Source organism: Psammomys obesus, unplaced genomic scaffold (assembly GCF_907164565.1).
Source record: "Psammomys obesus unplaced genomic scaffold, mPsaObe1.curated_primary_1811, whole genome shotgun sequence".
NCBI lineage: Eukaryota > Metazoa > Chordata > Mammalia > Rodentia > Muridae > Psammomys > Psammomys obesus.
In genome coordinates, this window is record NW_026593931.1 from 1029767 (window position 1) to 1156225 (window position 126459).

A 126459-nucleotide genomic window follows, 5' to 3' on the forward strand; every position below is an offset into this window, starting at 1 on the left:
TCTGTCTCAAAAATAAATAGATAAGTACAAAATAGAGGCTTCTGGTCCAGAAATTGGATAGGTTTTTCTGGCACACATGGCACTGTATTCTGCTATTGCTATTGTTGGCTTCAGAGAGTGCATCCGTGTCCGGATGCTTTAGGTTGGCCTCAGCATTTACTTCCTTCTGATATTCATCTTCTTGTCTCTTATATACTGCACCTAGACTTGGGGGGGGGGGTTGTCAAGATGCATAGATGGAAAAAGCCAGGTGTGGTGGCACATGCTTTTAATCCCAGCACTTGGGAGGCAGAGGCAGTTGGATCTCTGTGAGTTCGAGGCCAGCCTGATATACAAAGCAAGTTCCAGGAGAACCAGAGCTACACACAGAGAAACCCTGTCTCAAAAACCAAAAACCAAAAACAAAGACGAAAGAAAGAAAGAAAGAGAGAGAGAGAGAGAGAGAAAGAAAGAAAGAAAGAGAAAAATCAGGGGACTGGAGAGATGACTCAGTGGTTAAGAACACTTGCTGTTCTTCCAAAGGCCCTGAGTTCAATTTCCAGCAACTACATAGTGGCTCATAACCATCTTTAGTGAGATCTGGTGCCCTCTCCTGGCATGCAGGCTGAATACTGTATAAACAGAAATAAACAGACCTTGAAAAAAAAAAAAGATGCATGGATGGCTTGGGCCCTCACCCTTCTCTCTTCCAAAGATACAATTAGGCAGTAGTACTCTAAAAGCAGAGCAGAGGCTGTGCTGTGTGACACTAGTGGGTCAGAGGTGACACTGTGTGACACGGAAGGGGCAGGGTAGGGTAGTATACTCAACGGCAGTAAGCTCAACGGGTACCACTTTAGGAGAAAGCCAAGGCTCAGCATGTGTGGTGGGTGAATCTTAAAGAGTAGTTTCCAGTTCGGTGTGAGAAAAGGCTCATTCTTCTGGGGCTGCCCAGGGGAGAAATCTGCAGGAGGAAACAAGGCAAGGAAGGGAGTCGTTGAATGGAAGGCATAAAACAAGGCGCTTCACTTGACTCTCAGTGGCTGGCAATGCCGGTCATCCCAACACCCATCTCCTACCACTTCCATGCTGAGCTCTTTCCATGTTGGCCTCACTTGGCTCCTTATATTTGTTCAGCCTCAGGACCTTTGTACATGTCCCTTTTCCCTGGGGTGCTTTTGTACTAGTCTTTCACAGTCTTGTATTAATTAGGCTTCCATTAGTATAAAAAAGACCTGAAGCAATCAATTAAAAAGAGAAAGGCTTCTTTTGGATGTAAATTTTAGAGTTTCCAGTTTCTGGCCAGTTGGTCCAGTTGCTTTGGGTCTAACAGTGTGGTGACAGTGTATGATGGGGAAAGACTACTTTTCTAATAGCTAGGATGTGGAACAAGGAAAGGACAACACCAGGGTCCCCCAACTCCCCCCAAAGACACATCCTGTGACCTCATCTTCTCCTACTAGGCTCCATGTCTCACAGGTCTTACCTCCTTCCAATGGTGCCAAGCTGGGGACGAAACCTTCAACCCAAGGGCCTCCAGATGCAAACCACAGCAGATCCTGCCCCAACTGCTGCCTGCTGGGATGTCTTTCCCACTACCTCATCTACAGTGGGGCAGGGGTGTCACCCTGGCTCTGCATCACATTTACCTCTGGGTGTTGTTGTTTGACTCTCTGTGACAGGAAACTGCCAATGTAGGAACAGTGTGTTCTTCCTATCACATGGGACCTGAGAGGCAGGTTCCATGATGCCAGGCACAGCGCAGATGAAGCCATGAGTGAATGAATGTAAAGCCTCCACCTTCACATAGTGCCTTAATGGAAGCTTGAGGACCAGGTTGTGACAGATAGACACAATGTGTAGAGATACTCAGATCCATCTAAGTCCCTAGTCTGCTTTTTTTTTTTTTTTAAATGAGTCAGGAGTGAGCAAAGTTGACTGAATTCCCTGCTGTTTGGATAAATACAGATCTACTATAGAATATAATTGAATATCCTGTATAGCCCAACAGGTCCTTTCAGGGAAGAACAGCACAGGGGCAGGCTGAAAGTGCTGGAGGGGCAGGTAGCCGCTACTTAAAATAACGGTGTGTCTCCTGAGGCAATTATGGACAAATATAGTTAGAACATAGCATGCTGTGTACCACATTCATTCATCTTAACAATATAGAAATTAACAGCATGCTTCGTTTTTTAGAGATTTATTTTATTTCATAATTTTAAAGGTTTTTTTTAGATGTATATGAGTGTTTTGCCTGCATGTATGTCAGTACACTCTGTGTATGCCCACTGTCTGCAGGGGTCAGGAGAAGGTGTCAGAGCCCCTGGAGTTGGAGTTACAGACAAATGAGGGCCACCATTTAGGTGCTGAGAACCGAAGCTGGGTCCCTCATAAGAGCAGCAAGTTCTCTTAACTGCTGAGCCATCTCTCTAGTTCTTATTCTCTCTCTCTCTCTCTCTCTCTCTCTCTCTCTCTCTCTCACACACACACACACACACACACACACGTGCAATCGGATGCCCTCAGAGCCCAGAAGTAACTTCTTCCTGGAGTTACAGGAAGCTGTGAATTACCCAGTGAGAAACTGAGCTCAGGTCCTCTGGAAGAGCAGCAAGCCTCTTACCTGCTGAGCACCCTCTCCAGCTCCCCTCCTACATTTTTATTACACAGTCCTTCCCTCACATCTGTGAAGTGTTGGCTTCAGGATCCTCCATGGATTCCAAACCTCACTGCTGCTCAAGACGCTCATTTAATGTAAAGTATTTGCACAGAAACTCCACACGTCATCCACACACTTGTAATCAATGCTAGAGGGCCCGGAACACTCAATGTGTGGTAAAAGACTTGCAGACTGCAGCTCTGCTTTATTGTTCAGGAAGTGCTGACAAGAAGGCCACACACACTCAGTGCAGATACTAGTTTTCAAAACAGCATTTCATCTGCAGTAGAGAGAGTTGTAGATGCAGAAACAGGGCTGCACAGCATTATATAGCTTAGCATGCACATAGCCTACATGATGTGTCATTGGGTGACAACCTCTAAGCATAGGCTGGGATTACAGGCAGTGTGAAGGGGTATGGCAGCTGCAGCTACCTGCGGCAAGCCGTGGCCCATGCTCAGCCTTCGTTACTCCTATGAACTTCTAACCTCCTGTAGGCAGGTGAGCTCCAGCTTCCTGTGGGACAGGGATAGGTCTTTGACCTGTGAGAGTAAGATGACGCTTATCTCTGGTTCCAGTCCTGAGACCATCACTGTGTCTCTGAAACTCAGCTCTTCATCTACACCAAGGAGAGACAAGTTGCGGGGTGACTGCATGCAGAGGGCCGAGGAAGGGACAGTTAACGAATACCTTTTGGGCACCACCGGATTTTCACCCACCACATCACGAGGCCCAGTTACCGCCTTAACACTTCTGTGAAATGGTGTGGCTTTCGCTTGTGACTCGCACACCCCTTTGTTGTACAAGTGCAGGCTGCATTTCTTACAGTGCCGCTACAGTATACATGCTAGGGTAAACGCTGCTCTCTGTATTGTGTAGCGGATAATGACATGGGGAATTGCGGCTAAATAGCTGTTACGCTGGCTGCATTGTGCAGATAATGACAAGGAGAAAGGTCCGCACATGCTCAGTGCAGGTGCAGTCTCCCGCAGGCTTGTTTCCCGTCACGGAAGCTCAGGGAATGCTGGGGTATGTGGGGGTAGCCTATGCTCAAAGTTCCATATCCATGGTTGGTGCAGCACTCCAGCCCGGAACGCCCCACACCTCTCTCCTAGCAGTAACAGCCTGTTAATCATGCTTTTGGATGTGTGTGGAGCAGGGGGAGTGAGGAAGTCTGGGATCTTGCCGGGATAATTCTGGACTTCATAGATGAGAACAGAAATGGACCGGAAATGCCAGTGGTGTCTGCAGGGAGGGGCGCTGCTTCCGGCCCTTGCTCCGTGCTATGTTCTGGTGTGCCTGTGCAGCAGGGGCGGTTCTCGCTGAGGTCACCTGCTGTCCGGACCCAGGTGTGGAGCCAACATTCACTCTTTCTCTAACACACCCTCCACCAGTCTTGTTTTCCTGCTATGGCTTTTCTTGAACAAACAGGATCATTTGTCCTCAAGGAATGAACAAGTGAGTGCGTGACGGCTTGTTTGTGGTCATTCTGAGAGTGTGAGTAGGGCGAGTCAGAGATGACTGGAGATCACTGTAGGCCTAGCCCATGTGGTGTGAATATACTTGGGGCTTGTTTTCGGAAATCGTTACTTCCTGCAGCTCATCTCAGGCTGACCTCTGTCAGGAAATGTAGAGATGCCGCCTTGAGCGTGCTGTGTGAGGATCTGCACCACCCTGGCCCAGCGGGACCTCTCAGGGAGGCTGCTGTTATTTATGGAGCAGTCCCGGTGACAGGGGAGCCTCTGCCCAGGAAGCGCTGGTCGTGTCGCATCCCTAACCTGACTGACATCGCAATGCCTCAGGGAGCATTTCGCCAGGAGACTATGGGGTCAGGAGCCCCCGTGGAGATGTTTCAAAGCCATAATAAAGATATCAGGAGGGCGATCTGTCAGGTGGACGTGGCTAGGCCATTGAGGGGGCGGGCAGATGGTGCAGAGAAGGCCTGGCCGGGAACCAGATGTTGTGTTTCCTGAGAATAGACATGTCAGGTCTTCAGGGCTGTCAGGTGCCCCCTTATTAGCCCATCAGCCTCACGGAGGCTCAGCACACTGATATCTCACTCATTGTGACACCTGGCAGGGACCCAGGCCCGCAGCCATCCACTGTGGCCAGCGCTTCCCTCTTTGCGGAGGAAGGGACCTACAAGGGACCTACAAGGGACACAGCAAGTGTCTCTCCGTGACAGAGACTGGAGCAGGCGACAGCACAGGGAATATCATCAGACTTTGAGCTGTGGAGATCACCTGGGTCTCACCACCCATGGGTCCCTGGCCTGCACTGCCCCTTCCTTGCTTTGGAATTCACCTTCTTCTACACACATCTGCGTCTTAGCCTATGGAAACTTGAGGGACTGTCTTACAACACACACAGGCATTCATGCAAATGCCCATCGACCCTGCTGCTTGTGAGAGGTGGCACTAACAGAGCTCAGAGGACCTACGCTGTGCTGTTTGCTAATCAGCTCCTGCATCTCTGGGCCTCACCTCTGTCTTCTTGGTTAGCAGATGGCAGGACCAGTCTGGAGAGCACCAGAGACAGACAAGTAGGAAAGGGGAATTTTCTTCATAATGATCAGGACAGAAGAGAGGATTATTTGTTGTGTCGAAGTTATTTAATGTCCAAGCCTTGTTTCATGAGTGCCTGGGCCCAAAGACACCACCTGCCCAACACTCACACAGTTGACCTTACGAGCAGTCCACTAGGTTTTAGTAACACGAGAGCACACACACACACACACACACACACACACACACACACACACACACACAAAAGTGGTGACACTTGGGCAAGCACTTCCTTCTTTTTTCCACATGAGTTATAAGATTCACGAACCTATCATGAATTAAACGCTCAGTAGGCAGGCAACACATGGGCCCTCCTTCACGTCTAAAGAGGGCCCCTGTGCTGTAAAAAGAGCCATGTGTTAGTGTTTTCTCGGCGCCAATACACAGTGAGTGGGTGGGTGAAGCCTTCATTTTGCCTGCCTGCTTTTACCCAGGGAAATTGAAGCTGAACACATCATCCACTCAAAGCACCAAGATATGCTTGGGACAGCCAATAAGCTGGTGGCTTTTCACTGGCACAGGGTCTCACTGGGACCAGACTTGGGACCTGGGAACAGAAGTCCAGCAAGGACAACCACATTGAGTCACTCAACCTTCCTATGGTGCCTGTTTGGCCATTTCAGATGCAGGGAGCTGAATCTAGCCCTGGAGGAAGCACAGCCTGCCCAGGAGCCCCTGGGAGAGGCTTAGAATGGAACCCAGGCCCATTGGCTACCTCAGCGGAAGAGCAGGAGGGAGGTGGACATGAGCGCTCACTGCACAGGCCAAGGTTGTTCCTCTTCAGGGTGCTCCCCAGCCTAGACGCTGTAATTATGCTGGGTAATAACAGGTCCTGTATCTCCTGCTCCTGTCAGGGGGAAGAATCCATCTTATCACTAATTGCAGGGTTGGTGGGCTCTGAATGTCTCTTTCCGCTAGCTAGCCTGGGCCTTTCATGGTCGGGGGGAGCTGACAGGGCTTTCCGAGTTAACACTGCCTGGGCCTGGGCGCAGAGAAGGCTGGGAAAGACTGAGGCAAGCCCACAGGAGCCTCTGAAGAGGTGAGGCAAGAGCCTCCCTCATCCTGGTCGGTGCCTGCAGCTCTGCCTCAGCCTTTGGCATACCTTCCTTGTCAATCTTCCCTGCCCTATCCCTTCTCACAGTCGGAAAGCATGCGGCTGAACAGGAAGCTGGTCCCCTCCTTTGCTTTGTGCTCCCACTGTTCTGAGAGACAAGACAAAGTGCTCATGGTGGCCTACGGGCTGGTACCATCAGCCTGGAGCTGCAAGATTCCACCAGCCTGCTGTCTCCCCTGACGTTTCCAGAATACCCAAGGCCTTTGCATGAGTGCTGTTTCCCCAGGCTGTCTCTGTAGATGGCTCTCCTCCATTTCCTGGCACCCTGAGTCCTGGAGTGGACGCCTTCTTAGGAATGTAGTCCAAAGCCCCCAGCACTCACTACCCACCTGCCCTGCTTTATCTTGTTTTTTTCGTTAGCTCATCTTCGTTTATATATTTTACTAATTACTGTCTCCCCCACCACACAAAGCTGTCAGCTTCAGGAGTCCAGATGTTGCTTGTTGTCTGGATGGTTCACTGGTGTATGCCTAATGCCTCAGACAGTGCCCATCACACAGTGGGTGCACGCTGGTGACCCAGCTGGCCTGACTGGCTGCTTGCTGGTTCCCTGTTTTGGCTGAAGTTGTTGCTGTCAGGGAGGGTCTTGCAGAGGCCCTCACTTCCAGAAACACTGCCTGGACTCCATTGCAACTGCCAGGCTCTGTTGGAGACAGTTTCTTTCTCTGGTCACTGCCTGTGTCTGAATGTCACCATGGACTCCTCTGGAGATGGGTGGTCCTCTTCTGGGTCTCTAAGGACTGCCTGGGGCTTGAGGTCCTAGTAAGAATAAGGGGAAATGAATAGCTAGGTGTTTTGAGGAGCAATGCAGTAAGACAATAAATAATAGGCCTTGAATTTAATCCAGGGCTTTGTGACCAGGCCACGTGCTGAGCTCCCACCCGTACTCATCTGCTTCATTTGCAATCCCACAGGGTATCCCAGAATGCAACGTTCTCCCCTTCCCCATTGTAACTCACACAGCAGTTTCTTTAACTATCAAGGTCCAAAGTCTGGTAGCATTCTATGGTTTGAATATAATCTGTCTCTTCGGATTCATGTAAGCAGGTTGGGAGGTGGTGGGTCCTTGAGAGATAGCGGCTTAGGGGAGATTTCTGATGTTCTCACGGGACTGGGTTAGCAACTGCAGTAGCGGATTGTGTTAGAAGGAGGCTACCCATTGGGCTTTGTCCCTTTCCATGTGTTTGCTTGTTTTTCTGCTTTCTGCTCTGTTACACAGCAAAGGGTCACATCAGGTGTAGTCATGTGCTCTTAGACTTTCAGCCTTCAGAGTGTGGGGCTCCTTTATAAATCCAGCTTCCAGTGTTCTGTCATAACAACAGAAAATGGGCTAAGACGTAATATTTTCTTAGCCAAAAAAAGGTTCCTATAATCCCTTCATTGATAAAACATCTACTAGTTTTAGCTCATATTTGTAAAATTTGCTTGTATTTAATTTTTAAGTAGTAAATACTGAACACCCGTCTTTTAGGGTATGTGAAATATATAAAGAGGGAGAAAGACAGAGACGTTCATACGTGTTGTTCCTTCTGTGATGGTTCCTGCACAGCCTGTGGGACTGACACCCCATCCTGAGGCCAGTGTTCAGTGAGATGATGTTCTAGGAGCTGAGAGAGTAGCCTGAGCTGTGGCTCTCGGCACCCAGGCTGCTTGGGTGTCACTATGTCACTAACTGCGTGTCCTGGGGGAAGTTGCCACATCGCTCTGCGCTATAGCTTTCTCATCTGTGAAGTGTGGGGGAAGATGTACGTCAGCCCACCACAGGAAAGAAAACGTATTCACGAGGCTGGAGACAGGAGAGCAGGACTCAGAACCCACGAGGGTGCCAGGCTTGGGGATATTTATGTCTCAGGCGTGGGGAAAGCAGACTGGCAGTTAAGAAGGCATCAGTGGTCTGCCTGCAAACAAATGTCTCAGCTGCAACAGTGACAGTCTACATTACCGAGGTGTTATAGCCACCTCTAAAATGGGTGAGGGGGCTTTTCTTTTTCTCTTTCCCCTTTCTCTCCTTTTTTTGTGGTGATGGGGACCGACCGAACAGAGGCCCTCATGCATGCTAGGCACACGTTTCACCCCCAGGCTGTCCCCTAGCCCCTGAACTGGTGGAGTTATTTGAAGCCAGTAGACCAGAATGATGTGGTGAGTTGCCCCTGGGGCAGGAGTCACTCTGAGTGCTCAAGGCACTGCAGAAAGGCCAGTGAGAGCATAGCTTGGGGCCTCCACTGTTGCCTCTTCCCCAACCTAAGGCTGAAGTGGCCAGTGAGAGAGTCTGCTCAGCAAGCTTGTCACCAGGCGGGCCCCTGGGCCACCTTCCAGTGCTAATGTATGCCAGGAGCTGAGGCCTCACTGGCTGGACAGTATGAGGAACGGGATCAGACTGATTCCTGGGCCCTAACTCATCCCCATGGTGTGCAGGGAGGTTGAGGGGGCGGTGACATGTCAGAGCCTGGGAGCTGAGCTCTAGCCCCAGCCAGGTCTGGCTGGCAGCATGGTTGATTTCCGTCGTCCTTCTGAGTGCTGGTGGTTTGAGTATATGTGAAGTATTTCTTCCAGGACCTTAAATATGGGTTAAAATGGAAAGACTTGCTTCACTAGATCAGAGCAAAGTGACAGTTGTGGCCTCTGCCTGCACATGATTCTGGTGTCAGAGCCTCCTGGCTTTCTGGACAGTGAAAAAAATGACTCCACAAACAGTCAAAGGCCACAAAGCCATACAGCAGAGCCCCACAGCTGCAAGAATCTTCACACGTTCAACTTGCTGGGAGCAGAGTAGGCCTTGACCACCTGACATTGGTCCCCGGCCAGAGTGACTCTGGGTTTTAATCGTCTGGGAGGTCCATTGGGCTGTCAGAGTGAATATGATTGGGGCAAAGGTACAAAACTCGTGTTCTCACTGATGTCTTCATAACAGCGATCACTGTGCAAAGAGCCTTAAAAATTAGCCACTGATCCTGCATCCCAGCACCTCCAGATGACAGACAGAACCCATGATTCAAGAACCTTCGGTGAAGCCATCAGAGCCCATCAAAATTTGGCCAGGTGGCTCTGAGAAGTAGTCATGAATTCAAACACTACTCACCTCAGTTCCTCAGGATGGCAAAGGTGGCATCCCTTAGGGGCAAGTCCCCAACTCCAGGAGAACCCCCAGTGGCTCTTTTATCTGGGTGCCTATTCCATGGCTGTCAGTGCCTAGTGGATCTTCTCTTATAATTTTGAAGGTCGAACAAACCCTCATGGCTTTAGCATGTTAGAGAAATGCAGATCCCAGCTTTGCATCTGAAAGCTATCTAGTTACAGCCCTCTTGTTGGTTGCTCCCCCAGGAAAGTCATCTGCAGTGTTTGAGGTGATCCTGCCCGTCGAGTTGTCTGTGAGAACCTTTGCGGTAATGCTTCTCAGCACTTTACTGACATTTATATGGGGAATGCGAGACACGGGGACTCAGAGGGAGCCAGGGTCCCACTGTATTCCCTACCTCTCCCTGAGAGCCTTCTGCAGAGAGCCCAAGGACCACACTCTGAGAGACAGCTCTGGGACTAGCTGGCTCTGACCTATTTCCTTGCATGTTGGGTATCCTTAGACTGTTAAATGTCTGGGGGCAGGGCTTTAATATCACTGAGCCCCTGACAGAATGATTTATCACCCTGTAGGTCAGGGGATGGAGATACCTGCAAACATCTATGGAATGTCACCAGTGGTGTTTTCAAGGGGGCCCTACACTAATTGAGTAGATATATTCAGTAGCACGGTAGCAGCACCAAGCTGGTAAGGAGCCAGGTGCCCAACGTGGAGCTAGAGTGAGAGAGGGCATGTTGGCAGCTGGCAAGGCAAGCCTGGCTTCTCTTCTGGCATGTCTTGGTTCTTGGATTTCATTTATTCATAGATAGTTTGTATCCTTTTCTCTGTTTTTTTTTTTAAATTGTGATTCACTCCATATTCATCCAACTTACTTTAAATTGTACAGTTTCATTTCTGTTGTAATCACTGCCATAGACAGAACTCTCTGAAACTAACCCTGCTATTAGCAGCATTCCTCATTGCCCCTAGCAACCACTGATGTGTTTTGTATGTTGATAAATTTGTCTCTTGCCAACATTTCACACATATGAAACCTTCTACATACATGCATGCATACATACATACATACATGTGGCCTTAGTGCCAGGCTTTGACGTAGTAGCTTAGTGTTGTCAAGGTTCATTGTTTTGGCATGTGCCATCTTTAATGCCTTTTTGTGTCTGCATAATATTTCACTGTGTGACCCAATCATTAATCAATGGATGGACATTTGACTTGTCTGTACATTTTGGGTAGTGAGGATAGTGGTGCGCTGGACACGTATGTACAAGCTTTTGTATGAACCTGCGCCTTCAGTTCTCTTGAGTGAACAGCAAGGAGTATAAATGCTGGGTCATGTGGCAACTTCTTTTAAGTTTTAAAGAACTGCCTGATCTTTCCATGGGGGCTGCGCCATTTCATGCTGCTACAAGGAGTGTGTGAGGTTCTAATTCCCGCATCCTTACCAACAGGTGCTGCTGTCTGTCTGGTGATGACGGTCATCACAGTAAGTGTGCCATGTCCCATTGTGGGTTCTTTTATGGCTGATGATGTACATTTTTGCATGTGTTTATTGTTTATGGATTTATCTTTTCCGGAGAAGTTTCTATTCAAGTTGTTTTTACACTTTACTTTTGGTTGTTTTTATTTTTTGCTGTGGAATCATGAGAGCTCCCTGTTTTTCTGTTTGTTTGTTTTGTTTTGTTTTTGTTTTTTGTTTTTTGGTACCAGCCCTCCATCAGGAAAATTTTTGTGGCTCAGATCTCCTTTGGGGCACAAGTTTGTAATCTTGATCAAGTCTAATTCACTGGCATTTCCCTTGGGTAACCTGCGCTAAAGGAGCCAGCTGCTGCCTAACCCAAGATTACGGCCCTCCTTAGTGTCCTCGTTTAACTCGCACACTTATGGCTTTGTCCCATTCTGGGTTCATTTTCACATGTGATGCGAAGTTGGTTCCACATACAGTCGTTTGCAGTGTCGATGGCAGTTGATCTTACAGCAGCTGTTGGCGAGCATGCTCCTTTGTCATCAGGCTGTCTTAGTGTCCTAGTTAGAAGCCTGCTGGTGAGGGATACAGGGCCTTCTCGTTCTGCCCAGCATTGCTGTGCTAGCCCCACATGCACCTATCGCTGGGAATATGTCTTCAAACTTTCCAGACTGGTTCCTTTTCAGAATCGTACTAGGTATTTTTGGTCCCTTGCATTACCGTATGAATTTTAGAATCAGCTTGTCAGTTTGTGCAAAGGATACAACCAGATATTTTTATCTGGATTGCATTGAAGGTGTAGAGCAGCTGGCGTAGTTGCCATGGTGACAGCACCATTTTGCATTTTGGCCACAGGCTGTCTTTTCCTAGTCCTGTTTGACAGTAGTTTTCAGTTCCCAAGGTGAAAGCTTTGACACCTTCTGTTTTCTGGTATCCCTGTGTGGCTTATTCTTTTCATGGATTATTCTTTTTCACTCTTTTATAAGTGGAACTGTCTTCCTTGTATTTTGGAAGGGGAGAGGAACGTTGGGGCTGTGTGTGTGTCCCAGGGAAACTCAGTGTCCTATGCTGCTGTGTAAGAGCTGAGTTTTGTGTGCTGATCTTGGTTTTGTTTGTTTGTTTTTCAAACAAGTTTTCTTAGTTATATCAGCTCTAATTTTCTTCTTCTTCTTCTTTTTTTAACAAAATAGAAATTAAAATTAATCTGTCAGAATCACCAGGTAAATTTGTTGTGATCTTGTTTTGAATTGTATTTAGGACTGAGCGAATATCTTTGCAACATTAAATATCCCTACCCATGATTATTATCCATTTCCACATTGGGCCACTGTTAACTTTCCTGATATCTTACAGTACACTTAGCTCTCTGACATCTTCTGTGAATTCCTAGGGAGTCTGAATTTGTATAATTTCTTGACATTATGATGATCTTAGAAGATAATCTTTCAGGATGTGTTTGTTTTTATTCACATATAACATGTAATGCTATTGTCTATATTGAGCACAGTGTCAGAACTTTTCTCGTCTCCTGTGTTGAGTTTAGTAATGTATCTGTTAGTTATTTTATTGGGGAAGGAAAAGGGCAAAAGGAAATAAAAGTTAGGTAAGGTGCATGCCTGCTTGTGGGATCACCCTGCACCCTGACCGCTGGGTGCTCTGCTGTGGCCTGGAGCATCCTCTTTGCCTGCTGTTCTCCATCAACAGGATGGAGTTTAGTGGCTACTAAACCTTGTTTTCACTAGGGCAGAGGTGGGGCTGTAGAGTGCTGGGCAGGAAGCATGCTACAAGACCCTAATTTCTCCCAGTAATAGTTGTGGGGGACAGTTACTGGGGTGAGCTGATGCCATGTACTGTGAGGTGTGTGTAGGGGGCCTTTGTGTTTGCATGTGAGCTAGAGATTCCTCCTTGAGGACTTTGAAGCATGCTGCCTTGATGAGGAGATTTTATGGGTTGCAGACCTACAGGCTTGGCAGACTGAGTGAGGAGACAAGCTTCTAGCCTTCTAGGCAAGAGCTTCTAGCCTTCTGGGCAAGAGGCTGAACTCCCATTCAGGAGTTAGGGCCTGACAAGAGGAAGGCGGGGCTTTGCCTTGCAGAATTCCTGGTCCTCCACTCAACCCTATCATTCTTATATCACCCCAGGGCTCATTCCATTCTCCTGTTGTCTTCCTTCATATTCACCGTGGTCCCTCTGGGTGCTTAGGACTCTGAAGCAACGGGAGATGGATGAGCCATTCAGTCACCCAGCAGCCAGTGGCAGATCCTAGAACCCGAACTTTAAGAGGCAGAAACCCCAAAGGAGAGGAAAACAGAGGGGAAGTTTCTGCTTGGGTTCCCTCTAAATGTCCAGGTCCTCGTCTCTTCTAACTTCTTAGCATTTCTCAGTTCTTCCAAAAAAATCACTTCCAATTATATTTGTTTGACCCAGGCTCATGCCAAGGAGTTGCTAATACCTGGACAAAGTTATTTCTCTCTGTCCTCACAGCCCTGGTCCAGGACTCAGTGCATGGATGAGACTGAGAACATTCACTAGCGATGAAGACCATTTGATGCCTATAACCCTGCATGAGAGATCCTGAGAGAGCACTTGTATTTAAAATGCTGCAAACACACAAGACTCACCATGATAATTGTGCTGGGTGATTCTATGGATCTTATGCCGGGGACCAGGTGTTGAGGGGTAAAGTCTGTCTCCTTGTTTCAGGTCATGGCACAGGCAGTGGGCAGCTGAACCAGAACTGAACTGGATTGTGTATGCCAAGGTCTGGCTTCTAACCTGTGTGGGGGCACATGGAAGTTACCTTCCAAAGCAACTTTTTCTTGTTTGCCAAGAGAGAACAGCCCCCAGCTCTCCTTTAACCTTGCTGGTTCAGTCTGCATGGGACTTACAAAGTCTTCTGCCTCCTGGTAGGACTTTGGCCCTTGGTCACTTGGAATTACTAACTATAGGTTTAGGGTGCCAGTCCCCACCCATTGTTCCCTGGGGTCACCTGCCAGGTGCCCAGCTGTGCAGGCGGCGCCCATAGAATTTTGTTTGAGCAGAGTGGCTTGGTTCCATGGAGCTAGTTTTCTTGAAAACAAGCTGACTACTGAAGTTCAGAGCTGATAAGAAAAATGCCTCAAGGTCAGTGGCACAATGTGAGGAAGGAGGTTTTTTTTTTTTTTTTTTTTTTTTTTCATGCATTTAGAATGTTAACAGTAGATAGATTCTATTTTGTCTTTCCTATTTAAAGAATCCAGACTCATCAGTGTGACAGTGTGGTGTTTAATTCAGGGGATAGGTTCAGATTGGCCTTGCCTAATTTGAGTAGCCTTACTCCCCTTGGCCAAGCCTGGCCAAGGGAAGAATATATGACTTCATTTGGCCAACAGGATTTAAGAGAAAGACTGCTGGAGGCTCCTGGACAAGGTTCTCCCTCGAAAGGGATATGCATGGAGCAAGACCTTTTTTTTCTCCTTGCTTGACTATTACCATGACCAGGTGTGGTACTGGAGTGAGGGCAGCTGTCTGTGACCATGATAAAATTGGTTATGGCATACAAAGAGTGACATCTTCGAGCCCTTGAGGCAGCTCAAAGTACCACCCCTTGGAACTTTTCGCTCTGTTACTAGTTAGCTTTGATTGTCAATGTGACAGAGCCTAGAGTCACCAGAGAAGGGAGTCTCAACTAAGGGATTGCCTAAATCAGATTGGCCTATTGGCATGTCTGTGGAGAATTCTCTTGGTTGGTAATGGATGGATGAGAGCCCAGACCACTGTGGGTGGCACCACTCCCTAGGCAGGTATGAGAAAACTAGCTAAGCATGAGCCTGGAGTGAGCCAACAGCAACATTCCTCCATGGTTTCTGCTCCAAGCTCCCCTCTCCTCTCCCAGTTGATGTTAGTCAGAGTGTTTTATCATGGCAATGGAGGTGAAACTAGAGAAGCCACACTAATGTTTTAGGTAAAACCTCCTCTCTGCCAATGAAACCCAGGTTCCAGGCCCTAAGCATGGCTCCCCTCAGCCCTTGGGACAGGTGGCTGCTTCCCTGCTTCACAGCCCCTGCTTCACTCAGTACCTCTGTTTCCCACAGGAGCCAACTCCATTGTCATCTCTGAACACCATGGAGGGTTGAATAAAGGCCAGGGCATTGCCTGAGACCCTGTAAGACCATGTCTTCCTGTGGACAGTCTTCTGTCTTCAGTGGTCTACCTTCTCTGGTTTTCAGGAACTCATTTCCCCAGACTCTTCTGTCTGCTTGTTCTATGTTTGTCATCCTCACTAAGTGTCCTGTCTGCTAACTCATTCCTCTCTGGCAAACACCTTTTCACCGTCAAACCACAGTGTGAGACCAAATGTCTCCGCAGTGAAGTTGCTTCTGCCCATGACTCATCTCGTTGTCTGGTAGTCTGTCTTGTCATCCACCAGGTCCTTTAATCCAGGGCCCATGCCTCATTTCTGTGTGTGACCCCTGTTCCTAATTTGGGGACAGAAGGGCTGAAAGCCAGGTTAACATGAGCCTTGGATAGTTAAATGAGACAGGGGAGTGGACGAGTGAGTGGATGAATAAATGTGGTGCTGGTATGGTGGCTGCTGCAGGGACAGAGCTGACTGCAGAGCTGGGCTGCAGCTTGCTCGTGGAAGGGCAGGTGGAGGCCTGCCCACTGGCCTCCTGCCTCCTCTAATCTCCTCTCCCTGCATCTGGGCTGCTGCAGGCCGGCCCGCCCTCCCTTCTCCTCTGCCTCTGCCAGCTGAGTTATCCCCTCTGCCATCTCTTTCCCCAGATGCTTGGGGGCTGGGGCGGGACTCAAGAGGGAGACAGGTGATGGCCCCACCACTTTGGGAAATTAATTAGCTCGGTTCTGCAAATCACTTTGAAGATTAAAAAAAAAAGCAGTGGTTGTGAGAGGGGAAGTAGAGAAGAAAAAAATGTTCACTCACCCTTTATTGGGAGGGTCACTACTTGAGGCTCACTTCTCTCATTGCTAGGGACTGATCTATACCCATTCTGCCTCATATCTGTTCTCTAAAAAAAATGGAACTTCTAGAAGCCAGGAACTCCTGTGAACTATTCTGGAAAAGGGAATTTGTGTCCTCTGTGTTGGCCTCGTGTTAAAAAAGGACTCCTCTTGTGCTGGGCTTGGGCCTCAGGTCTACCTGAGGATCTGACTAGAAACCCTTAGCTAGAGCCTGGTCACGCAGCCTATCTCTCAGCAGAATGTATGAGTTGGCATGGAAGAGGGTCTCTGCAGGCAAAGCTTACAGCCTTTCCTTTCTCCATGGACAGGGTAGACAGAGTCCCTCACAGCTCAGGTGGAGGCAGGCCTGCAGTCTGGGCCTAGAAACCCAGCTGCCTCTCTAGGGACCACCCAATCAGGCTGCCTGCTGCTTCAGGGCAAACTCCTGCTCAGAGCTGAAAAAACAGCTGAGAGCCCTGGGTGGGGTGCATGCCAACTTCCCGAACCCTAGGAAAATTCTTATGCTTGCCACCAGGCCCCAGGGATGCCCCACGGTGGCCCACAGGCTTTGCCTCAGATCCCTAGGCTTGTTCCCCTGCCCTCGCCTAAGGTAGAAACTGAAACTGCAGAGGCTAGCTTTGGCTTACCGAGACTTAGCTGGGCTTTCTGCTTCATCCCCAGCTGGGCTGGAGGAGGGTAGCTGACTGGCATGCAGGTGAGGTTTGGCAGAGCAATGGTCTGGAAGCTTTCATAGGGCTTCAAAAGTTTGGCATAGGCACATCGGGAGGGATGATGCTTCCTTTTTGGGGACCCCACCCCCGCAGGTCTTGGCATACATGCCAGGCAACAGGTGGGGCTCAGAACCATCTTGTTTATGGCTCCAGGTGAGTACTCATGGGCCCCCCACTGAGGGGGCAGGGGGAGGAGGCTGGACTTCAGCCAGAGTGCCCATCTCTACTGTTCTCCAGCTGCAGCATCCTGGGAAACCAGAGCTCTCTTTCATTACATCCCGGGCCCTGTAATCTCCATTTGGGTCTCGTTTGCTTAGGAAGATGGATTCCAAGAGTCTAGCAGGTGCCAGGCCTTGAGGGACACTGTGGGGTCCTTTGACAGAATGTCCATGCTAAGACTTGGTTCCAGCGAGGCTCTTGCCTCTGTGAAATGGAAGCAGTGGCTTCTGCCGGGGTTGCCGAACAGGTGAAAGGACAGGCAGAAGCAGCCATGGTGTAGTCCTGTCAGGGGTCTCTCATGACCCTGTGTAAGACCCTGGAGCAAGCTGGCGAGGGGCTATGTATCCATCCCCTACAGGGAGCCTGAATGGTTGAGTGCTTAGTCCTTTGGTCCATAGGCTGGCAGCATCTGTTTGGCAGGCCCAGCCCAGGCTGTCTATGCTCTTGAGGAGGCGTGAAGTTCATACAGGACACTAACACATGCTGGCAGGATTGGGGGCAAAGCTACACGTGCTGAGCACTTGCTGTATTTCAGACACTCAACAGTTAACCAGACGATGCTCAACCACCTGAGGCAATCTTTTATGACCAAGTTCAGTTTTAGGATGGGCCTGAGCATACATGTACAGCTGGCATGGTTCAGAGCTGGGTCTATAGTACCTGGACTGGTGGGCTCTGGAGCCCTTGTTCGCAACTACTGGGCCATGATACCTTTCAGGGAAGGCTGAGGATTTCCGGCAGCCCAGACATGTCCTCCTGTCATAAAGGAGAGTGAGAGAGGACTGCAGATACCTCAGTGTCTTTCTCAGACCACACCTTACTGCTCTCACCAGCAGTGGTGCCTCAGTACCTGAGCATGGCCGCCTGAGGTCCTGGGCTCCTGGCCTTGCCCCCTTTGCAGACTGTTCCTACTTCATATGGCTCTCTCTGCCTGCAAAACCAACTCCCTCCTCTGGTCACCATCCCAGCTTTAGGGAAGTCTCTTCCCTAAAGGAAGCTCCCTCAGGAAGTTCTGAGGGGTGCCAGGTTTAAAAATGGGGCACGTGGAATCCCTTTTGACTTTTCCTTTTTAAAGACTTATGTGTGTGGTACATACATACATGCATACATACATACACATACATACATATGAGCTGGACAGCAAAAGGACATTACATGGTTCCACCCCTCCCCAAGATGTAGCGCTGTTCATAAATGGAGCTGCTCGTTTCATCAACCCCCCCCCCACTTTCCTCCCTTCTTTTTCTTAGTAACACAGAGTTTTCAAAGTATTTTTTTTTAATATTACTTCAGGCAATGAGGACTCTATATTTTCCTTTCCAGTTTCTGTGTTTATACCTTACAAGAGATTTGTAAGTTCTCCATGCATCTAGCCTAAATCCCTCTTTTGTAATGTCGTTCACCATAGGCTATACCCGCCAAAGAAGCAGATCTCCTGAGCAACTGCCATTCTGGGGTAAAGAACAAGTTCTTTCCTGGCATCTTCTCAGAAGATGGGCTCTGGATACCTCACAAAGTAAGGGCTAGGAGATACTAAGATCCCCCTGTCAGCAAATTGGAAATGCCTGCTGACAGGGCAAAGTGGCTTTGTCTGGTCCATTGGTTCCTATCCACAGCCCCAGGAGTGCTGGTGCAAATAGGAGCTCTGTACTTGTTTGCTGAATGGCTGAGAGAGAACTATGGGCAGAGAGGGGAATGCCTAGCCCATGGTCCCAAATGAGAGCGCAGGCTGGGTGTTGGGTGAAGGTAGGAAGTATGGGACTCAGTTTAGGGCAGGGTGCTTGGGAGAGGGCTTCCTAGAGGGGTCAGAAGGCCCCTCCCAGCAGCCTTTCTTGCATGGTAACGGGAAGTGGAAGCTGCCAAGTAAGATGCCTGAGGGCAGCCTTTCTATAGAGCTATCCATCACCTCCAGCTATCTGAGGAATGTGGAGAGAGAGGCCCAAGCCAGAGGGTGGTAAAGGAACAGAAGGCAGCAAGCCCTTCTCCACAGTAGAGAATCCAGGACTTGGCACTGGGCTGTGACCTGTGTGTCCCCTCCTTCCTTTCCTCTCTCCCTCTCTTGCTTCCCTTCCTTCTCTGGCTGGCCTGGAGCTCCCTAGGCAGCCTAAAGTGACTTGAACTACTATGATCCTTCTGTCTTGGCTTCTTAGGTTCTGGGATTCCAGGCATGTGCCACCATGTCCAGTTTCATTGGCTAACTCTCACTTTGAGAGACCACTAAGTGCCCTGTGGTAGATGTCAGGACATGGCTGTGTGGACCACTGTTGTCCCTAAAGTCATAACCAAGGTGAATAGCAAAAATGAGGCTACACACCCAACAGTCTAGAATAAAGGTCTACACAGTGATAATGTGCACTTTCCTTAAAACCCAAGCCAGGCTGGGCCCCTGCTGCCTATCAGCACCCTCTCAGAAGAAGAGGCAGAGTTTGTCCAATGTCTGCAGAGCCGATTGGCCATGTGTGTCTCTGGCTTCTTCTCTTGGTCGTGGTACCTTAGCTGATGACTCAGGCTGTTCCCTGTCTGGGTTACTCTTCCTCCAATTGCTTTTTTGACTCTTTCCCTTGTCTTTAGGATCCTACTCAGAAGTCACCTACTCTGGGGACCTTCCTTGACCCCTCTCACATGAGCAACACCCACTCCTAACCTGCACTGTTCTAAGGTAGCCACTAGTCATGTGTGCCTCCTGAATACTTGGCGGTGGCTGACCAGGATCCAGACCTGCTGTAAATGGGAAATAGGCATGGCTTCGAAGATCAGAGCATATCAGCTCAGGGGAAGTCTGTGGAGTGAAGCCAGCACAGCGTCATTTGTCCTGACGAGATGCTTCATGGCTGAGCTGCTATCATCTGTCCCGTTCTGCTTCTGTCTCTCCGACTCATCACTCCTCTTGTACTGACTTCCAGTCACTGCCATATCCAGATGTTGTGTTTATCTGTTTTTTGTCTATCTTCCCAGAGATGCCGGCTCCCCAGAATGGGCTTGTGACTCATCAGCTCTCTGCCTTAGCCCCAGAAAACCTACCCCAGAGGGGCTTTAAGATGGCACAAAAGTTCTACATGGTCTGCAGAAATGGTATTTGGAATTCTGAATTTGGGTTATCTCCAAGTTGTCAATAGATAGCTCCGACGCTGGGCAGGCAGTGGGTGCAGCTTGCAGCTGGAGGCTGGGAACCTGGCTTTCTGGCATGCTCAGCTGCTCAGCCAAGCTGGTGATGCTCTGCTCTCCCCCTCTAAGATCAGGGAGAGCCACAGCTGTAACTCTGACTCTATAAGAACCAACTTCATAATCAGCAATACTCAGCAGTTTTGGGGCTTGGAACTAGACTCTAGATTCTAGAATATTTGAATACAGAGTGGGGTAGAGTGAGGGGCTACTGAGGTTTCATCAGAGTGGTATGGAAGGCTCAGGTTTGGGTATCTAGGTACTAACGTTGCCTCTGCCACAGGAGCCTCAGTTGCTCTGTCTGTCCTATGAGGGGCTTACTTTCTGCGAGATGTTCAGATAACTGTCCTTGTTCAGATGTCCTAGGAGCTTCAGATAGGAGAGTCTGGAGACCCCTGTCAGACCCTCCCCAGAGCTGGAAAACAAAGCAGACTCTGTCCTGAAGCAAGCAGTGTCTTACGCAGACCAGGAAAGGCTATGGGCACTTAGGTCCAAGCTGGCTTGGACAGAAGTCCCTGTTCCTTCTGTCCTAGGGGCTTTGGAGCTGAGTGGTGGTTGGTGGTACACGCCTTTAATTCCAGTGCTCAGGAGGCAGGTAGATCACTGAGTTTGAGGCCAGCCTGGTCTACAGAGACAGAGTTCTGGAACAGTCAGGGATACACAGAGAATCCATGTCTGAAAAAACTGAGACAGAGAGAGAGAGAGAGAGAGAGAGAGAGAGAGAGAGAGCTTTGGACTTCAGAGAAATGAGGGGAATGGCAAGGGAAAGGATTGAGGAACAGTTGCTGTGGGATCCTGAGGAAGGCTGGCTATGCAGGTTGTCAAAGACCAATTTCCAGAGAAAGGACCTCAAAATGGCCAGTTCCCTTTAAGGAAAGGCAAGTTTGTGGGAGAGAGTTGGCTCAGGCGCAGAAGAGTCCAAAGAGTCTGAGAAGGCTCTAGGCATGTCACACTGGTGCCTGGGCAGTGGTGGCAGCTGGCACAAGCCTTTTTGGGGATTTGCTGTGTCCAGAAGGACTTGGCATGCTCTGTCTAGGGTAGAGAAGGGGGAGAGTCATTGCTGGAGATCTGTTCATAAAGGACCAACTACCTGGCATATTTTGAGGCCTAGAGAATACAAGTGTCTCTACTGACAGGGAACAGCTAGCCACAACTTACCTGGGTGCCCAGGGTGACTGGCCTGCTGCCGCTGACAGGAGACTCAACATGAAGATAGCCATTCCTCCCGGCCTTGCTCTAGGGAGTCTGGGCTTGTGTGGATGCCGAAGGTGGCTTCTTGTGACCTCCTTGACCACTCTGGGCCTCAGCTCTGCCTTCAGGGACTCAGTTAAGAATCCCCATTGCCTTAGAAGAGACACCATGAACTAAGCCACCGACTGTTCTTCACAGCCTCACCTTGGCCTGGTAGCCTCCTCTGTTGATCCCTGACTATGTCTGTCCTTCACATCAGGAAACGCAGAGGGGAACCAAGCCCTGCCCTGAACCGAAGGGAGCAGTGTCCTTGGGCCGTCTCTGGGCATTCAGCCTCAGTGATCTGCTCCAGAAGAAGTTTGAATCACTTAGAGTTTCCTTCTAAGGGCCACAAAGACTGCCCTGAAGATGAGGCCTGAGTGCCCAGCTGACCTTGGCTTGTTGGTTGTGTGTCCTTCTGTCTTAGGAGCAGGGTCTGAATGTAGGCCAATCAGGGAGGAAGATGAGTGGGTAGGCCTGGCCTATTATGCATCTAATCTGGAATGATTTCCCCCTTCCGTCTCTCTCTGTTTGTCTCTTTCTCTGTCTGTCTGTCTGTCTGTCTCTCTCTCCCCATCTCTCAGGACTGGGGCAGCCAGTGAGCCAGGAGCCATTAGCACCTGCATGTAATTAGTGATCACTTCCTGGGAGTTATTTTTATCTTAGTCTTTTATTGGGTTCCAAATAAATTGAGCCAGACCAGGAAGGCCTGGAAAGCGGGTAGCGGGGGCTCTGGCTCTCCCCGCTACCCCGTCAGGGCACCTGGCACCAGAGTTTTCCCAATCCAGCTGCTCAGCAGGTCTCACTGCTCCCCTGGAAGGTTGGTAACCGTGTCTAAGGCAATGGCAACCTGGCTGTTCCCAGAAGGGGAGGGTGAGAGAGAGTTGTAAAGTGCTTAAGGCCTTAGCCAGGCAGCCAGGTGTTCCATGAGTGAAGGAGTTTAGCAGGGCAGAGTCGGCATTGAGTGGGTCTTGGAGGAGGTTTGCTCAGCCTCTGGGAGGGGCTGGTCTGCTGGTACAGTGTGTGAGGTGCCGGATTGTGAAGTCTGTCTGCACTAGGCAGGTATTAGGGGAGGTAGAAGAGGTTGCTGCTGGGGCAAAGAGGTTGACTAAAGGACTTTGTGTCCCATGGGGGCTGAAGAGTGCAGTAAGGTGCTGAATCAGCAGGGATAGGAGTGGGCAGCTGTGTGCCTGCAGGGCCACAGGGTGTGGGCTGTCCATGCATGACTGAGTGTGAGAACATGTCTATCTGGTGTGAGCTGGGAGTAGATGAGCATGTGTAACACATGGGTGATATATTGATGGCTGTGTGATTCTGTGGATTTTACAAGAGGCTGGGCAGGTTAGCTTAGTGAGTTAAGGGCAAAACTAAGTGCCTAACAAGGGCAGGTTGGGAGCCTAACTTGAGTCAGTCCATGAGCCAGAACCCCTTGAGTGGAGAGGACAACACCCACTAAGAAAAAAAAAAATCTTGTTACACATCACACAGGCACCCATTCTCCCTGACTTCTGATGTCCTGTTCAGGACGGTGTGAAAAGCACTCAAATTCAGTAGAGGCCATTCTTTAATGTGACTTTGTTCTGTGTGGCCTCTCTGTTGCTTTCAGGATGTATTTCATGCATTGTCTGAGACACTCAACACCTGACCATACCTATGCTTTCTGTTAGACACATCTGAGCTGGCCTGGGCTATAAACCTCAAGGCTCATGCCTTCTAGGGACCCAGTTTTCCAGGGTGTCCCCATCTCCCACTGGTCATACACTCTCCCAAGCAGCTTCACCAACCAGACCCTGTGAAGCATCTTCCACCCAAACCATAATATTCTGCCCTGGGCCCCATAGGCTTGTGTTCATCCCAGTGCAAAATTCATTCCATCTCACTTCAAAAGTCCCTGTAACTTTATATTATTCCAGCACTACTGAAAAACCCAAAGTATCTTGAGACTCAAGGTACTCCAATCTCTTACCTGTGAGCCCTCCTAGACTTTGTTTCTAAGTTAGTTACATACTTCTGATACACAATGCACTGAGTACACATTTCAATTTCAATAGGGAGGAGTGAGGGCACAAAGAGGAAAGATCAGACCATGGCAGGGCTGAAACCCAGCAGGGACAATGCCAAACCCTGCAGTTCTCTGTCTAGCCTCTGTGCTCCGGTGGGCTTGGAGAGCTTTCTCTTATAGTCATTTTACCTGTGGCCCTCGTGACTCCTCTGTCTTGGTGAATGTTCCTGGCATATCCAACGTCCTGAGGTCTGGACTATAGCTTAGGCCCTACCTTCACAACCTCACTCATAGTGCATGCTGGGACTCCATATAAGGAACTGGGGCGCATCACCTGGCCTCAGCAGTTTTCTGAAACCCTAGTGTCAACCTCAATGGCCCCATTAACACTTGTGTCCTGAAAAACCAGCATCTACTGGATGACTCTTCCACCACCAGCTCAAATTGCAGTCTGTCCCTCTTGGACCATAGCACATGGGCTTTGAGTGCCTTCATAGATAAGCCTAGGAAAATAATTTCCCAGGAGTCCATGCTTGAACAGGATGCCTTGGAGACTCTTCACACTCAGGTGACCGCCTTTCAGGTGAATTTGCATAGTTATAGTCTGGAGCCCCTGGTGGCTGCAGGTCTTTCTCTCCAGGCACATTTCCCATTCCAGTGTTTCTGCAGAATGGGGCTCATGTCTGTCAGGAGTACTTCCTGTGTTTGCTTGTGTGCCACTCTAAATTCGCTCATGTTTCTCCTGTGTGCCTCCTGGAGAAGGCTGGTCACTGGGGAGCAGAACTGGCAGCCTTGACTCTGGCTCAGTCTCTGTAAAAGTGTCCCGCCCACCGTGGGGCCACACTGTCACGCCTTTCCGCACTGTGGTGGGCCATGAGCCCATATAAAAGCCAACTTTATTGGGAACCAGGCAAAAGGCCATCTGTGTTACATCCCTCCCAAGCATCTGCCTGTGCTCTACCAAGCCTAAAACTTAGAGTGAGGCTGGAGTAAAAAAGTGAAGGAAATGTCGAGACGCCACAGCATCAGGCTGTGACTCGGTTAGTGCCCATCTCTCCTAGCCAGCCTTACAGTGAGAAAGTACACCATCAGGTGGACCACAGAGTCTTGAAAAACCTGTAACCCCCAGCTGGACATGCAAGCATACAGACTTACGGGTCATTGCATATCCAAATAGCATCACATGGCTGACTACAGAAGGAGCTGCAGGATTGAGGCTGCATTTTCTCACAGTGGATCCTTGTATGCAGACAGTTCCCTGCCTACTGATGGTTCAACTTATCATTTTCTCCACCTTACAACTGTGCAGAAATCAGTAGACATTCCATAGGCATTGTACATCTACTTTTGACTTTTTCCCCCAGCCTGGCAATGTTCAGTATGCCATTCTTCTGAGCACTGGGCAGAGAAGCAGGTGTCAGTCAAGTGGTTATTCTGAGTACTGCTGCTGAGCCGTGAGGTAGGGTGGGTTGCATGTATTTAATTTGCCTCCACCTTAGGGTATTTTCAGGTTGCAGGGTGTAGGGGAGAGTGTTGGCTCAGTGCTCATTTTAAGGAGAGAAGCAGCTGTACATTAGTCCATTATCTTTTATCCCCCCCTTTCGTTTCCAGCCTACTAAATCTGGCAGTAGAAGTGAAAACCTTGCTATTCTTACTGTAGACACTCAGGGGGTAAGTGACACAGAGGAAATGAGCTGACATGGAACACGTCTCATTCCCAGAGGGAAATGTGCTTGGTGTGCCCTCATTGGGGAGGAGAAATCACACTAGATTGGGTGCAGTGTTGTGTCCTGTCTATTCAAAAGTATGGCTCAAGCAGGCGTTAGGATGGGCTGGGCAAAGTATAGCTGTGTCAGGTTGTCTCCTCAGCTAGGCATGGTACCAAGGTGGCAGCTAGGTTTCTCAGGATCTTCTTTCTTCTATTGACCTCCTGGTGGGTTTTTCCAGAGAGCACTGCTCATGTGATAAAGGGAGACAAGACATGAGCTCTTGTGTGGTACAGGACAGGTACAATGGCCTGAGCAGGCAGAGAGACATCTGCTGAGTTCTGCAGGAGTCTCTTCATGGCCTTCCTTTCCAGTGTTGGACTGTCTTGGGCACCTTTCTGTTTCACTTTGCCAGCTGCTTGCCTAGTGACCCTAGCTGGATCATGTTCCAAGATTTGCTTGGGTTATGATTTCCTTAGTAGCACACCTTCCAGTTGATAGACATTTTGGGATGGTTCTGAGGCTTGCTATTGGGAGTCACAGCCCACTATAGCAGTGATCACCATCCACAATGTGACAGATCCTAAAGCTAGAGCCAGCCAATGTGCTCATAAGCAGCCCTCAGGACTCTGTCTAACTAAGGATGGCTGAGAAAGGGCATCAGAGTCAGGGGAGGAGCAGATCTTATAGCTTTGCCATTAATACCTTGGAACCCAATTCATAAAAGCATCTAATTACAGGGAGCCAGCATTTCATTGTCGTTTTGGTAATGACCTGCAACTGCATACAAATTACAGGGTACTCCCCTCAGTGGTGCTCTGTTTCCTGCAATGTGGAACTTTCCAGCTAGCGTCTGAGGCCCAGGTGATGCTGGGGCAGAGTACGCTCTTCTCCAGGGCACTCATAAGACTACAGCAAGATAAATGGCATGAAGCTGGGTCACCTGTACTGCCCATCCCCCATGACGTACAGTGTCCTTAAGTCTCCAGGCTAGAGTGCAGCAAGAAGAACCTGGGTTACACAGGCTGAGCCTGATCAGCTGGGGTCAGGAGATTGCAGAGGCAGGGGCATGGATAAATCTGACAGCTTCTTCTGTCCCCGTGGGAGCTTCTTCCCAGTGCCTGACCCTTTACTAAGCTCTCAAAGAACACAATGGAAGCCCTAGGACAAGCTGTGTATGTTCATTTCCCTCTGCTTCTTCGTCTTGGGCCAGCAACTTTCATTTCACCTTTTCACTGCCTGGTTGTGGTCTGATTTGTCAGCATGATCCAGAGGCTGAGTCTCTGGTCAGAGGGACAAGGGCTTGGAGGAGGATAGCCCTGTGGATGTCCACCTTCCGTCTTTGCCCTGACGTGGGCAAGGAAGGGATCTCTGAGCACATCTCCTGTGTGTGTGAGAGAGAAGATGCCCAGGTGTGGCACCTAGGCAAGAGGCCTGTGCCAGCACTCTGGCCAGCTGAGGGTCAGACTGCAGGTCTCAGCCAGTGGCCTCCTGGGGCATCCTGTCTTTGTATCTGCCAGGATGTCTTGTTACATAATAATAGAGTGTTCCCCTCAGAGGGCCTGGGCAAGAAGCCAGTGGAGGCAGGTCAAAGGAGTGCCTGCAGGAGATAGTCCCGTGTCAGCGGGAGCAATGGGCACTATGAGTTTCAGAATGGAAGCCAGGATAAAATCATTTGGGGCTGACTGTGGCTCCTGTGTCCTAGAGTGCCAGAAGCTCAGGCCCCATCCTTATCATGCATGCACGCACACTCTGAGCACAGTTTTCCACTGAATGCATAAAACTTCGAATGATTTTTAAAGATAAAAATCAAAGTGAGCCACCACAAGTTGGGGACATACAGTGCTAAAGAAGCGCACAAAGCCAAGCTTTCCTCCTCGGGCGCTTGAGTTTTCCAGAGGCAGCTGCCTTAGTTCCTTGTCCTTCGCTGTGGGCTTCTCTGTGGGTTCACATGCAGAGCACCATTCTCTGTGAATGACCCCTTGATACGCCTATCCACAGCTGTCCTGTTCATTTTCTGGTAGTCTCGGACATCCTGCCACTTCTAATGTCACAGCAGGCTTTCATTTGGAGTTGCCTGGGCACTGAGGTGTGGATGATGTAGTTAACTCCCCACCCCCATCTGAGGACATGTGGGGGTGGTTCCGAATTCTTGGATGTCAGCTGCCTGTGTGTGTGTGTGTGTGTGTGTGTGTGTGTGTGTGTGTGTGTGCTCTCTAGGGCGGCATGTTTGGGTGCTGAGCCCCTGATACAGCATGCATTTGTGTTAGCACACCAGTCACTGGAGATCCTTGTTCTCATCTGCCCTTGGGCTGTGGTTCCTCCCCGTGAACCAGGAGCTCCAGGCACGGCTCAGATGCTGCTAAAGTGTGGGTGCTGGGTGCTGACTGTCCTCCAACGTTCATGACTTGGTTCCCAGGTGACACTATAGCGAGATGTTTCGAGGTCACTGGGGCATGCCTTTGAAGGGCATTTGGCACTTCAGTCCCTTCTCGCTGTTTTCTCCCGCTCTCCACTCTGAGTGGAGCAGTTGTTCTTTGACATCTGTAACGTTCATGGTGCGCTGCCCAATCAGGGGCCTGAAAGCAGTGGCTACCCATCACAGACCCTGATCCCTGAACTGCTGACCCCAGTGAAAACTTCTCATTATAGGCGGCCCCTCTCAGGTGTTTTGTTATTGTGTCTGCAAGCTAACCGAGGTGCCCCCAGGAAGGAATTCATCTCCATCCATCCACCATGAAGCAAGAGTGTTCTGTCCTGCTCTGCAGGATTTTTCCTATAAATGTGGCATTTCCTCTCTTCAGAATGAAATCCGAAGCGCTCATGTCCCTAACCCCTCTGTGAAGACACTAAGGTGCAGGGTGGGGCTGTACACCCTCACTTGAGGGCTATGGGGAACTGATGCATGGTTCAGGCCAGAGGGCAGTGGCTGACACTGGCCTTCTGGGGCCACCCCCACCAGGGGCCTTCAGCCGTCCTTGGCCTAATCCCGTTTTCTGCCCAGCTGAGCAGTGGGAAGGCTTAGTTCTCACCCATTTTAATGCAAAGGAGGCTGCCTAGCCAGCTTGTTCTGAGCATGGTGACAGTGGCCATGAATGGGGACCCCAGTAACGGTGACAAAAATGTGACAGGGCCCTCCATCATGGTATTGTGTGACAATTGGGACATTATAGTTGGTCCTGGAACCCACTCAGGAAGGGGCGGGGGCCTCCGGCTCATATGCTAAGCAGGGCCAAGCCCGCCTCAGCCACCTTCTTTGGCCTGGCCAGTGACCCCATTGTGCAAGGCTCTTGCATAGGGTTTAACTGCTTTTCTCCTTCCCTCACCCCCATCCACAGATGTTTGGACTCAGCCTGGGCAAAGGTGCTGGTCCTGATGCCCTGCTCTGTGTCCTGAGTGGGTGCTTCTCTCTCGGGGACTTAGCTGACAGTAATAAGGGTGAAACCGTGACAACATGGGAGGGAGGTTCCTGGATGTTTGCCTTGAACTGTATATACTCTACCAGCTCTTTTTGAAGCCCCTGGGGGAAGGGAATTGCTTACTCTAGCTTGCAGATAAGGCCACAAGCTCTAAAAGCTGAGAAGCCACATACGTGGTGTGTGTTGGTTCATATATACATGTATGAACCAAGCAACTTCAGCCAAGTCTCTTGCCTCTGTTTTCTAGTGTGTACACAGAATGGTCATGGTCCTCGAAGTAAGGCAGGAGTCCATTGCTCACAAGCTATGGAGGGGAGTTCTGGACAGGGGTAAAGAGGGTAAGCAGGGAATGGCCAAGGCTCCTTCCTCTCTTCTATGCTGTCCTGCCCAGACCAGATCAGACTCCATTGATCAAAGCAGTCTCCTTGTCCCCTAAACCACAGCGCTGCCAACCTCCAGCTCCTTTCCATTTGCAGCTGGACAGCTTCCAGGGCCGGAGTTGGGACAGGCAGTAATGGACCACAGACTGAGTTATGGAGTCATGGAAGCAACCACAGAGGCAGTGGAAACTGGACTCCAGAGCAGCTGAGCTGGGGTACACTGTCTTCCTGCACCCTGGACCTCATGCTCCTCTTTCTTCTTAGCTGAGCAGTTCTAAACTTTCCAGAGTTGGTGATTAAAGCTCAAAGGACAAAGATGGTATTTAAGGTCACATGATAAGTGAACTCCATAGCTCAGGCCCCTTTTTCTAAAATTGATCTTGGGAACCATCTCAGCAGCCCGAAGCCTAGATTCATCCATGGGTTCCTTACTGTGCCATTTCTCTGACCCAGGATCAAATCTGCTGTATTAGGAGGCTAAGACACTTATGCACATGTGTGGCTTTGAACACGTGGCTTTTTATATCAGAAGTTCCTTCTCCACTTCTTACTACTGGAAAAGCCAGTGGTCAGTAAGTTCAGTGGACAGGACAGTAGAGAGAGTGTTGGGAAGCTATGATTGTGTCAACTAAGACTTAAGTCTCATTAATTAAGTTCTGTGCCTAGAAGGAGGGTGGTAGTTTTATGGTTTGTACCTCCCAGATAATTCCTGGAGCTGGTGGAGAGGAGCCCACTAGAGCTGGGAGGAGTTTGCAGCTGCCACCTGGTAAATGGGGGCAATGTCCTCCCCATCTGGAGAGAAACTGCTCATGGCAGTTTCTGATGGCTTCCCTGGGGCAGGAAGAGGTGGGCGTGTGGCCCAGAAGGCAGAACTGGGCCCCAGTGTCCAGTGCATGGAGGAAACTGGCTACAGATTGGTGAGGGGGTGCCTCCCCAGCAGGCATCTCAGAACTGAGTGGGCAGAGTGGTGAGGCAGAGCTCAGGCATCTATAGAAGCTGGAGGTGGGACCCTAGAGGAGGGGGTGCAAAGGGTCTAAGGCTCCAGCGGGAGCTCAGTTCTGGGGCCCCCATGGCCCTTCCTTCCCTGAGTGCTCTAGCAGAAGTCCCCCACCTCCTGCTGATTACAAATTGCTCTGTGATTTTCTCCCATTTCCATGGCGACGGCAGGCCTAGCATCTTAAGCAGCAGTAGGATGCAGCTGCATCATTTAAGTCCAGGGCTCTTCAGGCTCCCTCTTCTCCTTTGTCTTCCCTGTCTTCTTTCCTCTGTTTGTTCTTCACTCATTCATTACCTCCTCTATCCCTTTCATTCATTCATTTCTTCCTCACACATCCTCTCTTCATTCATTAGTTCATTCGTTTGTTCTCCCCGCCCCAATCATCCCCTCACTTCACAGCACCTGGCAGCCCTCAGATTGGTAATGATGGCCAGTGACTAACCAAATATTCAGAATGTCAGATGTATCCCTTGGTGTGACACCCAAGCCTTTCCCGCTCAGCCACATGACCTCAAAACTCCAACTTTGCTTCATCCCTTGCTGGCTCTAAGAAGCAGGTCCCCCTTGCTATTTTTCTGTGATTGCATAGTGGCAACCAGGTCCCCCAGGGTACCCAGTTCCCTGTGTGCTACACCCTTGCCTTTTAGCACCATTGGCCCAACATTTCAGAAGTCAAATGTACCTGGGCGGGAGCAGCAAGGCCACAGCCCGCTCCATTGAGGAGCCGCACTGACGCAGACCTGGCGTAAACGGCTTCCCAGAGCTGTGCCCTGGAACAGCTGATTTTCACAGCCCCTCATTCCTACCTTGCCCTCTCTACCTTGCTTGGCATCCAGGAGGCTGCCCCTCACACACACTGGGTAGAGCCAGCAGGGAAGGGAGCCTGACTCCCTCTCCACATCCCTCTTCCATCTGGAGTCCCTTCTCCTGGCTCCAGAGCTAAGCTCTGTGACCACCTTTTTCCTCCATCCCTGTTGCCCAGGGTGGCAATGGCTGTGTGCCACTGTTTCTCAGTCCTGTGGGCTCACTGCTGTCACACCTCTGTGTGCTTCTTACTTCAGCCTTCATTAGCTCGTCTCCTGCCCGCCCAGCGCCTGAGCCTGGCCTCGTTCTGCTGAGGCTGACTTTGGGTTCTGCCAGTGTTTCAGTGGTTCCCAGAGGTAGGAATTCTGAAGCTAGATGACTGGGTTCCAGTCTCAGCTCAAACAGATCCTGATCTGCCCTATCTAAGCTCTACAACCTTGGGAAATGGTTTTGCCTCTTTGTGGCCCAATTGTATATAAATATAATACCCATCACAGGGGTTGCTGTGGGGACTAAGTCCCTTAGCACTGCTGAACACATGAACAACAAGTACTAGTAGGTAGTAAATGTCAAGCAAGTACGCAGCGCTTCACAGACACCCACCCTGCTGCCCTTACCAAGACCTTGTGAGGCTGTGTGGCCCCGTGGACGGTACAGGCAACTCCAGAGCACTGGTTGCCAACACAAGGCGGGAAGTCCCTCCATCCCCTGCTTTCTCACAGCCTCATCCTCCCCACAGTCTTCTCATCACCTTCTTTTCAGCAGCCAGGCACAGGCAACCCTTGGCAGTGTGTGCCTTCACGCACAGGACCCTGTGATTTGCCACCACCCCTGTGGCCTCACACCGCTCACCTCTCCACTGCCTTTTGACTGCTGTGGGTATGCTAGAGGGCTGCCGGCCCCCTTGCCCATCCGGCCTGTAACTGGAGCTGTGGCGGTGTGGTCGAGTCCTGGTGGCCAGATCGCACAGGTATCAGTGACTGCCAGTGCCCCGTTTTCCTTCGCATAGGGACACAGTTAACAATGGCTGACAGTCCTCACAAGGGCTGGGCTCCCCCAGGGAGAGGCCCTCTGGCATGCTATCAGGCCTCACGATCTCACCCCTTAAAAGGCCTACCCTCCCTGCTGACATATCACACAAATGGGGCCTTCAGCCATTGCCAGGGACCGTCTGCTGCTCTGGGAATGTGGGCCGGAACCTGGGCCCCTGTGCCAGCCAGTCCTGCGCAGCTCGCCTTTTCCCTCCATGTGAACCTGCCTCTTTGAGCACCTGACCATTTTTCTTCTCTCAGCCTGGATTACATGCCGTGAAAGCCCTTTGTTCGCTGGCTGACCAGCTTCTGCCAAAGTAGCCATTTGCCCATGTGTAGTTGCTCAGACCCCGGGCCACTCTCGGGCACTAGTGTCTGTCCAGGAGTTAGGTGACATAGTGATTGCGGGCATGGGAATGCCACTGTTATGCCAAGTGATCTTGAGTGTTGCCTTTTGTCTCTGAATGCTGGGCTGTCTTAGTCTAGAAATATCTCTGTAGCCACACTGAAGAGGCTTTATTAGCTCATGCCTGGAGAAGTTTTCCCTTGCTAATGCTCTTCCTCGTCTGCAGGATGATGGCAACACAGCACCTCCCGCCCCAACACACACACACATGGTGGCCCCATAAATGCTGATAGTGGTAGTGGCAGGCCTGGCAGAGCTGGTTAATGAGACAGAATGAGACAGAGCTTTGAGACTTGGAGTTGAGACCAATATAGATACAGCTAACAGAAGAGACAGATGGGAGAGACCAACAATTTCCTATTTCAGGTGAGGATCTAAGAAGCTTGAGAGATAATTCTGGGCTGATTGCTTGTCTTAGTTAGAATTTCTGTTGCTGTGGTGAAAAACCATGACCAAAGCAAGTTGGAAAGGAAAGGGTTTATTTGGCTTATGCTTTCATATTTCTGTTCACCATTGAAGGAAGTCAGGACAGGAACTCAAGCAGGGTAGGAGCCCTGAGGCAGAAATTGAATCAGAGGCATGGAGGAATGCTGCTTACTGGCTTGCACATGGGTTCAGAGGTTTAGTCCGTCATCATCACTCATCATGTCAGGAAGCATGGTGGCATGCAGGCAAACGTGATGCTGGAGAAGAGGCTGAGAGTTCTACATCTGAACTGGCAGCAGCAGGAAGAGAAACTGACGGTAGGCCTGGCTTGAGCAGAAATCTCAGGGCTCACCTCCAGTGACACTTCTTATAACAACACCTACTCCCACAAGGCCATCTATCCAGTCCTTCCAAAGAATGCCTCTCCCTATGAGCCTATGTGTGTCATTTCATTCAAACCCACCACCTTGCTGAGACAGGGTCTACATCTACACCTGTGAGATCCTGGAGACTGATTGTGTTTTATTTAATTTTATTTTTTGAAAAAGAAGTTAAAGACACTCTCTCAGTTGTACAAGCCACTTCTCCATTTTTTATTTCTTCATTTTTTTTCTTTTATGGAAAATAGATTATTTTTTTTCATATAATGTATCCTAATTACAGTTTTCCCTCCATCTACTCTTCCAAGTTCCTTCCTATTTCTCCACACCTCTGGATACATTCCCTTTCTGTCTCTCATTAGAAAAGAACAAGCTTCTAAGAGATAACAACCAAGCATGACAAAAGGAAATATAGTAAGATAAAGCAAAAGCCATCACACAGAGGCTGGACAGGGCAACCCGACAGAAGAAGTCCAAGAATCAGAGGCCCACTAGTTGACAACTCGTCTCATTAAAATACCACTCTGAAAGCTGCAGCATGTGCAGAGGACCTGGCACAGCGCTACGCAGGCACTTTGCTTGCTGCTTAGTTTTCTGTGAGTTCACAGGTGCCTTCCTTAGTTGATTCAGAGGTTCTTGTTCTGATGTCTCCCATCTCCTTGGTCTCTTACATTCTGCCTCCTCTTCCATGGAGTTCCCTGAACTCTGAGGGGAGGGATTTGATGGAGACATCCCATTTAGAGGTGTGTGTTTCAACGATTCTCTCTCCATATAATTCTGTCTGCGGCAGGAGGAAGTTTCTCTGGTGATGACACTGATCTGTGAGTATAGCAGAATATCATTAGGAGTCTCTCTTTCTTTCCCTCTACATATATAGATATATGTAATCATATATTATATATGTTATGTAATCTATATCTATCTATCTATCTATCTATCTATCTATCTCTCTCTCTCTCTCTCTCTCTCTCTCTATCTATCTCTCTCTCTATCTATCTATCTCTCTATCTATGGGTCTTAGGTGAAATCATCTATAGATCAGCTACTCCCACAAATTCTGTGTCACTGTTGCTCTAGCGTATCTTGTAGGGAGGACAGATTGTAGGAGGACGGACTGTGGCTGGGTTGCTGTTTATGTTTCTCTTTTAGTAGCCTGCAGAGTATCTTCTTGCACCAAAGACATTGGAATGTAGAAGTGAAGGCTCCATGTAGGTACCAGTTCAACGTCTCCGTGTTCAGTGGGTTGTATGGGAGTTGTCCTTAGCAACAGGTCCCCACTGTCAGTTTGCAGAGAGCAACCCACAGTCTTAGAAACGCCCTGGGTTGTTTTGGGATTTCCGTGGGACCCCTTCGGCCAACAACTCAACTGAATGCAACCCAGTCCTGCTACTAGAAGCCTTGTTTAGTGACAAGAGATGCAGCCGGGATTCTGTATTCTCCATCATTAGGAGACCTCATTAGAATCACCTTCGTATATTTTATGAAGTTACCACTGCACTGGTTTCTATATCATCCCTCAGATGCTTCTCGATTTCAACTGTCTCTTCCCACATTCCCTCCCTCAATCCCATCTTCCCTCCCCCTCCTCACCTGATCCTCTCATTGCTGTCCTCATCTGCCCCTCAAACCATCCATAAAATCTATTCTATTTCCCTCTCCCAGGGAGATTCATGTGTCCCACCTAGTCCCTTTCTCTATTTTAACCTCTCTGAGAATACAGATTATAGGCTTGGTTCTCATTTATTTAGTGACTAATATCCACATATAAGTGAATGCATACCCATATTTATCTTGCTGGGTCTGGGTTAACTCACTCAGGATGATTTTTTTCTAATTCCATTCATTTGCCTGCAAATTTGATAACGTCACTTTTTTTTTAAAACAGCTAAGTAATACTACATTGTGTAAACATACCACATTTTAAAAATTCTTCTGTTGAGGAGCATCTATGTTGTTTCTAGTTTCTGGAATAAAGTTATGAAGAGAGCAGCAATGAACATGCTTGAACAAGTGTCCTTGTGGTAGGATGAAGCCTTCTTTGTGTATATACCCAAGTGGAATACCTGGATCTTGAGGTAGATCTATTCCAAGCTTTCTGCAGAAGTGCCATATTGATTTTCATAGTGGCTATACAAGTTTGCACTCCTACCAGAAGTGGAAGAGTGTTTCCCTTGCTCCACATCCTCACAAGCATAAGCTGTCACTTGTGTTATTGCTCTTAGCCATTCTGACAGGTGTAAGATGGAATCTCAAAGTAGTTTTGATTTGCATTTGCCTGATAAATAAGGATGTTGAACATTTCTTTATGTATTTCTCAGCCATTTGCATTTCCTCTTTTGAGAATTCTCTGTTTACATCTGTACCCCTTTTTAAAATTGAATTTTTTTGGTGTCTAGTTTCTGAGTCCTTTATGTATTTTGGATATTAGTCCTTTATTAAATATTGACTTGGTAAAAATCTTTCCCATTCTGTCATCTGCCACTTTGTTCAAGTGATAGTGTCCTTTGTCTTACAGAAGCTTTTCAGTTTCATGAGGTCTCATCTATTAATTGTCAGTCTTAGAGCCTACAGTACTGGTGTTCTGTTCAGGAAGTTGTCTCTTTTGCCAATGGGTACAAAGCTATTCCTTATTTTTTTTCTTCTGTCAGGTTCAGCACAATTGGTTTTATGTTGATATCTTTGATTCACCTGAACTTGAGTTTTGGCAGGGTGATAACTATGGCTTTATTTGCATTTCTCTAGATGCAGACACCCAGTTTGACTAGCACCATTTGTTGAAGTTGTCTTTTCTTCCACTATGTATTCCTGGCTTCTTTATCAAAAATCAAGTGTCCATATTTGTGTGGATTTATGTCTGGGTCTTCTATTTGATTTCATTGATCAACATGTTTGTTTTTATGCCAGTACCACACAATTTTTAATGCTATAGATCTGTAGTAAAACTTTTAATTGGAAATGGTAAGACTTCAAGCAGTTCTTTTATTGTTCATGACTGTTTTAGCTATCCTGGGCTTTTGGAGTAATTATATGAACTTGAGAATTGTCTTTTCAATGTCTGTGAAGAATTGTTTTGGAATTTTGATGGGGATTGCACTGAATCTGTAGATTGCTGTTGGTAGGATGGCCATTTTTACTATGTTAATCCTCTTGATCCCATCTTCCCATCTTTTGGTATCTTCTTTAATTTCTTTCCTCAAAGACCTGAAGTCTTTATCATTCAAGTCTTTCACATGACAAGCCACCTTTCAAGTGTTCAGCAACCACATGCACCTCTGGCTATCACACCAGACAGTTGTGTTGGCCTGTTTTGTGTTGCTGTAACAAAATATGTAAGGCTGGAAATTACAAAAGAGGCTGAAACCAAGTGGTGCATGAACGAATTTCAAGGATCCAGGAGGTGGAGGTGGAGGCAGGAAGATCAGAAGTTCAGAGTCATCCTTAGCTACAGAGCAAGTCTGAGCCAGCTTGGACTACATGAAAAAAAAAAACATAAACAAAAAAAACAGACATATATGTTCTGGCCAATTTTATGTCAACTTGACACAAACTAGAGTTATCTGAAAGGAAGGAACCTCAGTTGAGAAAATGCCTACCTAAGATCTGGCTGTATGGCACGTTCTTAGTTAGTGATGAATGGAGGAAGGTCAAGCCTATTGTTGGTGGTGCCATCTCTGGGCTGGTGGTCCTAAGTTCTGTAAGACAGTAGGTGGAACAAGTCATGGGAAGCAAGCCAGTAAGAAGAACCCCTCCATGGCCTCTAGGTTGCTGCCCTGTTTGAATTCCTGTCTTAACGTACATCAATGATGAACAGTGATTAGGAAGTGTCAATCAAATAAACCCTTTCCTCCCCAAGGTCCTGGTGCTTCTGCACAGCAATAATATCCTTAACTGGGGGGGGGGGGGAAGGAGAAAGAAAATAGTCTAATTGTCTTATAATTTTATATTTATGGTTGTGAGCCTAGCCTTTAACGGCTGAGCCATCTTTCCAGCCCTTGTCTTATAATTTTAGAGGCTAGACAGTCAAGACCAGAGGTCTCTGTCAGCTGAGCCTCTGCTCCAAGCCTCAGGCAGATAACATCATAATGGTGGAAGATCATATAGAGAAGGCCAAAGAGATTTGAGGCCAGATGCACCTTTTGGTAATAACTAACTAAAGTTCCAGGAAAACTACCTTAAGCCCTTCCAAGGGCAATGCCCCAGTGACCTCCTTACTTCCCTTCAGTGGCCTCTTCCCTCCCCTACCAGTGACTTTCCCACCTCTCCCTAGAGATCTAACTACCCCCTCCCCCACAGACCTAATCTTCCTCCAGTGATCTAACCACTTCCCTCAACATTGCATTCCTCTACTCACCACAGGGAGGACCAAGCACATGAACCTTGAGAAAGTCTCATTCGACCTTCCTTCAAACCGTAACAGCAGCTCTGAGAGGTGTCACCTCAGCTAGCTCCCGAGAGCCTGGTGGGAACTAGCTGTGGAACACCTGCACTGTGCCCTGGCTGCATGGTTCACGGATGTGACAGCCACACTCTGCCTCTTTGCAAGCACCTGTGTGAGGTGTGGCGGAGGGTCAATGCTGGAGGGATATGCGGCTTTTCCCTTAGCTCAAGACAGCCAGGAGGCATAGCACAGCACAGCAATCCTGGGTCTCCGAGGGCTTAGTGAGGAGAACAAACCCATCTCTTCACCTGGAAATCTGCAGGGTGGGCCAAGAGTGGTGAACCAGGATAGGATGTTCAGTGGGTGGGCGTGTGCTCTCATGCTGGGTTAACGCCTGGCCAGCGTGTCCATGTCCTGACTGCTGGCCATGTACTCACACTCTGGGTTAGCAGCCTGCCTAGGATGGCCATGTCCTGACCACTGCCACATGTGATCATGCTGTTTTAAGTGGCAAAAGGGTCTTCAGCTATGTGAATAGGGAACATACAACAGTGGCAGTTATGAAGAAAACAACAAATGCTAATAAAGATAAGGCAAAAGGTAGGCCTATTTACTGCTCAACCAGCCCAGCAGTATATGTCAGTATGGTTATACCCTATGTCACAGGTGTGTCATGCGTATTCACCCAAAGGACTTTGAGTCAGGACCTCAGAGGCACTGTGCAGTCATGTTCATTGCAGCCTTGGTCACAGTAGGCAGGGTATGCAGACTGGTATCATATGGACAGAGAGAGAAAAATGGGAGCCTATGCTTTGTGTATGCTCGCATTTTAGCCTAGAGAAGAGTGGAATCATGTCATTTGCAAGAACACAGATGCCAATGGGGCTAGCCACAGTGTGTGAACTAAGCCAGTCTCGGGAAAACAAACAGCATGCTTTCTCTCATTTGCAGTTCCTAGAACGCATAGACACATAAAATCACAGAAGAAAACAAGCCAGCTGTCTTGCATTGTTCCTGTGAATCAGCTCATCACGAGGGTTCTTGCTGAGGGACCTAAGAGGCCAGAGTCAGAGGTTGGAGTAATGTGATCTGCAGCAGGAGGGAAGGACTACCAGCTTAGGGGTGCAAGTGGCCTCTGGGAGTCGAACAGGGCAGGAAAGGGGTTCTCCTCTCAGAGGTTCTGGAAAAAGCCAGCCTTGCCCTCACCCACACTTCAGCATGAGGGAGTCTGATTAGAGACTTCTGACTGCAAGGCAAGCAGGTATGCGCTGTGCCAGGCCACTGAGTTGGTGATTTTGTTTCAGCATCAAGAGGAAACTCATACATTAACAAAGATGCTAAAATCACTGGTTTGGGCACTGGATAGAAACTTCTTTTTCTAGCTTTGGGCAAGTGGCCTCATTTCTCTTTTACTTATCTGAAAATTGGGGCTAATCTAGCTGGAGTGTTGTTTAGGGGCCTAACCTGTTTGTGGTCCTAGGCTTCATCTCCAGCACTAAAAGAAAACACTCAACCTTCCAGGGTCAGCAAGGTACCCATGCGGGAACTGCTAGTCTTGGGCAATATGCAGATGGCATGGAGAATTGTGCTGGACCTCCTGGGAGCACTTTGCCAACACTGGCTATGACTGATTTTTATCTCCATGGCCCTTTCCTGACGCCACACACAGACAGCAAGGCCTGTGGCCCAGTGCGGGGCACCGGCCACAGATGGGGGTAGTGGAGTGATTCCCAGCAGTGCCCCGAGGAGCAGCTGGGAGGCTAGGACACACGATGAGGTCTCAGCAGGCCTGGGCCTGGATCTACCTCTCTCCTTTCTCCGCCCACACTCTCCAACAAGCTGTCTAAACACAGGCCAGGCGCCTGAGGAGGCCTTCCAAGGATGAGCCCTGGGAAAGGTTGGCGACAGCAGCATGCCGCAGGAGGAAGCAGCGTGTTTGCTTTCCTGCGGCCCGGGAGCTTCCTGCCCTTGGTGTGTTTGCTTTGCTTTCTGGCTGCTGCCTGCTGTGGAGGGTTAGCCACCTGGTGGCCTGGAGCCCTGGAGCCCTGGGTGGCTCTGGATCCTGACCTGAAGAAGTGTCTGGGACATCTCAGTCCCAAGATCTGCTCTTAGACTCACCAATGCTGAAGTCAAGGGCAGAGCCACCAATTCCACCAGCATGCCAGGCCCCTTCTGAGAATCTTTGCAGCGATGTTTCTTGAATCACACACACTCAAGACCTCTGTGCCAGCCCCATGTACCACTGTAAAAATGGAGGCACAGAACATGCTTGCCCTGCTCCATTTTCCTCAAGGGAACAGCCTGATCCTAAAGCAGAGTAAACTGGCAGCTTCCCTGATGAACATCTCCGAGCACAGATGTGAGGACTAGAACCAGGTAATTGGTAACAAAACCTTCCTCTCATGCTCTTATTCCCATCACAGGTCTCAGAAGGAACCAGTGGTACCCAGTGCCCTCCACCTGTGCTCTCATTCCTCTGCGGCCTTCAGCTCTAGACTTGTCACCTTGACGCCTCAGTGTGGTGGTGCTGCGGTGTCCTGGCTGGAACAGTCCCCTACAGCTGGTTCCAGTTGCCCTTCATCTTTTGACCTCTCCATGCTCCTCTGCCTTCCTGCTAGCTTGCACAAGTTAGCACCTCAGCCTCGGATTTCTGTTAACGAACAGTGGCCCTGATTCTCAAAAGTTGTGTTTCTTGTAAGCATCTTATTGGAATCCCTGGGCAGGATGGGCCCATTCATCTGCTTCCTGATTATTTGGAGACTTCAGTTATTAGCTGTGAGGGCAACTCATGCAGCTGGGCTCAGCTGCAGGAAGGCCTGTATGAAAGCAAGATCTGCTAGTGGGGACGGGCGAAAAGGCCACAGGGGCAGTCCAGAACTGGAAAAAAGAACCTCTCTGTGGTACCCTGATGGATGGCATCTGCAACCTCTAGAACAGACTAGCCTACTCTTGAAGGACCCTGCAGCGTTATGCCCCCCCCCCCATTAGGCAGAGTGTTAATGGGGGGATTAACAAAAAGGTCTAGCATCACTTGACCCCGAATCCCCACTTCTGAGACCCAATCATAGCACTGTGCCAAACTGCATGCTTGCACAGAAAAACAATGCTGTTGCTTTGACGGTAGACAGACAGGTGACTCTTGCCAGCAGACACTTAGAAGCCACTAAAACCAAAGGTTATCTTCACAGCATAGGCCACTGTGTGACAGGACAACAGCGAGGTGCAATGACTTGTGCTAGCCAAGGAGAGCAGAACAGAGACTGGGCACATTCATGTCATCTGCCACATGGATAGGGTTCTATTCCCATAGTCAAGTTTGGCAACAGTGGCCATCTCTGGGCATAAGAGTCTCAGAGGAACTGTCTGTATTTTCATCTCTTATTTTAGACACTTCTGTGCATTTTTAAACTAGGAAGAACTTGCCATTAACAAGTATAAAAGATGCCTGCTACCCCCCTCCCCCCAGCATAGGGAAGGGAAGCTGGTGTAACCTGCCCTCAGTTCCTTCCTTCCCTGAGTTTCTGGTTCAGCATTAGCTGCCTCTGCTCCCTCCTTCCTTCTAGTTAATGAGATGTCTGTGTCTCTGTTTTCGTTGGTCATCTCAGTTGCTTGGGTAGCTAAAGCTTGGTCCATGGTGGCTTGGTACCATTGGCTCCTTGCCTTTCAGCACTCATTGTGGGGCAGAGTGAAGGACCCCCAGAGCCCTGCAGATCCAGGCTTCTGCCACCTGACAGCTCTCTCCCAAGATGGCTGTTAGAAAGAGGTTGGCACTTGCTTCTTCTCATCTGGGCTCCTACCCAGCATTCCTTGTGGGAGAAACTCCTGCTGAACCATCTCCCAGCTGCACAGTTAAAGGGTGTGCAGTCCTATAGGAAATGGCTCTGTTCGGAAGCCCAACCACACTGTTATGTACAACCTATGTCTTTTCTCCTGCTTGTGAGCAGCCAGCAGGGCTCTGGGAAGAAGTGAGGTGTATCTCAGAAGTGCCAGGACGGAGCAGAGTTAACCACTTTGGAATTTCTTCTAGGAAGGGTTGGGAAGGTGACACATGGTCTCTGCTCTCTCTTCTGGGATCCCGTCTGGGTGTTTGGCTTTGATCAGCTTCCCCACCTCTAAAGGCTAGTCAACAAGCACATACAATCTGCCAATCAGCTTGGTAAGGGGCCAGGAAGACAGATGGAACTGGGCAGGAATTGGGGTATTAAGTAGTGGTGGTCAGTGAGCTGGCATTTCAAGTAGTGATGCTGGAGGGTGTCTGCCTGGAAGGGTGGAGGGTAGGATGAGCATTGAGTCAACTTGAATCAAGAAGCTCAGGTAACCTAAGCAAGGTCCCAGAGGTGCTAAGCCGGGCCACATCCCCTGAGAGCCTCTGGTCATTGGGGAGAGTCTGAAAACCATGAAATCTCTTCATGTAAATAGATGTCAGTGCAGTGGGCAGTTTTGGTCCACCTTGTGCTCTAGCTCATGTTCCCATGGTGATGCATTACCTCACCATAGGCCCAAAGCAGAGAGGCCAAACCCAGTGGCAACTTCTTCCTTTCAAGTCGTTATCTTGGCTGTTCTGTCACAGTAGTGGAGAGCTGACTCACACACCAACCTTTCCAGACCAAGAAAGGGAAGACCTGTGATTGGAGGCCAGAGTCGGGCAGTGAACAGGCGCTCTGGGGCACACAGACACCAAGCTTAGGAAGCACTGTTGGCCCTTCAGACCCAGGTGGTTTCCTGCCTGGGTGTGGCCTCCTGAGGCAGGTAGCACTGGCTCTCTCCAACCTCACATGAGGACCCTCACTTAACCATGTATACACAAATAAACATTGAAGACCTGCCCTTAAGCGGGTACCAGAGACCACAGTGGGAGAGAAAAGTCCAAGGCATGGCTCCCAAGGAAAGGTTGCAGCGTTCTCCATGTCCTGTCTGTGGCCTGTCCCTGGGTGTGTGCATCTGGTACCTTTATGAATATGGCACTGTCCCCTCTGCTTTCAGAGAGAGGAGCTTATCATCTTCTTATCGCCGGCTTCTCGAATACTGAGATTCTGAGCCTCTGCTACCTTGGCAGGCACCCAAGTGTGGCTGAGATGGTCAGTGTGTGTGTCTTATAGCTGCTTGTGAAGGTCTGCCTGGAGCCACATAGCTCTGGAGTGTCCGTCCTCTCCCTTGGCTGTGGGGGCCTGCTGGATCTCCGGCTCAGTCAGCATCTTTGTGTGACCGTATGTGCGCATGCGCTGGTTGCATTCTTTTTTTGCTGTCCGGGCGCTGAGCTGGGGTGGCTACTGAGCTCTCCTGTTGTCTTCAGTTAATTCTTCCGGGTCCAGGAGCGTTGCTGTGGTAACCAGTGCTGCCTGTCGGTGTCTGTATCCATAGGCACCAGCGAGCTCCAGTGTGCTGCAGCCCTCAAGCCATCCTCTTGTCTTCCAGGTCCTCACCTCTGGTGCCCTCCTGAGCCCTCTGGGTTCCACCAGGCATTCGTCCTTAGTCACCAGATGCTTAGTATCCTAACCATGTGCTGGGCACTGAAGACCAAGCAGCATCCTCCCAGATCCCTGCCCCATAAGCCTCCCCTTCTCGCCTCACTGGGGCCTGAATGGGTTAGTTCCTTGGGTCACTGTCATCCTGTTGCAGCTTCTCCCTGAGAAAGATGGGCATATAGAGAGGTTAAGTGGGCTGCTCCAAAATATACAGCCAGCTTTGAAGCCAGGAAATTCAACTCCATGGCCTATGCTCTCACTTTATTTATTTATTCATTTATTTATTTACATATTTATTTATTTACTCATTTATTTGTTTGTTTATTTATTTATTTATAGACAAGGGCTCATGTCTCTCAGGCTGGTTTTGAAGTCACAGTGTAGTCAAGGATAACCTTAAATTCCTAATCCTCCTGCCTCTAACTCCCAAATGCTGTGTGTGCCACCACCTCTGGGCTCTATGTTTTTGGTGATTATTCTTTACAGCACATAAGATATAGGAGCTATTATTTCAGCTAGTGGTAACTGCCACAAAGGAACAGAAGACAGTGGATGAGGGCATGGGAAGCCAGGACAAAGACATTGTTGGTTTTTAAGTCAGGTTAGGATGGAGTAGCCTGAAGGTTGGAGGAACAGTGGAGGCCTGGGGCAGGGTGGAGGTGAGCTTACCAAAGGCTAGAAAAAGACAGGCCATTGTGGTGGAGCCTAGTGGACCGTACCAATTCCATGGTAGTCGTAAGTTTCTTCCTGTGTGCTTCTCTAGGTGGCCATTCGGGGACTCTGCAAACTGTGGGTTCCTTGGCCTGAGATAGAAAGCTGTTGGGCTAGCCTGCTGGAGGGTTAGTCTTAGTGGAAGAGAGGATGGCCTCTTTGGGGAAGCCATTCTAATCCCTGTCATGGTGAGCTGACCCCAAGCAATGCAAGAATTTCTGTCAAGATCAGTACTATGCCTGTGAGACCCACAGCTGACATGGATGCAGGAGGGAACCTACCCAGCCACTCCAAGCCCCAAATTTTCTGTCACACTCAGAACTCATGAACTGCTGTCATGAGCCACACCATGATATTTTGGTCATTGTCTGGCTATACACCGTGGGGGTTCCATAAACTTATAATGGAACTCAAAAATGACTTTTGCCTAGTATTTTTACTCTGCTTTTTCTTCCTTTTGTATTTTTTTCCCTTTGCGACAGGCTCACACTATGTAGTGAAAGGCTGGCCTCAAAGTCACTGTGTAGTCTAGGTTGATCTTGGACCTTTCATTCTTCTGTTCTCAGCCTCTTGAGTGCCAGGATTAGAGGTGTATGCTGTTACCGCCATATCTAGCTTGTTGATGAACGTTTTCTGTTTATAGATGTGAATCATGTCACAGGTGCCTACATTCCCTGTAGTTATCCTGCAGTGACATACTGTACAGATCCATACCCTAGAATAGGAACTGACCCATTGAGTCCCTGCACAATGTACTGTCCCATGTGGCTGGCATCAGTCCACTCTATGATGACCACATACTGATGGGCTCACTTACAGATGTTGTGTCCAGGATATGTCCCTATTGTTGAGGGGCATGTGATTGTCCTTGCTGTGTCAAGGCAGTGAGCCATGGAGATGATGTGTTACTTAGCAATTTCTAACAGACTTCTCCAAACAAGAGGAAAACCCTGATCTTGGAGTCCAGGAGACAAGTTCCACGTCTGTGTCCATCAGTGACTTGTTGTGTGGTTTGCTCTCTTCTCTGCTTTTAGCTGGCTTCGGAGCCTTGTCAGAGAGCATGCTCTGTAGCAGCAGCCTGGGAAGAGGCAAGGGCCAGGGCTCTAGGTCTCATCCGCCCTAAAGCATCTTGGATAGACTCTTCTGAGGAGCAGAAGGGCCAGGTGGAGAAAGGAAGGCATGTGCTCTGGGTAGAGGGAACAGCAGGTGTAGGGTAGGCAAAGGTGTGGGAAGACACAGTAGCCCCATACTGCAAACAGGGGTGGTGGTGAGGAAGCATGCAGATTGCCAGAACCTTGTCCAGCACAGAGCACTTTGTAAATGGCATCATTGCAACCGCTAGGGCACAAAACCATGTGCCAGGTGGGTTGTCTAGAGTGTGAGGAGGTCCCATCTTTATCTGCTTTGGTAGGTGGCGAGCTAGGTGTGTGCTGGTTTGGCTAGAGCTTGGCTGCTTGAGGTGATGCGTGGAAGCAAGGAGGCTTGGGAGTTGACAGTGAGGTGGTCTGTCCGACTAGTGTAACTCATCAACTTGACAGGGTGTAGAATCATCTGGGAGACAGGTATATGGTCATGCCTGTAGGCAGTTGTCTTTATTAGGTAACTGATGTGGGGAAAGCCATCCTAATGGTGTCAGGACCTTGGCCGAGTAAGTGGAAAAAGCCTTGTGTACTGGCAAGCGTGTGACCATTGTTCTCTTCCGACTAAAAACTTAACATGACCAGTTGCTTCAAGCTCCTGCTGCCTTGACTTCCCTGCCCCTATGGACTATACATTGAACCGTGAGCTAAAAAGAAATCCTTTCTCCCTTGAGGTGCTCTTTCCAGGGTACTCTATCCAAGTAGCAGAAGAAACGAAGCCAGGGACCCAGTTCTTTTCCTGTGGGATGTGCTCAAATGGAGGAGATGAGCCTGCATTAACAGCTTGTGTGGATCTTTCTCTTCATCTTCAAGCCTCCATTGGAAGTGGCAGAAGGTTCAGGCCTGGTGCTCACTCCAGGTCACATAGGCTGTTCTCCCTTCCTGGCAGGAGACTTCTAAGATGTTCTCACCAGTGGGGGAAAGGGGCTTCCTGGAAGCTCAAGTTACAGCTCAGACCTGCTTATAAGTGTGCAGGGATGGCTCCACCTCCTGGGGAAAGGTTTTGCTCAGGACCTTTTGTTGAGGGGTTCCCTGCTCCCCTCTCGGCTTCAGTTTCTTCATGCCAGTGGCACAAAAATCAAGTTTATCTACAGTCATATCTTGCTTCACACTGACCATGGGTGTGTGCCAAGGTGCCATGAATGGGAGGTTGTATTTAGAAACCCAGATGCCCAGCTTGCTTGGTGAATCAGAGTTGGGGGCAGGCTGTGAATTTAGCCTCACAAGCCTACTATGTCATGTGCCAGAAATGGCCTGTGTGGAGTTGCTTACCTGGCGTGTTCCTGCTGTCCTCTGCCATCTGGCTGGTGTTTTGATGGAGTGATGACTTAAGACTCCAGTCTTTTAAGTGTTAGTTTTGCTGAAAACCCACTTTGGGATGCAACAGATGGGACAGGGAGTAGCTTTGTCAGCACAGAGCTGAAAGAAAGCGAATCACCTTAAGCTGGGCTAGAAGACTCCATAATCAGAGCACAGCCTGATTATGAGTGACAGGAGCATCCTCTGGCCTTTCTGTGTTGTTTTGCTACTCTGAATGGCACTTGGTCCCTCATAGAAAGATCCTCACAGAAAGGAAGGTGTTAGTCCCTGATTTTACAGATGGAGAAACTGAGGCCCAGAGTACAGTCACGCTGTGCATTTAAAGAAAGGACAGGCCCCAAGGTTGAATGCCTACAGTGCATTATGACATCAGCTGGCAGGCTAGCAGGCAACCTCAGTATTGTTCTGACAGGACCTACTGCCTTCATGCCGGCCCTCTGCTCATTTAGATGATGAAGCAGGGCATCATCTGAGTCATGCTTATGTTGCTAATGTTAAATAGTCACCTGGGGAGGCTAGTTGGAAGCTCCCCCATTTCCAAGTACAAGTGAGGCCAGGAATAGAGGGACTGATGATAGCTGGGAAAGCCCATGTTCAATGGAGATCCTATAAATGTGCAGAGAGAGAGAGAAGGAGAGAGAGGGGGGTACCGTAGGAATTTGAGAAACAATGGTAAGTTTTCTCTTTGCCAAATACATATTTACCTTTTCAGACATTTATCTAGGCACTCATCCATCCATCTATCCTCCTACTCACCATCCACTCACCCGCCTGTCAAAGCTCACGTATTATCTATCTGTCTTTTGTCTGTCCATCCATCCACCTGCCTATCCATACCCCATCCATCTATCCATCCATTCATGCATTCATCCACTCCATCTTTCCAGTTACATGCCCATACATCCAAACATCTAAGTAAAAGAAAAAAAAATTAAAAACACATCCAAGGGAAGAAGTCAGCCATCCAGCCATGTTTATTTGTCACGCTGTAACCCAGGTGGGGGAACTGGACATGACCCTAGGCACTGAGGGGCCCCCAAGCACACAGGCCAGGGGGCTCGGGGCTGTGGTCTCACAGGCATCTGAGTTTCAGCAGCAGCTGTGGAGACACAGTTCAGAGTTGCAGTCTCTTTGTGGCTCAACACAATCAAAATAGTTCTCTGCTGTCTACCCTGCACCCTGCCCACAAATACAGATACCTGATCACACTCCCCGGGACCACAGATGCTCAGGCATACGTCTCCATACACATAATCTGATCTCCCAGGCACATAGGGGTACATGCAAGCTGGTGCACACGTGAGCACTCTGAAGGTACTTCTAAACCCTGACACAGGAGTGTGTGCACGTGCCTACATGTGCCTACATGCACACAGGTGGAAATGCATGTGGGACACATGTAAAAAATATCCCCAGCCTTCTGGAGGGGTTTCCTGGTTCAGAGACACAGGTGCAGCCAGGTCCGCTGCGGAGGGGCCACGCCTACCACTTTCACTGTGGTTGGCCAACAATTCTTGGCTTCCTCATTTCCCCTTCTTTCTGACCCCTTCTCTTAGGACTATGCCTCACCTGCAGGCACACAGGCAGTGGCTGGGCTGTCCAGGTGGCTTAGCGGCATCCCTGAGAATGCCGGGTCCCACTGATGATCACAAAATGTGCTCAACACTAACTCATCAGCTACGGTAGTCCATCCTGAGGTCACCTCCCAAGATTACCGTGCAGTGACCCCATTCTAAGACCTGAGCTTAGCAGGCTAAAGCTGGAGGTTGGTTCCCTCTCTTTTAACACAGCTATCCCAGTCCAGGCATCTGGGAACTGCTGTGGCCCCCTTGGCAAATGGAACTCCAGAACCCAGCTGTGTGAGGGTGCTCAGGGGACCTGCCCACACACCTGGCCTTGTCCTCCTGCCCCTGAGTGAGTACCAATGTTAAGAAGCATGGGGTATGGGGCAACACAGGCAGACTCCATATAAATAAAATATCCATAGAAAAATAGTCTTTTAGAAACCCTCTTATCCAGTGGTTCACTTTCCAGGAGCTGGAAACTGCTGGGAACTTATGAGCCATGTGCCCTCACACGCACTATTCCCAATGGAGCTTCCCTAACGCCGAGGTTTGAGCTGTGGAGGGCAAAAGGATGGGGGCATGTCCTGGAGACAAACAGCTCCAGATCTGGACCAGCTTAGATTCTGGATAGGTAGCAGCAAACAGCAAAAAACAAAACAAAAAAAAATACAAATGTGTGTGCATATAGATCTATATGTGTATAAAGACCATCTTCTCTTTGTACTTAAGACCTACCGCTGCAGAAGGGTACTTGCAAAATCAACTAGTAGAAACATCTGCTTAAAGAATAGTTATGTACAGTTGTTCTCCGCTCCCGGTCCTAACAACAGTCATCCGGCCAGGACCTCAAGCAGGCCCACTTCGATTGCAGAAAACGGATCCCGACGAAGTGGAAGAATTCTCTTTAATTAAATAAATTAATATTATTTCTTATCAGAATAAATTGTTAAATATTGCTATGGCGTGGCCCGAGGCTCCAGCGCGCCTGCCGCAGAAAACTTTGTTCCAGCCAAGGAGGCGGTCAGGCAGTGTGTGGGGGAGGGTGGCCTAGCAGCATCCCCGTGGAAAAGAATGGGCGAGGCCTCTGAGAGGTGCTTCCCGCAGGAGTCTGCAGGATAGCTGGGCCGCTCCTCCCCCTCAGCAGAAAAGACAAGAACAGTGCTTCTGTGGTTCCCTGTGAGGATCCAGGCAGTGGCCTACAGGGAGATTTGAGTCCTGCCTGCGATCTGACCTGTGACCTCCACTCACTTGCAGGTGTACATCTCGGTGCGCTCACTGCACGTGTTGCACTTGACGTAGCAGCACCAGTGGAATTTGCAGTTGCACTGCCACACCCGGGCGTACTGGTGTGTGTTGTAGCCGCGGCCGCAGCACATGAGGTCACAGCCACTAGCCTGGGGGGCTGTCTTATTGCAGGCACGGCCCTGCGTACCCACGCTGCCTGTCACTGGGTCCTCTTCACAGTAATTGGGTGACTTCTCGATGTACACCAGGTCAGTGTCCATGGGCTTCCGGTAGGACAGGGGCTTCTTGATCTTCAGGAAGGTGGGTCTCTTGTTCCGGCTGGCGCGCACGGGTTCCACATGGACGGCCTCGTTGTATTTGTCCTTGAGCACGTAGCCTAGCTCTCGGAATTGTGGCAGGGTGGTCCAGCATGTCTTAGTGGTACAGGAGCCTGACACACCGTGGCACTTACACTCCAGCTTCATGTTCTCCTCCAGGATCTGCAGGGAAGACAGGAGAAGCACAGATCCCATCACTGTGGCTCATAGCCAAGTGCAGGCCCAGACCAACCCTCCAGGCCCTCTCAGGCAGCAAAGCCTTTCGTTTTCTTCTTCCGTGCCTGGGCCTGGACTCCAGACCCTCTGCCCCCCACAGCCTGGATGCAGTGCCCTCCCTGGATGTGTGTGCGCCCTGTTTACTCTCAACTCCTTTATTCTCTGTTCTCCCAGCCTTTTAAGACCAGACCAGCTCGGTACATGTTGCTTCTCTTTGGTGTAAGTGGGTATAAGATCAGTTCTAAACCACATCTACAACACAGGAGGGTTCGATTTAGAAGATGGGCTTTTCGGATTCCTTGCCAAACCTGTGACTTTTGTCAGCACTGGGTGAGGACCAAAGTCCTTCTGGGCTGGTTTAAAAGCTGGCCCAACGTTGGCAAAGCTGTCCATGGCATCCTGGGGCAACTGTTGCTTACACACTGCCCAGAGGCCTGTGGCAGTAGGTCCCTGAGCTGAAGGCTGGGCTCCAAAGCTCTAAGGGGATAGTGGCTCCCCCTGCCTCATGCAACCTGCCTCTCCCACTAGGCCTCTCCTCTTCCTGCAGTCACTGTTGACCTGGGCATGTGGTGACCTTTGATGGGCCCTTAATGAGGTGACATCCAGCCTAGCTCTGCTAACTCTGCACTCTGAAAGTCTCAGAGATCTCACTGTATTCAGCATAGTCACAACTGCCCAGGCCAGGACTGGTCACCCATCAGGCAGCCAGCGGCCTCCCCGGGGCACTGACAATAGCAGAGGAAACACATTCTTTTATCCTAGCTTCCACACCTTGAGGCCAGGCTAGATCCTGGCTTCTGACCTGCCCTCTTCCATGCTTGAGGTCAGATAGTTGAGGCTTCCAAGCCCCTACGATGACAGTCTCTAGCACCTTCTAGGCCTCAGCAGGTACTCAAACAATGCCCAAAGGGAGTTAACCAAAGGAATCTGGACTACTCCCTAACAGGTCACACCCCTGGGTCCCAGGTTAAAAGAAAGTTTATATGGGCATGCTAGGGTTTGACTCTCACATCAACACTTCACAAGGCCAAAGTAAAACTCAGAAGGGGATAAATACATACCCGGGTCTAGCCTCAGTGGGCAGGCCCCTGGAAAATGTTGAGGAGTTTCTGGACAGATTCCCACTGGACCCCAATGGGAAGTTGTGTTCCCACCATTAAAAGTCCCAGTTCCTGCTGGACATCCTGTCTGGATTCCAGCAGGCCTCCAGTTCCAGGTGGTGGGCTACCTTTTAGACCTATTGATTTCATCTTATGTATTAAGAAACCTTTTTTTAAGCATTCCATTCTGATACAGCTCATATACCGATTAACAAGATAGGGTCCTTCCACCTGTTACTCCCTGAGTATCTATCTCCTGGGCAATGTTGAACCATCTGTATATCAGTGTTCTCCATGAGGGCAGAATTTCTTGGGACCCAGGGGAGCTCTGCCCTAGTGGCTTGCCTCAGGGCACTTAGAGCCAGACAGAGAAGTGCCTGCCTATTCTAACTGAGGCAGTGACACAGGTGGGTAGCATGTGCTCCAAAAAAGCTCCTCAGGGCTTAGTGTCCACCTGTTTCCTACAGAGCTTGGATCTGGACCTTGCTCAGCCTCCTTTCCCAGAGAACTCCAACCGGGGCAGCCATTGATGCATGGTGACTGGCCTGGTGGGGCAAAGATGCCCCTTCTGTGTGCAAGGAGAATGGAGGGCTGTTTGGCCCCAGGTGCATTCCATCATTCACTTGTTCATTTTTCAAAGAATACATGCTCTGTGTTCCTAGTATCATCTGTGCTACAGACAGGGGAAGGAGCAGGGGGCTTCCTCCAGGAGGCCTGACGACAACAGACACCAGCCCCACCTGCTCTGAGGTGCATCCTTTTCCGTGTCTGAGCTTATGGTTCCAGACCCAAGGTAGCCATGGAAGTCACAGAAACTGGTGGGTACTGTGGACTGAAAAAATAGCAAGAAACACTTGGAGCAAGGTTGGGGGTGGGCTCCAGGAAGGTAGGAGCTGCACAGGACCCAGGGAATAAGGAGGAATGATTAGAACAGCATTGCCTGTGCCTGTGTGGGCTGAATGCAGCCCCTGAGAGGAAAGGGAAAGAGGCCCTCTGGATGGGGAGTAGAGACTCAGGGTGTCGGGGCCGAGGAGCAGACAGGGAAGTGTCTGAGTCACATTGCAGGCAGCCACAAGCTCATTCTTGATGAAGTATTGTTTAGGACAGAGGTGAGAGTGGCAAAAGAGTAACCTGAGGGACGCTGTCCTCAGTGCCCAGGCCGGAGATGATATAGCTCTAATGCAGGCAGCAACCATGGGAGGAGAGAAGAGGTGAAATGCGGTGATTGTGAGTGGGCCAGCCATGGGTGGGGACATCTGCACTGAGTCAGAAGGCCGGAGCTTGGGCTTGAGGAAGAGTATGTGTACAGGGAGCACATTCAGGCTGAGCCAGTGGCCAGGATGAGGGACCTCTGCAGATCAGGGGGATGTCTTTTGGTGCAACTGGACCTTGGCTCCCATCACCTGGCATGCCTTGTGGGGGTCATGTGGAATCCCAGGAAGAATTCTGTCCTTTCTGCAGACTAACACATGAGTAAGTGCAGCCGGAAGAAAGGTAAACACTCAAGAATTTTTATGTTAAAATTGGTTGCAAAAGCACAGAATGGGAGAGACTGAGATAGACTGAAAGCTCTGATGACCACAAACCCAGTATTTGCTATAAAATTGCTAAAAAGCCAGAAGTCTGAGGTCATGTTGATGGATGCCTAATGTACACACATACAGAGAATGGTTGTCCTTTGTGATTTCTAGAAGGGAAGAAGAGCAGCCAAGCCTGGTACTGCACATCCGTAACAGCAGCACTTGGGAATCTGGGTTAGAAGAATTGTTACCCAGTGAAGTCCTGTCTGTCAAAAGAAAGGAGAATCTGGTATAACAGGACTAGGAGAGGGGGCCAGAACAGCTCAGCCTAGAGAAAGCAATATCCAGGGTCCTTGAGCCCTGTCCCACTGACTCTGAATTCTTATCTGGGACAGGGTAAGCAGGAAGGACAGAGTGACTAAAAGACAGGACTTGGACCATGGTAGGAGGGGTCTTTTCTGGGCAGCTGAGCCCTGCTCCTTGAAAGGTTAGCCTTCTCTACCAAGCTCACCCCTCCTGGGAGGTGACTCTTGTGAAAGGGTAAGCTCCCTGTCTTGGAGTATATACAGCTAGTAACTGGTTCTTCAGAGGGGCTTTCTGCACCCAGAGGGTGGAGCTGCAGCTGAGATCCTTCTGTGACTCCCAGCACTGCCCCAAACCTGTCTAAGGCAGCAGGAAGGATTTTCCCCGCACCGCCGGAGGGAGAGACATCAATCTCTTTCTGACAAGTCCTCCAGGAAGTGCCGACAATGTACCAGGTGCTGCCCAGAGCCCAGAACTCCTCAGGGTGGGGTGCTCAGGTCTGGGAAGGCCTGGGGAGAAACTTGGCTTCAGAAAATTCCTTGACTCATACATTGTGCCAAGTAGATACTATCAGAGTCTGCCTTCTGGGCCTGCCCCAGACCCTCACAGTGGCAGTGGCACAGGGGATCTGGAGGACAGGAGGAGTTTTGAGAGGAGAGGAATTATGCATGACCCCTGTCTCCTGCTCAGTCGGTGCCACAGGGCACCCGTCACCAAAGTGTGGGTCACACGGCACAGCATCCAGAGGATCATCTCACTCTCCATACTGTTTCCCAGTGTTGAACATCACTGTCTGTCCACGACCCCCAGCCTGGAGCCACACTGAAGCTATCTGAGCTTCTCAACATGGTCAGGACTTCCTGATTCCTGGGTTGGATCACCTCTGCTGAGCCCTCCTCAGGAATGTGCTTCAGTCTAGGAATGTACCCTCCTCCAGGATCTATTCATCTTCTGCACAGGTCTGGCCTTCCCCAGCAGGACACTCTTTTATTGGCACTTTATTTTCTATCAAGGCTGATATGGCTGACACTGGGTCCTCAGTGAGACTTGCCCCAGTCACTAAAATGGAAGTCATCCCACTGGTCACTGGTTCCAGTTCCCCACCAGCCACCTCCCTTTGCCAGATCCTACCTGTCATTGCTCCTAGTTCCCACAGCCACCTCTCCAGTTCTCACTAGTTATGGCCCCAGTTCCCACCAGTCTGGGTGCTCCTTAGCAAGGTAGGAGGTGGAGAAGGGAGACTCCCCAGAAACTAAAGCCAGCTAGCCTAGTCTATGTCACAAGGAAGAGCAAAGAGACCCTGTCTCAAAGATGGTGGAAGGCGAGGAGTGACATCTGTGGTTGTCCTCTGACCTCCACACAAATGCCTGCCGCATGGCGCATGTGCACCTGTACACACACACACACACACACACACACACACACACACACACACACACACATGCCACCGCCACCACCACCACCACACCACCACCATCACCACCCATAACTATAAGTTCAAAGGGCATGGGGAGGCCAGGACCTGGGAGCGGAAGGCTGAGAATCTGAGGTAGCTGTCATTGCTGCTTCCTTCCCTGGTCTCCTCTGAGGCATAGATCCTGGGGCATTTCTACCTCTGGTGATGGACAGGGATCCAGGTGATCAGATTCTCCGTGGTGATAGCATGCTGTAACAAGACAAGCAGGGAGCACTTGCTCCTCCCCACTGTTTCTTCTCTTGCTGCTAGTCCTCCCCCTTTGCTCTTTCTCCCACTGCTCCTGCTGCTCCTCCCCAGTTCCTCCTCTTGCTGCTCCTCCCCCATTGTTCCTCCTCCTGCTGCTCCTTCATGTCTGCTCTTCCTACTGCTCCTCCTCTCACTGCTCCTCCTCCTCTCTATCCCCATCCTTCACTAATCCTTTTCATCGCACTCCTCCCCTCCTGCTCCCCTCTTCCTTGGACCCATCCATCATAAGCCAAAAGCTTCCTTGCACTTAACTGCAGCTGTATTCCTCTGGGCAACGCAGATGAAAGAGAGAAACAGCTTTTTCTGTAAATACTTGGGGTATTTTCTCTTTGGTCACATTCTTTAAGCCATACTGAGTGCACTCACTTCAAGCCAGTGTCCCTATCTCGCTCAGGCGGGTACAGGCACAGCTGCATTCCACACACTGGGGCCACCCGAAGCCCTTGTGCTGAAGACCTGAGCATCGAAGACATGCCCAGGAAAAGGAGCTTTGGCCTAGCCAGAGAGACTTTCTGGTATAAACTAGGCCTTTGGAAATCATTGTCTATTGGGTGACAGAGGCTCAGATGCTGTTTGTGACTCCCTGTAGTTCATGAGTTATGGACTTGTCCAGAACATGTCCTCTAACTCTTCTAGGAACCTGCCCTTCATAAATGGCTCCAGTCTTGCCTCCTCTTAGGTTCACACTCCTCAGGCACACCTGTATGCCTGACACAGGTCTGCTGAGCTCAAACAGCCGGAAGTAACGAATTCCCTCCTATGGGTGAACCCACACTGCTCCACAAGTACACGCCCTTGTGCTCATTACCATACAAGCAGTGCAAGGTCTCATCTGCACAATGATTCAAATCCTCCCTCAAAGTCACACATGGGCCACATGCTCACACACCTCCACACACAAGGCACGATTGTGTATCTGTCTCCTCTCTCCCCCCCCCCCCCCCCCCCCCCCCCCTCCTAGTTTTTTTCTCTCCCCCCCCCTGCCCTGTTTCTTTGTCTCTTGCTTTTTGAGACAGGGTTTCTCTCTGTAGCCTTGGGTGTCCTGAAACTTGCTCTGTAACCAGGCTGGCCTAGAACTCACAGGGAGCCAGAGATCCACCTACCTCTACCTCCAAAGTGCTGGAATTAAAGGCATGCACCACCACCACCCAGCCACACTTGGGTATTTTTACACTCATATAATGACACACCCACAGCACATCCCCCACCACCACTAATCCAGAAGAATGAGGTGGTAGCAGCCTTTGGCCATAGCTCACCTCACTCAGGCTGGGGATGGGCTCTCAAAAGTTCTTACTAACACAAAGGGATTGTGGGTGGAACAATGGATTTCTCCTCAACCCTTTATTTGGGGGTGGGAACAAATGAAAAGAAAAAAAAAAAGATGCCTAGCATTAACAGCACCCACCAACCTGATGTTCTGACCAGCCCTTGGAGATCTAGGATGTAGCTGGCCTATACAGCCCATTCTAAAACCTGACATCTGTCAGCCCCTCCTCTCTTTTCATCCTAGACTCATGCACTTTTGGAGACAGCTTCAAGGCGGCAGTCCCTAGTACATGGACAGCACAGAGGTCAGACCAGAAGGACAAGTTGACATGTATTCTTTGCAACAACAACCATGGCAGTTCAAATGTCACCAGACAAATAGGTTTTGATAACTTCTTGCAAATGGAGGCATTTTGTCATATTTCACCAACATACAGTTAAGGTGCCATGAGAAATGTGGGTGGGGTACTCCCACCAGAACCCATCGGTCCTCAGGGCTATTTTCCCTTAGCGTCTAACCACAGAATAGCCACTGTAACCTGAAGACTAGCTTTACATAGGTAATGCCACCATGTGACAGTCAGAGCTCCTGCTGGTACCCAGGGTGCCATCAGACCTTACCTCAAAACAAGCTGTGTAGATTTCTCTCTCCTAAAGTTCCCAACTTCCCTTTTCCCCCAAACCAGAGGCCTGTAAAGTATGGGTGTATGTGTTTCACATTGCATTCCTATTCTTGGTTTATTTCCCCTAATGCAATCTGAACTGGAGGTTTAGCTCTGTATTGTTTGGCTTTGACACTAAAAACTCTCCATATAATGGAATAGTCTTTTACCGTGAAAAGGAAAGAAGTGCTGTCACTCAGATTTCTGTCGCAGCAGCAGAATTCCTAAGGTCATTGATGCACAGGGGGAATTTGCACAAGGTTTATTTTAACCTGTGGTTTCCAGAGAAAAACTCTCTTTCCATATATTTGCTTGGTCCTGCTGCTTTGGATGTCACAGTGCATCATGGCAGAAGCACAGTGGAAAGCTGCTGACCTCATGGTGACCAGGAAGCAGAGAGAGAGAGAGAGAGAGAGAGAGAGAGAGAGAGAGGACTAGGTAGGTAGAGGTCCTACTCTCTCCTTCAAACACATGCTCTAAGCCACCTAATGTCCCCTCACTTAGCTGGCAACTAAGCCTTTGGCAGGTGGGCTTTGGAGGCTATGCTACAACATGGATGTGCCCCCCACATACATGAACAAAGCCTGTCACAGTACCACATGCAGTATGATCCCATTTACATGGAAACATCTAGACTAGGCAAATCCACAGAAACAGAAAACACATCCGTAGTTACCAGGAAACTGGGGGAATAGGGGAGTGAGGAGTAGGATGAGGGCTGATTGTTTTTGTTGACTTTTTGTTTTCCTTAAACAGGGTCTCATGTAGGCCAGGCTTGCCTTGAATCTTTGACTCTCCTGCTTACACCTCCCTGCTATGGGGACATTGGAGGGATTTGTTTGCTTGCTTTTTGAACTGTGACTGTCAGTGGTTACCAAAAGGTTTCTCTTCCAGGTGCTGAAGGTTTTAAGTTTGTTTTGGTGGTGGCTGTGTATCTACGAACCTGTTAGGAACTATCCAACTATATACTTTACATTGGGTGATTGTGTGACACATGGGTGGCTCAATAAAGCTGCTGCTGCAAAAAAAACCTGTGGGGCCAGCAGCCTTGAAGCCCTGAGCATAGCTACTCATGCAGTGCATGTGGAAAGTATGGCCCTGGCCTGGTGTATGGCTGGCACCTGCTTCTCCTCCCAGGCTGGGCTTTTCTGCCCTGCAGAGTCAGTGGGAGCTGGATTTCCAGAAGCCTGGCCCAGGCTCTCATAGTTCTGATTTGGTCTCAGTTGTGGACAGGCATGGGCAAGCATTCAAAGCTCTTCTGGTGCTTTTAATACATGTGCAAAAGAGAGAATCCTGGTCTATCTTTCTGGCCGTTTGAGAGCCCTGCCCTCAGCTAGGGCCTATGTCGGGTGCTGGTGAAGTGAGGCTGGTCAGGCAAGGTCTCTCTCCTCAGGAGACTCTGCATGGCTAGGGGGCAAATAGGCCAGTGAATCTCTTCCTTAGATCTGGTCCACACAGAAGCCTTTGCATTCTGTATGCACCAAGCAAGTGATGTGCCTGTGAGGCTTTCTGGAAGAAGGGACCTGTGAGTTTTGAGGCGTAGACAGAAGCAAGGCCAGGGCAGCACCAGCAGCAGAAGTACCTGGGCCAAAGCCCAGAGGCTGCAAAGACCAAAGGCTTATAAGGAGACAAAGGAGAGAAGTTGGGTGCATCTCAGCAATGGGCAAGGTAGGAAAGGGAGGATGTGGAGGCCCCACAGAGCTCTGGATGGACTTCCCGGGAGATTACATACTGGGCCATACCTACTCCTGGAAGCCAGAACACATCTGGGCATAGCTGGGCTTCACTGCAATGGGGATAGGGGCAATTATCAGAGACCAAGTGGCCACTTCTTAAGAAGACAGCTTCACCCTACCCTCTGGTGCCCAGGACACCTGCTGACTCTCAGCCATGTGAACACCCTCAGTGAACAGTTGGTACCAGGCATTCAGGGGAAGCCATGTTTAGTCCCATTCAAGACCCCTGTGTGTGTCTGTCTTGCTTGTGGCACCCTTCCCCTGGGTGCTCAGGTTTGGCACCCTTCTCTATCTGGCTCTCTTGTACCACTCTAGTTAGCATCCTCCCAGCCATGAGTTGTTTGAGGACTTGCTGGTTTTCCTGTGTGGAGCTCTATGATCCATGAGACATCTGGAAGAAGCTTTCTCCTTGGAGATGCTCAACAGGCACCCATTAGTTAGGAATGGCTGGCCTCAGGTAGCTGGAGCCTACACGCTGGGGGGTCTCCTCTGAGATACCCTTTCCTGGCTGGGAATTATATTCGATTTCTGTTGGATGGAACTGAGGTTCTTCTGATTGAGTGTCTGGTCTTGATCCCCTGGACCTCTCCCCACGTCCCCATGTCCAGGCACAGAGGGTGGGCATGGCTGAAAGGAGAATGGCTTCCTAGTGTTGCTCTAAGCTTCGGGGTCTGCTTCAGGAGCTGGGATCCAGGGCTTCCAAGAACTTGGCCTACTCCAGCCTTGCCAACAAAAGGTGTTGTGCCTTCTTTGCTACTCCAGAAGCTCCCTGGCTTCAGGCTCCAGGCCACCCTAGTAGATCTGCAGAAGTGAATGGGCCTGGAAGTTCCCCTGAAGCCCTGCCATGCTGAAAGACTTAGAGTCTCTTACTGCAGAGGAGAAAGAACTTTCAACATTTTTGATTCAAGTCCCAGGTCTAGCACCTCCTGGCTGGGCCACTCGAAGGACATTGCTTAGTTTCTCTGAACCTGGTTCTTTGGCTACAAAATTGGGGACTGGTAAGAGAAGCCACCTCTGGGTTATGTGAGTTAAATGTGGAGAATAGACCTGCTGGTCCACCAGGGAGGGGAAGGGGCTGCAGGAACCTAGCACAGCCTCCTCATTTTTCCAAGACTGTCCTCAGCAGAATCTATAGCTGCCTTGGGGACCCAGGCAGTGAAGCTGCATCTCCCCTGCCAGACTTTGCTAAGTCAAATTTGGAGCTTATAGTGGGAGATCCTAGAAGCAATGTGATGTTCTACACTGAAGTGTGCAATGAGTATCAACACTAGATCACAGACAATTATTATGGAAAAGCAGCACACAAGGCCTCAATATTCTTATACTGGTTACATATTGGATTATAGTAATGTATTAGACTAAATAAAATACATTATTCCATTTAACAGCATCTTTTTCCTCCTTCAGTTCTGGGGATCAAACCCAGGGCCTTGTGCATGCTAGACAAGTGCTCTCAACCCCTGAGTCACATCCCAGGCCTCTTCTTGCCTTTTTGACGTGGTCACTAGAACAGGTTACCCATGTGGCTCATAATAGATTTCTATCAGATAAGTACAGGTCAAGATCCCTGCTGCCCAATTGCTGTCCCTAAGCCAATATCCCAGCCTGTTTTCTGTGGCTATAGCAGAAAAGTGGAGAGTAGGTAATTTAAAAAGAATACAGAATTATTAAGCTTAGTTCTGGAGGCTGAAATCATAAGTGCATGGATGACACTCACATCTGTGCCGTGTCACAACATGGCAGAGGGTGTCACACGAGAGAGAGAACAGTGTGGGAGCTCAGGTCTCTCCTCTTCTTTTTATAAAGCCACTGATGCCACCCTGAGGGCTGGCCTCAAGACTTTATCCCTAGTCACCTCCCAAAGGCCTTACCTCCAAATCTCCATTTGGTTTCCAACACCCAAACTTTTGGGACACACATCCCAGCCATGTCACTCAGCAGCAGGGGAACCTAGGGAGGCTATGAGAGATGTAGGGCTAAAGACGTAGAGCCTGAGGCCCTGCCCAGACCTACCATGGGGTCAGAGGGCGGTTCCACTCTCTAGGTGGTTTACGGACATGTGAGGTCTGAGGACCCTTCAGGGTTCTGGGTTTTGGCTTGGTGGGGGGAGAGCCTCAGACAGAGAGCGGGAGCCCAACGCCTGTAGATACACTTGCTCTGTGGTGGCCTCTGAAGCCACCACTTGGCAGAAAGCACACATGCTATCAGAGAAGGGAAGCAGGGAGCTGGGCAGTTGTGCCTCATGTCAGTGGACACCAGTAACTTCAGGAAGGCTGGGGAATCTTGTCTCAGAGGACGGATGAAAAAAAAAATGGATCAATGCACACTTAAAATCCCATGCTTAACCCCGCCCCCACATTCCGCTTTTCTGTTTCTTTCTGAAAACTTGGCCAACAGCACCCAGGGGCACTAAATATAGAAATGGTGAGGGAGTAAATCACCGAAGTGCCACATGTTGCCCAGGGCCTGTTTCACGGTTGGGCTGCAAACCATTGAGAACTGGGAGCTGTAATTAAAATGCTGATGGCCTCCCAACTGGGAACCTTTCCAGGGGAGCAGGGAGGGGAGTCCTCTCCAGCAAACCAGCCCAGATTCAGTGGTCTCCCCTGGCTTCCAGGACGGCCAGACACAACTGCCCTTGAAAGCCTTCACAGCCAAGAGGCAAGTCTCCTGGGTGTGCCTACTCCGGCAGACCCCTCCCACAGCCCCAGTGTACCACTGCTCTCAGCCCTCCTACCTGTGACTTTGTCAGCCTTTACTCAGGGGCCACACTGGCGTCTGGGCCATCGAATCATCTGACTCACCTTCTGTTCACAGCTCACCCTCTCAGAAAGGTCTCTTGCACCTGCCCCCCCCAAAAAAAAAAACATCTCATTCCTGTCATACCCTCTCCCCCACTTTATTTTTCTGTCATAGCATTCATTACTCTTTGACAATGGGTTTCTCTCCATCTGACTATTTGTTGTCTGACTTCCCCCTGGAATGCCAGCTCTATAAAGGCAAGTGCCACACCTAATCCCAGAGCCTAACACAGTACCGGACATACAAATAGGTGCTTACTGGTATTTGTTGAATGAATGAATGTGTGGATTTGCAACCCTTTCTTTCAGCTGGTCTGGTGATCTCACTGGGAAAGTGTCCAACTTCCCAGGAATGAGCTCAGCTTTTTACTCATTCATTCAGTCAACTAACTATCCTTCCAAATAACTCTATCCATCCACCCATCCATGCATCTAGCCATCCTTTCAAATCCTACATGTCCGTATTTCAAATATTTATATATACATGCATCCACATACTTATACATCTATTTATCCATTCACTCTCATACCCATTCATCCATCCACCAACTTTCCTACCCATTCATTTACACATTCATCCGCCCACTCAAACATTCATCCACCCACCCACCCACCCATCTACCCACCCAAACATCCATCCATTCACCCACTCACCCACCCACCTATCCATCCATCCTTTCCAAATCCTTCTTCTCTCTATATGTAGTAAAATATCACTACATCTATCTTTTCACCCATCCTTCTATCTACAGACTCACTTAACTATCCAACTATTCTATCCACTCATCCCCCACCACCCACATATCTATCCATTTTTCTGTTCTTCCATTCACCTATGCAACCGTCTACCCACACACATAGGCAGCCACACTACCACTTAGCCTTCTGCTCATTTCAACCAATCCCCAAGCAGAGACGTCCTCTTCTGGGTTCCCACAATGCCCTATGTTCCTCTGTGTCAGATTCAGTTCCTGCTGATAGGTCTCCATGCAATACTTTACTTTTCCCCTTATTGCCGCAGTGCGCAGCCCTCCAAACCAGCAGCCATGCTTCATCTCTGATGTCCAGAGCTTGCACATTGTAGGTGTCAGCACGTGTTTACTGAAGAGGAACATATTCCTGTCTGTATCTTCACCAATTCAGTATTTCCTACTGGACTGTGGACTCCTTGATGAAGGGCACCATTTTTTTTTTCAGTCATCTATTTTTGTGCTCATCTCCAAAATTTGTTGTTAACATGAAGCAGACACATATTTAACAAATGGAGGAGTGAGCAGGGACATGCAGAGTGGGTACAGAGAACGTAGATTCTGGTCCTGTGCTTCCTCGATGCATGCCCTGGGGCCCTTTATTTCTTAGCTGTGTGATCTTGGGCAAGCCACTGAACCTTCACCTCACTTTCCATATTTATAAGGAAGATCATGAGAGTGGTCACCTCCTGGGTTCTTATGAGACGATACGCACAAAGAACTTAGGATAATGTCTGCCATATGATGAGAGCTGTATTGGAATAAACCCTTTTCACTGGTTCAGTGGGACAAGGTATGGAGGGCACAGACTCTTAAACGTGGTGGGAGGAAGCTTTGGGCTCGAACCCTCCCATAGGAGGCCTTCCACAGCAAGCACTCTGACTTTTCCCAGTCACGTTGGGATTTCTGGCAAACTCCCAATATTATGTCAGGTGGTCAAACCGTGCTATGTGGGAAAACAAAACATGGGTGGGAACAGGAAGTGGGGAGACAGATGGGAGCAGTTTCCAGCGGGTGGCCAGGAAAACCCTCCTTAGGTGATATTTGAGCAAAGACTTGAGGCTGTGTGGTGGGATGAGTGTTGGGGGTGCAGCAGTCTAGAGAAATTGACAAGTGCAAAGGGCCTGAGGCAGGGGAATACCCAGCATGCTTGAGACCAGTGAGGAGAGCAGCTGAGGAGGAAGAGAATAGGCAAAGGGGAAGTAGGAGTTAGGGTCAGAACAGAGGAGGGCCAAGATCATGGTAAGTCTTGCTGGCTATTTCGATGACTTCACAAGTCACATTTGGAAAGACTGCAGCCCCAAGTCAAGGGCTGCTAGACTGCTGCTAGGAGGAGATATTGATGAAATGGGACACCGGGCAGGGGCAGATTCTGCTTGCAGGAATGTTGAACTCAGGGTCTGGGGCCCACGTGAATCCTGGAAAGCTGTCGTAGGGCAGAGGTAAGGCAGTAGGTGAAGTCCCACCTGTGGGGCATAAAAGGCAGCACATAGCCAAAGGCCAGGCCAAGGCTCTGTCCTTGGGTGGTACTGCATCCTGAAGCAGGGCAGGGAGGTGAAGTAGGAGTGCATGTTCCGGGCCATCAGACAGCCTGCATCCAGGAAGGCAGCTGCTGGAGGCAGACGGGGGCATGGACAGAAGGTCTGGGTGTACAGAGGACTTTGTGGACAAGTTTGCAGGTCCTGGGATATGGGGTGTATGTGAAGGGGGCCAGTGGGAGAGGACAAGGGCATCTCTCTACTGAGATGCTGCTTAAGTATGATTGCTTGACCTAGAGACCCATCCAGGAAATTCACAATGTCACACGATGGCTTGGTCTCCTGTGGCTCTCTCTCTGTTCAGAGGTGACAGATCTCAATGGCTTCCAGACAGCTCCTTCTCCTCAGATCTTTCCAACATGCTATATGGACAGGGCTTCAAAGAAGGTGGGTATCAGAGCTAGCAAGAGGCTTAGGAACAGAGAACATAGAGTCTAGCCAGGTGTAATAGTGCAGGAGGCCTTTCATCCCAGCACTCAGAAGACACAGGCAGGTGGACCTGTGTGAATTCCAGGTCAGTCCGGGCTACATAGTGAGACCTTTGCTTCACCCTTATTCCCGCCTAAAAAAACTTAGCGCTTGGAACACAACCTTGGCTTTCATGTTACTTCTATAACCCCTGCTGCTAAGACACATGAACCCTCAGAGCAGCTGCTCACAGCTTCCGGTGTTCCACAGTGGAAGGCTGGCCATCCAGGACTTTGCAAGGCATTCAACTTTCACTGTGGATTCAAGAAGTTCATTATTGGTGCTTTTTCCCCTTGGTGGGGTTGGGGAACATTAGGCCTCAGAGACAGACTGTCAAGATCTGTACATCAAGATCTGTATTTGCTGTATGTCAAGATCATACAGCAAATAAGCAGCATAATCAGGGCTGTGAGGAAGCTCTCCCCACACCCAGGTTATTTCTACTGCCAGCGCAGAACAAAGGCCCAACCGGAATTCTTGAGAGTTAGAGAAGGGTGTGGCCAGAAACCCTACCTGCCCAGAGGAGAACAGCTTCCTGCAGCGCAACCCTTCTTGTGCACAGAGACCTACCAGATCGGCAGTAGCCATGCTTGCTTACAACAGGGGCCCAGTGACACTGTTCACCCACGTGAAGCTTCAAGCCTTGGCCAGGAAATGGCACTGAAAACAGTGAAGGTCTTGTATGAATAAGGTGGGCAACTTGTCAGCCATTGTGACTTCAACATATTAGCCCCTAAACACCTACATGTAAACACCATACATGTACACACACAGTTGAGGGCTAAGAAACAGGTATACAGGGGACAGGCAGGGTGCGGCTTGCCAAGAAGGGTGATGGGCTACCTCAAGTTTGCTACTCAGTCATTCAGTGTCTCAGTTTCCTCCTGTGTCAGGAATAACAACAGGCCCTCTCTTGTGGGACAAGAGTAGCTGTGAGACACATGTGAATTGGGACAAGCACACATGTGGCATTTCTAGTCGTGAGAGGGGCATATGGTACCATGCAGCAAGCAGCTGAGGTTGGCATTGCCCACAGCTAGTACCCCGGTCTCACTGCCCTGGAGGCTCTGGTGGGAGACCCCCCCATCTCCAGGGGCCTGCTCTGCTCCTCCAGCTGCTGCCTGGACCTGCCCTACCATCTACGCAGTGGGCAGATGACATAGCCTCTACTGTACGGTAGATACCCCTACCCTGAGCTATCTCCTTTGGTTCCGTTGCAAACTGCAGGCAGAAGGTCCTCTACAGTGACATTACCATACCTGAATTTTTCTGCAAAGGACACATAATCAGGAGAGGTGACAGTGGGGCTCCTAGGAACCTTCCCTCCTGGACCATGTCATGCCACTCAGCCCTTTCGAATATCCTTCTGCTGCCTCCCCTTCACTTACTTGATAACACCCTGAGTTCTAGCCCCCCTCCCGAGGACAAGGAAGGCAATTGCGTACCCAGTGAGCACATTTTGACTTGGCTCACTGTGGTGTAGCTGAGCCCTGCCTCTGCCTCGCCACGCTGCCCCTCCCCTCCTCTGGTTACTTTCCAGTAAGCTCCTGCCAGGACCAGCCACATGGGGGATTCTTTCTGGGGGAAATCACATGGCTGGTTGTGGAGGCCAGGAAGGTGGCCGGCTACCGAGGCCCTCCCAAGTTTCTCTAACAATGCTGAGTTCTGAATGCTCCGTGCCCACCAGCTGTCTAGGGGACTTCCTGTACCAGGGGGTCATATGCTAACCATGAGCCACATGCAGCCACCAAGCACTAGAAACCTGAGCTAAAGAACTGAATTTTCATCATACTTGTTTGCAGTTTGTTCAAATAGTCACATGTGACTTATAAACACTTTAACAGTGTGACCATAAACACTTTCAGTTTATTTGATCATTTTGTCAATGGACCCCCAGCTTCACAGATGGAAAGAGTCGGCTGAGAGAAACAAAGTGAGAGCCTTAAAAGATACCCAGGCTGGAAACAGCAAGGCCAGGTCCAGACAAATGTACTGCAGCAGCACACACTGTGAATGGGAATGAGACCAGCACTCCCAACCCCACAGCTCACACTCGCCCTTGGATTGTGCCACCTCATGACATCAAAAGTATGCCAGGCGGGGCTCTAGGATATGCTGAGTTGAAGCTCATGCTTGCTTAGAAGAATAAGAAGGGCCCTGTTGGTGAGGGCTCAGGGCTCCCAGCCTGCCCTCTGCCCAGCACAAGCCCTGAGCTGTGAAGCAGCAGAAATCTGCTCCCCAAGTGTCCTCTTCTAGGTGGAAGACAATGTTCAGGGCCCCAAGAACAGATCAAGACAGGAAACCATGCCTGAATAACCCCCAAGTCCCCAGGTAATTAGAGAGTGCGGTCTTGGGGGCTGAGGACCAAAGCTTCTAAGATGTCTCAGAATGTTCCAGAACTTTTGGATAATATTGTGGAATCACTCATGGGATGTTTAGGGCTGAGCGAGGACAGCCCCAGACACTGTTGAGTCTGGAGCCAGCTTGAGTTCAGATTCTAGGGTAGCCTGAGAGCTGTGTAGCCTTGGGCCGCTTCACTTCCATCTCCCCATGTGTAAAGTGGGGAGGGCACACTCGTGACTAGGCAGGAGGTTAGCAGTTGTGGGGATTAAAGTGGGATTGTACAGTTGATGCTGGTATTAGAGTTGCCTGTGCCTCCAGAGAGAACAGTGTCTGCCTTTATCAACTCTGACAAGGGCCTTTTGACTTCTTCACCTGAATTTGAGCCCAAAGGCCTGGGGGATGGTGACAGGTCCCTAAAGTCACCTTCTTCCTGTATGAGTGGCCCAAGTCTCTTCTGAACCATATGTCCAGCCATTCTCTGGGCTAATCCAAGGCTGTCATGTATGCATGGGGTTAAGTGGGAAGTGGTCTTGGCAACCCAGAGCAAAGTGATAGCTGGAGACCCACAGGCATTGTCAGTCTCTCCAGGAAGAGCTGCCTTGTCCTGTCACTGCTTTCCACACCTCTCTTATCTTATTCCTCTTTCCCTGGACACTGTTATCACTATGGCATCAATGACAGGAGCTGGCTGAGCTCCTGTCACTGTATAAAGGGGAAAAACCATAGCCCTCATGTGTACTCTCCACCCTAACCATAGCCAGGCCCCTTCTGAGCTGTCCTTAGTTGCTTCTCTAGACCATTTCTAGCTCCCTTAATATCAGCAGCCTGGTTCTGTTTCCATCATGGTTCCAGCCTCTTGCCACAGTTTCCCATACAGCCTTTTTTACCACAGGGTAGGGGTAGGGGTCTAAGCTGGGCTTGTGTGCCAATCATGCCCTGCTTCTCCACCTATGGGTCTTTGAAGAAGAGTCTCTAGATCTAGAATAGCCCAACAGAGAGGCTGTACTCATTGTCTGTGCACTAGGGCTGGGCAGAGGAACCAGACTGAGACACCAAGAGAACCACTTTGAAATAGGGATGTTAACATGCAAGTCATACCTACTACATGAAAACTCACAATGTCCCTAATTCAGCCCCTTCAGACAGAGGCTTACAGGCACAAGCCACCACACCAGAGACTTAAACACAAAGCTTTTAGAAATAAAGCACTCAGGGGTCCAGGGTTCTCAGCTAACCCCAAGGCACTTTCCTCCCACAAGTACAAGGCCAGCTGAGCTACATTGAGATTATAACAGTAGCAACAACAGGCCCATCTTTGCTCTGTGACAGACCCTGATGAGGATAAAAGATAAGCTATAGACTGAAGAAAGACCTGCAAACCATACACCTGACAAAAACATCTGAGTAGATGAATAAAAAAGTACCCAAACCCAACAGCTGAAAATTAAGCAGCTTAAAAGTGGACAGACACATTCCCACCGTATCCACTGGGGCATATGGATGGCAGAGACACACAGGGAGAGGCGCTCACCTTATCAGCCACTAGTGGTGTAGCTAGAACCCCAGTGAGATATGGCACCCTCCCATCACAATGGCAGAAATAAGAGTCCGTGTTATCAGCAACTGCGGGCATGGATGTGGAGAAGCTGCACTCACAGATCGCATATGGGGGTAGAAAAGGGTGATGCCAATGCTGTAGTTCAACCTGGGATGTCTCCAAAAGGTACAAGTAGTAAAGGGCTGGTTCCCAAGAGATGGTGGAATATTTGGGAGGTGAGGCTTAAGGAGGGTTAGGTGAGAAATGTGCTACCCCATCCCTGTCTGTCACCATCCAGACATGAAGTGCACAGCTTTGCTCCATCATACATCTCACTGTGGTGACCCGAAGCATCAGGATGAACCCATTGTGGGCTGGACCCCCAAGACCATGAGCCAAAGCAGCCCCTTTCCTTTACAGTGGCTGTATAGTAATGATGCAAAGCCGACATCCCCTCTGCAGGATGTTTTGGTGCCTTATCATAAAGCTAAACTCTCAGCAACAGTATGCAGGCACTCCTGGCATTTATATGGAGAACCGGACATTCACACCTGTAGAAATATCTACATGCACACACTCACCACGACTTTATTTACGATGGCCCAGACAACCCAGATGTCCTTCAGCTAAACTGAGTGTGCTGCCTCTGAGCCACGGACTGTCACGTGACTGCTGAGGGGAAAGAACTATTGTTGCACATAGCAACTTGAATGAGTCTAGGAGATTATATCAAGCAAGAAGGGATTCTATAGGCTGCACATTTCACCACTCCATTTACACAACCTCTAACATGACACAATTAGAAACAGGGGTGGGTTAGTGGTGTGTGTTCTGGAAGCCCTGGGCAAGGCAAGGTAGTTCACAGTCCTCCTGCTCTGTATCTCTATGGTATCAGTGCCAGGGTTCTAGGGTGACAGCGTCCTACGTTCTACAGGCTGTCACTGTGAGGGAGCCTGACAGTGGGGCCTCTGTGTTCTTTCAGCTGCATGCAAGCCCATAGCTAGCACAGCATGAGCTTTAGTCAGAATAAAAGAAAGAGTTACATCTGAACTTGACATAAACAAAGAAAGCGTTTAAGTGTGTGAATCAGAAAACATTTGGGCCATACATAAATAAAATTGATTTCTTACTTATCTCAAAGTCAAATACAACGGGGAATCTCAAATTACACCTGACATCCTACTCCCAAGACATTTCCAGGAAAGTGTAGACTCTTGCCACTCATTCATGCTCTCTACAAACCTTTCTTGAGCCCTACTGGGCACCAGGCACCATTCTAGGCATAGGGGATTCAGCTGTCCTGACCCTCACGATGCTGACCTTTTAGTGGGAGGGAAAGGACAATAAAGGCACGAAGGACAGAATCTGTACAAAGACAGATTCAAATGGTGGGGGTTGCCTTGAAAACTAAAAGCAGAGTGGTATAGCAGGTAGACACTGAGGAGAGAAGTCCTCCTGAGAAGGGGCTGACATGAGCAAAAGTCCTGGGTGGGAGCAAGATGGTTGGCCTAGGAGCTCAGAACTAGAGGTTAGGGAGCAAGGGAAGGCAAAGTCCCTGGGAAATTTGTGTCTTCTCCTACCCCAACATATCAGACCTAGAAAGCCTTCTGAGGTCTGGATTCTCCCTTCCCCCTGTCCAGATCCCTTCAGCCCAGGATGTGGGCCTCTCCTGCACTTTGAAGGTGAGATCCTACATCCACTGTAAACATGTGGCAGGACTTGCAAGCTCAGTAGCCTAAAGACTGGCAGCTGGTTTCCGGGGAGGTGGGGCCTGGCCTCTTGGGGCCCTTGACATGCCACACTGTCCGCTCTCTCTAGTCAAGTATGCAAAGTGGCTTCCCAGCAGCAACAAAGTGGAGCAAGTCTTATCTGGGCCTCACCCTCAATGACAGGGGCTGGGTCCCTGTTGTCCCCCATGCACTGGCCTCGCTGCAGCCATGCCCAGAGCAGAAAGCCAGCCCCCAGGAGCACCCAGACCAGACAGGGCAGGGCAGGAAGGGACAAGACCAACACCCCTCGTGAGCAAGAGGTGACTCCATGCTCAGGTGGAATTCCATCCCCCTTAGCTCACCTCCCTGGAGCAAGGCACATTCCAGCAGAGCTGGCCTGTCCCAGTGGGGGGCCCGGTGTTCAAGCTGCCTGTCTGCTCTAGGCTCACTCCTCACTGTAGACAGGAGCTGCAGCACATCCTTCTCTGGGACCCACCAGAGTGACCCTGAACACTTCATGCTAAGGGTACAGCAAGGCCTCCATAGCTAGCAGGAAGGTACAATGTTATCGTGGGGACTGGGAGATACTGTCACCAGGACAAGGGATAGCAGAAGACACTGTAACATGAGGACCAGGAGAATGTTTCCTTCACAGTCCAGTGGGGTCCCAGGTTGTCTCTTTCCTGGTCACCTCCCAGACAGCCCCTCCCTCCACAGAGTCCTCCTGCCCTCTAACTCCTTCCCTGCACCCCTCAGAGGCCTGGTGTCCTTAGCAGTTCTCACGTTCCTCCCTCTGTGGTTCTTGGCTCCACATAGGCATTCTCCGAAGTTAGTCCAGTGCCAGAACCCTAGGTGTCACCACCGCTACACATCTAAGAGCCCTGCTGTGCTCCTCAAGTCCTGTCTCCTTTGTATAACCCAGTGAGGACACACTCCCGAACATAGCCCAAAGGCTTCTCATCATACTTCCCAAAGTCCTGGGGGTCCGCAACCGCTACCTGTATGGCCTCTCATTCCTCTCCACTCCGTGCCAGGGAAAGACAGGAACCCACACAAAGCACCCCATCGAGCTGCCCCTGGCTACTTCTGGTACTTTGGGCCTGTATTTGTCTCCGGCCTCCTCAGCAACCTCACCACCTGTTACCCGGCCTCAGACCAAGGAGCCCCGACTGCTGTCTTAGGATTTAACGTCTCCCCCTTCTAAACGCTGGGTATTAAATGCAGAGCGTTATGAATACAGAGACTCTATCACTGAGCCTGCTTCTGCTGACTGCCGTCTTCCTCAAATGCTTCTGCTTATCCCTCTAGGCCAAGCTAATGACCCCTTCCTCCTCTCAGCCACCTCCTGTAGCAGTTTCTGCCGCTGTGTCTGAGCATGGTTCTCCTACAATGTCAAAGGTTTTGCCCCTCTTTCTGACTCACACCAACTTCAGTGTCTTGAGGACATGAGAGATACTCCAGAGACACAAAGATTGCTGTGGGGATTTCAGGACCATACTCCAGTTGTCTCTCTCTCTCCAGTATGCTGTGATTTGAACCACCTGCCAGAACAAGTAAGCCTAGTATTCCACCATTCTCAGCAGAGTGGCCTGTGACATTAGTCTAGATATAATGTAGCCCCAACAGGTCAACAGGAGAGATTTCAATTTCCAGCTACCATCTACAGTTTCTGGCCTGCCTTTCTGTGACTACTTTCACCATAGCAGAGACCAAAGCACATCAGACCGCCATGCCCTGGCCACATAGCCTAGTTTGGGAGTGTGCTGAGGGCAGAAGCTTTATGCTTATCCTCCTCCTTTTTGGGGTACACAGTGGGTGCTCTTGTAGCAATAGCCTTTCAGGGGCCTGCAGGTGTGTGGGGTCTTTCTTTGGGCTCTTCTGCTCCTCTATTCTCTCATACCAGCTACTGACAAGCCCCAGAGCCTGTGGTCAGATTGAGTCTTGCCTCCACAAAGCAGTGTAATCATCAAGTCCATGATCCTTCCCAAGTCTCTCTACCCATTTCTATCCAACTGCTGTGGGCCTTTCCCTGCCAGCCATGTAGAGTCCAGTGTACCAGGGGAGTCCTGGGGAGGGGTGTGCTTTATAATCAGTAGTATCCTCTAGGATCCGGACATAAGCCAGGGTACCCAACTAACCTTCATATTCAGGATAATAGCTGCTTCCATGGGAAAACACCCCAAGGGTTCTGTGGTGGGTTGGATGAGAGTGGCTCCTATAGGCTCACATATTTGAATACTTAGTCACCAGGAAGTAGCACTATTTGAAAGGATTAGAAGGATTAGGAAGTGTGTCACTGGGGGTGAGCTTTGGGGTTTCAAAAGCCTATGCCAGGCCAAGTGTCTGTTTGTCTGTCTGTCTCTCCCTCCATCTCTCCTCCTTCCCTCTCCCTCTCCTGCCTCTCTTTGCCTACAGATCATGAGGTATCTCTCAGCTTGCTTCAGTGTACTGCCGTGCTCTCTGCCATAACGATAATGGACTAAACTGTAAGCAACTCACAATTAAATGCTTTCTTTCATAAGAGTTGCCTTGGGTCATGGCGTCTCTTCCCAGCAAATAGAACAATGACTAAGACAGGTCCTCATCAAAACAAGTGGGGAAAAAAATCCCTCCTTCTGTCCTCAGGCAGGCCCAGTCTGTGCTGCGTCCATACCCAAAGGTCTACTTGGATTTTGTTGTCTCTACAGCCTGTTTCCATGACATCTGCCCCTCTCTGCTCTGTAGTCAACATGCCTCTATCTAGCTGTCAGAGGCCCTGATCAATGTGTTCATGAGCAGAATGCCCACCTTCAGGCTCTGGAGTGCAGCTGTGAGGGATACCCGTACAGTGAGTTCCATGGTGAGAAAGCTATGCAACAAAGCCACATCCCACAAGAGATGAGGAAGGAACAAGAAGGGCATTTCTCTGAGGGTGGATATCATGGCTAAGACTTGGGCAAGGAGAAGACACATCAGAATATCCTGTCAGATTTGGGAACCCTACCCAGGAACCCACAACACCAGCCAGACTACACTATGCAACAGCCAGAGGTCTTATCCTTCTGGGCCTTCTCTTTGACTATAGCAGTGGAGAGGAAGGAACTGAGATGTCTACAGGATGACCCATCTGGACAGATAGTCCCTGAGACCATCCAATTTACCTGGATATCATTCTGAGACAGAGCAGGTCTTTTTCACTTACCAAGGCTGCTCAGAGGCTGTGACACACAGCATATGGCAGGGGCCTATGATGGGAGGGACACATGAAAGGGGGTACCCTCTCTCATTCTTCTGGATACAAGCCTGTCTATGCTCTCACAGTATGTAAGCCCCCACCACACTCCTGACTGGCTCCCTTTGGGTGCTGCAAGTGTATGCAACATGGACTCACGCCTGCCCTGGCTGAACACTGGGATAGTGGGTCTCAGATCCTAGAAGGGCTGCCTTCCCTTCTCACCTCAGCCCTGGCAGTACAGGAATGAATGGCCGAGCCAGACTGAGCTAAGGGGATCCTGCCACCGTCCCAGCACTGCAGCCATGTTCACATCTGCAGAAAACGCGAAAGCTATGGCCAGACATGCCTGGCTCCATCTGCCCCTTCCTTTGTTTCTTCACTTGTAAAGCATGGTTCCAGTGATACCAGCTTATGGGGACACTGTGAGCTGAAACACCCAGACCAGAAGACACATGATCCAGGGAGATCTGCTCCACCAGAACAAGACATTGCTTTGCCACTGTCACCAGGACTCAAACAGCGGACTCTTGCATCTGAGCCCTTCTGGGAACTGTCTTTATTCTTTGCTTCTTCCATTTTAAGAGCAGTTCTGAAGATGAAGTGATAGCACAGAAAACCAGAGACTTACACTTAAGGTCTGGCTATCCTGCTTTCAGAGCACACCCAGCTGCAATGTGCTAGTCAGGCCTGAGGATGGGCCCCAATCCCCACTTCACCCCAGTTCTGTGTCTGTGCACAGAGAAGGGCACAAACTCCTTCCCACTTCTAATCCTTCACAGGCCTTCCAGAACCCAGCCCAGCCTCAGCCCTCAACCAGGGACACTGCCCACTCAGGTAGCACTGACCTAAGTGTCCCTCAGTGCCTGATCAGGCTGCTGCCACATGAATATGTCTGGAGGGGGTTCCCAGCCTGCACTGTGGCCTTCCTGCATTTCAACAGTCATGGCTGGTCCTAACAGGACCTGCCTCCCTCTATTGCCCCAGCTCCTGGCTCCTTGTTTCGTTCTTTGGACTTTTAGTTCCATCTGCTTCTCCTCATGAACTGGGCCAGCCATTTCCCTTCCCTTCCCAGTAAGGATGCTGGAAACAGGAGAAATCCTGCCCTGCTCTTCTAGGACAGACTTAGATCTTGGTTGAGGAGACAGGAAACGGGTAGCTGCTCTGAGAGCTGGTCCATGTGGCTGCCTCCTGCAACTGCCTCAGTCCTTCCCCAGAGTCAGTTTATCCAGCTGGCACTGGAGCCCTGGAGAAGCACTCACAAGCCTCCCTCTTCCCTTCTTGAATGAGAAGCACCCATTTTGTTTTTGTGAAGATTCAGCATTCAGCCAATGAGCTTCATCTCATACACCCATGCCACCAGAGTGGAGCAGAAGGAAGCTAAGTGCAGAGCTGGGCTTTCCCAGACCCCACCCCTGTCACCAAAGACCTCACTGCAGTGTCCTCCCTGCTGCCTACCTTCCGGCCCGCCTCGTTATTGTGTAAGTTCATGAGGGTCCGGGCATTCTGCTTGATCTCCCGGGCATCCACGAAGACCTTGGCGAAGCCGATGCCGTAGCGGATGTCGGCAGAGCAGCCACCCCACTTCCAGCCCTCGTCCCGGTGGTACTGGCCTTGCTTCTCCTTGTCGCAGCCACAGTCGCTCAGGTTGCCCTGGGTGCAGGCAGCTGTGATGGCATGGGCCACACCCGCGGCAATGATTGCATAGGTGAAGGCAGCCTCCCGGCTCCCTGGGGGCAGAAGAGTGGAGAGAGCTTTGTAAGAGCTGATCTGGGGAGACCCTCCCATAAAGGCAGCTAGGGAGGAGGTAGGATCTGGCTCAGGAGAGACGCTGAGCACAGTGCAGCGGCTCAGTGTAGGGAGCTCCTTAGGGTGACGACAATGCCTGGGGCCCCAATCAAGTTCACCCTCACTTTCCTGCAGTCCCTGACACTCAGGAAAGCTGGACTGGGGAGGGAGGGGTTGAGGAGCTTCTATCCCATTTTCACCCGCTGCCTCTCCCAACACACCTGAAAGGATCATGTCACCTGTATGTGTTTGCATCACGGAAAAGCAACATTTATAGAACACCTGTGGGGTGCATGGCTGAAAGCTGAAGCTGGGGCTGTTAATCCCCGACCCTTTGACTCGACCAGTGTCACACCTGTCCTGTACTTTAGTCTCCTCAACTGTGGCAGTGACTAGAAGGGTCAAGAGTTTGTCTTCAAAGCTCTAGCCAATGCTCAGAAAGTAGCACCTATGGGAACAGTATCGCTGGCTCTCATGGTCACTGTTGATAGATATTACAGTGTGGTGCACTGTTTTTATATATCTGTCCTCTGCCCTCTCCATGGCCTGCTTGTTCCACTGTAAGCAGTAGAGGAGTCTGAGCACCAAGATGTAGCCAATAGATATGCTGAGTGGGTACAAGCTTCTCTGAGCCTCAGTCTCCCCTCTGCCAATTAGGTTCAAGTGTGCACTGCAGGGTCAAGGAGAACAGGACTTGCCTGTGATGATCCCTGAATGAGCACTGGGGCACTGAGGAAGGAGCTGAAGCTGGAGCCGATACACAGGTGGGGACCCACCTCAGAAGGATGTGTTCTGGCAGGACAGAGATGGCAAGGGGCTGCTGGGGAGACAGGAAGTGGTGAGAAGCCTGCAAGTAATCAGACCATTCACTCAAGCATCTTGGCCTCCACCTGGATCTCCCTCCAACCTGCTTCACACACCACCTGTCCTGACACCAATCATTTTGGTCTGGTGCCTTGCTTGGCTGGACAGAGCCAGTATTGCTCTGATTTTCACAAAACCTACCCACAGCATCCATATCTAGATAGGCTTATGTCTGGTTTCATGTCTGCCACTTGTTGACTGCTGTGGGAGAGTCCCTCTTCTCCAAGACTCCGATCTCTTTAGCTGTGAGCCTGGGATAATGCCAGTGCCTACCTAGGAGGGATGGAAGGGGATTTTGTCTGCCTTTCATGAGGGTCATGCAAAATGTTTAGCCCAAAACTGGGGTCCTCAGAGTGGAGCCCCAGTCCTTCCTCAAAATGGCAGCTCAATCCTGTGGCTTGCCAAAGACACTTGAGGCACTTGCTGAGTTCCCCAGGACCCTAATAGAGAGGCAAGGAGAAAGCCTCCCAACTTGCGCACTAACTCACTGCAGAAAACCAAACACACAAGAAACAAAACTCTAAGAGAAGTGCTGATATCAATGTCAACCCCTGAAGCGCTTTGGAGAAAGGGGCAATCAGAGGTGACTGCATTCCACTGCTTTCTCGCTGTGTGACTCCAGGTGAAGCACCTGTCTCTCTGTGACCAACCCCTCCACTGTTAAAGGATTATAACAGCACCTGATTTCCTATGGAGGTTGTGAGGGACAGAAAAGACCAGCAATGCTAAAGCAGGAAAAAAAGCATTGCAGACATTAGCCATTACAGCATTTATGGGGGAAAAGACTAGCTGGTCTTCACAGAACTGAAGGGGAAGGAGGCAGCTCTTCATTTACTTTTGCCTACATTTGATGAAGCCAGGAGCGCAGTCTGGCTCATCTGAGACACCCAGAGCAGACCTTTCACACCTGCCCCAGGCTACCCAAGAGCTGCATTGGGATTAAATCACTTCAGGAGACAGTGATGGTCATTGTTGTTAGACTCTAGCAGGTGGAAGGAACTATGTTCCCTTAACCAGACCTAAAGCACAATATGCCAACTGAAGGAAGAACAGGAGCCCCAGCCCCTCAGCCTTACCCTTCTCAGGCTTCTCCCTGTGCACTGGGGCCCTGTGAGCCCTTATCCTTCCTGTGGTAGCTTTTTGCTTCCACCCAGCTTGTAATCATCCCATTTTTCTTGAGTCTACTGAGCCACAGAGTGACGTAGGAGGTGAGCGATCATCAGTTACTGAAGACAATGGCTACACTGAAGGAAGGACGGCCATGCTTCTAGTTCAAGGTGTACCTTGCCATCATGGAGTCTGACTCTGGGACAAGTCAGCCCTTAGTGCCTACTTCTCTGAGAAGCAAGGAGGGAGAGCTACCCTCCCTTAGAACCGGTGCCACCAGGGCTGGGTGGTCTGTACCCATGCCCAACCCTCTGGGATTCTAAGAGCTCCTCTTGATAGAATGACACAGATCCAAAGATGTCTTCAACCTGCCGGAGGCTGGGTGACCTCAGGAAAGTCGCTTAACGTTGTCTATTCCTGTCTCTATAACTATCTCTAATCCACCCAGGTTAGGCATCACTTAGCCCATAGCACATACTTCAGTAAAGGATCAAGAGTAACACAAAGTTTGTAATTGATGAAATCATGGGCTGTTAGGAATGTGCCAAGACCCCCTCCCTGGCTCTCCCCTTAGTTTCCTTATAGCCCTTCTCACTCTATCTGTTCCAGGCCTCTCATCTCCACTGTTCCTAGAGAATATAATTTCCTTCAGTGTAGCAACCCATCACCAATGTCTGCCTGGTGACAGAGGAACGGAGTGCAGCTACGACAGGAGCAGCAGCCTCGGGGTATATCACAACACTTGAGAAAAGGATAGCTGCCCACCCTCAAGAGCAGCCCCTCATCTGGAGAGATGGCTAAGGAGTCAAGAGTGCTTGTTGCTCTTGCAGAACCTGGGTTCTGTTCCTACCACTCACAGCCACTTGTACCTCCAGGTCCAGCAGATCTGATGAGCTCCACAGGCACCAAGCACGCACATGGTGCTCATACATGCATGCAGGTAAAAAAATAAATAAACAGCTCAACAAGTGAGCTAATGACAGTACCCCAGTCTGCAGATGAAGAGACTGAGGCTAGGAATGTCTGACGAGGCAGGGGTGGAGCCCATGGTGAACAGGCTGCCTGGCTCTCAGCCCATTCTGCCTACAACTAGGGAGCCAACAGTCAGCCCTGGGTTCTGCAGACTTGGAGGGACAAAAGTGGACAAGGAGTAACATTTGTTGTGTACTTACTAGGTGCCAGACTTTTACTTAGGTCTCTGGGATATATTTTGCAACAGCTCCAAGGTAAGACAACATCCGATTTTACTGGCAAAGAAGGCTTTCCACCTTGATAGACTGGGGTGAGAACTGTGAGTCAAGGCTTTTGTTAGACAGCATTGTCCCTTAGCCTTGCCTCACCATCTGCCTTGTGACTGCATCTAAAACCTGTGGTTAGAGAGGGAGGCATCAGCTCTTCCTAGAATGCATTATTTCTGTCAAGAAAGGACATCTAGTTATCAGTAAATACTTGCCAACAAAGTGTTTGGTCAGGCCCTTGTGCCCTAAGAAGGAAATAGGATGACAGCAGATCCAGCAGGGAAGGGTCCTGGATCCCTAAGTCCCTTTCTCAAGAAGCCACCCAACGCTCTACCCATACGTGGCCTCTCCTCTTCCTTGAATTAAGGGTAGAAGGTAGAGGCTAAGAGAGAAATACCGATGTCACAGGCACAGGTATAGGCAGAAGCAAATTGAGTCACATGGTGTCCCTATTTGTGACCTGGACCATTCCCAAATCTTGATGGTCCACACTCTTCCCAGCACAGCCTGGAGAAGCCCTCACTGGAACACTTATTGAGAGCATCTCATTGTGCTCGCAGGATATCTGCAAAGAAGTTCTGAGTGGTTCCTTCAGCTTCCAAAACAATGGTGGATGGTGCCGGATGGCACCACATTCATACAGATTGTGCCAAGTCTTTAGAAATGAGCTGTTGGCTAGGCTGTGTCCTGAACACCTTGCTGTGGCTGATGAATTAAGGCAACCAATCTGTGAGGGGCAAGCTGACCTTGTTCAACCCTTCACAAAGGCAGAGCCCAAACAAAGGGTCCAGAAAACAACCCACTTTCCTCTAGCTCATGGTTCTTATTCCAGCCCACCAATTCACAGCCCACCTCTCCACCAAATCTTCCACATGATTGGTAAGTGGATGCCAGCTCAGCTGAAGCAGGCTGTGCCCCTGTGGTGATGAGAAGTCTTCATCCAAATCTTAGCCTCTGTCAAGCATGCACCCAATCTCAGCCCTCAGTGAACATTTTCTGAGCACCTACTGTGTGCTAGGCACTGTGCTGCAAGCTGGAGGAACTAAGATATGGGATTCAGGGGTGGCCCTGAATTGCAGGGAGACAGACAGCAGATTACAACACTCTGTTAGTTGAGGACTCCAAAGAAACAAAACAGCATGGTGATGGGAGCTGGGGGTGTCAGAATTTGAAGGGTCAGTAGGGAGAGGAGTCTCCAGGACAGGGGCACCTAGATCAATGTTCCTGGCTGGTGTGAGGTACCTGACATGGATGAGGAGAAGAGGGGACTGAGAGGGAGACACTGAGTATCAGGACCCTATCTTGGACAGAGCCTTCTGTCCCTAGAGTCAAAGAACAGATCCCAGAGCCACAGACAGAAGGAAGGCCTGCCTGGGGTCACCAAAGACTCCAGACACTAAACTCATACCAGTTTCCAGACCCCCAGTGAGGAATCTATTCCCTCCCCTTCACCTTACCCTCAAACATTATTAGCCACATATCAAGGTTTTCAACACAGAAGTCGGGGAAACCAACCCCAGGTGTCTTTAGCTCAGGCTGGGTGAGAGGGCACATGCCATCCACTCCCACTCTGCCTCTCACTCAGGTGGGTGACTCTGAGCCCATACTCTGAGTCCCCGAGCCTCAGTATTCCCATCTGCAAACAGAACCCAGGAGCCCCCTCCTCCAGGCTTCCCTGAAGACCAGTGAAGTTTCTCAGGAGCCTCTAGGAGAGTGTTAATGGGGTGGGGAGGAGGTGGGGGTAAGTTTTAGTGCTGAGATGAAGCCAGGGCCTGGTTGACGCCCTCTGTGTTCGGCTCCATAGCAGTCCCATGGGGACAGAGGAAATGAGCCCTTGTCCAAGCTGGCCCCAAAGATTCCATCCTCCACCCTTTGCGAATGGTGCCCGTGGTTTGCACCGGAATATTATCTGGGTGTATTTACGGTATCTGACTGGAAACCACAGAGTGCATTGTAGTTTTTTTTTTTTTCTCTCTCTCTTTTTCTATTTAAAGCCAACGGGTCAGAGAGTGAGCAATCTACAATGACACCAGCAGAAATGTCTGATGATTGGGAAAACAGACATATGGAAAAAGGTTTCTCTCGCCAGGCTGCTGTGATAGTTGATCACAGCCCAGTACACTGCCACACAGGAGGGAGTTAGGAGATGCTCTGTGCATAGCCAGGAGACTTAAGAGTTAGGAATCATGCATGGGGATTGAGCCAGATGAAGAAACACAACACAGAGGCCGGGGAAGGCTTGTGCCATTCAACCCACCCTAACCTGTTGTTCCAATCACCAATCCAGGCAAGGAGACCTTAACTGTCTGTGGGTCCTTCTTCAGACAGAAATGGGCCACAGCACACTTCTAACTGTCCCCCAGTGGTCACTGTCTGCTCCATACGAGCTTCCCTAAGCTTAGAAACACTCTTTCTGCCACTCTGTGAGGCACCATGAATGTATCCACATGGTTTCAAAGCAGGACCCAGGGGGCAGGTAACCTGGGGTCACAGCCTGCTCTGCTTTCCAGCATGTCATGACCTTGGGCAAGTTAACACGCCTCTGGGGGCTCGGGCTCTTCATTTCTAAGCTAGGAATCATGAACAATCTTTCTGTAGAGGTTGTTAGGAGCCCTGACCCACACCTGGCAGAGATCAGTAAGTAGCAGCTCAAAGTGAAATGACTGCAATGTCTTCACTTCTCAGGCCCTTCCTGATGTCCCCTCCCTCCATTTGTGGCCAGCACCTTATACAGCTACATTTTTTTTTTCTTACTGACTGAAGCTTTCTTTCTCTCCCCATAAGGTTGTGGGGACCTAGAATTTTGTCCTATGAAGACTCTGGGGTGCATGAGTGACCGTGTGAAAGAGGTTGCGTGTGCACGCATGTGCAAGTGTGTATGTGCATTGGACTGTCTACCACGGGGAAGCTGGAAAGACCATGAAACAAAAAGCTCATCTCAAAGAATAGCGTCAGGAGAGCGAAAATCCAGGATGAACTGAGGCTTGCAAAAAAAAAAAAATGCAAACGAGACAAAAAGCCCTTTGTTGGCTGTGTTCTAAGCGAGAATGGGGAAAGAAAAGGGCTTTTGCTTGGGCAAGATGGCGCATTGTTAAGAAAGGCAGAGAGAAAGTGGAGCTGGCCGCCCCTCTCTCTATCTCCCTCCCTGGAAAGGACTTCCCATCCATCCTGCCAAGCAGCCAAACACTGCTCCATTTTCACAGGCTGTGGGTAAAAAGACAGAGCATTTTGGGGATTGGAGGGATTCTCAGACAAGGGATGTGGACCCAGATAGTCCCCCAGAGTAAAGGAGGACAGGGCTCAAACAACTGCCCTGCGGAGAAGGGATGACACACTTGGTAGCAATGCATCAGAGTTTCCCAGGCGCCAGGCAGAGGCGGGTGGACCTGAGGCCGAATCCTAGGGCATGTGTGCCCATCCCTGGAAAAATTCTGCAGGAGGGTTCTAAACCGGAGGCCGTGAGCATTTGGAAAGGAATGTGGCAACCCCTGAGCACATGATGGGAAACCACCATTTCTTTGTTGATAATGCTGGCGACATAGCAAATTTCTGAGTGCACAAAGAAAGTGATTGCCACCCAACATCCTGATCGAATCTCTTGGACAGTTCCCTGCCTGAGCAAAGCCTCTGGATGTGATGTGCGAATGCTTTCCATGGGAAGGCTGGAAATGACGGAACATGCCTGTAACCCTGGCCCTTGGGAGCAGGGAGAATTTTAACGCCACCCTCAGCTACATAACTTATTTGAGGCCAGCCTTGGCTAAATGAGACCATGTCTTAGAAACCAAGGAAGCAAACACAGAACTATCTGGGATTCCTTGTTCTCCCTTTCTTTCTGAAGCCTCTCTGCTATCCTGTCCATCACCCCAGCATCCTGCTGGTCCATCCTCTCTAGAATCCAGGATCCTGTATGAGCCACAGTACCTTACTGAGCCATCCTTGCCCCCTCTTTATATCCTGTTCTGTAGACTAGCCCCTACTCCAAGTGCCCTTTCAGGCAGCTCTGTGTTACAGTCCACACAGCCCTCCACTTACAACATACTTCAAACCCGGCTTTAGCTGTTCCCATCAGATGGTGAGAGATGCAGAGACTGTGGCTGACTGGTGTGTTGCTCACCAGCTTTTATTGCACAGAGATCCCATTTGTGGGACAGGTGAGTGAGTGTAGGGTCAGCAAATAGGTATGAAGGGATCTTAGCTTGTGAGCAATTTAACTCATGAATTTAACCAAACACTTCTTAGAAGCTGTAAAATGTCCTGGACTTAGGCTTTGGGTCTGAGCTCTTCATCCTGTGCCATGCATTCTTGGCTATATGTCAGACACGTCTGCGTGTTTTCCCTTGTGTGGAAAGTCTGGCATCTGAGTTTCCTGGGTGCCTTCCGGGAATGCCGACTGAAACAGATCTCATCAGCCCCAACCACATCAGATGCTAGAAAGTCCCCTGTTCTAGCAGAAAAGATGTTGGACCTGAGACTGGGTGACATGACATGACATGGCCCCATATCATGTTCTGAGTTCGCTTGCTTGCTAGGGTATCACAGAGTAGCCATTTCTAGTATGTGAGTCTAGATCATGGAACAGCTGAGACCTCTATGTGGAGGTCAAGTTCATGTTGTTTCTAGTATACTAGCTTTTAGTTTACTGGTAGACACACTGGCCATCTCAGAGAAAAGAGTATTACATGCTGAGTTCCCCCAGTCACTAACCATGAAACCAAACTCTTACTGCAGGGCAGTTGCCAGAGAGGGCCAGGGCCAGACAGGGTAGGGTAGGAACTAGTCTGCTGAACAGAACTTGTACGCAGCTGCTTGTGAATGTGGATAGAATGGTCTTTCTTGGCTCTTAACCTAGTCAACACCCACCTCACTGGAAGGTAACACAAAGGGAAGAGAGAAATCCCAAAAGAGTGAGCACATTGGATGGCTACTCAAAAAGGCTTGTCTAATGCACATGAATCCTAATTTAGTTCTATACTTGACACTGGAGACAAAACAGCTGCCATGAGTAGTGCCAGGCTTGAAGGAACTGAAGACAAATGTGGTAAGCAATGTCCAGTTTTATTCGGGTTTGAAATGAAATTAATTATCTTTTAACAAAGAAAATAAGGCACTTTCAAACAAAAGCCCCTATGCAAAGGGCTCTTGGACATGGTGTTCAGTGGATGAATGGGGCTCACCTGCCCTCCAGGCCTCTAAGACACTGGGGGGACAAGGTGGAGAGGTGTGGTCTTCACATACTCCATGAAAACCTATTATATACCAGGCTCTGTACCAGGCATGGGGTTCTGGGAGAAGAGGAAAATTTGGTAGACCCAAGTTCCACAGAGGCTCGGGCTGGCAGCAGAGACTAGCAGGAGACACATTTTTGCAAAAGGAAGGAAAGTCACCTTTGCAAATGGTAGGTACCAGAAATGTAACAGCACATAGTGGGGCAGGGCCAGTTGTCTCAGAAAGGAGAACCTCCTGAAAGAGGTGGCTCTTAAACACTCACAGTACCAAGAGGGCAGGTTGCTGCAGCTCAGCTGTTTTCCCCTGTGTGCTCTAGGCCCATTCCCTGCTCCAGTATTCTGGGGTGTCCCTACATCTACTGAGTTCATGGTAGTCAGTGAGCCTCCCACATGCTGGCCGAATGCCTCTGCTCCCCACAGAGCTCTGGTTGGAGAGACAGAGATGATCCCAGAAGAAAAGGGAAACTCACAGGCCTCACAGGCCATCCTGTAGCCACCTGGGAGACAGGTGCCCTCATCACTGTCCACAGCTAGGACAGAGCAGGTAGCCTCAGGGCTAAGGAAAATCACCTGAGCTGTCTTGAGCAGTGATGGCATCAGGGAAGATGTGGGAAGGTAAATGGTGGACAGGGATACAGTCTGCATTGCAGTGGGGTGATGAGGCCTCTCCAAGGGAGTGGGGAATAGAGATAAGACAAGCAGTTGTCTGGGGACAGCAGACTGTGAGAAGACAGGACTTGGACAAATGCAGGGGTCATGTCTTCTGATAGAAACAGGAACCACAAGAGGGTTTCATATGGGAACATCCCACTTAGAGTGACACTGATGGCTACATGGACTGAAGAATCCAACTAGGGTGGGAGGTGTCAGGAAAGTGATGTCCAGGCAGTGTCTCTGATTTGTACCAGGAAGTGATGAGAAGCAGTCAGATTTGGGGACACAACTTGAAGCCAATGTAAAGAATTCAGAGCAATAGCCTGACCAATAGTTTCTGCCACACAAAGAATAGAACCTGGGGCATGAGTCTCTGATTCCTGAGCTGTGTCCCTCTGTGTGAGATTGGCACACATGCTCCTTGAAGATGGAAAGGAGATCTTCTGAGATCCAACCCACTAGGTACCAGGGGCTTCCATGCTGTGTCATGTAGCGCTGCTGCTGCCACCTGGCATGGGGGGCCATGTCAGATGGGCGCAGTGAGAGGGGAAAGGTCACATGCCCTCCCAGAGTCATCCTCAATACATTCTACAGCACATCTAGCTGCCCCACACAGCTCAGCAACAAAAAGTCCTAAAGTAAACAGCTTGAGACTGAGGTTCTCAAGTCTGACTCATGCACACAGGCAAATCCCTCCAGCAATAAAAAACTCACTACCGAGTCTCAGCCCTGCCACAAAGCAGCCACAGGATGTAGCTGACTCTTGCTTCGCTGTGACTGGGAGGACAGGGTATGAGAAAGGGCTGTCTCAGTTCCTGGCCACATTTGAGCCTCAGTGAAGATAGCAGAGAGTGAAGCTCCCCACCTGGGTACTGCTAAGGCAACACCGGGTCCCTGTATCATTATGTCAGTATTACCATGCCATCCCAGCCCAACAGGAGAACCTACAAGACAACAGGAAAATGGGCAAAAGGCATGAACAGGCAGCTCATAGATGAGTAGATACAACCTCCTCCCTCTAGTGGGAAATACAAATCGTAATGAAAGGTGGCAGGGAGCTCCGTGTATGGCATCCACTCAACCTGGCAGGTATGTGAAGGACTTGGGAAGTCCTGTTGGGGAGGCTGTGAGTGGCACTATGAACTGACAGAGGTAGAATCTGCCACAGTCATAACTAAACACAACTGTAATGAAATCATCTCATGGGGATGTGTATCTGTTATGAGGAATCAAATATGAGCCAGCTGAGACATGGAAACCTCCCCACCACCCTCTGTATTCAGAATGGGGAGAGCTTGGGATGGGAGGGGACAGGTGGGACAGATGAAAGAACATCATTTATCCACTGGATTTGAGGAAGAGACAAGGGGGCTGGAGATGTAGTTCAGTGGCAGAGCGCTTGCTAGCAGGGTTAAGGCTCTGAGTTCAATCCCCAGCACAGAAGAAAAAGATGGGGATGGGTGGGGCCGAAGGCCTTCTTAGGCCCCAGAGGCTCTTCCTGTGCTAGGTCTCAGCTGACTAAACATATGTCATACCACACAGAAAGAGTCCCTGGCGCTCTCAGGGAGAGATTCATTACCTAGAGCCCTATTTTACCTGGGCCCTCTACCTGTCTCCTAGGACCTTGTTCACAAGTACCCTTGGTTTTTCTCGCTGCCTATGATCCCAGTGACTGACCAGTGAGTATCTTCCCTTGCTCTTATCCCCAGAGCACTCTTCCTATCTTGATGATCTCACCTCTGAGCCCCTTCTAGCCCTCCAAGCACATCTATCAAGTCATGGACCATGCCACCGCTTCCTGCTATTGGCTCAGTTATGTCCTTCATAACTCACACAGAAGATCTGACCCCCTAGCACTCCAGAACGTGCCTGCAATTGCAGAGAAAGTCTTTAAAGGGGTGGTGAGGTTGAAACAAGGTCACTGGTGGGCTGAATCCATGAGACTGTTATCTTTTTGAAAGAACCATGAGAGTTTGCATGAAGGAAAGGAATGACCAAGTGAGGACACAGCAACAGAGCAGCTTTAGAGCCAGTGGTAAGGTGATTACCTAGTAAGTGCAAGGCCCTGGGTTCCCAGCATCAGGGTGGGGTAGTGGTGGAAGGCCTTATGCAAGTTCAAGAGAGAGGCCTCAGGAAAAAGCAACCCTGCCAGCTCTTGATCTTGAACCCCAGCCTCTGTTAGGAGTTAATGCCAGCTGTTTAAGCTCCAGCTTTGGCATTTTGCTTATTTTCCGTGAGAGATGAAGAGAGTGGAGCTCTCATGCTGGCCAGCAAAGAATCTTGCCCCTGGGATGGACACATGACCAGAAGTTCAGCCTCATTAAAATGTAAGCAGAGGAAGTTCTGGAACTTTTACAGTGCGGCTGAAGATATGCCAAGGCTCTTTCCTGAGGTCTTGAACCTGTTGTGGCCCTGAGGGTACAATGGTCATCTGTGTGTCCCCCTAGCGTTGTTGGAAAACAAGGCAACCTCTGGCCCAGCTGTTCTGAAGTCAGCACTAGTTTTCCAGTTCCTTAGGCATTTCAACAGTCCCCTTTTCACCTGGGTGTGTTGGACTTAGTTTCAATTTCTACTTCCAAGAGGCCTTGTCTGGACATGTTCACTGTCTTCTCAAATCTATGCATGAAAATCCAGGCACAAAGAAGGGAAGGCAGAGCCAGGAAGCTCACGTATTGCAGAGGACCACAGTTGGGATGAGAGGAGCAGGTGAGAGAAAGAAAATCTTCAGCCCTCAGCATGGGGAAGTAGAAACTACCTACCCTACCCTACAATCTACATCCATGCCTATTCTTAACATCCTGAGCTGATGGGATGGCTGCTCGCCATGAAAGACTGCTTTTTGCAGCTTCACTTGCAACGAGTTGAAGCCATGTGACTAAGTTCTAGCCAAAGGGATCTCCGCAGGTGTACAGGATGTCGCTTCTGAGAAGTCTCTGCAAAGGCAATTTATGTGCCTTGTTCAGAGTGTCAAAGGAGGCTCCATGTCAGAGACTTCACCCCTAATCCTAACCCTATAAGGTAGCTCCATTCAGCTGAGGCAATTCTAAGGGTGGGGCTTAGTTGAGGAGCCCCAAATCCCAAACTTGAGAGATAACAGGATACTTGTTATTGTAAGAGAAAGGCTTGACTCATTTGAGGTTGCCATGCTTTGTGGGTGAATAAGTATTGAATAGGGATGATATTTAAGACTCAGCCCATTCTTTGGTAGTCAATGCTATGATCAGAATCTTCCAACAGATACCAAGTCCTAGAAATTCAAACTTCTTAGACTGGGCTACCTTATCTCCTTGCTCTAGCTCCTACTTCCTTCCAGAGAACCCCAGCATCACTGTGTCATGTGTTTCCTCAGAGTTACCTTTACTTGTCCCAATTGGCATGACTCTAACCCAGTCCTTTGTCTCTTTCCAGGATACTGATGGCATCCCTCCTCTTTAGACTGTGGGGCAGCTAATCTCACAGTATGTATCCAGGTGTGAGGGGTGCTAATCTAAGGGTGCCTCCACCCTGGTCCCCTCTGCTACAGCCCAATGAGTATCATCACAGTGTTTCCATGGGTTGGCTACACCCATTCTGAAACAGCAAGCTATAAGAGATGAACTCTGTCCTGGGAGACCCTGTCACTCACTTTTTCCAAGTCCCTTCTGAGCCTCAGTTTACTCATCTGTAGTAAGTTTACTCATTAAGTCCCAGCAAGGCTATTAGGGTTAAAATAATGTCAGAGCCCCACCCTGGGTATCAAGAATTGGAAGAGGGACAGGACATTTGAGAAGGACAAAACTGAAAGGGGACAAGAAAAAGGCTTGGGGTACTAGGATTGCAGAGGCTTCAACTGCAGTCTTGTTGTTGACAACATCCTGTTGCCTGAGCTAGGGTGGTCAACTCCTCTCTCATCTATAAGAAAACCGATTCTGAGGTTGAGAAGAGGGAGATGATAGGAGAGGAATACTCCATGTAGCCAAGATCTAGACATGGAATGCTGGGAAAGGAGCTCTGAAGGAGGGGGTCTGCCTGTTCAAGCCATACTGACCACAGGGCCTACTACAGTCTGGTAACCAAAGACCTTCAGCAAGACTGCCTTAAGGCAGGGAATGATGTAGTCACTGTGAGCTGGCTGGGAGCTCCTGCCCTCCTGGAGTGGGCAGAATGCACTGAGATAGTGTGAGATGTTGGCTGATGCAGAGCCAAGGGAGCAGGTGGTGGGAGGCTCCGGGGGCTTGAGTGTGAGCAGAGGTTTCGTACTGTGGCACTACTGATCTCTGGAGAAGCACGAAGGCCCTTAGGATGAGCCAGTAAGGTGTGTTTAGAAAAGCGGATGAGGCTGGATGGTCATGAAAAAGCCAAGGTCTCAACATCAGGTGGGCAATAGTTTCCTGCTGGCCGGAATGAGTGGCTCTTGAAAAGGTCTTTCACAGAGTAACACCACACTCTGGTTTCTACTTAAAAACTGTTCCTTCCTGCTGGGAGCATTGTGGAGGTGGGACATTCTGGGAGCCCAGGTGACAACAGGGAGTCTGGGGAAGCAACCAGAATGTGGAGGATGTTGGACTGGAGATTTTGAACGTCCTACTGGAGAGCTGGTGCTAGGGCTGAGGAAAGCATTGAAGGCAGCCTTTGCAGCAGAGCTGTGTGGGTGAGCCCAGCCCAGAGAGACCTGTGTTGCCCTGGGCCTCAGGGAAGGTCACAGCGCCGAAATGAATCTGTTGCCATCTTGAACCCCCAAGATGAACACATACAAGTAAGAAGACATCTTTATGCCCTCCCCAACAGTCCAGCACCTCCCGAAGATCAGTGCCATTCTCTACTCCCTTCCCACCACAAGCTGATCATGATTGCTTTGCGAGTAGAATACATGTGTGCAAATGCTCAGGCGTGCATACATACATGTCTTCCCATGCCAACACCCGCCTCCCCATGTAAGCACTAATGCAGTAATCAGGTGGATGGTATCACAGGACTGTGCATGCTGGACCACAGTAGGGAGTCATGGGGACTGTCGCAGAGAAGAGGCCACTCATACCCTACCCTCAGGGGGCTGTATTCTCAGCTCTAACTATCACAGTGATGCCAGTGCACACGAAGTGACCAATAGATCGGCCTGTTTCCCAAAAGAGGCTGGAACTCCCTCCTGTCGGTAAAACATCCCACCTTTAAATTTGGGCCTCATTAGAAAACATGTTAGATTTGCCAGTGAGCCTTTTGGCCATCAGTTGGTGCGTAACTTTGCCTGTAGGCAACAAAGTGACGTGGCTTCCAGCTGCAATCCTGGACTTCAGTGGGAGACCTTAATCCAAGCGGTAAGTGCACAAGATACAGTCAGCAAGGGTACTGGAGCACAGTGCAAGCCAAGGGATCACAGAGGTCTCCTGAGCGCTGACTCTCCTCATAGCCCAGAAGGCCCTGCTCAGGTGTCTGATGATTACATACCCACTTTGAGCTCCTTCCCGAAGACAGTACGCTCTCCCAGCGCTGAGCAGTTCCAGCGGCCATTGCGGAACTGAAACTGACACTCGTCCAGGCCCATTTGGGAGCCTTCTCCTATGACGATGATGGCGTCCGGCCGGCTCTGGCAGATTGCCCGCTGTCTGGGAGCCAGGCCTGGGATCTTGTTACAGATGATGCTCGCACCCAGAGCTACCACCGAAGAGAAGCCACTGGAGGGGACACAGAGACAGGGGTTGAGACCCGGAGAAAGGCTCTGGCTGGCAGGTGCGGGAGGGGGCGGTCTCCTCTCAGCTACTCCGGAGGACCTCCCACAGAGCCACAGTGGGGGAGAGGTCTGAGGTGGGACAGGGCAGAAAGATTTTGGCTACCAATACTCTAAACATCTAGCTGATCACTAGAAAATGTCTGTTCCTACAGAGAGTAATGACACTATTGGACCCAAAAATTTTAGAGAAGCAATTTTCTAGCGCCCAAGTGGGCTGGAAGCTTTTGCCTCAAAGCCATCCTTTGCTTTCTAACCTGAAGCAAGTTCACACCCGTTCTTCGTATCTTAGAGCCTGCACTGCTTAAACACGGGCTTCTAATAGTCTCTACCCGGGAGGTGTCATTTTTAATATTTTTGGAACTAACGGTTCCCAGGGCTAGTGTTGGAGTCATCTGAACAATCCAGGTAAAATTAGAATACCACAGTTGTGCCACACAGAGTAGGTAACACAGGAGCCAGTTTTACCTACTAGACTGGGAAACCTCCAGAGACTGGGGTCCCTTACCCTCGGACCCAGGGAGGAGCAGAGCGGTTCAAAGTCACCGCAACTCTTAACTGGGACCTCCCTCCATCTGCCCCAGAAAGACGAAGGCCACGCCCTCCTGACCTCCGCCTCCCCCCACAGGGTAGCTGGGTCCCTAGTGAGCCAATGAGGTATCCTATCAGGAGGTTTATTCTCTGCTGTTTTCCTTTTCTCCAGTCTTCAGTGTCTCCGCCCCGTTTCTAATTAAAAAGAAAATAATACCTAACACAGCCAGAGCCAATGGGCCCGATCCCGGCTTCCTGGATGCTGGATGAGTGAGTGGATGAGCGTAGGGCGGTAGTGCGAGGGCCAAGATGAAGATTAAAGCAAGTGGGAAAAAAAGAAAAGCCATCCAGGACGCGGGCGAATCAATAACACTTAAAACACACCCGCAGGCAGGCAGCACGCGAGCCTAGAAGCCGCCTTTAGATCCGCGGTCCTGGCTGGAGGCCGCCCAGTCCACTCAGCCACACTGGTTTCGAAATCCCTTTCCAGAGAGGTTGGGTTGGGGAAGTGGGAGGCCTGACGGTGGGGACACACAAAGGGTCTGCCACACACGCCCCCTGGCCTTGGGGCCAGTCCTTCCCAAAGCAGCGGCAGGAGGTTCCCAGGTAGTGGGGGTGTGTAGAGAGGCAGGTGTGAAGCCTACCAAGGTGGCGCCAGCACCTCTGTCCATGAAGAAAGCCCCCCCCCCCCCCCCCCCGACTTCCCCGGAACCGTGCTGCGCACAAGTCACTTCCTAAGTACAAAGGGAAACACCGCGCAAGGCAGCGCAAGCGGTATCTGGAGCCACCTGCTTCCACTTCCCAGTCAGTGTTCCCTGCCCCACCTCCCGACATGCCTGGGCTCCTGGGCTCCCACTCCAGCGACCCCACGGTCAAGACGTCTCGCTACCCTTTGATGAAGCCAGAGGACACCTCTGCCTGTTGTCTCTGACCGTCTAGTGACTGTCTGGGGTCTTACTGTTTGATTCTGATTCTTGAAGGTGCTGTCTTCCTAGCCTGGGGAGGAGGTCTGAGTGAGGGTCGCTGGGAATAATTGCGGCCCCAGGGGCTACGAGAGGTAGTTTATGCTTTTACCAGTGAATGTCCCATTGCTTTCTCGGGAGGGAACCCTTTCTGCAAAAGGGGCTGCGCCCACACCACCGCGCGTGCTTCAGGAGGTGCTGCGAATTCTCTTTAGGGTGGCTGTGGTCCTGTCGGACCTGCTGTGCTCGTGGCTTGCGGGGTGGGGGTGGGGGAGTCCCTAGGGACCCTATGGAGCAGCTATTCTCCTCCAGGGTCACCGAGCTGTCTGTTTCTGGAGGTTCCCGGACACAGAGATTCTTGGGATGGCCCGGGTCGGCGGAATTGTGTGCGCCCCAGGGGTGTCGGCTCTCGCGGAGCCTTTGTGCCCTCAGGATTCCCGTACCGCCCACTGCCCCTCCTGAGCTAAGTTGGGCAGCGCGCCTCCCTCCCGGAGCCAGTCAACTTTGCCTCGGCAGCATGCGCGGACAAGACGCGCACGGCGCTTACCCGATCCGGAGGTAGACTATGCCCAGGCTGAGAAAGAGGTGGCCCAGGCAGCGCCGCGCTTTCCGGGTCATAGTCCCCGCTGGTGGCGGGTGCCGCGGGCCGGGCTGTGCTGATCCCGCCGGCCGGGCCCGGCGGGGCAATCCACATAGCCTGCGCAGGGGGCGCGGGCCGAAGTTCCCTGGGCCGTCTCTCTCGGCGCGTCGGTCCGCGCTGGGCGCTGTAGACAGTCCCGGAGCGCGGGAGCCGCGGAGCGGGAGGAGGGAGGGAGGAGCGCGCAACGCGGGGCGACGCTGCGCGCCAGCAATCGTGGCAAGTGTTTGAGGCGCGGGGACTGCGGGGCTATGCTGCCACCCGCCCCCGCCCCTCCCTCTCCGCCCTTCCCCCGCCCGCCTCCCGGAGCGCCCGCCCCGCGCCCGAGCGCCTGCGGGTCGGGGATGTCTGCCCTGAGCGCGCTCCCGAAGCGTTCCTCCGAGCTCGCGACGTTGGGAGGAGGGGGCACGGAGCAGAGTTGGGGGTTGGGGACGGTGGAATCCCGCTCGCCTGGCATCCTTCTCAAACTCGCAGGTTGAGACCAGCAGGTGCCCCAAAGGCCATCCTCTGGGTGGAGAGAGCCTATAGGCTCATTCCAGAACCCATGCGCCTTGTTAGAGACCTGTCGCACTGTCCAGAAACCGGGAACCCGGATGGTGGCTCCTGCAGAACTACTACCCCACAATTCTTTCTTCAGCCTCCTCAGTACGCCGACGGCACCGAGGGCGAGACGTGGCCACCGGTGGAAACAGAATTGGACTGAGGCCCAATTACCAGTAGCAGAACCCGAGAGTGCGCGCAGGTGAGAGCTCACGGCGCTCTCGCGGCGACACCTGCTGGGTGCGGCAGGTGGTGCATTCTAGTCTTGGGTGTTTTGGACCCTTCCCTTGATAAAACAAACATCCCTCTCCAGAGAGGTGGGGTGGGGATGCGGAGTATACGACACAAAAAGTGTCAGCTGGAGAAGCCAAAGTCGGATTCAAAGTCATCAGCTGGTGAATGGCCAGATTGAAACAAGGTAGCCACAACTCCAGTGAACTCTCCAGGCCTGCTTAGCCTTCGGGACTGCAGTTCTTCATGCGCACACTCACGTTCATTCATGTACATCTATCTTCCTTCCACGGAAGCTGCCTTTTCTATATATGCACACATCCAAGGGCTACAGACTCCAGCCAGGCACCCTGGTGAGCACGGTGGATTCAAGGAACACGGAAGACCTTGCTCTGGGGACAGTGGGGAGACAGACCTTAGTGAGCACATGCATAGACGCACTTCAGATGGCACAGGCTGGTGGAAAGGTCCCCAAGACAGGGGGATGGGAGAGAGGGTTCTGGGTGCTACAATGTTTATTTTAGCTCTGAGGAGATGGCTGGGTTGTCCTCGGCAGGCCACGGGATTGGTAGAAGCTGGGAAGTGGGTGAGACAAAAGCTGGGATAAAGGGAAAGGAAGCCAATGGGGTGGAGGGAAGAGAGGAGCACCGCAGACCTAGAAGGCATATAGTCCGGTGGGAGACGCTGGAGAAGAAGGCAGGTGACTCATTTGGTGTGTGTATTCCAAAACACTCTCTGGGACACTGATGGGGGCTGGGCACAGGGGAGCCTGATGGGCTAGAGAGACTCCAGCATGGGTTCTGGGACAGGTGGGATGTTTGAGCTGAAGAGTTTTGAGTGTACCCCAAGGCTGGCAAGGAACTGGCTGAGGCAGAGAATAGCCTTGAGCTTCTGGTCGTCCTGCATCTACTTCAGGAGTGCTGGGATTACAGACTTGTGTGCTCTCACCCTGGTTTATGGGGTGCTGAGGATTGAACCTAGTTCTTTTTTAATGCTAAGCCAACACTTTCTCAACTGAGCTATATCCCCAGGCTGGGAGGGGGAGGGCTTTCAGAACATGGCCACTACATTGTTCAATCATTTTACCATTGCAAGGGGTTTTCTGTGTCTTCCTGGCTTGGCTCTGGACAGGGCTGTGATGGCTTTCTTAGTGACAGGGAAAAGGTGATGGTTCATGGAGTGGTAAAAAAAATGCACACAGGACCCCTGAACAACCCTAATGGCTGTTGTGCTGTGAGGAAGCCAGTAATATGTAAAGCCACTGCAGCCCACAGTCCCAATTGTGTGCCTGATTGCACTCATCAGTCTTGATTGGAGCAAGGCCCTCCAGATGCTACCAGCCATCCACTCAGTCTTCCTGGTTTCAGGTTTGCCCAGTTGAAGCATTATGGATGATGACCCGTGTGTCACAGTGTGCCCTGTCCACTCATAGCAATGCTCTTGTATTCCTCCTTTGTCTAGTCATCTTTAGACAAAGCATCAGACCTTTGCAGTTTCTTCCAGAGCATCTCCTTGGTGTGTCATTTACAATAGTAACCATTGTCATCTTAGAGCAAAGAGTCATTCATGTCACGGATGTTGGGGTACTCATGACCTGGAAGTGTGTAGGAGCTGTAGTGACAGAGCAGGCCAGGAAAATACTGAGGGCACATGCTAGGAAGGGAGGGGAAGAGGACAAAGTGGAGGAGGAGGAAGAAGATGAAGAGTAGATTGGAGAATATGCCAAGACAGAGGAGTGGATGGAAAGAACCCAGTCTCTGCTCTTTGGGAGCAAGGATCTGAGGACAATGGGATGGTCAAGTCCAGAGGTAGCACTTCCTTCATAGCTGCAGCACGTTAACTCAGGGCCCTCTGACAGTGCTGTGAAGTCCTGTTCTTATCATCACGTCACTGTGTATATGAAAGATGTAATCATGGAGGATTAAATATCCCCATATTCTCACAGTAGGTAGTATATGGTGGAGTTGAGATTTGAACTTGGAGTGCTGGCTTTGGCCATAGCTCTTATGCTACCCCTTTATTTGTGTGTGTGTGTGTGTGTGTGTGTGTGTGTGTGTGTGTTTAAAAGCAGGGTCTTATGTAGTCTAAGCTGGCCTGAACTCAGTGTAGCCAAAGATGTCTTTGTACTGACACCCCTGCCTCTACCTCCTAAATACTGAGATAGCTCTTATGTTTCCACTGTGGTATTAACTTACAGAAGGAAGACCATGGTCACCACAACAGAAGAGACTGTGTTGGGAACTGAGATGGCTGTGTTAGCTCTCTGGTAATATGACAAAATACCTGAGATGAAAAGGTTTTGTTCAGCTCATAGTTTCAAAGTCTCAATCCATGGCCCCTTGGTTCTACTACCCTTAGACCTTTGGTAGCTGTGTATATCATGAGAGGCCCATTCAGCATAGGGAAATGCTGGTATTATGTCAGCTGGGAAGCAGAGGGGCAGAGAGAGAGAGGTGGGAAGAGACTGTGCCCATCCCCTAGTAACGTAATTTCCTCCCATTAGATGCTATCTCTTAGAGCTTATGCTACCTTTAAGCACTTGGGAGGCAGAGAAAGGTGATTTACATGACTCCAAGGTCACCTTGATCTACATAGTGAGACCGTGTCTCAAAACTCCAACAAACAGAAATGTTTCTACAATCCCTCAATGGTGTCACATTGGTCTTTGGGGACGTCTAAGGGTCCCAGCAGTGGCATTGTATCTGGGCTGTCAAGAGCAACTGAGGTCTCTATGGCCAGGAGTAGGCTACCAATCAAATTACAATATGGGCAGGGAAACTCCGTACCTAAGATCAGTGGGGAGCATGTTGCCCAGAGCCTCAACACCCCAGTCTGATTGAAACCAGCTGGGGAAAGAAGATAGCAGAGGTGTGATTCTCTTCTCCCCCTCTCCATTCCTTCCTCCCTCTCTCCCTTCCCACCTCATGTGTTGGCTGTAGTGTGTGTGTGTGTGTGTGTGTGTGTGTGTTAGAGGTATTAGATGCACATTGAATGTGGGCTGTGATTTACTTGAAGGTGCACCCGCTCCTTCCTCTGCATGTAGCTGAAATGCCTTTAGCTCTCTTTCCACCTGGTAAACCTGTAACTCACCCTCCAAGGCCCACCCATGGCTCCACTCACTTGAAAAGCCTGCCTTGACCCACCTGGCTTCTGACCATGACTCTTGGCTCCTTCTTCATCATCCCTTTGTCAAATATTCATCAAGCAGCAAAGGGTGCTGGATGCTGCAGCAGTTAGAGATACAGAGGGCCAGATAGTCTCTGCTGATCTTCTGACTGAGTCAGATATATATCCCTGCACAGGCCCAGGCCTATATCTGAAGATAGCATATTTTATTGTGTTTCTTCCTTGGGCTTTAACCGCCCCTGGGGTGGTCTTGGCAGATCCCTTCCCATCCTAAAAGGTGTCAGCATTCACACTACCTGCTTCTCCATTAACGTCTAATCTCCTCATGCCAAAGGTCCTTCAACTCTGACTACACAACTGCACAGGGCTTATGTGAAACAGGACCACGGCTTGCTGAAGAGATCACATATTTCGGGGTCAGTAAGCCTGGGGTGTGGTCCCAACTCTGCTACTTCTTAAACTCTTGATCCAAGACGGTTTTTCATGTGTGTGTTTGTTGGGTGTGCTCTGCAGCTAGTAACTTTCAGGTCACTTATTTCCTAGGGAGCTGAGAGTTCTGAGGGAGAAATGGAATCTAATCAATCCCAAGATCCAGAGCCACAGGACATCAAAATTTCTGGAACTGACTGCAGAAGTTCTTTGTTGCAGATCCCTGTTAGCCTAGAGTCCCTCTCTCCAATTACAACCTGTACTTGGATCCTTGAAAGGGACATCTCCCACGACCCAGTGGGTTGCCTGTTACATCTTCAGGCAAGCCAAGCTTCCCTGGGCAGGAGCACACTTGACTCTGTGCTTTGTCGCCACCTGCTGGAGGCAGAAGAAATGGCCACCCCAGACCCAGGAATGAGGCAGAGAGCAAGAGTACAGGAAGCCCAACCTCCTCTAGCCTCTGTAGGCTCATACAGGTGCACACCCCAATATACACTCATGCACACATAACCCCTACACACACACACACACACACACACACACACACACACACACACACACACACACACACACACACACACACACACACACACACACACACATACACACACACACACACACACACGCGCGCGGAAAAGAAGAGAAATAAAGAAAAAATATAGCCTTCAGAAAACCTTTTATTAAGGAATTATGTGGAGCTGCTGAGGTGCTGTCCTAGGCAGACCACTGGTAAGGAATGAAGGAAGTAGAATGGTGCTCAGAGAGAAAGCACAGCAGATGTGACAGAGTGGCTTGTGAAGAACCTCAAGTAGCAGCAAAGGCCTCTAACAAAAAGTTGTCCTGGCACAGGGTGATGAAAGCACCCACAACCCACACTGAAGACCCCCACACTTCTCCCCTTCACAGAGGCTGCTATGCTGCACTGAGTTGTCCTGCATGCTGGCCTGTTCCCTGACCACCAAAGACATGGATGCGACCCCCAGGTGATACTCTCAAGAGCCTGAGGGCACCCAGCCCATGGGAAGGAACAGGAAGAAGCAAACAGTCTGAAGAAAGTGGCAGGGGTCTCCCTGGGCTGCATTGTGAGGGGATGAGGGCTTCCTCTTGCAGAGGACACCCAAGGGTTCTGAGCAGGACTGTGGCCCTGTCCATTAGGGGACTGTCTAGGTGAGTTGAGTCTCCAGTTTGTTGCTCTCCAGCACTCCACTGCACTGTGACCACCTCCATATGGACAGCCCCATTGTGTATCTGGTAGGAGGGCACTGGGCGTCTCTCATGAAAGCTTCTGGTCCTCCTGCCTTGGAGCTCTAGCCTTCATGTCCTGCCTCCCAGGTTAGGATAAGTGGGACAAGTGTCTGAGGACTGAAGACCTCGTTCCCACATCTGGAGTACAGCAGAAACTGAGAATCCCATGACAGTCAGCTGCTGGCCACTGTGACACATTACCCCCAGGCCGTTAACTTACAGGAGGGAGGCTTGATGTGATGTCAGACAATGGTTGCTTAACCATGTTGCAAGGCAGCTCATAATGGCAGAAGGCTGGTGGGGAAAATCATGCTCCCATCCTGACATGCAGGAAGCAAGAGAGGGATTTGCAGGAGGTCATGTTCTCTTCTTCAAGGCCTTGCCCACAATAGCAACATGCTTCCACTTATATCCGGAAGGTCCATTTACCTCCCTGCAGCACCACAAGCTGGGGACCAAGCTTTTACATGGGCCTTTGATGACAGCTAAACTCCAACAAGGACCTTCCATCTGGCTCAGGGTGGAAATGGATCCCACTTCTGTTCTGTGAAACCATGAAAGTGCTGTCAGAGTCTTCATCTCTCCAACTCAGAAACAGGGCCTGGTTGGTAGTCCTGAGTCTGGTTCTCCCAAAGTGCTGTGTTTTGGAAAAGGAATGCTCAAGTCTTCAAGAGTGAGACTCTAAAGTGTTCTTGTCCAGAGCTTTAGAGAGGGTCACAATAACCAGGAAAGCCCCTGCTACATAATGATGGAGTCAGGAATAGACCTGCACCCTGTCAAAGACCCTATTACTCACCTGTCAGATGGGGAAGGCACTGCTTACCTTTCAGGGTGTTGTGGGATTAAAGAAACAGTAGGTAGTGGGTGTTTTGTTGCACAGTGAGTGCTCTCTAAGTAAGCCAGATGATGTCTCCCTTTGTGTATTCTCATCAGAGGACGCCCTGCAGGAAGTCATGTTCCTGGTCCATGGAGACTTTCAACTGATGTCTCCAAGTGAATGGGTGCTGTTGTCATTGTAGACAAAGCTCTGGTGAGCAAGTATTGCCTACTGTGATGATAGAGTTGCCCTCTGGCTTTTGACTGAGCATAAAAACTACATTCCATATTATTTATATGTTAAAGTAGCCGTAAGGTTCATATCTGTGATGATTTTGTGCAAGACACAACCATCCTTCCCCTGCTCTTGTGAGCTTTCCTAGTAAGAAGTATCCCTTATGGGATAGAATACACCTGTCCAGCCCTCTCCTGAGCCCTATCCAGGCTGTTCTGGCCTTCTTGGGAGGCTTATGTGCAGCTCTTCTTTTTGCTAGGTACCCTGCCCAAGTTCAGGACCCAGCATTCTCTCTAGATCCTAGAAAAGCTACTCAGAATATCCAGGCAGCCATGGTACTTCTCATCTATACACCCTAAAGGTTTAAACATGAAGCTCTGAGAAGGAAAAGCCAAAATCTGGATGGGGACCATGCCTTCAAATTAAACAGGACCAGAATGACATTTCCCCAGGAAGCATGACAGAGCTGGGCATCAAGTCCACGGGTCCAGGAGCAGTGTGTTGGTTGTGGGTGTGGGAGGAGCATGAGGGACTCAATTTCCATTTCCTACTGAACAAAGAGAGTAAGTGCTAAGATCCATCAGGACATGCAACTCAAGAAGAAAGGGGACTGACTGTCTCTTAGTGTTCACTGTCTTGAGATCTTGTGACATGTGTGCATTTGGGTAACAAACCCTGTGCAAAGTTAGTAACTGTTTCAATCCACTCAACTGTGTTCATCTGTTGTAGGGTCTGAGTGAGAACAGGCTCCAGACAGTTTTAAAACCAGAACACTCACTGTGATCCTTGATGGCTATTTTTCTTTTCCTTCAACCCTTACTCCTGCCATTTTTTTGCCTTCCTCCTACCTTCACCCTCCTTTCCTCCTCATCCTCTCTTCCTTCTCTATTTGTGTCTATAAACATATCTAAAAATAATGTTTCTATACTGATTTGGAGTGTGAGGCAGTAGGTTTTGTAATATTTTCCCTTCCCTCCTCAATTTGGCAGTGTATCTTGATTTTTAAAAATCTATTGCTTTTATTTTTCCATTTTATTAGTTTTTCTCTCATTTTACTGGTTCTTTAAGAATTTCATACAATTTGTTTTAATCATATTCAATCCCTCTTCAACTTCTCTTAGATCTATTCACAGCTCCCACACTACCCCGCACTTTATGCTTTCTTCTTTTTAAGCTCAGAAAGTATAATTTGTGATCCATACACTCTTGAATGTATAGCCTTTCACTAGAGCAGGATTGACCTATCAGGGGCCATACTCTTAAAAGCAAACAAACAAACAAACAAACCTGATTCCCACTTTCCTAGCAGCTACCAGTAATCAATATTTTTTAATCAGAGGTGGGAGGTCATGCCACCTTCCTAACCAGGCTGGGGTTTTATCTGTCTTGAGTTCTCACAGGTGTTGTGCATGCTGTCACAACTGCTGTGGGTTTATCTGTGCAACTGTCCAGCCGTGCCCAGAAAACTTGTGTTTATCTGCTGCTTCTGGCCCTTGCAGTCTTTCTGCACCCACTTTTACAATGATCCTTAAACTTTAGCAGGAAGGGGTGTGAACTAGATGTCCCACTTAGGGTTGAGCATTAAGCACTCTCTTATTCTCTCTACCTTTACCAGTTGTGTGTCTCTGCGTTAACCTCTTTCTACTGACAAAAGGAATGATGAGAGTTGAGAGATGTGCTAACCCATGAGCAGTGTGAGAAGTCTTTAAGAGTCTGTTTAATACTATGCCCTTTTAGAAAAGTAAGAGTAGGATCTCCCCTAAAGCCTGTTATTTATGTGGCCTCAGGATCTTGTTCCTGATAATGGTGCCAGGTATCATTTTGACCTTGTGGAGTGGGTCTTAGATCTAATAAAAAAGTGGTTGTTAGTCCCATGACGCTGATGCCTCCACTGCCCCAGGAGGCATGTGCTGTCAGGCCTGTCATTGCTGTAGTTCACAGGCTTCGCTGCTCAGCAAGTCTTCTCTCGTCTTGCAGGGGAAGTCATTGTGTTGAACTTGTCTGTCCAACCATTCCTTTGTTGGGGGACGTCATATTTTACAGTGACTGTGAAGAAGGCTGCAAGAAACACCAGACTGAAGGCTCGTGTGGACGTATGTTATCATGTGATTCATGTAAAACCAGGAGTGTTGTTGCTGGTTGAGATGGTGAGTGTGTGATAGAGCAAGATCTGCCACACCTTTCTCAGAAAGTTCTGGGTTTGTCCTTTCCTCTGATACTCAGTGACTGATACAATTCTGATGACTGACAAGCATCTCACTGTGGCTCTAATGTTATTCACCTTGTTCTACAGATTCTTTTCATGTGCCTATTTGCTACTTCTATATTTTATTTTTTGAACGGTTTGTCTATGTTTTCCTCTTTCTTTTGAGACATAGTAGTTGGATTCTGGATTGGATTTTATTATGTAGCCCAGACTAACCTTGAATTTGTGACCCTTGTACTTCAGCCCCTTAAATGCTAGGACCCTAGATATATACCCATATATATATATATATATATATATATATATATATATATATATATATATATATATGTATCCATATACATGTATCAGTTGTATCATTTCTTTCATTTACTCCTGTAGGCTTGACCTCTTAATATCAACAAACATCCCTTTATGTCATACTGAATATGTAAATTTTCATTTTGTTAATAGCTGGCTCAAAGTCTACAGAGCTTAATATTTGCCAGGTTGTCTATTTCTACCACTCTAATTATTTTTTGTTTAATTTTTATTGTTTGTTTGTCTGTCAAGACGAGCTCTCACTCTGTTCCTTGGCTGTCCTGGACCTCACTATATTTACCAGGCTGGCCTTGAACTCAAAGAGATGAGGCTGCCATTGCCTATCAAGTGTTGAGATTAAAAGCATTCACCACTATCCCCAGTTCATAACCCAGTTTTAAAGTTATTTCTTTAAAAATTCCTAAATTAAAAATAATAAAATCAAAGTATGATTATGGTTGTCATTAGTCGGGAAAATGAAGTGCTATTAAATCTGTCCCATATTATTGAGTTGATCTTCTGAAATATTGTGTGGTGCCTATTTCTATCATGTTCATAAGATACACCTGTGGCAGAACTTTATATTGTATTTGGTTTTGTAAGTAAACACCTATGAAAAGTGTGTTGCTTCCATAGCATTGACTGCTGTCACAGCTGGGTGACTTTCAGGTCTGATTTATCCTGAGTTTCAGAGGTTAATATCATAAGAAACACGATCCAGAAACTCACATCACTGGCGATAAAGGGGAGGCTGAGAGCTTTTTCAGTTAAAGGCTGTTGCTTTTGAGACAGGTTATTGTATATCCCAGGTTAGCCTTACCTCACTGTAGCCAAGGAGAGAGGCCTGAAAACCTCTCAAAGGCTGCGCACAGGCTTTGGTCCCTCCTGGATTTCCAGGAAGAACTTCTCTGCTTGCTTTGAGGAATGGAGACTAAGACAAAGACCATGAAAAAATGCTCAGTGTTTGGAGGAAATCTGTTATGTTCTAAAACTTGAAAAATTGCATTTTGGCATTTCAAGCATCCTTTTATTTTTTTATTTTATGAAAAATATACTTCACTGCCAGGTGAAAGTAAGTAAGCACATTTTAAAAATACTTTTTTATATTCACTTTTTTATTTATTACAGTTTAATCACTTTGTATCCCAACCTTAGTGCCCTGCTTCAACACTCCCCCCCAATCCTGCCCTCCCTCCCTCTTCTCCTCCCATGCAATTCTTCCAGTCCACTGATAGGGGAGGTCTTCCTCCCCTTCCATCTGCTCCTTGCCTATCAGGTCTCATTAGGAGCAAATGCATTGTCTTCCTCTGTGGCCTGGTAAGGCTGCCCCCCCCCCCACTCTCTTGGGATGGTGATGAAAGAGCCAGCCACTGAGTTCATGTCAGAGAAAGCCCCTGTTCCCCTTACTAGGGTACCCACTTAGAGACTAACCTGGCATGGGCCACATCTGTGTAGGGGTTCTAAGGTACCTCTAAGAATTGTCCTTGGTTGGAGTATCAGTCTCAGAAAATACCCCTGGGTCCAGATTATTTGGTTCTATTGCTCCCCTTGTGGAGCTCCTGTCCCCTCCAGGTCTTCCATATCCCCTCTTTTTCATAAGATTCTCTGCACTTTGTGCAAAATTTGGCTATGAGTCTCAGCATCTGCTTCAATACACTGCTGGGTAGAATCTTTCAGAGGCCTTCTTTGGTAGGCTTCTATCCTGTTCCCTCTTTTCTCCCTCTTCATCTATCTTATTTGCCTTTCTGAATGAGGTTTGAGCATCTAACCGAGGATCCTCTTTATGGTTTAGCTCCTTTTGTTGTACAGATTTTAGTATGTTTATTCTATATTGTATATCTAATATCCACTTATAAGTGTGTATATACCATATGTGTCTTTCTGCTTCTGGTATACCTCACTCAGGATGATTTTATCTAGTCCCCACAATTTGCCTGCAAAATTCATGACATCCTTTTTTTAAAATTGCTGAGCAGTATTCCATTGTGTAAATGTGCCACAATTTCTTTCCATTGCTCAGTTGAGAGACTTATAGGTTTTTTTCAAATTCTGGCTGTTCCTAACAAAGCTGCCCCAAACATAAAAAACGGGGTACAGCCTAAACAGAATTCTCAATAGAGGAATATCAAGTTGCAGAGAAACACTTAAAGAAATGCTCAACATCCTTATTCATCAGGGAAATGCCAATCAAAATGATCCTGTGATTTCATCTTACACCCATCAGAATGGCTAAGATCTATAACTCAAGTGACATTCTCCAAAAAAGACCACATATTTGGACACAAAGTGAGCCTCAACAGATACAAGAATATTGAAATAATCCCTTGTATCCTGTCTGATCACGATGGAATAAAGCTGGATCTCAAAAACAACAGAAATAACAAAAAGCCTACACACACATGGAAACTGAACAACTTGCTACTAAATGACAGCTGGGTCAGGGAGGAAATAAAGAAAGAAATTAAAATCTTCCTAGAACTCAATAAAAATGAAGACACAACATACCCAAACTTTTGGGACACAATGAAGGCAGTGCTAAGAGGAAAGTTCATAGCACTAAGTGCCTTCAAGAAGAAATTCCAGACAGCGCATTCAAGCAGTTTAATGGCTCACTTAAAAACCCTAGAAAAAGAAGAAGCTGACACACCAAAGAGGAGTAGATGGCTGGAAATAATCAAACTCAGGGCTGAAATCAATCAATTAGAAACAAATAAAACAATTCAAAGAATCAATGAAACCAAGAGCTGGTTCTTTGAGAAAATCAACAAGATCGACAAACCCTTAGCCAAGCTAACTAAAAGGCAGAGAGACACCATCCAAATCAACAAAATCAGAAATGAAAAGGGGGACATAACTACAGACACTGAGCAAATCCAAACAATCATTAGGACTTACTTCAAAAGTCTATATGCCACAAAATTTGAAAATCTAAATAAAATGGACAATTTTATTGATCGATTCGACTTACCAAAGCTGAATCAGGACCACGTAAATCAATTAAATAGCCCTATATCCTCCAAGGAAATAGAGGCAGTCATCAAAATTTTCCCATTTAAAGAAAGCCCAGGACCAGATGGTTTCAGTGCAGAATTCTACCAGACCTTCAAAGAAGAGCTAACTCCAGTTCTCTTCAAACTATTCTACAAAATAGAAACAGAAGGAACATTACCAAACTCATTCTCTGAAGCCACAGTCACCTTGGTACCTAAACCTCACAAAGAACCAACAAGAAAGAAAATTTCAAGCCAATCTCCCTTATGAACATTGATGCAAAAATATTCAACAAAATACTTTCAAACTGAATACAAGAGCACATCAAAGATATCATCCACTACGACCAAGTAGGCTTCACCACAGGCATGCAGGGGTGGTTCAATATATGGAAATCCATCAATGTGATCCACCATATTAACAAACTGAAAGAAAAAAAAACACATGATAATCTCCCTAGATGCTGAAAAAGCATTTTAGAAAATCCAACATTCATTCATGTTTAAAGTATTGGAGAGATCAGGGATACAAGGCACATACCTAAACATAGTAAAGGCAATATACAGCAAACCTATAGCCAACATCAAACTGAATGAAGAGAAACTTAAAGCAATCCCACTGAAATCAGGGACAAGACAAGGCTGCCCACTCTCTCCATATCTCTTCAACATAGTTCTGGAAGTCCTTGCTAGAGCAATAAGACAGTTGAAGGAGCTCAAGGGGATACAAATTGGAAAGGAAGAAGTCAAATTATCACTATTTGCAGATTATATGATAGTATACATGAGTGACCCCAAAAACTATACCAAGGAACTCCTACCGCTGACAAACACCTTCAGCAAAGTGGCTGGATACAAAATTAACTCAAAAAAATCAGTAGCCCTCCTGTATACAAAAGACAAAAGGACCAAGAAAGAAATTAGGGAAACAACACACTTCACAATAGCCACAAAGGACATAAAGTACCTTGGTGTAACCCTAACCAAGCAAGTCAAAGACTTGTATGAAAAAAATTTCAAGTCTCTGAAGAAAGAATTAGAAGAAGATATGAGAAGACGGAAAGATCTCCCATGCTCATGGCTTGGCGGGATTAACATAGTAAAAATGGCCATCTTACCAAAAGCAATCTACAGATTCAATGCAATTCCCATCAAATTACCAACACAATTCTTTAGAGACCTGGAAAGAAAAATTCTCAACATCATATGGAATAACGGAAAACCCAGAATTGCTAAAAGATCTTCTGGAGGTATCTCCATCCCTAATCTTAAGCTGTACTGTAGAGCAACAGTAATAAAAACTGCATCGTACTGGCATAGAAACAGAATGGTGGATCAATGGAACTGAACAAAGGACCCAGAAATAAACCCACACACTTTTGGACACCTGATTTTTGACAAAGATGCCAAAACCATACAATTGAGAACAGATAGCATCTTCAAGAAATGGTGCTGGTCTAACTGGATATCTACACGTAGAAAAATGAAAATAGATCCATACTTATCACCCTGCACAAAACTAAAGTCCAAGTGGATCAAAGACCTCAACATAAAACCAGATACACTAAACCTGTTAAAAGAAAAATTGGGTAATACCCTTGAACTCATTGGCACAGGAGACAACTTCCTGAACTGAACACCAACAGCACAGGCTCTAAGAACAACAATCAATAAAAGGGACATCATGAAACTGAAAAGCTTCTGTAAAGCAAAGGAAATCATCATCAAAACAAAATGACTGCCTACAGACTGGGAAAGAATCTTCACCAACCCTTTATCTGACAGAGGACTAATATCCAGTATATATAAAGAACTCAAGAATCTGAAAAGCAGCAAACCAAGTAATCCAATTAAAAAATGGGGAACAGAGCTAAACAGAGAACTCTCTGTAGAGGAATATCGAATGGCAGAGAAGCACTTAAAGAAATGCTCAACCTCATTAGCCATTAGGGAAATGCAAATCAAAACGACCCTGAGATTTCACCTTACACCCATCAGAATGGCCAAGATGAAAAACTCAATTGACAACACATGCTGGAGAGGTTGTGGAGAAAGGAAACCCTCCTCCACTGCTGGTGGAAATGCAAATTCGTACAACTACTCTAGAAATCAATCTGGCGCTTTCTCTGACAACTAGGAATAGCGCTTCCTCAAGATCCAGCCATACCACTCAGGCATATTTCCAAAAGGGGCTCAAGTACACAATAAGGACATTTGCTCAACCCTGTTTGTAGCAGCTTTATTTGTAATAGCCAGAATCTGGAAACAGCCCAGATGCCCCTCAACTGAACAATGTATGCAGAAATTGTGGTACATCTACACAATGGAGTATTACTATGTAATGAAAAATAAGGAAATCATGAAATTTGCAGGTAAGTGGTGGGACCTGGAAAGGATCATCCTGAGTGAGCTGTCCCAGAAGCAGAAAGACACACACGGTATATACTCACTCATATATACATATAACATAGGATAAACCTACTAAAACCTGTACATCTAAAGAAAATAATCAAGAGCGAGGACCCTGACTAAAATGCTCAATCCCATCCTGAAAGGCAAAGAGGATGGACATCAGAAGAAGAAGAAAACAGGAAACAACCTAGGCACCTGCCACAGAGGGCCTCTGAAAGGCTCTACCCTGCAGACTATCAAAACAGATGCTGAGACTTATGGCCAATTGTTGGGCAGAGTGCATGTAATCTTATGAAAGAAGTGGGAAATAGTAAGATCTGGAGAAGACAGGAACTCCACAAGGAGAGCAACAGACCCAGAAAATGTGAGCACATGGGTCTTCCCAGAGACTCATACTCCAACCAAGGACTATTGATGGAGATAACCTAGAACCCCTGCACAGATGTAGCCCATGGCAGTTCAGTGTCCAAGTGGGTTACATAGTAATGGGAAGAGGGACTGCCTCTGATAATCTGATTGGCCTGTTCTTCCATCACCTTCCCCTGAGGGGAGAGCAGCCTTACCAGGCCATAGAAGATGACAATGCAGCCACTCCTGATGTGCTGTGATATACTAAGATCAGAAGGAAGGAGAGGAGGACCTCCCCTATCAGTGGACTTGGGGAGGGGCATGCATGAAGAAGGGGGAGGGGGGTGGGACCAGGAGAGGAGGAGGGAGGGGCTTATGGGGGGATACAAAGTAAATAAACTGTAATTAATAAAAATTAATAAATTAAAAAAAACCCTCAAGTGACAACACATGCTGGAGAGGATGTGGAGAAAGGGGAACCCTCTTCCCATGCTGGTTTCCCACTAGCAATGTAAACATGTACAGCCACTTTGGAAATATATCTGGTGCTTTCTGAGACAATTAGGAATAGTGTTACACCAAGATCCAGCTATATCCAAAATAGGCATATATCCAAAATAACTCAAGAATTCAACAAGGACATTTGCTCAACCGAGCACACTTTTATTACAATAAAACACACACAACACAAGCATTTCCCATCTTCAGCATACTGCTTGGTGTTGTTTACATTTTACCATCTGCCTCCAACCAGCAAGATGCCCATGGCCTTCCCTCCTGAGTGGAGGATGAGACTCTGCTTTTTTTCCACTCCTCAAAGTTTTCAAGCTCTTCCTGTTCCAAGTAGTCCACACAGAATTCGTTCTGCCTAGACTCTCATGACAGTCAACATGGTGACTTCATGCCCATCTGTGTGGAACCATGTGCAGAATCCCCTTCTCTTTTAAAGCCAAGTAACAGTCCAGTGTAGAGAGGCTGAACTCTGTTTATCCATCATCAGGACTGCTTTTTATACATAGACTCTACATTATCTCTCTGTCTGTTTCTCTGTGTATTTGTGTGTTTTCTGGTTATAAGGTGAATATAATAATGCTTACATACCTAATTTGGGAAAATGGAGAGAGTTGAGGAAATTGAATGATTGAGACCTATCACAAGCTGTGAGATATTTTTAAGTATTATGGGTAATCCAGGCCATGACAAGTGAGATCCACTATCCACGTATCTCTTCAACACACACAGGAGAGTATAAAACACTTAGGAACCTGCCATGTGGCTCTTTTTTCTATGTCTGGCATCCACATATATCATAATATATAGGTTTAACAGCAACAGAAAGAATAACTGTCTTTTTTCTTTGACTTGAAGCTCACATAAGCACAGTACATAGTTCTGATGCCAGTGCACCAGCTCATCTTAAAAGAACTTATCCATCCTTGAACAGTCATATGTCTACTGTCTTCCCATAACATTTCAAAATGTGAATTACATGTTTTTCAGTGCTGAGGACCAAAAAGGACTGACTGTGGCATAGTTATGACATATAAGAATCACAATAAAATACAATATAAGATCACTACTTGAATATCTAAAGTAGGAGATGACGCTGTCCAAGGTGTACATCACCACAAAGAAGCGCATGAGGCACAGGATGGTCCGTGTGGCTCTGTGTTCTGGGGATGATTTAAGGGAATGGTTGGTGCTGTGGAGAAACTGGGACTGTTTCTTATGTCTGTATAGGAAAGTCACCATGTATGCGCTGGAGATGGCTATGAGACCTACAAAGATGACATCTCTGAGAGTAAATAGTATATAAAATGTATGTCGGGCACAAGACAGCAAGACTGAGTGATGTATGTAAAACCAGGAGAGGTCAGATTAGTTGTTGCCATTATGTATGTTATAAGGGGTCTGCTAATGGATGAATAAAAGATACTTAGGAAAAGAAAGCAACCTAGGAGATGATATGGAGATTTATTTTTGAACTTTGCTAGACAGGAACTTCTGGAACTGAGGGTGATGGCCTGGAGGATGCTGAGCAGGCTAGTGGCACAAAGAGAGAGGCTCCTAAAAGACCTGTACAAGAACATTACAAATTTGCATGTGGAGTCACTCCATGTCTTCCCTGGCATAAAAATGTCTGTAACTACTAAACTCATGACTAGCAGCATCAGTACGTGGATTAGGGCCAAGAGACTGATGGGTGGATCAGTGAGTCTGGGCCTCTGTCCACGAATGAACTTGAGGACCTGGAAGAGAAGAAGGATGATGTTGCCTGAGAGCCCAATTCCAGCTTCAAAATAAAGAATGTTTCTTATCTTAATTTTATGGAACACTTCATTGATTTAGTTCATTTTAAGGCTGAAAGAAGCAGGTAGGAACTGTAGGTGAGAACAGCAAGAAGATTCCTTCTCACATATCTAGCCCTTCTCATCAGCTGCAGACAATGGCAGCTCTGCTAATCTGAGGAAGATGTGTTGATGTTTCACAGTTCAGCCTTATTCCATCTAATATTGCCTCCACCTCAACTTGCCCAGAAGCCATGTTCAATTTCTCCATTCTTTGATACTTACGTGCCCCATCCCTATATAAGCTTTCTCCATATTGAAAATTGTCATGTGCAGTGGAAGTACTTTTTCCTACTGTTTCCTATTTAAGGTCTCCTGAGGCAACAGCAATGTCTTACTTGTCTTTCATCTGCACCATGTTGATTGCCAGACACATAGGAGCTCCGTAGTTTGTGGTGAAGTTCAATGAGGATTGCAAGAAAGTAGAAATGAGACCCTCAGATGAAGCAGTGCCCTTGTCTTAAACAGGCCCAGAGCAATTTTATTTCAGTCTCTTTGTTCTGTTCATTTACTGCAGACCTAGTGCTCTTCATGTGGTTCTGCAGGGAGCATTAGGAGTGGAAACTCTGAATCCAGACTGCTTCATGTCCTATCCACTCCTGCCATTTCCTGTGTGTGACTCTGAGCACTCAAGGATTGAGCTGTAGTGTAAGAATGTAAGACAGTTGTGCGCCTGTGTCAGGGAGATGTGTAAGAAGATGAAGTTTACATACCAAGCATGGCGGTGTTCCCTGCACGGGGTGAACTCTGTGGCAGTGTAGGCTGCTGGCTTTATTCTCTTGAGGTTCCTTATGTTTGTGAGTTAGGATAGTTAATGCAGTTTTAAAAACAACTGTTGGTCTGTCCCGGTCTGAAACAGAGAAGATTAATTATGACAGCAGTAGACTACCTGAGCAATCCTTTCCAGGGCATTCTGGTAGCAATTTAGGCCTTCTCTGTGCATCTGACATTGTAACTGCTTCTGAGGAATGTGCTGACATCACAGCAGAACAAAAGTCTCTGTGAGATGTGTTCAGTTATCAGAGGCTTCCAGGAACATGGTCCAGGATTTTTTTTCTCCTTCAGCATGTGAAAATAAATAAATAAATAGAAATAGAATTATAATTACAATAAATCCAGGGCCATTCCCATTGTAAGGTATTAATAAAAGAAGAATTATTGAGCCCATCCTGAAAGATGGGTTGCACAGGCATCTGGGATTTCATACCTCCTTTAAGAAGCAGTGATATTTCTGACTCAGGTGGCCCTAGCTTCAGACACATACCAGAAGATTTGGGGAAGGGTGTTCTAAAGATTATTTCTCATGCAATACACACACTTACTTTAATTCAAGTGTCATTCTTCTGAATTATGTGACAATATAAAAAATTCTAGTCATTTGTTAGATATAAATATCAACTGAAATTCAGGGGTGTATGTTGATGTTATCTTGTTTAGACCTTGGAGCTTGTAAGATGTAAAGGGGAAGCAGAAGTGTTCAAGCTCCAGTACATGTAGCACTGGCTAATTGCTCAGAGCAGGAGTCCAGTAGGTCGGCTGGGTGACAGATGGACTAACTGCCTATCATGCTGATAAGAGTTTGATCCGTGGGATTTACATTCTGGAAAGGAAGAACCATCTCTCAGGACCCTCAGCAGTGTACTGTGACACACACTGCCTCTCCCACAAAACAAATAAATGAAATGAAATAAACCATAGGTAAGAGAGATAGTCAGTGTGAACAATTAGAAATAGTTTCTGGAAAGATGACTCTGTGGTTAAGAACTCTTGCAGCTCTTGCCTAGGACCCGGGCTTTTTTCCAGTGTCTATATGACATCCCTAAATCACCTGTAGCACCAATTCCAGGGCATCCAAAAATGGCTTCTGAGATCCACAGACATCAGGCACTTTTGTGTTGAAAATACACACATGGAAAACATACATGCATGGAAATACATCCATACATGAATGTACATCCATACATACATCCATGGAAAACACTCATAGACATAAACCAAATCATTTTTTGACATTTAAAGATATTTTCATTAATGTAAGATGTTTTTGACTTGAGGCATGTCAGCTCCTGCAACACCCAAGCCTACCTCAACAAAGATGATGAGTGTCACAGATTCTCCTTTTTGACAAATCTTTATTAATGGCAAGCTAGGCACAGGGCAAAAATGCCCCAGCTCTCTTTACAGACAATATACTCTCCAAAATGGATAAGACGTGACTGCTGAGTTTACTGCCAAGCTTTACCAAAATAGGGTAGGCAAATCTTTTCTATTATTTGCTTCACAATTAAGTCTGCCAGATATACTAGGCCAAAAGGCAACAATGATGCTCCAATGTTATAGAGAGAGAATTGGTGTCTGACAAAGCAGTAAACTGTCTCTGCCATCTTTTAAAACAGATATTTCCAAAATAAATTTCTATTGCATGATTAAGCCTTTATCAGATTAACAGTACTAGTAACGGTAATAATAGGGTTTAAATGAGCTTTACTGGGTGATTGCTTCTGAGTTATCAATTTGAGGTATAAAGGGCTTGATTGCCTGTCATTCTCAGTAAGCAGAGTTCAGAAATAAAACCGAACGAAATCTATTGGGGGAGGGAGGCATTCAAACCTTCCACACAGCTCCTTACAAAAATTTGCAAACAGCACAGTTTCAGCCTCTGTAACCAAGGTAGGGAACTCTGTTATCTTCACCATCCTTTGCAAGCTGCAGCTGCAGATCCTGACTTAGGAAAGTGGGAACACACTCATTAAACCATGACTTTAGTGTGTGGGTCAATGAAGCCATCAGAAAACCTTATTTTTCTGAAGGTGAATACCACAGAAGTCTTCTTGATTTGAAGGTGGCATTCCATCTTATCACAAGTACCACATGGCCAGGAGAGACACAGACATTTCTGAAGTCTCCTACTATCTCCTAAAGTTGCACCACACTTTCATCAATCAGACATACAAATCAAACCAGTGTGGTGTAAAAGACTCTACAAATCAAACCAGCGTGGTGTAAAAGACTCTAAATTATATATGATGTGAAGAAATTTGTAGAGTATCTGTAATCATGTTATGGGGGCATTCTGGTGAAGATGAACTCAGCAGAGAGTCATAGAAATGGAATTCTCTGCACTGTTCCCCCCCGGGTGAGCCATCTCAGCTCACAGCTGCCTAGCAGAGCATGGCCTAGGAAGTCAAGGACAGAAGTCCTACACCCTCAGCAGCATCATTAACACACTCTCCCCAATCAGTCGGGTTGAGAGTCATTTCCTTGTGAGTGTCCTAGGATAACCTGTTGTATATTGAACCCAAATGACCTTCTGTACAATAAAAACACAACTTGATTCAGAGACGCATGGAATTCTCTATATAAGGAAATAAGTCAAAGTGCACATGACACAAGTTTGGGAAATTGATACCACATGAAGTGTATGAAAAATAAAAGTCTTAGTGAACACACCAGGAACACAGACTACTCATGAAAGCAGAAATGACCAAGAGAAATCTGAGGCTCCCTTTGTTAGAGCCAGCCATAGGGCTGTGCCCTAAAAGATGACAGAGGTAGCTGACCCTGCCCTGTAGAGGTCAAAGTAAGCCAGTACTACAGATATCATGTCATCCTGCAGTAACTGCAATCACATATAGAGAGCCCTGTAGCACCTGACATCCCCCAATGGGCCTCGACAACTGAGAAGTGAGCAGGAGAGTGACCTGAACCTGTGGTCTGGGAGGCAGTGGATAGTGGAATGGAGGAGGAAACCCCTCTGCAGATGCCCTGCAGGATGGGCACCTATGGCCTCCTCCTCAACATGAAGTCAGACTGCCCATCTCCTGGTGTTGAAGACATGTGTAAAACACATGGTTTATGTCAGGAGTGAGTGGTGCCCAGCCACCCTCCCATTCATAAAACAGTGTACTTGTGATTTCCACCATTACACAAGTCACCTTTACCATGTTGTCATCACTCTCTTCTCCTCTGTGAGTTAATGTAAAACAGACCGTGAAGATGGGAAGGGGAACTGACTCTTCCACTTGCAAGTGGGTTGGGGTGAGCCAGAACTGAACAGTGTGCTGTTTGCTGCACAATTCTTTCTGGAACACTAGAAAAACTCGGGGAGATGCTGGTGCATCAGGTTAGTGCATCAGGTTAGAAAGCCACCACCAAGCAGATGTCAGTGCTGTGCCCAGAGAGGCCATGAAGTGCAGGAACTGCAGGAACACCATGGCAAATACCTGGAGAACATCTGGCTGCTTTTACAAACTGAAACCAGTGTGGTTATCTCTCAGGGTTCAGACTTGCAGCTCGGACAATGATTAATATTTTTGCATGCACCCCACATTAGCAGGAGAGTAATTTTTAGACCTATCTGTCAGCCTGGGAGACCCACACCTGAGGCAGACTCCACTTGCCTTTCCAGCTCAGTGAGGAAACACTGGCTAAGACCAATGCTCTGCTGCACAGCTCTGACTCTCCATGATGTTAGCAGGAAGGAGGACAGTGTTCGTGCTTGTCTGTTCTGATGGGTTTATGAAAAGATATAGACTGAGAAAACCTGAAACCAAGCCCAGAGCAGGACAGGATGAGGCTTGGCTGACACCCTGAGTTCTCTGACCAGAACACCAGAAACATTGATGGACACAGACGTTGTTCCTCTCAAGCTTTTGGATTTTGCTTCCTGCCTTTTTAGACAGCAGGAGGGGAACCTACCATGTGTATAAAATTACCACTGTATATAAAAACTACCTCTGTATATAAAATTTCTAGTATTCCAGCGCCTCCTCTTGGATGTCCTCTTAGAGGACATGATTTACTCTGTGGTGCACAGACAATGAGCCAAGGACCAAGTGTGCAATTTAAGAAACTGAATTGGGACAAATGACTTCAGGAGAAAATATTGGTGGGAATCTTGAAGTAAGATCAGGTGTCCTCTAGGAGATTGTGTTGATACAAAAAAGGATTTTTTTCCTTCCAAATACAATGAAGGAATTTTAATTCCTTAAATTAAGGTAGTCACATCATAAATATTTCTGTAACAAAATGACAAAAGTAACAGTAAAGATTTTTAATTAAAATATAAAATGAAAAAAATCAACTTTCATAGTAGATATATTAATAAGTAAGTTTAAATCACTAAAACATACTGCATCTGAGGAGCATTGAACATCGTGCTTCATTGTGAGTTATTTATTTATTTTTATTTTTTTAATTTTATTTTTTTCTTATCAGTTACCTTTTATTAACTCTGTATCCCAGCCATGTCCCGCTCCCTCATTCCCTCCCAATCCCACCCTCCCTCCCTCATCTCCACCGTGCCCCTTTCCAAGTCCACTGATGGGGGAGAACTCCTCCCCATTCATCGGATCCTGTTTTATCAGGAATCTTCCGGACTGGGTGCGAAGCCCTCCTCTGTGGCCTAAGAGGACTGCTCCTCCCTTGGGGGGTGGGGAGGCCAAAGAGCCAGTAATTGAGTTCCTGTTAGAAATAGTCCTTGTTCTCCTCACTATGGGAAACCAATTGGTTACTGAGCTACCACAGGCTACATCTGAGCAGAGGTTCTAGGTTATATCCATACATGGTCCTTGGTTGAATGTCAGTCTCTGAAAAAACCCTGTGTCCAGATATATTTGGTCCTTGTGGAGCTCTTATCCTTTCCCCATTATACTAACTCCCCTTCTTTCATATGATTCCCTGTACTCTGCCGAAGGTTTGGTCATGAGTCTTTATATCTGCTTTGAAAACACTGCTAGTTAGAGTCTTTCAGATGCGCTCAGTAGACTCCTGTCATACGTTCAATGCACATCCCATCTGTCTTTCTAAACGAGGATTGATCATCTTACCCCGTGTCTGCTCTCTTGATTATCTTTTTTAGGTGTATAGATTTCATTATGTTTGTCATATCTTATAGGTCTATATAAGTGAGTATATACCATGTTTGTCTTTCTCCTTCTGGGATATTTCACTCAGAATGATCTTATCTAGATCCCACTATTTGCCTGCAAATTTCATGATTTCCTCCTTTTTGATTGCTGAGTAGTATTCCATTGTGTAAAAATACCACGATTTCTGTACCCATTCCTCCGTTGATGGACATCTGGGTTGTTCCCAGGTTCGGGCTATTACAAATAAAGCTGCTATAAACATACTTGAGCAAGTATCCCTTTTGTGTACTTGAGCAAAGTTTGGGTATATACCTAGCAGTGGTATAGCTGGGTCTTGAGGAAGCACTATTCCTAATTGTCTTAGAAAGCGCCAGATAGATTTCCAGAGTGGTTGTACCAGTTTACATTCCCACCAGCAGTGGAGGAGGGTTCCCCTTTCTCCACAACCTCTCCAGCATGTGTTGTCAATTGAGTTTTTCATCTTGGCCATTCTGATGGGTGTAAGGTGAAATCTCAGGGTCGTTTTGATTTGCATTTCCCTGATGGTTAATGAGGTTGAGCATTTCTTTAAGTGTTTCTCTGCCATTCGATATTCCTCTGTCGAGAATTCTCTGTTTAGCTCTGTTCCCCATTTTTTAATTGGATTACTTGGTTTGCTGCTTTTCAGCTTCTTTAGTTCTTTGTATATACTGGATATTAGTCCTCTGTCAGATAAAGGGTTAGTGAAGATTCTTTTCCAATCTGTAGGCAGTCGTTTTGTTTTGATGATGGTGTCCTTTGCTTTACAGAAGCTTTTCAATTTCATGAGGTCCCATTTATTGATTGTTGCTCTTAGAGCCTGTGCTGTTGGCGTTCTGTTCAGGAAGTTGTCTCCTGTGCCAATGAGTTCTAGGCTGTTCCCCACTTTTTCTTCTAACAGATTTAGAGTATCTGGTTTTATGTTGAGGTCTTTGAACCACTTGGACTTTAGTTTTGTGCAGGGTGATAAATATGGATCTATTTTCATTTTTCTGCATGTAGACATCCAGTTGGACCAGCACCATTTGTTGAAGATGCTGCCTTTTTTTTCCATTGAATAGTTTTGGCTTCTTTGTAAAAAGTCGAGTATTCATAGGTGTGTGGGTTTATTTCTGGGTCTTCTATGTGGTTCCATTGATCCTCCTTTCTGTTTTTATGCCAATACCATGCAGTTTTTATTACTGTTGCTCTGTAGTACAACTTGAGATCGGGGATGGAGATACCTCCAGATGATCTGTTGTTGTACAGGATTGTTTTGGAGATTCTGGGTTTTTTGTTTCTCCATATGAAGCTGAGAATCTTCTTTTCAAAGTCTGCAAAGAATTGAGTTGGTATTTTGATAGGAATTGCATTGAATCTGTAGATTGCTTTTGGCAGGATGGCCATTTTCACAATGTTAATCCTACCAATCCATGAGCACGGGAGATCTTTCCATCTTCTGATATCTTCTTCAATTTCTTTCTTCAGAGACTTGAAGTTTTTCTCAAACAGGTCTTTCACTTGCTTGGTTAGTGTCACCCAAGGTACTTTATGTTATTAGTGGCTATTGTGAAGGGTGTTGTTTCCCTAATTTCTTTCTCAGCCCTTTTGTCTTTGGTATACAGGAGGGCTTCTGATTTTTTTGAGTTGATTTTGTATCCTGCCACTTTGCTGAAGGTGTTTATCAGCTGCAGGAGTTCTCTGGTTGAATTTTTGGAGTCGCTCATGTATACTATCATATCGTCTGCAAATAGTGACACTTTGACCTCTTCCTTTCCGATTTGTATCCCCTTGATCTCCTTTAGTTGTCTTCTTGCTTTGGCTAGGACTTCAAGCACTATGTTGAAGAGGTGTAGAGAGAGTGGGCAGCCTTGTCTTGTCCCTGATTTCAGAGGGATTGATTTAAGTTTCTCTCCATTGAGTTTGATGTTGGCTATAGGCTTGCTGTATATTGCCTTTACTATGTTTAGATATGTGCCTTGTATCCCTGATCTCTCCAAGACTTTAAACATGAATGGGTGTTGGACTTTGTCAAATGCTTTTTCAGCATCTAAGGAGATGATCATGTGGTTTTTCTCCTTTAGTTTGTTTATGTGGTGGATTACATTGATGGATTTCTGTATGTTGAAACACCCTTGCATGCTTGGAACGAAGCCTACTTGGATATGGTGGATATCTTTGATGTGTTCTTGGATTTGGTTTGCAAGTATTTTATTGAGTATTTTTGCGTCAATGTTCATAAGAGAGATAGGTCTGAATTTTTTTTTTTTTGGTTGGGTCTTTGTGTGGTTTAGGTATCAGGGTGACTGTCGCTTCATAGAATGAGTTTGGTAATGTACCTTCTGTTTCTATTTTGTGGAATAGTTTGAGGAGAATTGGTGTTAGCACTTCTTTGAAGGTCTGGTAGAATTCTGCACTGAAACCATCGGGCCCAGGGCTTTTTTTGGAGGGGAGATTGTGAATGACTGCTTCAATTTCCTTGGGGGATATAGGGCTATTCAATCTTTCTACTTAATGATCTTGACTTAATGTTGGAAGATGGAATCTATCAAGTAAATTGTTCATTTCATTTAGGTTTTCAAATTTTGTGGCATATAAGCTTTTGTAGTATGACCTAATGATTGTTTGAATTTCCTCAGTGTCTGTAGTTATGTCACCCTTGTAATTTCTGATTTTGCTGATTTGGATAGATTCTGTCTGCTTTTTAGTTAGTTTGGCTAAGGGTTTGTCTATCTTGTTGATTTTCTGAAAGAACCAGCTTTTTGTTTCATTGATTCTTTGAATAGTTTTATTCGTTTCTAATTGATTGATTTCAGCCCTGAGTTTGATTATTTCCAGCCGTTTGCTCCTCTTGGGTGTATCTGCTTCTTTTTCTTTCTAGGGTTTTCAGTTGGGACATTAAGTTGTTTGTATGTGATGTTACAAATTTCTTCTTGCAGGCACTTAGTGCTATAAATTTTCCTCTGAGCACTGCTTTCAATGTGTCCCATAAATTTGGGTATGTTGTGCCTTCATTTTCATTGAATTCTAGGAAGTCTTTAATTTCTTTCCTTATTTCTTCCTTAACCCAGCTGTCGTTGAGTAACAAGTTGTTCAGTTTCCATGTGCGTGTAGGCTGTTTGTTATTTCTGTTGTTGTTGAGGTCCAGCCCTAGTCCATGGTGGTCAGATAGAATACAAGGGATTATTTCAATCTTTTTGTATTTGTTGAGGCTTGCTTTATGACCAACTATATGGTCTATTTTGGAGAAGGTTCCATGCGGTGCTGAAAAGAAGGTATACTCTTTTGAGTTTGGATGAAAAGATCTGTAGATGTCTATTAGGTCCATTTGATTTAGGGACTCTGTAAGTGTTTTTATTTCCCTATTTGTTTTCTGTCTAGTTGATCTGTCCCTTGGTGAGAGTGGAGTGTTGAAGTCTTCCACTATTAACGTATTAGGATCAATGTGTGATTTAAGCTTTAATATTGTTTCATTACGAATGTAGGTGCTCTTGTATTTGGGGCATAGATATTCAAAATTGTGATGTCTGCTTGGTGGATTTTTCCTTTGATGAGAATATAGTGACCGTCCTTATCTTTTTTGATTAACGGGTTGAAAGTCTATTTTATTAGATATTAGGATGGCTACTCCTGCTTGTTTTCTGGAACCATTTGCTTGAAAAACATTTTTCCAGCCCTTTACTCTGAGGTAGTGTTTATCTTTGTTGCATAGGTGTGTTTCTTGGATGCAACAGAGTGTTGGATCCTGTTTCCACAACCATTCTGTTAGTCTGTGTCTTTTTATTGGGGAGTTGAGTCTGTTGATGTTGATAGATACTAGTGACCAACAATTGTTACGTTTGATGTGGGGTTGGTGGTGTCACTGAGTTTCATTTCTTGTATTCTTTTGATTTTTTTTTTTGTTGTGTAGTTATCTATTTCCTCTGTTTCCTTCGATGTAGTTGTTTTCTTTGGTTTGGAGTTTCCCTTCTAGTAACTTCTGTAGAGCTGGGTTACTATGTAGATATTGTTTAAACTTTGTTTTGTCATGGAATATTTTGAATTCTCTGTCTATGTTGATTGAAAGTTTTGCTGGGTATAGTTGTCTGGGTTGGAATCTGTGGTTCCTTAAGGACTGTATGATTTCTTTCCAGGCCCTTCTGGCTTTCATAGTTTCTGTTGAGAAATCTGGTGTGATTCTGATAGGTCTACCTTCATATGTTACTTGGCCTTTTTCCCTTGCTGCTTTTAGAATTTTTTCTTTGTTTTGTAGGTTCAGTGTTTTGACTATGATGTGACGTGAAGAATTTCTTTTCTGGTCTAGTCTACTTGGTGTTCTGTAGGCCTCTTGTATGTTTATGGCTATCTCCTTCTTTAAGTTGGGAAAGTTTTCTTCTATAATTTTCTTGAAAATATTTTCCGGACCTTTGAGCCTGATGTCTTCTTTTTCTCCTACTCCTATTATTCTTAGATTTTGTCTTTTCATGGTGTCCTTGATTTCTTGGATGTTTTGTGTTTGGAACTTTTCTGATTTTATTTTTTCTTTGAGACATGTGTCAATTTCTGCAAGTGAATCTTCGGCTCCTGAGATTCTTTCTTCCATCTCTTGTATTCTGTTGGTGATGTTTACCATTGTAGTTCTCGATCTTTTCTCTATGTTCTTCAGCTCCTGGTTTTTCTCTATTTGTGTTTTCTTTATTGATTCTAATTCTGTTTTCATGTCTTGCACCACTTCTTTCATCTGTTTGAATGTGGACTCCTCCTTTTCAATGATAGCTTCTATTTTTTTGTCCATTTCCTCTCTATGTATCACTAATTGTGCCTCTACTTCTTTGGCTATAATTGCCTGTATTTCTATGAGAGCTTTGTTCATTTCTTCTTTATTTGCCTTCATTTGTGTGGACATTTCTTTGAGAGCTTTGTGCATTTCTTCTCTGTTTACCTCAATTTTCGTGGTCATTTCTCTGAGAGCTTGATTTATTTCCTCTTGTTTTGTCTTGATTTCTTTGGCTATTTCTCTGAGGGCTTGGTCATTTCATCTTTATGGGTCTCTAATAGCTGGAGAAACATAGTTTTGAGGTCGTTTTCTAGTGTATCTAGTGAATTGAAGTCTCCATTGTTTTGTGGGGTTGCTGGTGAGATCATTATGTCCTGATTTTTGTTGGGAGTGTTCTTACGTCTGCCTCTAGCCATCTGGTTATTTATAACCCTCACTGTTTGTTCCTCGAGTTTGTAGTTCGGGCTATGATCCTCTCTTTCTGTTTTCTGGACTGTTTTTTCAGGAAGATGAGAGAGGTTCACTGGTTTGGGAGTATGCGTTGTGGTTTCAGTTTTGCCTAAGTAAGGAATGTAACGCTGGCACTATTTGCATGTGCTTTTAGTGGGCGCAGTGTGCATGCGCGGATTCTCTGACTATTGCAGTGGCCTGCAGACCACTATTATGCAGTTCTGTCTGAGATCCAGGGATTGTTTGACTGGATTACACTGGTGGACCCACAGGCAGAGGCTTCAACGTTGGGGTCGCTATCCCAAGAATCCCTATAATGCCCACACTAGGGGTGTGGGTGGCAGGGATCTCGTCTGGTTGCTTCTGTGGAGAGGCCCTGGGTCTGGGGCAAACTCTCCCTAGAAGGCTCATTCACTCTCTTGCAGGACCAGTTGGAATGCACAGGGGTTCCCCTTGTTCTCTACTCTCTGATTTGGTCCTGCTGCGGAAGTGCACGGGTAGGCTAACAGTCAGCTCTGTGACACTGTGGCCGCAGGACTCGGTGTCCACCTTTCCTGTGTGCTGCCTCTCTGTCCTTTCCCTCTGCCAGGAGGGGTTATGTTGACTGGTCCCGGGGTAGCGTGGGAAAGAGTTAGGTCGAGTGTTCTCAATCCCAGATCCCGGGCCTAGTTCTCTCTGCCAGAAGCAGCCTGGCGGAAGAACCTATGCTTGCTGATCCCAAGAGAGTACCAGGTAGGGTTGAGTGTCCTCAGATCCAGAGCTTGGGTTTCTCTGCTAGGGGCCTCTGGGTGAGCTGGAGAGGGGGTGCTGTGTCCTGTGGCAGGCTGCCTCTCTGTCTTTCCCCTCTGACCTTCCCCTCCGCTAGGGCAAGCTTATGGAGGTGCTCTCAGGGGAGTGCCAGAAGTGGTTGGGACTTCTCAGTCCGATCCTGAGCCGGGGTTTCTCTGCCAGGGGTCGGGGGACGCCGGTGATAGGTCTTGGTGCTAGACCTTATTGCGCTGGACCCAGGAGAATCTCAGGATGTGTTGAATGACCACAGTCCCAGATCCCGAGCTGAAGTTTGTTTGCTAGGAGCAGCAGGCAGCACTGGGGTCCTGGCACTGTGAAGCTGCTGTGCGCCTCTTTATCCTTCCGCTCTGCCGTGGCAGGGTTATGGCGGCGTTTGGGGAGTGCCCGAAAGGATTGGGTTTTCTCAGCCCTGAACTCGGGTTGGGGTACAGACAATGTGGTCTGTGGCAGATTCTGCTGGACGCCTCCTGCCTCCTCTGAAGAAGGAGTAGGGATTTTGAGCTGGGCGCGCAGCTGCTCTCCACACACGGCGGGAGCTCAGTTGTGATGGCGGTGGGTACCCGTGGTCAGTGAGACCTTCCAGGGAAAGACTGGGTTACCCGTCATCAGTCTCGCAACTTTCCTTCCTGTGGGGTTTTCTTGTGACTGGGACTCTCAGTCTCAGACACCCTTGTGCCCACCAATCAGCCTGGGAAAGTGATTGGGACATGCAGGTGTGCGGCTCCAGCCCGGAGACCCAAAACCCGCATTACCCAGGATCTCTTCTGGGTTCTGGCTGTGAGGCCCGAGAGTGGACCCGACCGATTCCCACGCTGTGGGAGCCTCCCCTCACCTGGGAAACACGATCGCTGTAGTTTTATGGCTCAGAGTTCAGTCTCCCGGTCGCTGCACAGAGAGTGTTGTCCCGCTTCTCAGACACAGTGTTCTCCCAGGGCTGCCATCTTGGCCCCCCTCCATTGTGAGTTATTTAATTCAGCCAAATATAAATAAAACATTGATGTTTCTAATAAAAAAACCTAACTATTTTCAGAAGATTCAGGACATATCCTAAGAAGAAAACAACACAGTTCCTGTGCTGAGAGGCTGTCAGAATTTAGTGTCTTATCTGCAGATGCTGAAAACCTCCCTGCAGCCCAGTGCTCCTCCTCCCACAGCCTGCCTGAGTCCTGACTTCTGATTCTGCACTTGGGGGCAGAGCACTTACCCAGATGGATGTGGCAGGGGAGGACTCTGCGCCTGAGGAGATCCTGCACAGCTTAGGTGAAGGGGTCTTTAACACATCTCTGCAGACTGTGGTTTTCATGTTTGTTGAAGGTCAGGAGTTCCCGCTGGGGAGCACGGAAATGAGGCATCCCCAGGGAACATCTTACCTGCTTGTTGATCTCACTCACTCTGTCTTGGGCAACAGCCATCTGAGAAGGGCTGAGCACATACTCTGAGTTCCCTTATAACACCTGAGAGAGGGATCAAAATGTTTATGACATATAGACAACCCCAACTTTTCTCACTTCACTCCTCGGAATTAATTCAGACAAATTTTTATTCACTGTGATGTTTCTATTCTGAGATGAGGACTCCTGAGCTTCCGATGACTTCCCATGGTCCTGAGTGTGCTTTCTTTACACTCTGTGACAGGCAATTCTTTTCCTGGGGTAGTCCCCTTAGAGAGAATGTGGCTTCCATTTAGTAATGATTCTTTGTTTCCTGGTTTCTGGTATGTGTTTCAGGATTCCAGGTGTGAGTAAATTTTAAAGGTGAATCTAAAAAGAAGTGAAATGAAAAACAGAGAAGTAGAGGCAAAGCTCAGAGTTGAGTGAGAGACCAAAAAGATTAAAAATTAGCAGCTATTAGTTAAGGCCTGAACTATGTGGGTGGAGAAGTCTAGTAATGCCCTGACAGGAAGGACAGCCTTACTGCATTCTTTCCCCACCTACTAGAGATAGCAGTTGCTAGGAAACTGGCCCATCCCTCTAGGGAGGGACACCAGGTCATTATGGTCTGGGGACCTTCCTATAGCCAATCAATTCAAAATGTAGCATCTTGACCAATAGATGCTTGCCAGGCAGGAATTGCCCCTGCCTTGGGTATGCTGGGAGGGACCAGAATCTATAAATCACCCAACTAACCTGGGGACTCGCACTCAGCTCCCACCGCCTCGGTGGTGGGGCTGTGTAGGCCCAAGCTGCAGCTTGTAATTTACAATAAAAAGACCCTCATGTGTTTTGCAACGGAGTCGATTCCTGTAGATCTTTTGGGGGCTCAAGAACTGGGTATAACACTGAGGTCGTCAAGGTCAGGTGGAACATAGCTGAGGCTGAGGCCATGTCTGACTGGACCTGAGTCTCTGAAGAGCAGGAATGACCACCTCATTCTCACTGAAGAATTCAGGAAGAGGCTGTGCTTTGCCTGAGTGACACTATATGCACTGTGCCTCAGTCTCCCCTGAAGCCATGGTGCACACACCTGCACCCAGGACTCAGGAGAGGAGGAAGGAGCATACTTACTTCAAGAGTAGTCTGGGAAACTCACGAGAAGAGCAGTCAAGTTAGGGAAACCCTCAAATACTCAGACATTAGAATCAGGAAACAATACTTTATTACAACTAATCCCAATGTCTAAATTAATACACACAATAGATAGAAAAATAGCAACTTTCAGAGAGAATTTAAAACCTGGAAGAAAAAAGAGGAAATATGATGATCAAATAGTGTACATTTCCATTTATGCTCCTGAGAGGGATGGGACCTCTAGAAGAAAGGTATAGACAATTTCAAAACAAGGTGGCAAGTGCCCATCATCAGGAAGGGTTCAATAAAGAAAAGCTTTTGAATATGAAGTGAGAGTCAGTGTCGGAGCGGTGCCTCTGGCAGCTGCTTTGATATTTAAATCTCAGCGGAGAGACTGCTTTTACCGGACCTTCTCTAAAGGCAGGGTAGAATTTGCAAGTCCATCTCCTTTTGTTTGTGACAGCAGGTAGGATAGTTTGTGAGGATCACACCTCTTCCTCAGGCTCCTCGTGGAATTTAAACCATTGTTCTGAGATGTTTCTACTCTGGCTTAGAAACTCTACAATAAAAAGACAGGCCGACAGTTACTGCAGAAGAAGGCTGACTCTTGTGTAAACAGGATACAAATAAAGCAACTAGATACAATGTTGTGCAATGGGAGGAGCCAGAGGACAGGAAAAAGCACGAGGAGAGAGCTCGAGGAGAGCAGAGCTGGAGGAGAGAGCTTGGAGGACGTGGAGCATGAACCAGACCTAAGATTTCACAAAATGCAAGTATAATGTGGGAAATCTAAATGTTAGGAAACAGAGGGCTGGAGGCAGAGGAGGAGGCAGAGACTTGAGACTTGCTGCTTACACTGCTTGCTGCAGCAGCCTGACTTTTGCTGTGGCTGTTGAGTCTGGACCTTTAAAAAAGTTTCCTGTGTGCTGTGTATTTATTTAAATAATATTAATCCTCACTCCCGACTCAAGAATCGTTCGACTCTGCTGGCTGGCTCCGGCAGTCAGTTCTTGAATAAGCCTTTGAACACTTGTAATTAGGTGGGGCTCATCCAGGGAGGAGGAAGCCACAGCCTGTTTTTACTGTGAAAACATGGTCACCACCGTCCAGCCTCATCCTGGATCCTGCCCTCCTCTGCCTGTCACAGACCAGACTTCTGCCTTACACTCTGGCATGATGTGTCACCTGGTACTCTGTCCCTTCACGCAAACTCTGGGAAGCTCTGAAGATGGGGTATTGAGGGTGCTCTAGGACTCTCTCTCTCTCTCTGTGTCTCTGTTTCTCTGTCTTTACTCTGTCTCTCTCTGTCTCTCTGTCTCTATCTCTGTCTTTATCTGTCTCTCTGTCTCTGTGTGTTTGTAAGAGAGAGATGTGTGTGCTGTGCTCATATGCCTGAGGGCTCCTTCTTGTGTGTGGAGTCCAGGGATTATCTTCAGTTGTCACCTGTTACTCTCCTCCTTATTTGTTGAGACAAAGTCTCTCCCTGAACCGAGCCCCACTGTTTCAACTAGACTGGAGGAGCAGTGAGGTTCCTCCTCTCTGAGCTCTGAGCGGGGATGACAGGTCAGTGCAGGCACACAGGCATAAATCTATATGCCTCATTTAACATAGCTGTTGGGGATCTGATCTCTGAACTTCATGCATGTACAAAAATCATTTTATCTAGGGAGCCATCTCCCAACTTCCTTCCTAATGTTAATACACAAAATCGTTCTAACTCCACTGACAGTAAGGATGAAATAAGATGGAAGTCACAGTATCTGATGACTGGACTCTGCATCTCTAATTTAAATAAGATGTTGCAGAAAGTGAGTAGTTCACAGATGATGGGCTTCACAGAAGCTTTCAGAGAGGTCCTAGAGTGTAGCTGTTAGTACTTGTTCATGGCCAGAGCTCTAGAGTCGGTCAGTATGAACATGATATCAGCCTCATTACATAATGATGGAGCCAGGAACAGACCTGCATCCTGTCTGAGAACCCATTACTCATCTATGACATGGGGAGGGCTTACTTCCCAGGGTGTTGTGGGATTAAGGAAGTAGTAGACAGTAGGCACTTTGTGTCCAGTGAGTGCTCTCTAAGGAATCTCAGTGAAGTCTGACTTTGTGTCAGATGGACTTCCATACCGTGACTTTTTGTGCAGTACAAGAGAAGAGTAGGCTAGTGATAAATCATATTTTGTGAAAGGAGACCACAAAGGCAGTGTTTCCTGGTTCACTTCATAAGATAATCCTTCAAAGCAACATTGTGGGGCAACAGACAAGTGAGTGTTGATGGCTGATGCAAGGGTGGTGAGTAAATGAAAAACAAAAGTGTGCATTGGGGACTTTCAAGGTGAAGGACTGTTGTGTATTTGACAGAGAGATGGTTCCTTAATTGTATATTTGTCTAAACTCATAGAATTTCATATCAGAAAAGGTTAACCTCAGCATTTATAAATGCTAAAAAAAAAGGATGTTTAGTGAGTGATTTTTTTCTGGTGTATGAAAATAAAGAATCCAAAGGTGAAGGATACTGTGAGGCTCCATAAAAACTATTTTCTCACATCTTGCTATTGGCTCACTTACTTGTTTATTCATTTGTTTTAGACAATGATTCAAGTAGCTGAGACTGACATTGGACTTTCTGTGCATGTAGTCAAGGATGGCCTTGAACTCCTGATCTTCCTGTCACTACCTCTTGCATGCCAAGATTCCAGTGCGCCAGTATACCTGGGTAGCAAATTAATTTCATATAAGTAGCCATTAATAATTCTGAAAACAGATTCTCCGGCTAAACAATAAATACACAGATGGTCTAGGCTGAACCTAAGCTCTCTGAAAACATATCTGTACACACAGCTCCTTCATGCAAGTGCTGCCAGCATCACTCTGCACAGTCACTGTCAAGGTTGAGGAATAACGATGCTCCAGCACAGGAATGCAGAGGCAGATGGAGTTGACATAGAATGCCTACCAAAAAAAATGCATCTTACATGCACTAAGTGAAAGAGACGGCTGCAAAGACTATGGGTTTGTTTCATTAATGTAACATTATTTATGGGGCACATTACTCAGTAGACAAAGGATGAGTGATGTGAGAATCAGGGCAGGGATAGGTGCGAATATCAAAGTCGGTGCAGTTGAGAAATCTCAAGGTAATGGACTGGTCTATATTTGCTGGGGATAGGGGAAGAAGAGAACATGTTTGTTAAAACACATGTAACTTTGTGTTACAAGGGGTGATTTTTAAGATTTTAATATTCAGCGAAAGGAATGAGCATAAGAATCTTTGAGGATTTTCCAAGATGGCAGCGACAAGGGTATACTATATCTGAGTGGCAGAAGATCAAAGAGTAACCTAGGGAGGAACCCCAAAACACTGACATTGGTGATTCACCTGCAGGGAAGGGGACCTACTGGGTGCAGAGAATGCATGGTTCCAGCCTAGACTGTCTCCAGGACATGGTTGAGAACACGGTGCTTTCTGCCTAGCATGGTGTGGGTCTGGGGCCACTTGAGTGCGGGAAGCAGATCCCCTCCAACATCCAGACCTAGGATCACTCCTGCTCTCCCGCCTGGTGACTGAAGCCGGGAATACACAGGGACCAGGCACCGAGCATATCACAGAGCTCGGTGCACCAAGACAGTGCTTTCTGCCTACCCCAACGTGGGGCCCTAATGGGCCAGGAGCACTTCATTTTATCAGTCAGACCACGGATAACTCCCGTTTTCCAAGGGTGGTGTCTGGACCAGAGGAGAACCCCAACCCCAACCCAGGGTTCTTCTGGACCCGATATAGAGACCAGCTGGACAAGACAAACTTACAGCGTCCTAGGCCCAAGGTGGCAAAGCTAAGCCAAACCTGATTGCTAGGAACTCCGCACCTGCTGGGCCAGCAAGCTGCTGCATGGCTGAATCTGAATCCATAACACCAGTGTGAATTTGTCTGTTTGTTGCAGCTGCTGACCCTGTAACACCAACACCCATTCATAATCTGCCTGCTCTTCCTGAGCCACGCAGGGCACAGCCAGCAGAGAGGTCCTCCAGTCTGTGGGCCTCCATCCAGGGGAGGCCCAAATTGGACAGAAAACATTCAAATTGGAGCACATTCCCTGCTGACTCCTGACCGAACTGGAACAAGGCCAGCAGAGGGCGCTGTACTCAGGATCAGACCCACATCATCTATCTGTCATCCCAAGGAGGCCAGTGTGAGGCCCCAAACAACATTCAATTTAGAGTCCTACTGCCGAATTCTATGATCACAAGAGACAACTAGACCTGCTAACATCAGAGATGTCAAATGGGTAGAGGTCAGTGTGAGAATGCAAGGAACAAATCCCAGGACCATTTGACAGCAACAGAAACCAGCAGTCCTACCACAGCAAACCCTGGTGATACTCTCATAACTAAACACACACACACACACACACACACACACACACACACACACACACACA

At 48.3% G+C, this 126459-nt stretch overlaps 1 protein-coding gene and 1 pseudogene across 1 annotated transcript; both read right to left on the bottom strand.

Moving 5' to 3' along the window:
- Positions 1-46654: 46654 nt before the first annotated feature.
- Wnt7a (Wnt family member 7A) lies at positions 46655-90635 on the bottom strand. Its single transcript, XM_055617514.1, has 4 exons — positions 90337-90635; positions 88017-88243; positions 73172-73443; positions 46655-48990 (listed from the first exon to the last, which is right to left on the bottom strand). Exons 1-4 carry the CDS (start codon positions 90405-90407, stop codon positions 48511-48513), a joined length of 1050 nt encoding a protein of 349 aa, XP_055473489.1. The 5' UTR covers positions 90408-90635; the 3' UTR covers positions 46655-48510.
- A 16095-nt stretch (positions 90636-106730) lies between these two features.
- Positions 106731-107658, bottom strand: LOC129684377 (vomeronasal type-1 receptor 54-like; annotated as a pseudogene).
- Between the last annotated feature and the right edge of the window lie 18801 nt (positions 107659-126459).

What these genes read in the sequence shown, in the direction of transcription:
- Wnt7a (XM_055617514.1), bottom strand. Translation starts at nt 90,407, where the DNA reads ATGACCCGGAAAGCGCGGCGCTGCCTGGGCCACCTCTTTCTCAGCCTG. An exon ending in ATAGTCTACCTCCGGATCGG is followed by an intron (nt 88,244 to 90,336) that starts GTAAGCGCCGTG and finishes TGTCCCCTCCAG; the next exon opens with TGGCTTCTCTTCGGTGGTAG. An exon ending in CGGGAAGGAGCTCAAAGTGG is followed by an intron (nt 73,444 to 88,016) that starts GTATGTAATCAT and finishes TTCTGCCCCCAG; the next exon opens with GGAGCCGGGAGGCTGCCTTC.